The sequence below is a fragment of the Phyllobates terribilis genome, unplaced genomic scaffold, assembly GCF_046119375.1.
Source record: "Phyllobates terribilis strain yellow unplaced genomic scaffold, ASM4611937v1 Scaffold_4__5_contigs__length_816908805, whole genome shotgun sequence".
Taxonomy (NCBI): domain Eukaryota; kingdom Metazoa; phylum Chordata; class Amphibia; order Anura; family Dendrobatidae; genus Phyllobates; species Phyllobates terribilis.
In genome coordinates, this window is record NW_027362764.1 from 481,439,781 (window position 1) to 481,583,959 (window position 144,179).

General features: G+C 46.8%; 1 protein-coding gene across 2 annotated transcripts; it reads left to right on the forward strand.

Annotated features, from left to right (window-relative positions):
• Positions 1–26,578: 26,578 nt before the first annotated feature.
• LY86 (lymphocyte antigen 86) lies at positions 26,579–100,991 on the forward strand. 2 transcript variants are annotated; one of them, XM_073676674.1, is made up of 5 exons: positions 26,579–26,864; positions 42,608–42,694; positions 43,255–43,383; positions 46,681–46,733; positions 99,283–100,991. In XM_073676674.1, the coding sequence occupies exons 1-5, from the start codon at positions 26,744–26,746 to the stop codon at positions 99,376–99,378; spliced, it is 486 nt and encodes a 161-aa protein (XP_073532775.1). In that variant the 5' UTR covers positions 26,579–26,743; the 3' UTR covers positions 99,379–100,991. The 2 variants fall into 2 exon arrangements, with proteins under 2 accessions (XP_073532775.1, XP_073532776.1); XM_073676675.1 differs by lacking the exon at positions 99,283–100,991 and adding an exon at positions 48,890–50,389.
• Positions 100,992–144,179: the final 43,188 nt, after the last annotated feature.

The following is a 144,179-nucleotide window of genomic DNA, read 5'->3' on the forward strand; positions in this document are numbered from 1 at the left end:
ATAATGCACCCCATAGATATCCAAAGTATAATGCACCTCAATATACATCCATAGTAGTATAATGCACCCCCATAGACACCTGTAGTAGTATAATACACCCCCATAGACATACATAATAGTATAATGCACCCCCATAAACATCCATAGTAGTATAATGCACCAAATAAAAATCCATAGTAATATAATGCACCCCATAAACATCAATAGTAGTATAATGCACCCCATAGACATCCATAGTAGTATAATGCACCCCATATACATCCACAGTAGTATAATTCACCCCATAGGCATCTATAATAAAATAGTGCACCCCATAGGCATCAATAGTAGTATAGTGCACCCCCATAGACATCCAAAGTATAATGCACCTCAATTGACATCCATAGTAGTATAATGCACCCCCATAGACACCTGTAGTAGTATAATACACCCCCATAGACATACATAATAGTATAATGCACCCCCATAAACATCCATAGTAGTATAATGCACCAAATAAAAATCCATAGTAATATAATGCACCCTATAAACATCTATAGTAGTATAATGCACCCCATAGACATCCACAGTAGTAAAATGGACCCCTATAGACACCCATAGTAATATAATGCACCCCCATAAACATCCATAGTAGTATAATGCACCCCTTTAGTCAGAAATTGCAGTATAATGCACCCCCATAGACATCTTTAGTGGTATAATGCAATCATAATAAAATCCATAGTAGTATAATGCACCCCCATAGCCATTCATAGTATAATGCACCCCATAGACATCCACAGTAGTATAATGCACCCCCTATAGACATCCACACTAGTATAATGCACCCCATAGACATCCACACTAGTATAATGCACCCTACTAGACATCCACACTAGTATAATGCACCCTCATATACATCGTTAGTAGTGTAATGCACCCTCCCAATAGACACTCATAATAGTATAATACATATAGACATTCATAGTAGTATAATGCACCACATAAACATCCATAGTATAATGCACCCCCATAGATCTCCATAGTAGTATAATGCACCCCCATAAACATCCATAGTAGTATAATACGCCCCCATAGTTATAGATAGTAGTATAATGCACCCCATAGACATCCACGTTAGTATAATGAACCCTATAGACATCCATAGTAGTATAGTGCACCCCATTGGCATCCATAATATAATGCACCCCTATAGACATCCATAGTAGTATAATGCACCTCATAGACATCCATAGTAGTATAATGCACCCCATAGACATCCATAGTAGTATAATGCACCTCATAGACATCCATAGTAGTTTAATGCACCCCATAGACATCCATAGTAGTATAATGCACCCCATAGACATCCATAGTAGTATAATGCACCCCATAGACATCCATAGTAGTATAATGCACCTCATAGACATCCATAGTAGTATAATGCACCCATAAACATCCATAGTAGTATAATGCACCCCATAAACATCCATTGTAGTATAATGCACCCCCATTGACATCCATAGTATAATGCACCCCCATAGTAGTATAATGCACCAAATAGACATCCATAGTAGTATAATGCACCCATAAACATCCATAGTAGTATAATGCACCCCATAAACATCCATTGTAACATAATGCACCCCATAGACATCCATAGTAGTATAATGCACTCCATAGACATCCATAGTAGTATAATGCACTTCCATAAACATTCACAGTAGTAAAATGCACCCCATAGACACCCATAGTAGTATAATCCACCCCCAAAGTCAGCAATTGTAGTATAATGCACCCCCAAAATCAGCAATTGTAGTATAATGCACCCCATTGACATCTATAGTAGTATAATGCACCCCCATAGACATCCATAGTAGTATAATACAACCCATAGACATCCATAGTAGTATAATACAACCCATAGACATCCACCATAGTATAATGCACCCCATAGACATCCACAGTAGTATAATGCACCACATAGACATCTACAATAGTAAAATTCACCCCCATAGACATCCACAGTAGTATAATGTACCCCCATAGACATCCACAGTAGCATAATGCACCCCCATAGTCATGTATAGTAGTATAATGCACCCCATAGACATCCATGGTAGCATAATGCACCCCATAGACATCCATGGTATCATAATGCACCCCATAGACATCCATAGTAGTGTAATGCACCCTCATAGACACCCATAGTAGTATAATACACCCCCATAGTCATCTATAGTAGTATAATCAACCCCATAGACATCGACAGTAGTATAATGCGCCTCATAGGTATCCATAGTAGTATAGTGCACCCCATAGGCATCCATAGTAGTATAGTGCACCCCATAGACATCCATAGTAGTACAGTGCACTACATAGGTATCCACAGTTGTATAATGCACCCCCATAGGCTTCCACAGTAGTATAATGCACCCCCATAGGCATCCACAGTAGTATAATGCACCCCATAGACATCCATAGTAGTATAATGCACCCTCATAGACATCCATAGTGTAATGCACCCCCATAGACATCCACAGTAGTATAATGCACCCACATAGACAACCATAGTAGTATAATGCACCCCTAATGGCCAATGATTTTAAAAAATATATATATACTTATCGCTCCTTCTGTCACGAGCCAAGCGCATCCTCTTGTGAAGCCAGCAGGACTCAGCATTCACAAGAGTGTGTGATGTCATTGCCATGCACCCAGTCACACGATTGCCGACTTCAGCTGCTGGCCACTGATTGGCCAGCAGTGTGTATTGTGGCTCGCGGACAATTCACTTCAGCGGTATGTGTGTCTGAGGATGCACGTCCAGCTGAAGCTTTTGCTGGTGTCGATTGGCCCTGGCCCTCACCCACCGTGTCCAGACACAGTAGTGACCGCTTTCGTTATGGACCTTGACTGAAGATGTGGATACAGTTGAATGTGGTGCTCTAGGCCTGGCCTCGTTTACACCCTCATTATTCCACCATACTTGAGTGTTTGAATAGGTTCATTACATTTCTCATGATACTGTTCATTAGTTTAAATCATATCCATCATCAAAATATGTTGCCTTATGTAAGGGCAGAATAATATAGGAATTCACTAAAAAACATCACAGAAAAATAAGCCATCCTTACCAATACCTAGTCACAATACTAAAGCACTGCAGGATGTAAAGGGCCCTCATGATAAAAGACGGTGGCAGTGACACGCCCCCTGGGCCGTGGGGTACCCGGAGCCGGGCAGGTAGATGCTGGGGGTTGTAGTCACAGTGGCGGTGACCCGATCCGTGACCCAGGTGGTCAATCCAAGGGTAGTAGATGTATATAGGTTATATAATGTCTGACTACACCACCTGTGGAGTGCGGTTAATAGAGACCGCCGCTGCGGAACAGTCCTCTGAAGCCGGTGGTATAGCAGCAAAGGTGGTATAACTTCCCACAGGAAGAGTTAGCGTCAGGGCAGTGTGTGTGGATTATGGTGGCTGTGCAGGGTGTTGCGGTGCAGAAATAACCACAGAGTCTGTGCAGTGCAGTCCCAGGGTCTTTACTGGTAGCAATTAGACAGGCCTGGACTGGAGTACTGGCTAGAGATAAGAGTCTGGTCAGTCTGGGAGCAAGCATAGAGTCCTCCTGGGCAGGTGGAGTTGTAGGCCTGCCGTTCTTACTATACTCTCTTGGCTATTCTGCTTGTAGCTGTGTTGTAGCCCACATCCCTGAGTGTAACGTGCTGTGCTCACCCGTATGGCTGGCAGCTCGGGCCTTGTGGATGCCTCGCTCCTCCTTGGCGGTACTGGTCCTTCAGTGCTGCTGAGCCACCGGGCGTCTGATGGGGGCCAGGAGACCTGCAATCTCCTGTCCTGCGGTATCTGCTGCTGGGTCTGGAATCCCCCACAGCCTCAGACTCCGGTGTCCGGTTTTCTGTGTAGTCCAGCTAGGACTAGCTATCTCCAGCTCCAGTCCCTAGCTCCTCTCTCTTCAGTGTCCTAAACTCAACTCCTGCACTCAACTAACCTAACCCCGTCTCCAGATCCAGTTGCCAAGGGGATGGTCCTCCCCTTGCTGGTCTAGAGCCAGGAAGTGTTGCATGTATTATGTTCCTGACCAGGAAACCCCTGCTTGCCTCCAGACATGGCATTACCTCTTTTGAGGGAAGCAATACCACTGTGGCAACCAGACCCTCTGGGGTGCCCCATTCCACCCTAGTTAATATCAGTACTCCGGGACTGAACATATTTTTCAAAAGTAACAACATCATTAACAATAGCAGGCACATTAGAATATTTACAAACATTACAGTCCTTGATAGGTTACAGTATACTCTGCAACCAGGTGTCCATTCCACTGTGCAAGGTGTAATTTGAGGGACCCATCCAAAACCCTCCACGGAGACCCTTGGGTGGCTGCAGGGCATAGATGATCCAAGTGCTGGACCACGTCTTCGGCCACCTCCAACGAGTTTTTGTTCAATGGTCTTTCAATAAGGGGCACTTTAGCAAGTGCAACTATTTACAAGGGAAAGTTCTTTGGTTATTCGCCGTCCATAACCTAAAAGTCTTTGTACCCTTGTCGGGTAACTGGATGAACACATATAAAATTTTTCAAATTAGCAATGTCTCTGGCATACCCTTACGGGTAACTATATTCAGCATACTTTTTACTTTAAACTTTGCATTTTAAATTCTCCAACGGGCAGGGGGCTGACCTTTTGTACTTCTGGTGGATCTACGGAGTACACTATCTGTCACTGCTCTACCGTGGTCCCTTGTGTCTACCCCTGGTGTGGTGGGTTCAGTGTGAACTACACTACAGATAGTATGAGGCAGTACTGGTATGTTGGGCAACTTCCTACGGATTCTTTGGCTTACCGTGGGTATGACAGGTTCACTATTAGCAGAGGGTAGATTCTCCTGGTCTTCTGTTGATAAAACTTCTGCCTTTGGGGCCAACTGTTCTTCCAACTCTTCTGGGACTTCTGCAGCTTCCTGAGGGGCTGGCTGGAGAAAGGTAAGGACTGGCACGACAATTGCATTGTTCACTTGTGTCCACGACCGGGGAAATGCTCCGAGTACTGTTTGGACCATTTCTTCCTATTCCTCTGTGGGTTGAGGGCTATCCTGGTCTTCTTTAGTGTGTTGTAATTGCTCGGGACATTTCTTCAAGTGGTCTCTTGAAACTGTTGCTGATGTTACTCCTCCATCCTTACTAATGAGGTACACCTTGGTGTTATCATGACTCGAGGGTAGGATGGTGTACGGCTCTACCTCCCACTGGTCATCTAGTTTGTGGAGTCGCCTCTTTCTCTTAAGGACCTGTTCTCCAGGTGACAATGGAACAGCAGGTGCATGTTGATTGTAAGTCTTCTCTTGTCTTTGTCTTGCTTGGGACAGGCTTTTTTCAACACTCTCTTGCACTTTGCAGTATTGTTGTTGCCGCTCAGTGTCCCAATCTGCATCTGGTGAGGCCGTCTCTGGTGTTAGGACTCCCATGTCCAGGTCGATAGGCAGCTTACCAGGTCTTGCTCTCATCAGGTAAGCAGGTGTGCAGTTGGTAGAGTTTACTGGGATATGGTTATAGAGGTCCACCAGATCTGGTAGCTCTTCTGGCCACAGGCTGCGTTCCTCAAGGGGCAACATCTTCAGCAGGTCTATCACCACCTGGTTCATCTTCTCACACAACCCGTTGGTTTGGGGGTGATACGGCGTTGTCCTGATTTTCTTGCAGCCGTACAGGTTGCAGAATTCTTGGAACACTTCCGCTTCGAAGGCTGGACCTTGGTCAGTAAGCACACGGTCAGGGTAACTATGCGGGCGACAGAAGTGCTGTTGGAATGCTTTGGCTGCTGTCTGAGCCGTCTGGTCCTTTATTGGCACTACTACCAGGAACCAGGAGTAGTGGTCTACGATGGTGAGAGCGTAGACATAGCCTGACCTGCTTGGGGCTAGCTTCACGTGGTCCAAGGCTACCAGTTCAAGTGGCTGTTTGGTGATGATGGGCTGCAGGGGAGCCCCTGGCTTTCACGGTCTTTTCGTCTCAGGTTGCATGGTCCACATTCTCGACACCACCTCTCGATTGTTTTCCTCATGCCAGCCCAGTAGAACCGTTCACGTAGCAGGACTTCCAACTTCTTCCAGCCAAAGTGTCCCGCTCCATCGTGGTACTCTTCCAAGACCATTGACGCATCCCGCCTCCGGACTACCACCTGCCAGACCAATTCATGTGTCCGGGAGTTGATGGCTCTTCGACACCGCTTCCCTTCATAGATGAATAGCTTGCCTTTCTCCTTCCACAGCTGTTTGGTCTCCTCTGGAGCATCTGGATCAGGGTACAAGTCAGCTCTTGTCAGCAACTCCTTGACTAGGCGGACAGCCGGGTCACTATCTTGTGTCTCTGCCCATCCATGGTGGGGCAATGGATTGAACGTGGCCTCTCTGTTGGCGTAGCCCTGTTCTTCGCACAATGGGAGCAATGAGTTACTCCATGACGGTGGAAAGCGGGGATCTCTATCTCCTCCAGCTCTTCCGGGTCTTCTACCCCATCTGGCAAGTTAGGCATCCTGGACAGCGCATCGGCGTTTGCATTCTTGCGCCCAGCCTGGTACTTGATGGTGAACTCCTAATTAGACAGTCGGGTCATCCATCTTTGTTCCAAGGCACCAAGTTTCACAGTGTCCAGGTGCGTCAGCGGGTTATTATCCGTGAAGACGGTGAATTTGGAGGAGGCGAGATAATGCTTGAAGCACTCTGTCACAGCCCAGACTACGGCGAGGAACTCCAATTTGAAGGAACTGTAATTTTCAGGATTCCTTTCTGTGGGCCGGAGCTTCCTGCTGGCATAGGCAATTACTCTTTCTCTGCCTTGCTGTATCTGGGACAGCACCACTCCTAGCCCCACATTACTTGCGTCTTTATGGAGTATGAATGGTTGGCCATAGTCAGGGTAGGCCAGGATCTCGTCTCCTGTGAGAGCTATCTTCAGCCTGCTGAAGGATTCGTCTTCCGGCTTATCCCATTTGAATGGAGGCTTCGGGTTTTTGGCCTTCCTGGACTGGCCTACTAAGAGGTCCTGCATGGGCGCCGCCATCTTGGTGAAGCCTTGGATAAATCTTCGGTAGTAGCCCACCAACCCGAGGAACTGCCGCACTTCCTTGATAGTGGAGGGTCTTGGCCAGTCCTTGATTACTGTGACCTTGTCAGGGTCTGGTGCTACACTTTCAGCGCTTACCACATGACCTAGGTACTGCACCTTGGGCTTCAACAGGTGGCATTTTGACGGCTTCACCTTCAGGCCAAAACCAGCTAGGGCTTCAAACACCTCTTCCAGGTGCTTCAGGTGATCTTCATAGGACTTGGAGTATACTATGACGTCATCCAGGTACAGCAGGACTGTCTCGAAGTTCTTATGTCCTAGAAAGCACTCGATCAACCGCTGGAAGGTTCCTGGGGCATTGCAGAGCCTGAATGGCATGCAGTTGAACTCGCTGAGGCCCATCGGCGTTGTGAATGCGGTCTTTTCCTTATCTGCCTCTGCTACAGGAACCTGCCAATACCCACTAGTGAGATCCAAAGTAGAGAAATAATTAGCAGATCTTAATGCAGCTAGTAACTCCTCAATCCTGGGTAATGGGTATGCATCTTTATGTGTAATGCTCTTGATTTGCCTGTAGTCTACACACATTCTCATCATGCCATCTTTTTTCCTTACGAGAACTAATGGAGATGCCCAGGGGCTACAACTATCTCTTATCACCCCAGCCTCCTTCATCTCTCGTAACATCCCTTTGGCATTTTGGTAGTGTGCAGGGGGTACAGGCCGGTACCGCTCTTTAATGGGTGGATGGTCTCCCGTGGGGATATGGTGTTGAACCCCTTTCACCTGCCCGAAGTCGAGCGGGTGTTTACTGAAGACCCTTTCATACTCCTGGACCACCCAGTATACTCCATGTTTTTGGTGCTGAGGGGTGGAGTCAGTGCCCACGTGTAACTTTTGACACCAGTCCTCCATCTGTCCCTTGGAGCCATTATCCTCCGCCAGTTTGGATGGAGGTAAAGGTTCCACTGTTTTTATAGAATTGTGGCTGACTGTGAATAATTTGGCAAGGGTGGCATACCGGGGCAAATGGACTTCTTTCTCCCCAATATTTAGGATGCGGACTGGCACTCTCCCATGGTGGACATCAACCACCCCCCTGGCTGTCAAGATGGTGGGCCTACTGTCAGAGTATACGGGCTCTACCAGGGCCTGGTAATCTATACCCCTGAGACCGATTGCTGCCCAGCACCATATCAACATTTCACTTCTTAGGGGCATGGCAATGGGGAACGGGTCACTCATCCTGACACTGTCAATTTCACCACCAGACAGTTCTACCTATTGTCTTCTCATCAGGACTCTGATTTCTCACTGTAGAACCCGCTGCTGACTGGAACTGGCAGTCCCCGCAACCTGCTGTAACAAGACAATAATTTCTGAAAGACAATTTTCAATAACATTAGTGCCTAAGGTTATCATGGGGTGACTTTCTCGGCGATCAATGTCAGCAATTATCATTCCTTGCGCCGGCAATTCCACTTTGCCAACCTTTATGGTCACTTCTTTATACCCCACTTGAGGTACAGGCTGACCATTGCTGGCATAAATGCTTAAATGTTCATCTGGACGGCGAGTAATGTCTGAATCAGTCCAGTAGCGTTGGTAGAGAATGTAGGGGATAGTGGTCACCTGGGATCCAGTGTCCAGCAACGCGCTCATCAGGACGCCGTCAAGCACGACAGGTAGGACCGGTCGTCCCCCCACATACTTGTCTCGCCAGTTGTGTGGGCCCTGGTGGTCTTACGCCTGGGGGTTGGCCCTCTGCCCCAGGTTTTGCTCGTTTAAATTACAGTACCTTGCATAATGTCCTGGCTTGTGACGGCGGCAGCAGATGGGTTGTCCGTCCTGGTCATAGCGGTTACTGTTCCTCACTCTGGTTGGTGGAATCCTCCTCTGTTGTCGCCACGGGACGTCCTCCGGACTGGAAGCCAGCTGGATCTTCCCTTTGGGGGACACCTGCAAGGACTGCACAGTTTTGGTTAGTGCAGCTACACTTTTAGTCAGCTCTTGGACCTGAAGGTGCAGGTCTGTAGACGGATCATTGTCCAGAGTCTGTGCATCAGCTCCCACAGGCTGTGGGGAAAAGGGTGCCACCTCCTGGTGGTAGGTGATAGCTGGGCGCCGGTGAGATGTAGCGCCACCTGATGTTGGTTCTCGCAGCACCCGGATGGCTCTGTCTTTAAATTGTGCAAAGTCCAGATCAGGGTTTTGCAGAGCCATTATGAGCAGCTGTGTCCGGTGAGCGCTGGACAGTAGACCCTCAATAAACAGCTCAGTTAACAGTCTGTTCTCATCATGCACACTGTCGGGGTCTACTTGTTTGATGGCCCTCAGCGCCTCCTGCAGGTTTAAAGCATAGTCCCGTACACTGTCCTGCGCCCGTTGTTTGCACCCATAAAACTTCATTTTTATCTCAACTGTAGTACGGGTGTCAAAGGTGTCCTTTAGGCGGGCCAGTATCTCTTTTACAGTCCCTTTGTCTCTGGCTGACCAGAACTTCACTTCTCTCTGGGCTGCCCCAATTAACTAGCCTATGAGGATGCTCACTTTCTGCTCCTCGGACAGGGGGTACACTTTAAATAAGCTGCTCAGTCTTTCTTTAAAGTCACTCAGGGTGAGCGACTCTCCTGAGTACTGGGGCAACCACGCCGCCCCCGGTATATATAGCATGGAGAATGGCATTACCGCGGCAGCGGCTGCGCCTGCGGCTGAAGTTCCCTCCATCTTGGGTGTCTTCCTCCCCCCCTAGTTAACCTTGGCCTACCTTCTTTCACTTTGCTTCCGTAGGCCACAGTTCCGCAGGCGATGGTCTCCTTTGAGGACATGACGTCGCTTGCTTCTGACGTCAACGCTTGCTGGGGCTCCTTCCAGGACCTGGCGCTGCGTCAGTGCGTGAGGCGGGGCTTGGGCTTCACGCACCTCCAGCGGTTACGCCCCTCTTTTTCCCACGTGGCGACCTGGAAATGGAGGACAATGGCGGGAAACAGCGGTAATTGGCAGGAAACTTCGCCACGGTATGTGACACAGTCCGTGAAGGCGCACAGTACCCGGTAGTAACGGGCACGAAATCCTGCCGACTACGCCAAAGTTGACGCGCCCCCTGGGCCATGGGCTACCCCGAGCCGGGCCGGTAGATGCTGGGGGTTGTAGTCACAGTGGAGGTGACCCGGTCCGTGACCCAGGTGGTCCATCCAAGGGTAGTAGATGTATATAGGTTATATAATGTCTGACTACGCCACCTGTGGAGTGCGGTTAATAGAGACCGCCGCTGCGGAACAGTCCTCTGAAGCCGGTGGTATAGCAGCAAAGGTGGTATAACTCCCCACTGGAAGAGTTAGCTTCAGGGCAGTGTGTGTGGATTATGGTGGCTGTGCAGGGTGTCGCGGTGCAGAAACAACCACAGAATCCGTGCAGTGCAGTCCCAGGGTCTTTACTGGTAGCAATTAGACAGGCCTGGACTGGAGTACTGGCTAGAGATGAGAGTCTGGTCAGTCTGGGAGCAAGCATAGAGTCCTCCAGGGCAGGTGGAGTTGTAGGCCTGCCATTCTTACTGTAATCTTTTGGCTATTCTGCTTGTAGCTGTGTTGTAGCCCACATCCCTGAGTGTAACGTGCTGTGCTCACCCGTATGGCTGGCAGCTCGGACCTTGTGGATGCCTCGCTCCTCCTTGGCGGTACTGGTCCTTCAGTGCTGCTGAGCCTCCGGGCGTCTGCTGGGGGCCAGGAGACCTGCAATCTCCTGCCCTGTGGTATCTGCTGCTGGGTCTGGAATCCCCCACAGCCTCGGACTCTGGTGTCCGGTTCACTGTGTAGTCCAGCTAGGACTAGCTATCTCCAGCTCCAGTCCCTAGCTCCTCTCTCTTCAGTGTTCTAAACTCAACTCCTGCACTCAACTAACCTAACCCCGCCTCCAAATCCAGTTGCCAAGAGGAGGGTCCTCCCCTTGATGGTCTAGAGCCAGGAAGTGTTGCATGTATTATGTTCCTGACCAGGAAACCCCTGCTTGCCTCCAGACATGGCATTACGTCTTTTGAGGGAAGCAATACCACTGTGGCAACCAGACCCTCTGGGGTGCCACAGCAGCACCGGTGCAAAATACTGATGAACAACCACTCACACCATGAGGGGATGGCTAATTAGTATTATAGATACCTCTGTAAGCCGGCATGACACACTCCATGAATCTGTTTGACTGGCACCTTATACTACCTTTATCTGTGAGCATCAATAATAGTAAGCAACCACCCGCCACCATGAATGGTAGATTTATGAGTCGTTGATCATCAAAATTTTGCAGCTGTGCCTTAACTCGCAATCATCCCGGGTTCAGTGGGACTGTTCCGAATTGAGGGGTCAGTCCCGTTACTTCAGGGAGTTGTCCTGACTTCCACTCACTCTCTTCTTTGGGTGTCATCATTGCTCTGTAGCTCTTCCTCATTAGGGCGGAGCTGGCATCACTGCACACACATTAATTAAATAAACAATTCTCTTATATTTTTGTGATCTGATCTCTATGGGAATCAAATCCACAACAAGTACCATTCCAGACAGCAGCTAAAGCTATTAACCACAGCCACCACTGATCAGCATGGGAAAATTTTGTATGCTTGAAGCCGCAGTCCTGAACCCACAGGCAGATTATACTGGAACATAGAGATACTTCTGTACATAGAAGTGTATTTCTATGTTCCTATATTCTAAAGGGAAAGTAAAAGTCAGATTTTTTCCTTCCTATAAAATTGCTAAAGAATAATTAAAAACCATTTAAAAAATGTAATTTTATCTTTTTTCTTGTGGCTTGGTCTAATGGGAATCAAACGCATAACGTTCATCATTCCAGGCAGTAGCTAAAAGGTATGAGCCATAGCCACCAGAGAGAGTAGTGGGAGAATTTTGCTTACTTAAAGCTGCACTACAGGCTCTGGACCCACAGACAGATTATACTGATACATAGAGGTACACCTGTACATAGCAATGTACACTGCTCAAAAAAATAAAGGGAACACTTAAACAACAGAATATAACTCCAAGCATATCAAACTTCTGGGAAATCAAACTGTCCACTTAGGAAGCAACACTCATTGACAATCAATTTCACATGCTGTTGTGCAAATGGAATAGACAATAGATTTAAATTATTGGCAATTATCAAGACACCCTCAATAAAGGAGTGGTTTTCCAGGTGGGAACCACAGACCACATCACAGTACCAATGCTTTCTGGCTGATGTTTTGGTCACTTTTGAAAGCTGGCTGTGCTTTCACACTCGTGGTAGCATGAGATGGGCTCTACAACCCACAGAAGTTGCTCAGGTAGTGCAGCTCATCCAGGATGGCACATCAATGCGAGCTGTGGCAAGAAGGTTTGCTGTGTCTGTCAGCACAGTGTCCAGAGGCTGGAGGCGCTACCAGGAGACAGGCCAGTACACCAGGAGATGTGGGGGGGCCGTAGGAGGGCAACAACCCAGCAGCAGGACCGCTACCTCCGCCTTTGTGCAAGGAGGAACAGGAGGAGCACTGCCAGAGCCCTGCAAAATGACATCCAGCAGGCCACAAATGTGCATGTGTCTGCACAAACGGTTAGAAACCGACTCCATGAGGGTGGTATGAGGGCCCGACATCCACAGATGGGGATTGTGCTCATAGCCCAACACCGTGCAGGACGCTTGGCATTTGCCACAGAGCACCAGGATTGGCAAAGTCGCCACTGGTGCCCTGTGCTCTTCACAGGTGAAAGCAGGTTCACACTGAGCACATGTGACAGAAGTGACAGAGTCTGGAGACGCCGTGGAGAGTGATCTGCTGCCTGCAACATCCTTCAGCATGACCGGTTTGGCAGTGGGTCAGTAAAGATGTGGGGTGGCATTTCTTTGGAGGGCCGCACAACCCTCCATGTGCTCGCCAGAGGTAGTCTGACTGCCATTAGGTACCGAGATGAGATCCTCAGACCCCTTGTGAGACCATATGCTGATGCGTTGGCCCTGGGTTCCTCCTAATGCAGGACAATGCCAGACCTCATGTGGCTGGAGTGTGTTAGCAGTTCCTGCAAGATGAAGGCATTAAAGCTATGGACTGGCCCGTCCGTTCCCCAGACCTGAATCTGATTGAGCACATCTGGAACATCATGTTTCGCTCCATCCACCAACGTCACGTTGCACCACAGACTGTCCAGGAGTTGGCGGATGCTTTAGTCCAGGTCTGGGAGGAGATTCCAGAGGAGACCATCCGCAACCTCATCAGGAGCATGCCCAGGCATTGTAGGGAGGTCATACAGACACGTGGAGGCCACACACAATACTGAGCCTTATTTTGACTTGTTTTAAGGACATTACATCAAAGTTGGATTAGCCTGTAGTGTGTTTTTCAACTTTAATTTTGGGGGTGACTCCAAATCCAGGCCTCCATTGGTTAATAAATTTGATTTCCGTTGATGATTTTTGTGTGTTTTTGTTGTCAGCACATTCAACTTTGTACAGAGCAAAGAATTCAATGAGAATATTTCATTCATTCAGATCTAGGATGTGTTATTTGAGTGTTCCCTTTATTTTTTTGAGCAGTGTATTTCTATGTACCTGTATTCTAGAGGGAAAATGAAAGTTTTTTTTTCTAATTATAAAATTGTTAAAAAATTATGAAAAACAATAACAGAAATTTAATTTTTACTTTGCCTTTTTTTAAAAAAAAATGATAAACATCAAAAATCAGCAAATAACATGGATATCCTTGTAACCGTAATGACCCGCACAATACAGCAATCAAATTGTTTATGGTGATCAGTAAATGGCGTAAAAAAATGGCATAATTGATTTTTGTCTCCATTAAACCCATAAAAAATGTAATAAAATGTGACACTGAGGTAGTGTTCACACGTAGCATGCCTGCTGCGTTTTTTCTACTGCTTTTTTTCTGCAGGTATCTTCACCACACAGTGTAATAACAATCTTCTCTGCATTTGCCGTGCTTCTTTTATGTGTTTAACCCCTTTATTTGATGCATTTTTGGTTCAGGTTAATAGAGAAAAGCTTTGATTCTGCGCTTAAAAATGCAGCAGTATTTTTTTGCATGTATTTTTTTCAGTCTCCACATAGAAGCCTATAGAGAAAAATGCAGCAAAACCACACAGCTCAGCTGCTTATCATATACATTTTCTTGGACATTTAGGCTGTGTTCACATGCAGCATTAATTCTGCATTTTTTCTGCCGCTATTTTTGCACAGGAATTCTTCTGTGTTTAACTATCCAAGCAAAGTGGACTCGATTTCATGAAAACTGCGTCCGCTGTGCATCTAAAGACGCTGCTGAACCGTACGGTATTGGTGCTTTTATTTCTGTACAAGTTTCTATGTTGACTTAAAAAAATGCATATAAAAAACTGCAGTTACTTTTTTACCTTTTTAAGTGCAGGATCAAAGCTTTTCTGTACTATAAATACCACATTAAAATTGCAACTTCACATCTGCACCAAAAACACATCAAATAATGGGGAAAAGGCTTAAAAAATGCAGCAAAGATGCAATAATCACTCCCCCTTCTGTCATCACCTCTTGCCAGGATAGAAAAGAAAAGTAAATGGCTTGGGGTGTGGCTAGGGCGTAGTCAAAATTTCTACGCGCCTCACATGGTTTGTCCGTCTTTTTGTACGGTAAAAGTTGAGAGTGATGTTTGTGCTGCCTCCACCTTTTATCTCTGTGGCCTGTCTGCATCTTGCAGTACATTAGAAATGTGAACAAGGGGCTATTTTAGTACTTATGGTGTTTTTGGATTTAATGTCCTTTTAAGTGACTTGCTTTTGATTTTAGTGTAGAAACTCACATGACAATGACACGGGATGCGAGCCTGCATATTTTGACCAAAATATCAACTAATACATGATGTATTTTTCATTTTTTCAGGGTGCAGCAAGGCCCTGGGTCAATTGGGGTGTCTCTCCCCGTGGAGCGCACTTACATAGGACTGGGCAGAACACCTAATCTATTAGTATGGCCGTGACCAATAGGCTATGAATGGCACTTTACACAAGTCTTATCTGTGTGAAATTATATTACTTAGCAATCCCCCAACAAAAATTATAGGAGTGTGAGTGGTTGGCCATCAGTAATCTGCCTTTTATCATGCGGTGCTTTCTGCATCCTGCAGTATATTGATACTGGGATCAGGTATTGATCAGGTAAGTATGATCTTTTTTTCAGCATAATATAGGGACAGGTCTGCTTTCCTGAAGTTACACAAAAAATGTACATTGAGAAGGATTTCTCAGAGACAGAAGTAAACTCAGTAATTACATCCATGGCTGCTTATAAAAGTGTCCTTCCAAAGCCTAGGAAAGAGACATCCATTTCTTTAAATGTCATCCTATTTCCTTGATCAAATTTAACATCGATCTATTTTTGGAAACCTTTTCTAACAGATTGGCCCCTTCTTCTTTTGGTCATCCACTATAATGAAACCATATACAAAGTTTTAGAGAAAGATGAATGCTTCTTGCATTTGTTGAGTCTCCATTGCATTTCAAAAGCATTATTGGACACTAATTGATTATTGAATTTTAGATGGACATTTCTGCCACAGAAAGCCTTTATATTCACACAAAACTTCCTCTTTCCTATGCAAGGCGTTGTTAAAATGTTGTCTAAATGCATATTAGGATAGAGGATAACTAGTAATAGGGGCGTACATAGAAATCATGGGGCCACATAGCAGAAGTTCTAATTGGGATCACAGAAGAGCATGTCTCACAACTTTGCAGTCATTCCAAAGTAAGTTTCATCCTATCAAAGCCCGTACATTCCCCTTTCATTGCCCCCATAAAGTATGATGCCAACAAAAGTGCACCCCAAATACAGTATGATTGTCCCCGGTGAATTCATCCACAAAACCCTCCACATGCACTGTATGATGGCCCTACTGTATCCCACCCCCTCACACTCCCGGCAAAGTATAGTGACCCCAACACAATATGATGCCCCAACTGTGACCTCAACACAGCCTTCAACATAATATGATAGCTTCAACACAGCCCTCCATATAGTATAAAGGCCCTCCCTACAGTATGAAGGCCCCATCATATACAGGTGCATCTCACTAAATTAAAATGTCATCAAAAAGTTAATTTATTTCAGTTCTTAAATACAAAAAGTGAAACTCATATATTATATGGAGTCATTACAAACAGAGTGATCTATTTCAAGTGTTTATTTCTGTTAATGTTGATGATTATGGCTTACAGCCAATGAAAACTCAAAAGTCATTATCTCAGTAAATTAAAACAATTAAAAAAAAAACCTTTCAAAGGCTTCCTAAGTGTTTAAAAAAGGTCCCTTAGTCTGTTTCAGTAGGCTCCACAATCATGGGGAAGATTGCTGACTTAACAGATGTCCAGAAGGCAGTCATTGACACACTCCACAATGTCCCAGAGTTCCAATTTTCATCTGGAAATCAAGGTCCCAGAGTCTGGAGGAAGAGTGGAGAGGCACACAATCCAAGCTGCTTGAGGTTTCGTGTGAAGTTTCCACAATCAGTGATGGCTTGTGGAGCCATGTCATCTGCTGGTGTAGGTCCAGGACATTTGCCAGGATCTCTATTGAGCACAGTGCAACACTCTGCAGGACATTTGCCAGGATCTCTATTGAGCACAGTGCAATACTCTGCAGGACATTTGCCAGGATTTCTATTGAACATAGTGCAAAAGCATAGTGCAACGCTCTGCAGGACATTTACCAGGATTTCTATTGAGCATAGTGCAACGCTCCGTAGGACATTTGCCAGGATCTCTACTGAGCAAATTGCCACACTCTGCAGGACAGTTCATTTGGAGCGAACAAAAGGATCATCATATTAAAAGGTAGGAAATACCGTTTTCTGGAACCTTTACCTATATATCCAATTGCTTTATATCCATATGAAATACTGATATTATTTCTACATTTTAGTTTTGGATTTACTTCTTAGCGCATCTCTAACTTTTTACATTAGAAATAAACACTTGAAATAGATCACTCTGTAATGACTCTATATAATATGAGTTTCAGTTTTTGTATTGAAGAACTGAAATAAATTAACTTTTTGATGATATTCTAATTTGGTGAGATGCACCTGTATATAGGACCCCCAAAGTCACTTCAAAGCCAAACAGATCCCCATAAAAATAAGTTTTGTACATTTTCTTAAAATATTAAAAATGACTGCTATATTTGTAAACCTTCTAAAATGCTAACAAATATAGTAACATAGTAACGTAGGTTGAATAAAGACCTAGATCCATCTAGTTCATCCTTCCTCCCCCAATTGTACTCCCTACACTAACACTACACTAACCTTATCAATGTATTATTATTACCATTTTTATTATTACTGCTCTTTTACAATTAAAAATGATCCCGTTTATAATTTTTTAATTTGTTTTATATTTTGTATTACTCTTGTGATTCTAATAAAGGTATTTTACAAAGAACATTTTACAAATAGTGCTGATGTAAAGTACAGATGAGGGAAATGTAATTTATTATTGGTTTTGTGTGATATGACTATCTGAATTAAAGGGATAATCATTCAAAGTTTGAAAATTGCTAATTATTTTACGTTTGTCAAATTTCTGATATTTTTATAAATAAATGCAAAACATATCAACCTAAATTTACCATTATCATAAAGTATAATGTGTCACGAAAAAATGATCTCAAAATCAATGGGATATGCTGAAGCGTTTCATAGTTATTACTACATAAAGAGACATTAGTCAGATTTTAAAAAAAATTGGCCCGTCACTAAGGGGTTAAATTGTCTTCCGTCTATATATATATATCTACTATCTCTCCCCTCCCCCTTCCCTTGTGTTTTTTTATTTTTTCTACCTGTAGGAACAGGTGGCATTGTTGGGAAGTATCTTCCTTTTATCATTTGATTTTATATAGATACTTCTTTTGGGGTACTCCTGGCTTTGTGGGTCCATAGGGATGCAAGTGCTTATCATTGTCTTTTGTTTTTATTGTGTATAATATATATATATATATATATATATATATATATATATATATATATATATATATATATATATATATATATATGTTTGGGGTGGGGCAATGCTGACCCATCACAAGGTTAATATTGTTTACACCTTCCTGACTTTATCAGTTTGTTGGAGATCAAGTGCTATTGACCTTCAGAGTTTTTCTCTTCTGGGGCTGTAACTTTGCATATGTAAGATATTACTTTGAAAAGTGACCCTCTGTATTCATCTGGATTTGATATTCAGACATATCAAAACACTAGGGTGGATAATCAATTGGGAAAAATCCCATATGTCTCCATCCCAAGAGAGAATATTCCTGTGGTTCATTCTGGACACCATTCTTCCAGTACACAGACTCCGAGCACTCAAAGCCACAGTCGAATTATTCAGACAACCCAGAACAGTGTCCGTTCGAGAGATGATGAGGACATTAGGACTGCAGGCAGCAGCCAGTGAGGCGATCAAATGGCTCAGATGGCACATGCGCCCTTTTCAGCTAGAGATACTGCAAACATGGGACAGAGACTTACATTCTCTGGACGAATTGACATTCCAAGAAGCTGTGGGATTCAGCTACTCACACCATGTGGATACAGGTCTAGGATTAATTGTAAGTTAATGTGGCTGTTTGCAATGTTTATGCTCTAACCCATTTATTTGCGGGTGTTGATAGAGACTTTCCAGAAACTGCACTAAGCACTTTGCATTGTGTTAGTTTGCACTTGCACCTTACTTGACATCTGATTGGAATATTCTGGATCTAAGTATCTTTAAGGCACATTATGTAACACTCTGAATTTAGATATCATTAAGCCACGCATACTGTTCTATACTTGTACTGTTCCTTATTTTGCAGTAGCTCAGGTTTTTCCCTGATTTTTATGGTATTTTTAATACATTTCTAATAAAAATAATATGTTTAACATATTCATAGCATATGTCTCTTTTCTAACCTTAAAAACATGGTTTTGGGTTGTGGTATTATGCCATAGTCATCCATGTAATATAATGCACAGCCCATAGTCCTCCATACAATATAATGCACAGCGCATAGTCATCCATGTAGTATAATGCACAGCCCAGGGTCATCCATGTAGTATAATGCACAGCCCATAGTCATCCATATAGTATAATGCACAGCCCATAGTCATGTGGATGCCTACGTCAGCTCCAGGCCTCTGATTCTCAGGCAATTCTCCATGCCGAGGATGCACATCCAGCTGAAGTATTTGCTGGCATCGGCAGGCCCGTCACATGGCGAGCCTGGTCGCAGCGGCGACAGCTGAGACTGCAGTCGTTATGCCCCTGCTTCCTTCTCTAATATAACCCAACAGATAGAGCTGCCAGTTTTTTGTCTGGATCCCTCTTTCGATAAAGAGAGAATCAGGCATTACTGGATGTTGGCAGGACTCTAAAGGCATATGTGGGCGGCCAAAAACAGTACAAAAAGTCAGAACATCTCTTCCTTTGCTTCTCAGAGAAGAACAGAGGTCAGAAGACATCAAAACTCTCCTTATACAGATGGTTGAGGCAAACTATTACTAATTGTTATGAGCAAAAAGGCCGACATGTTCCACAGGCTATAAAAGCCCACTCAACTAGGGCTATGTTCACATCATTGGCAGAAAGAAGCTGCAAATCTGCAAGACAGCCTCTTGGAGTTCGTCCCTTACCTTTGCGAAACATTATAGGCTAGACATCCAAGACTCTGGAAAGTCAGCCTTTGGCACAGCAGTTCTACTGTCCATGGTTAAGAGTACCCACCCAATGGATGGTTAATTGCTGTATCCCCATTGCTGTTGTAGGACGACAAGGAAAGCATTATTCTTTACCGTAAATTCTCTTTTCTTTAGTCCGAAGCAGCAGCACGAACTTTCCCTCCCAATAAAGTTGTGTTTTTTCTGCAGTTTGTCTGGGTCTAAGGTTTCTTGAATATATGTGATAACTGCACAAGGGATAGAAGAGAGCTAGTAAGTATTTATAGACAGAAGACAATTTAAACTAATTTCTATCACCTGTCCTTTCTTTCAGGAGGATAAAATCCCCATTGGTGCTGCTGCTTGTGACTCGCCCAGGGGGATATGGGGGGAGACTCGGTACCCGGTTCTTGACCTTCTGTGGGATGTCACGGCAGTCGGCTCCCGGGCCCGTCCTCTGGGCTCACTCTTTAAAAAGGGGGTTTTTGTTAAGTTTTTCTCGTGACGCCACCTGTGGTTCCCGGTAATGAATACCGGCGCTGCTGCAGACCTCCGGGGGTGATGAGATGGCAGCTGGGATGTTTCTGCGCAGGTTCCTCCAGGTTGCTCACAGGTTCTTCTTGTGGCTGATAGAAGTATATTACGGGTATAATCACTGCTTCATCAAGTTGAGGCCAGTCCGCAGGGAAATCTCCTAGAACTGTGTGAAGCACGTCTTCCTTGGATTCTTCTGGTGCTATAGGAGGCACTTCTTCCGTTGTCTTCAGCAGACCTGGGCACACATTCAGATGGTCTCTTGAGACTGTTGCAGTTGTTTTTCCTCCATCTTTGCTAATCAGGCAAGTTTTACTGTTGTCAAATCTGGAGTTCAGCACTGTGTAGGGCTCTCTTTCCCACTGGTCATCGAGCTTGTGACTTCTTCTCTTTCGCTTTAGCACTATCTCTCCAGGTGCCAAGGGTTCTGCTGGTGCATGTTTATTGTACCGTTCTTCCTGTCTCTCCCTTACTCTGTTCAGACTGTCTTCGACACAGGCCTGTACTCTCCTGTACTGCTCTTGCCGATTTGTATCCCAGTCTTCAGTGGACATATCTGCTTCCGGTTCTACCACTCCGAGTTCCAGGTCCATGGGCAACTTTCCGGGTCTTTCTCTCATGAGGTACGCTGGGGTACAATTTGTAGAACTCACAGGTATGTGATTGTACAGATCAATCAGGTCAGGTAGTTTGTCTGGCCACTGGTTTCTTTCTTCCAAGGGTAAGGTTTTCATCAGGTCTATGACGATGTTGTTCATTTTCTCACACAAACCATTGGTCGGAGGGTGATACAGCATAGTCCGGATCTTTTTGCACCCATACAGATGACAGAATTCTTTAAACAGCTTGGCTTCAAAGGCAGGGCCCTGATCCGTCAGCACTTTGTCTGGGTATCCATGGGGCCTGCAGAAATATGCTTGGAATGTTCTTGCTGCAGTTTCTGCTGTCAGATCCTTGACAGGGGCTACCACCAGGAACCAGGAATAATGATCCACCATGGTCAGTGCATAGGAATAACCTGATCTGCTGGGCGACAGTTTGACATGATCCAGAGCGATGATCTCCAGGGGCTGGGTTGTCCTGATGGACTGCAAGGGTGCTTTCTGGCTGCCGTAGTCTTTTCTTCGGAGGCTACAGGGCCCACAATTCCGGCACCACATTTCTATGGAACTCAGCATTCCAACCCAATAGAACCGGTCCTTCAGCAGGGTTTCCTGCTTCTTCCAGCCAAAGTGACCTGCTTGATCGTGGTAGGCCTCCAACATCATCTGGATATCCGTTCTGGGTACAGCAATCTGCCACACCATTTCATGGGTCTTGGGGTAGACATATCTTCTGCACAGCTTCTCCCTAATAGATGAACAGCCGGCTTCTTTCATTCCACAGTTGCTTGGCTTGTGGAGGAGCATCCTTCTCCAAGTGGGAACCTTCCTGGATGATCAGTCTTTTGATAAGGCTAACAACCGGGTCACTATCCTGGGTCTCCTTCCAACTGTGGGTGGGTAGAGGATTCAGCGTCCTTCCCTGACGTCTTCTGGTGACGTGTTGCTCATGGACCACTCCGCTTCAGTGGAAAGCAGGTAATTCAACTTCCTCTAAATCATCCACTTCATCCTCGGTGTCTGACTGGTGAGGCATCCTTGACAGGGCATCAGCATTGGTGTTCTTGTGACCTACCCAGTACTTGATGGTGAACTGATAATTTGACAGTCTGGCCACCCAACACTGTTCCATGGCTCCCAACCTGGCTGTCTCCAGGTGTGTCAAGGGATTGTTGTCAGTAAAAGCCGGGACAATGCTTCAAATACCTCTGCCAAGTGCTTCAGATGGTCCTCATATGTCCTCGAGTACACGATAATGTCATCCAGGTACAGCAGCACTGTTTCGAAGTTCCGGTGTCCCAAGCAACACTCCATCAGCCTCTGGAACGTTCCAGGTGCATTGCAGAGTCCAAACGGCATACTGTTGAACTCGCACAGTCCCATCGGGGTGGTGAAGGCCATCTTCTCCCAGTCTGTCTCAGCAACAGAGACTTGCCAATACCCGCTAGTGAGATCCAGTGTAGAGAAGTAATTGGCAGATTTTAGTGCAGCCAGGGATTCCTCTATATGGGGCAAAGGGTACGCATCTTTATGTGTTATGCGATTAATCTGTCTATAATCTACACACATCCTCATGCTACCATCCTTTTTCCTGACCAGGACCAGGGGAGCTGCCCAGGGGCTACAGCTATCCCTTACTACCCCTGCCTTTTTCATGTCATGTAACATTTCCTTGGCTTTCTGATAATGTGCTGGTGGTACGGGTCTGTAACGCTCCTTAATAGGTGGATGGTTACCGGTGGGTATGTGGTGTTGTACCCCTTTAACCCTTCCAAAATCAAGTGGGTGCTTACTAAACACTTCTTCATATTCCTGAACCACTCTGTAAACACCGTGTTTCTGATGGACAGGAGTGGCGTCAGTTCCAACATGGAGCTGTTGACACCAATCCTCCAGCTGAGCTTCGGAGTCATTGTCCTCCACTGTGTCTGGTGGGGTCAAGGATTCCACTGTGTGTATGGCATCATTATTCACAGTATACAATCTGGCAACAGTGGTGTATCTTGGCAATTTGACTTCCTCCTCCCCACAATTTCGGAGATGTATGGGTACCCTCCCATTGCGTACATCAACTACCCCTCTAGCAGTTAAGAGTGTAGGTCTGTGCTCTGAGCTAATGGGCTCCACTACCGCCTGGTAGTTCTGTCCCTTGAGACCTATTGCTGCCCTACACCAAATCAGCATCTCACTCATTGGGGGAATCACAATGGGTATCGGGTCTGTCACCCGTACATTACCAATCTCACCACATGTTAGCTTTACCTGTTGCTGGTACCTTGAGGGCTCGAATCTCTCTCTGGAGCACCTTCCTCTGCCCTGGTTTGGCAGTGTCAGCAATCTGTTGGAGTAAAAACAACACTTCTCCCAAACAGTTACCAACAATATTTGTACCAAGTATCATATACAAGTTAGATTCCACTACAATCAGTCCTTGGTCCTTTAGTTCCGCTCTCCCCACCTTCGCTGTCACGTCCTTAACCCCTACTAGGTTAAGAGGAAGGCCGTTAGAGGCATACACAGAGAGGTTCGGGGCTGACGGATGGAGTTCATCTATGGACCAGTACCTTTTGTAGAAGACATCAGGTATGATGGTTACCTGTGAGCCGGTGTCCAGTATTGCAGGTGTTGCTATACCATCTAGCACGATGGACAGGAAAAACCTTCCTTCTACAAACCGATGGTACCAGCTTGATGGGCCTGGTTGATTTACTCCTGGGTGTCGGCCCTCGGCCCCAGGGTTTGCCCGTTTAAAGGACAGTTCCGCGCTGTGTTGCCTGCCTTGTGCCAATGGTAGCAGATGAAGTCTCCTGGAGGGCGTTGGTCCTCCCTTGGGGTGGCGTTGTCCTCCTACAGGGTGGTGTCGTCCTCCTTCTTCTCCTCATCCCGTGGATATCCTCAGGACTGTCTGTGAGTAGGATTCTTCCTTCCGGCTCAGGCTCCGTTGGTAGCTGCAGGGCGCTCAGGACAGTGGTCAGGGTTTTATTTAGCTGACGCACTTCAGAGCGCAGGATGTCCAGCTCGCTAGGGGGCACAGTTTGCATCTTTGTTTCAGCCGTTAATGAAGGAGCAGTGGGTGCTGCGGGCACCGGGGTGGCACCACCCTGGTAACGCTGGATAGCAGTCCCTGATGTTTCCAGAGACTGTAGACCCTTAATAGCCATGTCCTTCAGGGTGTCAAAGGTGGCGTCGGGATGATCTAAAGCCCACCACCGTACAGTTCTGCTCTCCTTCTGGGACCTCAACCCCCGGATGAACTGTTCCGTCAGCATTTTATTCTCATCTTGTATGCTGGCTGGACTAACCTGTTTCAGGGCCCGCAGGGCTTCTTGTAAGTGCCAGGCGTAGTCCTGGATACTGTCCTCAGGTTTCTGGGCACAGTGGTAGAACCTCATCCGGAGTTCTGTCTCAGTGCGGTTTTCAAAGACAGTTTGCAGTCTCTTAAAGATAATGGATACTGATTCCTGGTCTGCGGCTGGCCAGGTTTCAACTTCCCGCTCTGCGGCACCAGTCAATTATCCCAGCACAACAGCGGCTCTCTGCTTACCAGTCATAGAATACATGTCAAGTACACCGCATATTTTTCTCTTGAACCCAGACAGGGTGTCTGGTTTGGTTTGCCATCATACTGGGGAAGCCATTTGGCTCCAGGGATATACGGCAGGGCCATGGGTATCAACGGAGTCACGACTCCTGCCGGTGGGGCGGCCGCTCCGGCCTGTGCAGCACCGGGCACAAGTTGAGCATAAGAAGCGTTAACCGGTGCTCCGGCGGTTTGCTGGTTGTCGGCACCCCCCCAGTGAACCGTAGCCTACCTCCTGCTTCTTTAATCGGGTAGGCGGGGCTTGAGCTTCGCGCGCTTCCAGCAGTCACGCCTCTCCGATTCCCGTGGTTACGCCCCTCTTCTACCCACGCGACTCTAAAATGGCGGACAATGGCAGGAAACAGCGGCAATTGGCGGGAAAACTTCACCACGGTATGCGACACAGTTCTTTAAGGCGCACAGTACCAGGTGGCAACGGGCACGCAATCCTGTTCGTGACGCCAGAAGTTGATGCGCCCCCGGGGCAATGGGGTATTCGGCAGCCCGGCCTATGGATGCTGGGGGAGATATGTCACAGTGGCTGGCCCGGTCCATGGCCCAGGGCGGTCAACCAAAATGGGGGCTTATAACTTGAATAGAAAATAAAAATAAAGTAAATAGTTTGTGATGCCACCTGTGGTACCTGGTAAGGTTTACCAGTGCTGCTGCAGACCTCCGGGGTGATGGGATGGCAGCTGAGGTGTTTCTGCTCCCCACAGGTGGAGCGGGCCCCCGGGGCAGTGTGGAGTTTGGTGGGTGGTGATGCTGGGACTTGTAGCGCAGGCGAGATGGCGCAGCAGGAGTAATTGACAGAGACAGGGGATTCGCTTCAATACCTTTACTGGTCAGGTACGGTCCAGGGTACTCAGTAGGATGGGTGCACTTCAGGACTTCTCCCCAATGAGCGAGTATAAGGCCTCCTGGTCCGTGTCTGCCTCTGTGTGCTCCTGGCCAGCCTGCAACTGGGCCTAGCTTATGTGTCGTGCTGTTCCTTCACCTGTCGCTCGGTAGTAGGACCTTCTGCTGGCAACCATTATCCCTGGTCGCTGGGGCCTTCGTGGTTCCTGGTCCTGTGATGGGTTTAGCTTCAGGTCTGCCAGGGACTTGTAGTCCTACTGGAATGCCGGTGATCCCTACTGGGTATAAAGGACCCTGTAGGTGCGGACCCAGTGTCCAGTTTGTATCTTCGGGGTGAGCCTTATGATGCTCCTCTGCCCATTTCAACTCCTCTCTCCTCTCCTCCTTGCCGTCGGCCACACTCGGGGCCGTCAATACGGCAGCAGACGTGCTGCGTCTTCACTGCTCTCAGCGTCAGCACGCTCTCAGACTCTCTGACTCTGTCTGAACTACTAACTCTGACTGAACTGCCTGGCTCCACCCTTCATATATATATATATCCCTAACGGGCTCCCTCTGGTGGTGTGAGGTGGAAGGGTGGAGGTGTTTGTATGTAATGAGGGCCTCTTGTGGAGAAGTCCATCCATGCACCCTGGGTCCTTTGGTACCTGTGAAAAGCAGGGTGCCACAGAAGCCTCCTGGTATGCTGGTTGTCCCTACTGGGTGTAAAGGACCCTGTAGGCGCAGACCCGGTGTCCGGCTTGTGTCTTGGGGTGAGCTTCAGACGCTCCTCTGCCCCCTTAACTCCTCTCTTCCCTCTCCTTGCCTCAGCCACACTCGGGCCCTAAGTACAGCAGCAGACGTACTGCGTCTTCACTGCTCTCAGTGTCAGCACACTCTCCGACTAACTGGCGACTACTCCCTAACTGACTCCACCCTCCTCTTTAAATATCCCTAACAGGGCTCCCTCTGATGGTCTGAGGTGGAAGGGTGGAGGTGTCTGTTTGTAGTGAGGGCCTCCTGTGGAGAAGTCCGTCCATGCACCACTCTCTGGTACCTGTGGTAGCAGTGTGCCACACTTGGGATTAAAGGAAAGAGAATTTTTTGTTAGAAATTATGCTTTGTTTTGCTTTAATGTCTTTTTCTGCATCCTTGATATTAAGATACATTGCATACTTCCTTAAAAATGTAAGTAAAGCATTTACATGTGAAAACACTAATTTAAGAAGTGAAACAAGAACTTTTATGAGGAACTAATATTGCTGTTGCTTGTAGCATTTACGAACTATCCACACTCCAGACAGATCTGGCATTTAAGATTAGGACTGGACGTATAGAAATAAGTTTTCTAAAAGATATCACAAACAGCAGGCTAAAATTGACTCTGTACTTGAGAAGAAAGACAACTCCTTGCAGAATGAAGAATTTCGCTATCTTTCTCACTATTTCTTGGTTCCTGTGGCCAGGAGAAATGAAAGAATGGCCCACACATACAATCTGCAAGGCAAAGGACTTTGAAGCATATTACAAAAGCTGTGGTGAGTTCATGGAAAACTGATTCCTTGTTTGCTAAAGATCACTGCATAGTCCTGACTGCTTTAATAACTTCCATGTCGTGCTGAGGATAACTTATAACACAAGCAATGCCTGCTTTTACCAAGGGCATACAATGACGGACCACTGCCTGCCAGCTCAGCATGAACTAGATATTTTTCATTAAAACTACAACCTGTGTATGAGGTGAGACAGTCGCAGCGCAGAGCACCGGTAATTCAATGTGGCACAAACGTGTGCTTTATATTCTATGTTTATAAGCAGAAAACTAATTGCTACAATACGTTTCCATAAAGAATAAACATGTAGCTTAAAGCCAACATCAAAGGCATATGGCATTGAAAAAGTATGGCTGCTATATTAAAGAAAATCTGTCACCATGTTTTTGCCATCTTATCTGAGAGCAGCATTATGTAGAGACAGAGACATTGACTCCACCAATGTGTTACTTACTGTGGTGTTTTCCGTAGTTTTGATAAAATCACTGGTTTATCAGCAAAGGATTATAACTAGAGGACTAGTAACCTTGCTGCCATTATGGTCGTTCATTTTCATGAGTTCTATATAACCCCACTCCAACCACTTATTGGCAGATTTCTGCCTATGCACAGTGTAAACAGAAATCTGCCAATAAGTGGTGTGGGCAGGTTTATACAGAGCTCAGCATTCAGAGAATTGGTAGATCTGCAATAATAAAACAGAGATTTTATCAAAACTGCAGTAAACCGCCCAGTAAATGATACATTGCTAGAATCAGGGTCTTTGTCCTTACATCATGCTGCTCTCAGATGGGAGAGCAAAAACCTGGTGACAGGTTAAGTATTTCACACTTTATAGTATTGTTATCGGGAGTCTCCAAGCGCTTCTAATCCCACAATATTGACAGCAAAATGTTTATGGACTGCCCAGACTTTTCCTACATTTAACAACCCTGGGTAAAGGGGTTGTCCACTACTTTTACATTGTTGCCCTATCCGTAGGAGCACTTCCTCCTCCTGCTCCGTCTCCAAAATGACCACATCAGTCAGAAGCTGGAAGCACTGCAGCACTGCCTTGCCCAAGCGGCAACAGGCTGTGCTAAAGCTAATATGCTTAGCTGACAAACCGCACAACACTGAAGGGTTGTGGACAGCTCTGAAAGAGTAGGCAGATCTGTGGCTGCCACCGCTGACCCTACAGCCAGGCATGGTCATGTGTGACAATGGCCGGAACCAGGTGGCGGCTCTGAGGTGAGGTGAGCTCACACACGTACCATGCCTGACCCATGTTCTTGACCTCGTGGTTCAGCGGTTTCTCACAACCTACCCAGATGTGCTGAATCTGCTGGTCAAAGTACGCCGCGTGTGGGCCCATTTTAGAAAGTCAGCTACAGCTTCTGCTGCCCTTGCCGTGCTTCAGCAGCGTTTGCAGGTTCCAGCTCACTGACTGGTGTGCAATGTCCCCACGCATTGGAACTCTACATTGCAGATGTTGGGAAGGATTTGTGAGCAGAACAGGGCAGTTGTTGACTACGAGCATCAACAAGGCTATCTGTATTCAGGTCCGACTCCACATATAAGACCTCAGGAGTGGACATGGATGTCAGACATCTGTACCATCCTCCAAAACTTTGAGGACTTCTCCAAGATGGTGAGCGGCGCCATAATTAGCATCACCATCCCACTTCTCCGTCTTCTGAAACACTCTCTGCTCACAATTAAAGAGGATGCATTGCAGGCGGACAGGGCCGGCGTCCGCACTCTGTGTACCAGGGCAAATGCCGGGCCCCTGAGCAGGCGGGGGTCTCACTCGCGGTCGGGCACCCCACAGGGCTATGGGCAGAGGAGAGCAGTGCCAGAGCCTGCCCTTCTCCCCCGCTTGCTCAAGGCCCCAGCAGCCGGATACTTAGCTCTCCCCGTGCCTCCGCAGATCCGCTGTCTTCCTGCTGTGCGCTCCCTGTGACGTCTCAGGTCAGAGGGTGCAGTGGCGACACTGGAGTCCGGACCTGAGCAGTGGCAGCAGGTGAGGAGGAGTGAGGTGAGTATTTGATTTTTTTTTTTTAATGTATGGAGGCATGGGGCATTATATGGGGGGGTGACATTCTGCATGGGGCATTATAAAGAGGGGGGAGTGATATCCTGCCTGGGGCATTATAAGGGGAGGAAAGGGACATCCTATATGGGGCATTATATGGGGGGAAAGGGACATCCTGCGTGGGGAATTATATGGGGGGAAAGGGAAATCCTGCATGGGGCATTATATGGGGGGGGCAACCTGCATTGGGCATTATAAGGGGGAAAGGGACATCCTGCATGGGGCATTATATGGGGGGTGAAGGGACATCCTACATGGGGCATTATATGGGGGGGAAGGGACATCTTGCATAGGGCATTATATGGGGGGGAGAAGTGACATTCTGCATGGGCCACTATATGGGGGGGTGACATCCTGCTTGGGGCATTATAACTAAGGAAAGAATGGGGAAAGCTGTCCCTACAGTAAGACTAAGCTGAATCCCTATGATGTAGCGGGCAGCCTGTTCCTTGTGAACAGACCTGCCTTCGTCCTCGGCTAATCTGAACGGAGACCTATAGAATAAAGGGAGGGGTCCCTAAAAGAACTAAGAACTGGGACAAAAATGGGACACCTCCTAACAGAAGTTGTTGCAGAGCAAAAAGACAAACTGACAAAAAGTACTAGAGGTCCCAGAGGACCAAGCGAACTAGACAGAGATAGGCACCAAAGCACCTGGCTAGAGAGACAGTCAAACACTGAAGTCCAGCAAAGCCAGAAAGGCGGAGCTGGAATATATAGGCAGCTGGTCACGTGACCGCAAAACACAAGATAGCAAAAACTAACAGGAGGGTTCTAACAGTTATATGGGGGCCAGTATTCTATATGGAGCATTTTATCGGGGCCAGTATACTGTGTGGAGCGATTCGCCGGTTTCTGAGCTACTGTGGAATTTACAATAGATATCGCTCATGTAATGTAAGAAGTGAAATCTTTGCATTGTACTATATATATATTTCTATGCGGTATCTGTGCATCATGAATCATGTGTTAAAGGGGCCCACTGAGACTCTTACGCCCAGGGCCCAGAAAAACCTGGAGCCGGCCCTGCAGGCGGAGCATGATGAGATGGAGCAAGGAACCATACAGGGCGATTTCACAGAGCCCAGCCTCATCTCATCCCAACGTGGATTGGGTGACAATGAGGAAGAGGAGGAGGAAGAACAGGAGCTAGTTTCCTGTGCTATATATATATATATATATATATATATATATATATATATATATATATATATATATATATATATATACTACCTGCACAATTGTCATACCGTCTGTTCAGTGTGGATGGCCTGAGGACATGGAGGAGGAGAAGGATGAGAACATGGTCGGTCGTCCTCTTGGTGAGGACACTGATGTCTTGCCTATTAGCAGTCTGGCACACATGGCTGAGTTTATGGTATGCTTTTCCCGTGACCCTCGGGTTGCCCAAATTTTGGGTGACAGTCATTACTGGTTGGTGACACTTCTAGACCCACGCTACAAGGAGAACTTTCTGTCTCTTATTCCCACACCGGACAGGCCTAATAAAATGGGGCAGTACCAGAATGCCCTTGTTGCAGAATTCTTAAAAAAATTCCCATCTGAAAATGCTGGCAGCAGAGGTCACAGTTCGTTGGACAACCAAGGAGTACAGGTGAGAGAGATACAAATGAAATCCAGCAGAGGCAGGAGAACACTGTCAAAATTCTGGGACAGTTTTCTCAGACTCTCCCATCACACAGGCCCTGAGGCATGGGGTACTCTCACAAGGAGGGAAATGTTTCAGAAGGTGCTGAAGGAGTACCTTGCCGACCATACCAACATCCTCCATGATTCTTCTGTGCCTTATAATTATTGAGTATCCAAGCTGGACACGTGGCATGAACTGGCTCTCTATGTCTTGGAGATCCTGGCCTGCCCTGCCGCTACCGTTTTGTCAGAGTGGGTTTTTAGTGCTGCTGGTGGAATTATAACCGATAGGCGCATCCGCCTGTCAACTAAAAATGCTGACAGACTGACTCTTATAAAAATGAACAAGGGCTGGATTGGGCCAGACTTCTCAATACCACCGAATGATAGCAGCGTAACATAAACTCAAATCCAGTGTCTTTTTTTTGGGAGGGCTAACTCTATTCCCATGCACCTCTGTCTTCACACCCAGACATGGGTATACGCTTCCTGATTTTGTCTATGGTATTTGGTCTTGTCCTCATCCTCCTCATCCTCATCCTCCACCACCATATGACCACTATATCTACCATTTCTACGTCTCTTACATGGGGCATTGGAGTTTCTCCAAATTTTTAGCAGCCGTTGCAGTCGCTGCATAAGCAATAACAGTATGGGAGACCCACTCATTTTAAATGGGAATATGTGGTTACTGTGGCCCAACTCTATGTGTCTTTAAATTGTTATTGGGGTATTTCCTAAATTTAGTCAGCCGTTGAACTCACTGCATACCCTATAACTGGATAGCAGACCTGTTCCTTTCTAATGGAAACATGTCGTTACTGAGGCCCAGCTCTATGTGTCTTTAAATTGGTATTTGGGTTTTTCCTAAATGTTGGCAGCTGTTGGACTCACTGCATACCCTATAACTGTGTAGCAGACCCGCTCCTTTCTAATGGGAACATGTCATTACTGAGGCCCACCTCTATGTGTCTTTAAATTGTTATTGGGGTTTTTCCCAAATTTTGGCAGACCTTCCAGTCACTGCATGGGCATTACCACTATAGGAGATCCACTCCTTTATAATGGGAACATTTTTTTTTTACTGAGGCCCTCCTCTATCTCTCTTCAAAGTGGTATTGGGGTACGTCCAAATTTTTGACAGCCCTTGCAGTTACTGCATACCCAATAACAGTATAGGAGACCCACTCTTTAATAATGGGAACAACAAAGCATAGCCGACAGCTGGCCCTTTAAAAATAGTAAGGGCCGACTGATGGCCCTATGAAAATAGTGTTTGTGACTTTCAGAGTCCATCCTTCATAAATTAAAAAGGATGTGTCTGATGATGTCTCACACATCACATGGCAAGATAAGGTAGTAAAATGTTTAAATGATATTTACCGGTGTATTTTTCACACTTAAAAGCAATGCAAAAGTGAAAAAATGCATCAAAAACGCTACGTGTGAACATAGCCCAAGGTGTGGAGGAGTATTTTTGGTTTTGGTTATTTATTGTACCTTATATACAAGTCATTACCCTGGAAAGGATGTTCCTTAACATTTTTCCCAGGAAAATCAATTTTGTTTTTGTATGTTTTACTGTGAGTCCGTAAAAGTTGCATAATACCTCTGACAACGTTGTTTACAGCGGTGACCTGGGAGTCAGAAATGCTTCCAGGGGTCTTCCCCATGCTGTTCCCATGTCATTTGAGCACTGTTCCCATCGATTTGGGCAATTTGTAGGCCCTCTGCAGAAGGCGGGGGGGGGGGGCTGTCGGAAAAATGCTCGAGCATTTTAGTGCTCGCTCATCACTAGTGACATCGAGTTGTAGTCACCAGAAAACTGCAGCCAAGCACTGGTCCCAGAAGTCAGGTGACTGAAGATTGAGAGATCATCACTTCTGGTTAAAATTGGTACAAGCCCAGACAATGGCTCAAAGCATGAAGCAAATTCCACTAATAACCAGCCCTCTGCTGCAAAATACAGATGAAAAGGATAAAAGGACAACATGTCCCAACTGTCCCAAAGTTGAACTGAAACACGCTATGGTCGTCGGATGGCAGGAGCAGCATTAGCGACAAAAGCAGTTAGCAGTAGTGTTCAGACACGGATGTTACATGCATGCCTTTTGAGACTTTATAAAGCTGTACCTCCTGTGACATCTCGCATAAGTTTGTAAAGATGAGAAAACATCTGATTTTATTTCAATTAGAAAAAGATTTTTATAATTTAATTCACAAGTAGAGTGTTGGAAAATGGCTTGATGCTTTATAAGCAACAGGGGAAATAACTGTAAAGTAATTAAAGGTTTTTATATTCGCTACTACTGCTATTTCTTCTTTCAAGTCTCTGTTTTTTCTTTAAAAATGCACGAGACTGACAGAGTCTAGTCTTTGGACACAATCCATACTTAGCTGGACTTCAATATCAAAGGTGACAAGTGACATAAATAAGAATGGTTAAAGACTTTCATTCTTTTCCCAAGGGAACATTTCATGAGTCGAAGTTTAATGTAATTGAAAGCTTAAAAGTTTATTTGCAATGACATTTCAGGGTGAAGTTTTACTGGTGTGTGATGCAGCTCTAGCTGTGACCTCCGGATTTATTTACAGTTGCATAGATAGTAGTAGATTACAAGTGGTAGGTTAACTCAACCAAATGGAAAGTTATCGGAGTATTGTCTATAGTCTATGCTGTTATGCCTGACGGTAGCGCACATGGATTTGTGAACCCATTGTGTCACAGGACCAGGTGTGCCTAGGAAGGGGCGTAGCTAAGTGGCTACCTGGTGTGCACTGAAGCTCCTGATGGTGGAGACAGATTGGCCTGCAGGTAACCGCTAGGTACCACTCCTAGGCAGATCCCTGTACTGTAGTTGCTGACCCCAGGGGGCAGGTTCGCTGACACGAACTAGGGCTACGTTCAGACACACGGATCTAGGATACTGATTCAGGGACTGGCCGCACACAGAAAGGGGGACTATATTGATGAATCATACAATGGGGCTAACATTCATCGTTATTGAACGTTAGCCGCATTGTATGATTCATCAATATAGATTTTATCAAATCATTTCTATATGGTATTAGAATTTATTTTGTCTTTATTTTGATAGTTTTGTATTCTAAAATTTAAATCATGTTATATGAAATGTATATAACGTATTGTATTGGGAAAAAACGGCTTTTTTCATGTGTGATGTCATTTCCGTGGTGTAACCCTTTATAAACTTGTGAATGTATCATGACTAGTAATGAGCGAGTATGTTCTGTTAACCTTTTCGGCGAGCAAGCTCGAGTGCTCGCCGAGTATCTTCAGCGTGCTCGGGTGATATGTTTTTGTCACTCCGTTCTCATGATTTGCGACTGTTTGACAGCTTTAATACATGTGAGGAATGCCTAAAAATCAGGCATTCCTCACATGTATTAAAGCTGTCAAACAATCGCAAATCATGAGCACAGAGTGACAAAAACATAACACCCGAGCATGCTGAAGATACTCGGAAAACACCCGAGCATGCTCGCTCATCAATAATCATGACTGCATTGTTGAAAAAAGCCTGAGACAGGCTGAAACATCCAAATGGAGCTTGCAATTGAATAAAACAGCAATGACTTACTCAACACGTGAGTGTCGGGAATTACTTCCTTCTGCATACTAATACCCCACGAGCACCACGCTAACGGAGTGCGGACCCGCCATCCCTGTTTTTTGACTCCCAGCAACTGGCTGAGAGCCATCCAGCAGGTGAAGTCTTTATACTAAATGCCACTGAGCATCAAGCTGAGGGCATTTTACTATATGCGTGCACTGCCTCTTTAAGAGCAGGGGAGTGCGTGATCACACTAAGCACATCGCCAGGACTCAGTACAGACCAGGAAGCAGGAAATGCGGGGACCATGCTATGGGGCCTGGGCAGTGAGTAACCCAGCATCTCTGCATGGAGGGAGAAGGGGACAACATGCAGGGGCACCAGCCATAGCGCTACACTTGCCTCCTAGAAAATATTAATGCCCTGTGCAAGTACCCTAGAAAATAGTGTCCACATTTTGCCACTAGAAAGTGATAATGCTCCATGTCCACCTTGTCAGTCACAATACTGTGGGTGCCCCAATAAATACTTCTCAAATTTAACATGTAATAATGTCCTCTAAGTCCCCGCTTGTAGAGCTCCCTATGCACAGTATGAAGGGCCCACAGCTCCCCTATACACAGTATGATGGACCCACAGCTCCACTATACACAGTTGGCGCATCAATAAGATGCCTCAAATCTGGTGCTTAGCTTCGCATTTCTGGGGTGGCTGAGGGCTGATATTATTAGCCTCAGCGGGTCCAGTATCCATGGGCCCTTCCCTGGCTATTAATATCAGCTCACAGCTGTCTGTTTAGCCTTTTCTGGTTAGATTTTATAGTGGGACCCTACATCAATTTTTTTCTGGGGTCCCCCTATAATCTAGCCAGTAAATGCTAAGTAAACATCTGTGGGCTGTTATTAATAGCCAGGGAACATTTTTGGCTAATGGCCCCTTCCCTGGCAAGTAATTTCAGCCCCCAGTCCCTCTGGTGGTTATGAAAATGACACAGGAGCCCACATCATTTTTTTATTTAATTCTTCAGATTTTGACCAATGAAATTTCATTACATGCAGTGGATCTGCATGTACTGACAAAACAAGTGCGGCATTAGAATGCAGCATTTTGATTGCAGTTAAAATACGCTGCTTCCAAAGTGTTCCTGGCTTCTGATCGTGGGGACGTAGCAGCTAATCAAACAGCTGGGAGCTTTTATTAATAACCAAGGAACATGTTGGCCCAATGGCCCCTCCCTAGGCTAAAAATAGCAGCCCTCAGCTGCCCCAGAAATGACACTTCATATTTGAATGGGATTATGGCTAATGTGATTAGGGGTAATGGGATTAGGTGTCGCTGACACCAAGCACAAGGTTTAGTGATGAAGTGTCAACCAGACACTAAACCTGTAAGTAAAGAATGAAATAAACACATACAGAGAATAAAACACTTTATTTGAAATACAAGACACATTCATTTAAATTAACCAATATACTCCCCCCTGGTCCGACAGTAATCCAAGAGTTAAAGCGATGTCCCACGTTTCTTTTTTAAAATATCTTTATTTAGCTTCAAAAAGCATTCATTGTGGTACAAAAACGCATTAAAAAATGCATCAAAATCACGGCAAAAACGCACGTTTTTCCGCAGCATTTTTGCTGCCAAAAGATGCAGAAACCTTGCAGAAATTTCTGCAACCAAATACTCAACGTGTGCACATAGCCTTGGATTTAAAATGAAGCAGAGCCAACATCAGCCAACACCTGCCCACACCAGGTTCTCTGTGTATAAAGTCCATAGACAATTAGGTTTTTAGGAGGGGGCTTTTCCAGACTAGACCAACAATGTTAATCTCTCAGTGATAAAACCTTCAGACTAAGTGCACACGTTGCAGATTTAGTGCTTTTTTGTCGCCTTTTTTTCTGCAAGGATTTGTGACCAAACCTGAAGGAAAACCTGATGACAGCAAAGTGAATGAGAAACCTGAAGTGTCATGCACACGTTGAGTATTTTTTGACTTGAAGATCTGGTGCAGAAAATAATCTTCAGCATGTCATTCTATGTGCGTTTTTGCCTGCACTTTTCACCTATTTAATGTATTGAAACAACGCAGTGAAAAATGCAGGCAAGAAATGTGGCAAAAGCGCTGGCAAAACGCTGAAAAAGTGCAACGTTTTTAAGGCTGCGTTTTCCTGCCAAGAGATGCAGAAATGGAGCAGAAATTTCTGCACCAAATACTCAACGTGGGCACATACCCTCACAGTTAGAAAACAACAGCACACACTTTAACAAGTGACACATCCCTGAATTCAGTGTTTCAGCCTCTATCTCCTGCTGTCTTCAGATTACATAGCAAAAACCTGCTGACAGATTCCCTTTAGTGATCGCAAGCTATAGTGTTTTTTCTAATGATTGATTATTACACGCACCAGCTAGCTATTATGCAGATATCCGTGATTATCCAACTGTAGGAAATATTCCATCTATTACAAGTGGTTGGACTCCAAAACCATTGGTTATTGTATAAATATTGAATAGTTAATGCTGTGTATGTTAGGGATACCTTTACCATTTGGTATCATTGCATAAAACCCCAATAGTAATTACAACTAATCTAGACGTAAAATCATTATAATTCGTTTTTACTACTACCACATTAGCTTTATGCTATATAATGGCCCCGACACTTTATGGACCCCCACAGGAGTTCCCACACAGTAACTCCCACAGTAGCCCCATACTGTATGATGGCCCCCAATCATAGCCCCCACACTGTATGAGGGCCCCCCACAATAGTCCCTACAATGTGTGAGGGGGTCCCCATGCTTTATGATGCCCCCAGAGTCACATAATGCTCTACACATTTTAATTAAAATAGAAAACATCATATACTCACTTAATCCAGGATCCCAGAAGTTGCCCTGGCCTTCAACGTTTAACCCCTGTACAGGGATCTGGAGTGGACTTAGACAAGGGCCCCTAAGCTGGGGCCACAAAATAAACTTCTGTTCCGTGGTGCAGGCTGGCAGGAGTGGTCAGGTAGGCAGTTCAGAACCAAAAGGTAGGAAAAGTACGAAATCAGAATACATAAGACTAGTCAGTAGCACAAGCAGAAGTCAAAACAAGGAGCAATAATACTACAAGGAGCTAAACAGACGGAACTAAACCAGAGGATCACGAGACTATATCTAAAGCACCACACCCTACTAAAGCTTAAAGCTTTAGTAGGGTGTGGTGCTCTCCAATTGGCTGGAGAAGGGAGCTGATCACTCCAGCTGGACAGCGCGCACACCCATACTATCAGACTGGGTGGCACTGCAGCTCACAGCTACCCTAACCTTAGTGGCTGGACAGAGCCTGTGCCATCTATAGCTTCTGGTGTCAACATCTCTTCTATCACCAGCACCTCCTACAGAATTCATACAGCAGCGCCTGACGACAGAAGTAGACGTTGCAGGTGCAGGTCATGGTGGACATGTGACGAGCAGTCTGTGAGGAAAGCTCAGGAGCAGGATGAGAACATGTAACACTTATAAAATAGTAAGTTAAGTCATTCTGCCGGCAGCTGTAGACCGTGTAATACAACACATATAGGTGACAAACAGTGCAAAATATTTATTGAAACCCATTTGAAAAAATGATTTTTAGCACCAATTAAATGCATTTAAGTAAGAAAAAAATACATGCAAATGCAGTGCAAGTCCTGTGCAAGTGACATCAAAAATATGCATTGGGTTTACATATTAATTCAAAGTGCATGATTGCAGTGGGAGTCTGATGATGAAGTAGTAAGCATAGTATAACGCTGGAGGAAGCCTGGACGGGGGAGTAAAAAGTAAATTTAAGGCGTAAATAATGACTATTTTAAAACATTGCTTATTTTAACAGCAATGTCCTTTAACTGTCCTTTAGGTTTCAAATAAATTAGGATTTCCTTTTTCATCTTGCCTGATAAAAGTCAATGCTGTTCCAAAATGCTTGTCCTCTTACTCAGCTGAACTTTTCCAACATGCCTGTTCCCACCATAATATGTTCTCTCATTATAACATGTCTGTCTACATATGTGGCTATGGTGTTCAAAAGTGCCTGTCAACATACTTGGCCTCGATGTTCCAAGATCTATGTCTGCACACTCAACTCTGCTGCTACAAGGTGCTGGTCCGCTTACTTTGCTCAGTTGTGCCTATGTGTCTTACTATACTTTCAACTCTGCTGTTCCAAGGTGCCTGTGTGCACACTCAATTCTACTGTTCTAAGGTGCCTGTCTGCATCCTCAGTTCTGCTGTCCACTGTACCTGTACGCATATTTAGCTCTACTGATCCATGGTATCTGTTCATACTCCTGACTCTGTTGTATCATGCCATTCAAAGTGTCATCCATCATATCTAAGTCCACTGTTCCTTGTGGTGTGCAGCCTATCCAACTCCACTGTTCCATGTTGGCCAGCTGTCAACCAGAATACTCAGTTCCACATTGCTTCAAGTACTCACCATATCCATATCCATCTTTGCTTCTCACATGATTTTCCTGTCTGTAAACTCAGCTCTGCTGTTCCATTTAACAGTCTGCATACTCAACTCTGCTGATTAATTACCTGGTCCCACTCTTTTCTCTGCTGTTTGACACTGTTCTAAGTGCCTTTTAACATATGAAGCTCCCCTGTTCCATGTGCCTTCCAGCATATACATCTCCACTGTTCCATGCAACCAGCAAGTTCAGCTCCACTATTCCACTTTGCTCTACGTGACCAGAGTATATGTAGCTCTGCTGCTCCACATGCTGTCTGGCATATCCTAATATACTGTAGCTCACTGCAGCACTGCATCTGATTCATGCTGCTCATCCAGACCTATGTTTAATCCACCTCACTATTTGAGCCATAGCACTTCTGTCGCTATGGTGGATCCAATTAGTACTAGAAATTATGATATCCTTTCCATCAATCATGTGACCATTGCACCCAGCCATTGGTTATCAGTGATGGTGTTGCATGGAGGGGGGGGGGCACTGAGTGTGGCAATTCATGAGGTAAGTAATAACTATTTCAACATTCCTCACTCTATCAACACTTTTACCACATTTGAAAAATCGCAAAAGTCCATTAAATATTGCCAGTATCTAATCAAATTAAGTGAGGCAGATTTACCTTTCTTATTGCAACATATAACCATCACTACAGTGCAAAATATGAAACGTTAACACGAATATAACTTCCCTGATGCCTATGATTTTATCATATTTTAAATAATCACATCACTATAAAAAAAATAATAAACTTGAATCAACACTTTTGCAGAAGGATGAGGGTCTTTTTCATCCCTCACAAAGGAAGACTTGGTGTGGTGGTGATGGGATCATTGGGTACGTATGAGCTGCTTTTCTGGTACAATAATGGTGTCAAGGAGAGGAGGGGTGACATGAAAAGGTTGACACCACTTATTGGAAACAAAAATTAACTCAACCTGCTACCCTGAGCTGCTGGTCTACTCTCAACCTCATAGCAGCTGCTTCTCCATATCTCTACTGTTTATGCTGCAGATGTCGTGCTCTGTAATCTACATGAAAACAAACACAACATGGGAACTATACTGGTTATAAAATTAGATAAAAAGACTATTTGATGTTCCTTCTATATACAGGTGCTTCTCACAAAATTAGAATATCATCAAAAAGTTAATTTATTTCAGTTCTTCAATACAAAAAGTGAAACTCGTATATAATATAGAGTCATTACAAACAGAGTGATCTATTTCAAGTGTTTATTTCTGTTAATGTTGATGATTATGGCTTACAGCCAATGAAAACACAAAAGTCATTATCCCAGTAAATTACAATAATTAACAAAAAACACATGCAAAGGTTTCCTACGCATTTAGAAAGGTCCCTTAGTCTGTTTCAGTAGGCTCCACAATCATTGGGAAGACTGCTGACTTGACAGATGTTCAGAAGGCAGTCATTGACACACTCCACAAGGAGGGTAAGCCACAAAAAGTCATTGCTAAAGAACAGGCTGTTCGCAGAGTGCTGTATCCGGGCATATTAATGGAAAGTTGAGTGGAAGGACAAAGTGTGGTAGAAAAAGGTGCATAAGCAACTGGGATAAACGCAGCCTTGAAAGGATGGTTAAGAGAAGACCATTCAAAAATTTGGGGGAGATTCACAAAGAGTGGACAGCTGCTGGGGTCACTGCTTCAAGAGCCATCACTCACAGACGTATCCAGGACATGGGCTACAAGTGTCGCATTCCTCGTGTCAAGCCACTCATGACCAATAGACAACACCGGAAGCGTCTTACCTGGACCAAGGAGAAAAAGACCTGGACTGATGCTTAGTGGTCCAAGGTGTTTTCAGATGAAAGTAAATTTTGCATTTCATTTGGAAATAAAGGTCCCAGAGTCTGGAGGAAGAGTGGCGAGGCACACAATGCAAGCTGCTTGAAGTCTAGTGTGAAGTTTCCACAATCAGTGATGGTTTGAGGAGCCATGTCATCTGCTGGTATAGGTCCACTGTGTTTTATCAAGACCAAAGACAGCGCAGCTGTCTACCAGGAAATTTTAGAGCGCTTCATGCTTCCCTCTGTCGACAAGTTTTTTGGAGATGGAAATTTCATTCTCCAGCAGGACTTGGCACCTGTCCACACTGCCAAAAGTACCAATACCTGGTTTAAAAACAACAGTATCACTGTGCTTGATTGGCCAGTAAATTCGCCTGACCTTAACCCCATAGAGAATCTATGGGGTATTATCAAGAGGAAGATGAGAGACACCAGAACCAACAATGCAGACGAGCTGAAGGCTGCTATCAAAGCAACCTGGGCTTCCATAACACCTCAGCAGTGCCACAGGCTGATCGCCTCCATGCCAAGCCGCATTGAAGCAGAAATTGATGCAAAAGGAGCCCCGACCAAGTATTGACTGCATTTACTGAACCTACATTTCAGTAGGCTAACATTTCGGATTTTAAAATCATTTTTCACACTGGTGTTATTAAGTATTCCAATTTACTGAGATAATGACTTTTGTGTTTTCATTGGCTGTAAGCCATAATCATCAACATTAACAGAAATAAACACTTGAAACACTCTGTTTGTAATGATTCTATATAATATATGAGTTTCACTTTTTGTATTGAAGAACTGAAATAAATTAACTTTTTGATGATATTCGAATTTTGTGAGATGCACCTGTACATGTGTAAGGGGATGAAGAAGTGAAGGAACACATATCCGTGTTTAAAGCCGAGTATCTGTGGGTGAACACAGCCTCCTGGTGATCAAGGACAAAAGAGAAAGTGAAAGCAAAGGAATTGTATTAGTAGGAACCTAATAGTGGGAACCTATGTTCCCACAGGAAGGGGATTGAGAAGACACCAGGTCATGTGACAGTTGTATCGCTGTTACAAAATATAAAAGGCCTGCCAGGCCAAGAAGGAATGAGCTGGTGCCAGTGTCTGTACCTGGCAGGTCATGTGGCTGCAAAGTGGGCTTACAGCCACCATCGCCACACAAGGGTAAGAGGGTGGTCAGATCCCGGAGAAGACCGTAAGCAGCACCAGTAGATGACTGTAAGAAGCACCAGTAGAAGACCATAAGAAGCGCCAGTAGAAGACAGTGACCCGATATGAACCAGCCTCCGGAGACCATCTGGCCAAAGCAGAGGACCGTTCCTGCACCGTTACTTCCAATGTAGAAGTACAGTACCGAGTGTGGGTCGGGGCCGTGCACAGGGGCTGTGCGGCAAACACACTGTATACCCAGTGACTCGCATATCTAGGAATTGCAGCCTAGCGGGAAATACTGGTGATCCCCATTAGGGCCAATGTAACGATCATAAATTCTTACACAGAGTACAATGGGTATGGGCCTACTATTGAGAGAGGTTCCTATTAAAGTGAGACATAAAGGCTAAGCATTACTCATCAACCTTCGTTTAACTACTATAGAATAAGGACAGTGTACATAAATAGAACATTAAATAGATATCGTATTAAGTTACGTTGCCATGTTCTTGTAGTGTCATAATATACTGTACTGACCTTGCTACTGTTACCCCAATATAGCGCTTATTTGTGTGTGTGTGTGTATATATATATATATAAATATATATATATATACTGTTAGATAGATTTTCTTTCTGTGTTTGTCAAATAAATAGTGTTGGTTAAGTACCACTGTCTCCTCCTTGTATGCCCTGTTGCATGCCAGTAACCTGTTTACACATGTATTATTATTTATTTTTAGAACACCGTTGATTCCATTGTTCTGTACATGAGAAGGTGTTACATGCAAAATACAGATATGAATTAGAGTGAACAAACTAACAATGACAGACTGGTACAGAAAGGCCTTGCGGGCTACCAGTCTACAGTATATTCTTTTTTTTAGAATATATATATATATACATATACTGCATCGTTGCTATTAATCCAATTTTACCATTTTTCATTCCAGATCCTTTGCAAGATATAGGAGTTAGCTTAAATCCTTGCTCAAGAATTCTGTCCAAACATATGATAGCTAAAATTGGAGTGGTTTTAAGTAAGTAAATATACTTATTGCAAAAGTGTTTCAGAGTTATGAAACAGATAAAATCTATTTACTCATGGAGTCTTAAGATTGCTTGCCTGGAGTAACTTGCTGGATGTAACTAAACCTGGCACAGCCCTATTGATGACTGTCATTGTAAGACCAGCGTTTTCTCATATGTGAAAAATGGTCCACATTTTTTTCAGTGTGCTGGATCCATTTTTGGTCCATGTGTCAGTTTGTTGCACCCGTTTTTCTCATACAATTTTTTTTCACCTTCTCCTGCCTATTTATCCACAACACAGATCACGTTTCATTTTTTTTTTCGCAGAGAATCAGACATATCTAAAGACAGATTAATTATAATGAGTCCATGATCTAACTGAAAAATAACAGATGCACACATACCAAAACACTGATGTGTGAAAGAACCCCGAACCAAGATTTTACCCTGTAATTTCCATGAGTTTCTGTAAAAATACAGACCAATAAGATATATTTGGCATCCATTCATTGTTAAAGGATATTGCTTTCCTGTGCATAAAAGAATAAAAATACCTGTTTCATTTCAGGACAAGATATCAATATACTCTACAGTAATACAAGGATTTTCATCAATGGAGGTTATGTATTTCATGATGAAAAATTTTTATGTGAGAAAACAGCCCCAAAGTTTTCCTTTTGTGGGAAAAGAAAAGGAGGTAACAAATATGACATATCCACTTACATATGCTTTATTATCCCTAAAAGAGTCTGTTAGATAAGAGCAAATCAATTTGATGCAAATACAATTCTTGTTGAATTTTCAAGAATTTGCTGAACTCGGCGACTTCAAACAATTTGTGATTCGCTTTGTGCAAATTGCCTAAAATGGCGAACACCATTTTACACATTGCAGATGATTGCCAGATCAGCCAAAGAGGGATCACTTGTCGTAAAGTGCGGCCAGTCGGGCTTCCACATACTGCCTTGCAGTTATCACATAGCAAGGTATAGAAAAGCCAATCAGATAGGATTATCACAGCCTGTATAAAAGCAGAAGCAGGAAATGCAGAAGTCATTTTGTGATGAATCTGGATTGTGAGAGGACATCACAACTTAGCCAGAGAGATAGGGAAAAAAGCCATAAAACACTGATGAAACTGTGCTGATAGTGTGTGTGACAGCACAGCAGTGAAGAAGATTAGTGTGTGAGTAAAAGAGAATAATATAAATTTTAATTGATATGAAGACAGATATGAGAACAGATGAAGTCTGTAAGGCAAGGAAGGGTCTTTATGGCTGCTGCTGATTACATGATAATTGTGGTTATAATGCTGCTGTAGCAATTCATTCACATAGTTTTTTTGCATTTGCAGAAACAAGCCACCAATATTGCTGTAAGAAAAAAAAAATAACTCTGTGACTGCCTCAAAAAGTATGCACGTCACAAAAAGTACTGCTGATTTTTGCAATCCTGTTTTATTAGTCTAATTTGATGTACATACACACAATACCGATACTACAGCCTAAAAGAACAGGATTTCAGCTCACTGTTTACAGACTTTAAATACTTGCAGCTTTATTTATGGAACATGGATACATAAAATAGCAATTTCCAGCCTTTTATCCAATGTGTTTCAGCCATAAGGGTCTTAGACCAGATTAAATGCTAGAAATTGCTGTTTTATATATTATTTTCACTAAATAAAGCTTCAAGTTTTTAAAGTCTGAAAAAAGTATACTGGAATCCTTTTCTTCTTTGTATGATTACACATCCTCATGTGTCTATGGACCCAATATTGTAGTCTGTTGCAGCTGTTATTTTTATTTGGTGTTTGCTTAACATTTCTTGATCTCTCCTTTTTGAAAATCAGGAAATTATGTTAAAAAAAATACCGACATTTAACTCTGCTACTGTCTGCCGCACAAAGTGTGCATCTCACAAATAGTACTACTGATTTTTTGCGTACCTATTTTATTAATCTATTTGGACTTGCATACACACCAATACCAGGGCCTAACAGTAGAACATTGTATCAAATGACACTTTAGATAGTTCCCTGTCAACAACAACTTAGTAGAAAACAATGCCAAAAATATCATGGCTGCATTGTGTTTGGGCAAAGTAAAATCTCGTTCTTAATTGATGCACGTTCTTAATTTGATTGTAGAATATTTTTAAACAAATATACCCACTTGAAGGAAAAGGTACTCATGGGCAGGGAGAGTGTGCAGAGATTTCAACCATTCTTTTGTGGAAAAGAACTGCCTTCAGAATGTGGAGCGAAAAAGTGATAGGACTGAGCCCTGCCCTACATGCAACGCTGCAATGCGATGGAATTCAATGCTGCACGTGTTGGAGCATCTGTACTGGCAGCGTAAGCCGATGACTGATTATATTATGCAGCATAGAAACTGGAGCTTTGGTAACCTTGGGATTTGCCATGTGTAACATACTTAGGTGCTTTGAAGAGGCTGTAAAATTTGTTTGCAAGAATAACTGTGTCATCAATTATGTCATAAATAATCTCATGATTATCTTGGACAGGGATGCAACAGGGTATGGAGAAAGAATAGCAACTGCCATTCTTTCTCTGCCTTCTTTTGTGCCCTATGATACTTCCCACTGCTTTCTCATGGGCCATAGTGTATGGGCCTACCCCTGCTGTTTCACATTGTTTTCTAAACATTGTTAATAATTTTTGAGGCTTTCTTTGTCTTCTAGTGGGCAATAGAATTGAACATTTTTAGTGTTTTTTTACTGATGTGCTGCCAAAACAATTAATTTTGTCATGGCTCAAAAATAAGCCATTTCTTCTACAATTACTTATCTACCATCTTTATCAATTTTGGTAAAAATTAATTTATTCTGGGAACTGACTGGTGTGAAATCCCTTAGTAGTCCCCTGTGCAGGATTGGGTGTTTGCACACGATTGGGCCAAAAGGCTGAAATTTGCAGAAAAAAAATGCATGGCTTCAATGATTACTATATTCTTTACCATCATCCTGATTTTCGGTGAAAATGAGAATTTTCTTAGAATCAAATTGGCATATGTGAATTCCCCTAGTAGCCACTACACAGGATTATGCCTCGGTTGCACAGGACTGGGAAACCAAGGCTGGTGTATAGCATTTCAAGGTTCATCTTCATGATCTATATCAAATGTCTGAAATGTGATAATACACCACCATAAACAAGTGCTACTGACCTCTCTAAGTTTGGGAAGATCTGGCTCCAACACCAAGCTGCACATCTGCACAGGATTGGGTACCTGCCCAGAACTGGGAACAAAAAGACTGTTGTAATGTTATTTTTTGTCACTACCTCAGAGGTTTGGAGAGGGTAGTTGATCTAGAAATTGAACCCTGATTCTTTGTTAGCTGTGGTCTGGTCACAGTGTTAGCAAGCAAAAAAAAAACAAGTGATAGACTAAACCACCAAATTCTTTCAAATCCTAAAGCAGAACGCAGACCAAAAAAAACAGACCTCAGGCTACACCCTAACAATTTTTTAGACCCCAGAGCAGACCTCTATATATTTATTAGACCAGACCAAGGATATTTACCTCACCCAGATCACCAAGCGCCTGAAAAAGGTCAGCACCAGGCTATTGCATGCATCAAGCTTCACATAAAATGTGGCCTTCTATATGCCACCGCAAATTATATCCTGAGGCTGTCTCATGTCAGGATTTTGTGCATTGGTCAGGCCTCCTAGAAAAAATGGGCTCAGTGGCATCCAGTATGATGGTAGTTACACCGACGGTCCCACTTGTAAAGACTTTGTATGCTTATATGGGGGGTTTTGCATCAATATAAAATTAAGACATTGAACTAAAAGTAGAAACAAGTTGTGGTTGCCACAAGCCCCATGCATAGGCAAGTAAGGATATATTAAAAAATGACAATATGTTTGTAAACTATGTTAGAGCAATAGCCTAAGTTTTGCTTTCCAGTGTAAATGACCAAAATCATGACTGAAAAAAACATCTTCCTGTCTGAACTTTCTTTCTAGAATCTGTATTGTATGATCACTATGTAAAATTTGGATTTCCAGAACTACCCAAAGTAAGATTTTTTGTTTATCTATCTATCTAACTATCTATCTATCAAGTACTGATTAAGATTTTTAGGGTGGATTTTTAAATCCCTACATAGCAATACTTTCTACAGATTGACCTGGTATGCACTGCAAGATCCACATGTTATACACCTGGATTTTGTAGCTGTTTGGTCACAGACTTGCAATAAAATCCACCAAGGAATGATTTGTGAAAATTGCGCTCTGTTTTCATGTAGCCTTATGGCAAAATGTTTTTTGCTTTAAATAAAAATAAGTGAATCCATACTGCACAGCTTTTTAGGCCAAACATTAGGCATTGATTAACTGATTTTTACACTGCGTCCAAAAAATTAAGGGAACATGTAAATCATATATCAGATCTCGATGAATGAAAGATTTCAAGTTTGAAATTTTTACTGGTGTAAATGGTGCAATTCATTTAGAACAAGTAATATATTAATGGTCAATGAAAACCAAAATGATCAATTGAGGGCTGGATTCCAAATCACCTTGAAAATCAAGTAACAAATTAAAATCACAAGCGGATCCAATTTGTTTGAAATTCATCACGGTAACTCATAATGTGACTCAGTAGTTTGTATGGTTCCCCTGTACCTGTATACACTCCAAACAATTGTGTAAGATAAGCCACAAAATCTGCAATGCTGGTTGCATTGCCTAGATGAACAGTGCATCGTCAATGTACCTTTTAAAAGGGATAATGTGTTTAGCCCATTCAGGCTGTTTTTGGATGTATCTCTTCTCAAATAGTGTCCTGTATAAATTAGCAAAACTCAGGCAAAACTTTATCCTCATAGCAGTGCACAAAGTTTGCCTGTAGTGTTAGGTATTGAATAAAAAAACATAATGGGTAAGAATAAAATGAATACCATTGATAAATGCCTTCTAGCCCTCATATCTCGAAAAGGCTGCTACCGAAGTGATTCATTAGTCCCTTCACAACATCATGTACGGCGCCGCGGGAAGTGTGTTCCCACAAACCGCCTTGATGATCACTCACAGAGCCCGCGCAATCATCATCGGGCATCAGCTATATATTATAACTGACACCCTGCAGAAATGCCCACGATCGGTGCAATACAAAAGTAGGACAGAGAAAGTTGATGTCCTTTGGAGGGACAAGGTAAAAAAAGTAAAAATAAAGTTTAAAAAATTGTAAAAATATTTTTTAAAAAATCACAAAATAAAGAACAAATAAATGAAAAAACTACTATACCAATAAATACATATATTTATGTAAAAACAAAAATAAACAAGTAAAGTACACATATTTGGTATCACAGTGTCCTACTAATTAACTTCTTCAGTAAACGCCGTAAAAATAAAAAAAAAGACAAAAAATAATGCTTTTTCATCATACTGCCAAGTAAAAAATTAAAACGCGATCAAAAAGTAAAAAAAATATGGTATCGCTAAAAACGTAATCTTGTCCCGCAAAAAAAACCTGCCAGCGGAGAACCTACAGCGGAGAAATAAAAAAGCTATAGCTCTCGGAATATAGTAATGCAAAATAAGTCTTTTTTAATAAAATAGTTTTTATTGTGTAAAAGCGGCAAAACATAAAAACAAGACATAAATGTTGTATCGATGTAATCGTACTGACCCGAAGAATGAAGCTGCCTTATCACTTTCACCACACTGTGAACGGCATATAAAAGAAAAATAATCAGTCCCACTTCATAAAGACTATAAAAATTTGCACTGAATAAAGAGGACCATATAATTGGAACCATATGGTGGATTATAAAACAAAAATGGAACAAAAAGTTCCCAATTTTGACCTGGTGACAGGTCCTCCTTAAACTTTATTCCTGTAAAATCGAAAATCCTCTTAATTGATTAGAAGATTCAATTGCTAGTTTTACTAAAGAATCCTGATTATGTTCTTTTAAAAATTGCATTAAGCTTTGAAAACTGCATCAAAACAAGAATGAGTCAAACCAACCTGACTGAATCTTGGTATATTAAAATATTTAAAAAGCTCCATGTCCATTTAGAGCCATGATTTTGCTAACATACAATTTTTAAAGCAATTTCTCATAGTTTTACATCCATCTACAATTTCATTCGCAACGTAAAAGAAAAGTTGGAACCTGATTGTTATTTTAGCTGTTCATTATTTTTCTATTATCTTTTGCAGGGACAATATTACATATTGTTGGAGCTCCTGAATGAACATAATTATAAAATTGCTTGTGCAAACTTCACTCTTTACAGTCATCCTGAAGCCTAATTATAGGTTTAACAATTAGTTATGGCAGCAAAATCTATATCAAAATGTCTAAATGTAATCATATCGTGAATTAATTAGTAAACTGAGGTAGGATCTGTTCACTCTACTTTGATCGTCTATTCTGTTCTATTGTTTTCTTTCTACAAAAATACTGTAATAGGATCCATCAGGATTCACTGAAATCTGTTTAAAAATGAAGAAAGACATGATTTTAATGTGAACAGAGCCTTTCCAGTAAAAAGTCAATACTGAGTCATTTTTCTTTACGGTGAAGTATCTTACAACATGAAAGAGCAATTCCAGCATCGCCAACATTGCCTATTCCACTAAATTCCCCTACACTCCTCCTGGGACGCTGCTAAGTGCAAGCAATAAACCAGTTCAAGTGCAGTTAGAGGATCTATAATTTTTTTTTACTTTGCATTTTACTGTAATTATTTTGTTGAAATCTTGCCATTCAACCATTCATTATAGAGATATTGCTTCATAATGTGCACGTAGTGGGTGATAAACTGGTCATACACATTAGATGACTTTTTTATGCATGAAGATTGTTCAGGCGACCGCTATCTCAGCCGACTCTCCCATACACAGGAGCGCTCCAATCCTGTGTTCTGTATGAAAAAGCCGCTGGTTTATCACCTGGAAAACAATGCGATCGGCAGTCCAAAATTGGACATGCCCGATTGACATCTCTCCCCCATCAGTCAGCTGGTGCCCCCATACACATCAGAATGTCGGCCGAACCTGTCGATATCAGGGGGTTCGGCCAACATTAGTTTAATGTGTATGGGGGCCTTTACTCCTCTCCAAAAATAAATAATTTGCATACAATCAGCACTTATCCCTCAGTTAGCCCTAGCTGTGGCCAACATGACGGATACATCCAGACCCAGCTAGAGAATGAATGAAGTGGTGGTAAAACATCTGCTCCATTCTAGGAGAGATAAAAGTGCCCCGTTTAAGCAGATAGAACCCTATCAATCTAAAAGTTATAGCCTATCCACTGGATAAGTGATAACTTGTTCCAACTGGTGAGCAGAAAAGCATGAAAAACTAAATGAGAGTCGCACTCACCACTGGTACGTGAGAAAAACAGCACTTTATTGAGGTTGTCACACGAGGAGAGGAGACACAAAGAGTTGAGTAAGCGACTGGAACCATTAATGATATTGAGAAAATCCATTCAATCACCAGCAGTTTTGTAGGTGTAAAATCATACAAGAATTAACAATTCGAATATAAAAGGCAATATAGACTACCAATGCTGCTCACAATAACAATACAATTTGATGATGGCAACCCTATACATTTAAAGAACGCTTTATTATTGTTGTTTGTGTGTTTTTTATGAAAATGTTAAGCTGTATATTTTAGACTGTCATTTCAAAAGATAAAGGTACTTCAGCAAAGAAAGTGAAACCTGTCGTCATAAAATTTTTCCTGTAGTCACAAATACACGAGTTTGAACAGAGTGTCAACTTAGTGTGATCCGATTCTCTCGGAAGAAAGAATCGTAGCACAGATGAAGAGAAGATGGAGAACACAATTTCTCCATCTTCTCCATTCTATAAGATGTCATCTGAGTGCAGAGCAACGATTTCCACACACCTATAAACTTGAATGGGTGAGTGCGGTCTGATTTGCGCTGCAAATCGCAGCATGCTACAATTATTTTCTATTCGATATAAGAAAAAAAATGCAGATCAGCGCTGCCCCATAGAATAACAATGGTCTGAGTGCTAATCGATAAAACATCAGATAGCACTTGTCCGATGTATATGTAGCACCCTGAGGATTCGGCTGCTACAGGGGTATTACATCTCAAGCCAGAGGTGTGATATTCCACTCCCGGGTAAGGATGGAGTGTGGAACTGAGCTCAGAAAGCTGCATGCACTACACACATCCCATTTCCGAGGAGCAGACCAACGGTACTCCCACTTAGAAATGTGCAGGTACGACCGAGTCTGTTCCTGGCTGGAGTGGGAGGGGGGTGGTACATCCCAGTAGTGTAGGGGCAGATAGGGGGAGCAGCCTGGGTAAAGTTAGGAGCTCATTGGGTGCTGGTCACCTGAGCTCACACATAGAGGGAGTATATAAGGTGGGCACCATCTTAGGACAGGGTCTTTGCAGAGGAGTCTTTTGTAGAAGGCTGGTCAGTCTGTCAGTCTTTTGCAGAGAGGAGTCAGCCAGTCAGCCAGAGTGAGAGAGGAGAAGAGAGAGAGGCCCAGAGGCGCAGAGGGGACCCCAAGAGCCCATAAGAGAGCTAATAGGGTGAAGGGTCGGCAACAGGGTACCGGATCCCAAGCTGGCAGAGGCTACAGCACACCTTAGCCAGGAACCGGAGGCCGTGGGCAGGATCTGCCACGGCCACCCACCACATCCACCCTGAAGGCAAACCACGTGTAGGGTCAGGGAACCCAAGGCCAAGGGTCTCCCAACAGAAGGCCCGAGGGAGCTGGACCTAGGTGGATCCCTGGTGGGGACGGCCAGAAGAAAGGACAAGAAGGAGGGCTCAGGGACACGCTTCGGACTTGCTTGGGGGTTGGCTGAATCCAGGACCTGGTGGACGCAGCACGGCTCGGGTGGTCACTTAAGGCCGGAGTGACCGGAATATCTGCAGTAAGTAAACACCCTGAACTGCACAACCCGACTCTGTCTTTCATTATCATCCACGCTGCACCACCACAACCCCCATCCTCTGCACCTGACCCCCTGAGGCCATACCCCTCCCGTTGGGGGTTATACTATCTAAAGCTGCACCAACACCATCAGCCTCAGCGGACCTTGCTGCAGCGGCGGCCGTAGTGACCGCAATCCAACGGGTGGCGTAGTCGACATAACGAACTTTGTAACATCTGTAGGACTGCCACATACTCTGAGCTTGACACCCTGGGCACGGACCGGGTCACAGCCACTCGGAGACTACAACCCCCATCTGATCCGGCTCCGGGTATTCCCCTAAAGAATATGGCCCAGGGGGCGCGTCAACTTTGGCGTAGTCGGCAGGATCACGTGCCCGCAACAACCGGGTACTGCGTGCCTGAAGAAAAGAACAAGTTTACCTCAAAAAGAAGTCTCCTGCCGGTTCCGGAGGGTCCCCGCCATCGGACTCCGTCACAGATCGATTCCCGCCGGTTGTCCGCCATTAACAGCTTTTTCCCGCCATCTGCAGAGTTTCCCGCCACTGGGAGACGATTCCCGCCATTTCCAAAGGTTTCCCGCCTTGGAAGAGCGGACGCCATTATGGGCGTGCCAGAGGGTGGCAAGAGGCCACCTCCCATCGTGGGCCAGGACCGAAAATGGCGCCAAAAGTGGAAACCGCCCCCACCAACAGAGACTGTGATGCTAGAGGTGTCTGTCAGCGTGAAAGAACTGCCCCTGGAGCTGACAATCACCAAGTGGCCCCGGGACCGCCCTCGAAGTGGGAGGACTGAGAAGGAGAGAGCAAAGATGGGTGTCGCCTGGAGCAGTCTGGAGAGAGCGCACCCGGAGACAAGAAGCCTAGAGCTGAGTCCAGAAGAAGCTTACCCGGAGATGGGAGAAGAGCAGAGCAGCACCGGCCCGCTGGCCAGGAGCCTGCTGGAGACAACGGAAGGAGAGCAGAGCAGCACCGACCCGTTGGTCAGGAGCCTGCTAGAAGCAATGACCCCACTAGGCTTAGTGGAGGTCTTGGCACAGCTCCCCCGAGATCGGGAGTGTGCACAGACTGCGCTGGAGGGCCTCGCACGGAGGATGGCCCGGGTGCAACGAGAGACGTTGGCGGAGTGGAGCCGAGAGATGGCCCAGCGGACCGAGACTCGTCAGCGGAGCACGCCACCCGAGACGAGGAGACAGACCGCCTCTGAGGATGGCGCAGGAGGACTGAAGGCCGGAGACGTCGCCGAGAAGGGAGCCGAACGAATGGAGGCAGGTAAAGGGGACGTTTCTACCCCAAACCGGGAAACCGCGTACCTGCCCCAGCTCCCCGTCGCAGAGCCCGAAGTACCCCCTGCCGTGCCCGTAACCGCAACGTCACCGCCACAGACTAGGCCTCAACCGGAAGCCGCAGCCGCGACCCCTGTGACGTCACACGCCTTGACCCCAAGCGTGACCAAGCAGGAAGTACCACCAGCCTGGTCGCAGGGCCTAGTACCCCCGGGCGCCGCAATACCAACAGCGTCCCCTACCTCCGCGGAGCCACCGGCCTGGTCGCAGGGCCAAGTAGCCCAGGGCGCCGCCGTCCTTACGGTGCCCTTCACTTTCCAGGTGCCCCAGGCCTGGCCGCAAGGCCTGGGCAACCCGGGCGCCACCACCACCGCGCCCATAAAACCAAGAGTGCCGCATCTGGGAGAAGATCTGTTCACCCAACATACGTGCCCGGATGGGCAGCCCTTCATATGGCCACCGGAGTTTCACCATCCTCGACTCCGGAAAGAGAGACCCCTAGACGAACCCCTGATCCCGGTTCCAAAGCCCGTAAAAAGGATCTCGCCCCCGCTAGAGGGGGCACAGTTTGAGTGGGACCCCACCGGAGAAGACCTCATGGGGTTCACTCAGGAGACTCGGGCAGCCGCAGCGGAGCGTGCAGAGTGCTGCCGCCAGCAGCTCGAGGTCTTTGAGAGGGAGCGGAGAGAGAGGCGGGTCCGGGAACAACAAGCCCAAATAAGGAGCGCGGAGCAGAAGAGCCGGACCAGGAGAAACCCCCGTGCAGCGCATGGTCCCCGTACCATCGGGACTGTGATAAAGTTCAATCTGCAGCATGGGTGGGGTTTCATCAGGGATCACCGCACCCCAGGCGACGTCTTCGTGACCAGGAGAGACGTTGAGTCCCACCTACCGGAGGGACACAGAGGTCGTGACCTTTATATAGGGGACGAGGTCACCTTCACCCGGCACAAGTGTGCCAAAGGACCCTACGCCCTCCATGTGCATCGCCTGACGGAGGAGGAGCTGCGGTGTGAGGAGGAGCAAGAGGACCCGGACGGGTCTGAAGCTAAAGTTAATCACAAAGAAAGAGCAGGAGGACGTCGTCGTTGAGTACAGCGGAGTAGAAGCTGTATATAGTTGCCCGTCGGGGCACAGTGAACTGTTACCGCTGCTAGTTAAAATATAGTCCCCGTAGGGACCAGCAAATTGAACTGTTACCCGTATTTCCCTTAATCCCTCTGACCGAGGACTGAGAGCGGCCATATCCCTTGTATATAGTTGCGCTTCCTAAAGCGCCCCCTACCGGTTTTATAGGAAACTGTTGTTTTTACTACAAGAGACTGTCGCACTTTACCCGGTCACAAGTTGCACCGTGACCGGAGGAACCAGAAACAAGAATGTTTATAATGAAAAGTTTTATATGAAGAGTATTATGCTGCTGATGATGTTTTATATGTTTTATATGTTTATGTTTTATGAAAAAAAAAAATGTATGTTTGTGGATGTTTTTGTCTTACAGCCCGAGGACGTGCTGTGATTTACCAGGGGGGAATGTAGCACCCTGAGGATTCGGCTGCTACAGGGGTATTACACCTCAAGCCAGAGGTGTGATATTCCACTCCCGGGTAAGGATGGAGTGTGGAACTGAGCTCAGAAAGCTGCATGCACTACACACATCCCATTTCCGAGGAGCAGACCAACGGTACTCCCACTTAGAAATGTGCAGGTACGACCGAGTCTGTTCCTGGCTGGAGTGGGAGGGGGGTGGTACATCCCAGTAGTGTAGGGGCAGATAGGGGGAGCAGCCTGGGTAAAGTTAGGAGCTCATTGGGTGCTGGTCACCTGAGCTCACACATAGAGGGAGTATATAAGGTGGGCACCATCTTAGGACAGGGTCTTTGCAGAGGAGTCTTTTGTAGAAGGCTGGTCAGTCTGTCAGTCTTTTGCAGAGAGGAGTCAGCCAGAGTGAGAGAGGAGAAGAGAGAGAGGCCCAGAGGCGCAGAGGGGACCCCAAGAGCCCATAAGAGAGCTAATAGGGTGAAGGGTCGGCAACAGGGTACTGGATCCCAAGCTGGCAGAGGCTACAGCACACCTTAGCCAGGAACCGGAGGCCGTGGGCAGGATCTGCCACGGCCACCCACCACATCCACCCTGAAGGCAAACCACGTGTAGGGTCAGGGAACCCAAGGCCAAGGGTCTCCCAACAGAAGGCCCGAGGGAGCTGGACCTAGGTGGATCCCTGGTGGGGACGGCCAGAAGAAAGGACAAGAAGGAGGGCTCAGGGACACGCTCTGGACTTGCTTGGGGGTTGGCTGAATCCAGGACCTGGTGGACGCAGCACGGCTCGGGTGGTCACTTAAGGCCGGAGTGACCGGAATATCTGCAGTAAGTAAACACCCTGAACTGCACAACCCGACTCTGTCTTTCATTATCATCCACGCTGCACCACCACAACCCCCATCTTCTGCACCTGACCCCCTGAGGCCATACCCCTCCCGTTGGGGGTTATACTATCTAAAGCTGCACCAACACCATCAGCCTCAGCGGACCTTGCTGCAGCGGCGGCCGTAGTGACCGCAATCCAACGGGTGGCGTAGTCGACATAACGAACTTTGTAACATCTGTAGGACTGCCACATACTCTGAGCTTGACACCCTGGGCACGGACCGGGTCACAGCCACTCGGAGACTACAACCCCCATCTGATCCGGCTCCGGGTATTCCCCTAAAGAATATGGCCCAGGTGGCGCGTCATATATGCTCGTGTGAATGAGCCCTTGTAGAAGTGTGTCACCCTGGCCTGGATGCCACAAATATAATAAAGCTGTGTCTGAGAGCAAGGGGGAGGTTCTCTAGTCAAGGACCATTAGCATGCAATACCTCCTGTCCCAGGCCAGTAGGGGGAGCAGGCTGCCCCTATAAAAGCTGGAGCTGGGGGCAGGGTTAGGGAGAACTGGACAACCTGTCTCTGGATAGAGAAGTGTCCCAGAGCAGGGACAGACAGTTGTGTTGCAGCCTAAGAGGACGTGTCGCAGTAGGAGAGCCACGAGCCAGGGACAAGAGGCGAAGTGCGCCTGTCCTGGCAGACAAAGAGACTAATCTACCAGACTTTGGTGTCTGAGGCTGTGAGGATTCCACGTCCTACAGCAGATAACCAGTCTGCAGGGGACTGTATGTTCCTTGGCCTAAGAAGCCCGGAGGCTCCGCCACAGCAGAAGGGACCAGCAAAGCCGTACCAGGCCGGGAGTAGAAAGGGACCCCAGTTGCAAGCCATAAGGGCGAGAGGACACGGTGAGCTCGGGAACGTGGGCTGTTACACTACAAGGAGGGAAATAGCCAGAAGGAGCACAGAGAGCACGGTAGGCCTGCACCCTCACCCTGACTTGTTCTCAGACATCCAGGCCCCCTCCTAGCCGGGCCTGTTTCTGGGTCATATTACCTGTTCTAATAAAGACCCTGAACTGTTTAAGAGGCCTCCGTTTCCTGGCTATCGCGGTCGGAATCATCCCCTCCATCATCCATTATATATTCTGCCCTGGGGCCATACTCCTCCCGTGGGGAGTTGAACTATTCAGTGCCGCACATTTATATCAGCCCCAGCGGTCTGCACTGTAGCGGCGGTTAGCCCTGACCACAATCCACGGGTGGCGTAGTCAGACATCACTTTAAACTTATAAAAGGACTGCCACTGGTCTGACCACCCTGAGCCACGGACCGGGTTGCCACTACTACCACCATCGTCTCCCTATTGCCCGGTTCCGAGTGCCCCGCGGCCCAGGGGGCGAGTCAGAAGCACTCACATCAAAATGTTTACCAACTTAATATATTGCAATCATCATATTATATGGCACTGTGTACTTACAATGGCTCATTTTGACCTTCTGCCCAGTTAATTCTTCTGTTTTCCATTAGGTCTATGACATCACGTGATTAAAACTGACTATTTGAATCTTTCTAAGCTCTATGTAGAAACAGGAGGTCAATTTTCTCTGTACAAGTCATGAGTTGGAAGTTAAAGAGGGAATGAGTCATGCATGAACAAGAAGTGTCCTATTTGAAATAAAAGAGCAGAGAAAAGAAAATAATTAACTGGATAGGAAGGCAAAATGATCAATTGTAAGTACACAATGCTATATAATATGATTATTGCAATATATTAAGAGGATAAAACTTTAATGGGAGTGCTTCTTTAAAGTGAGACCCATTCTGGAGAACTATGCTATTATATTTTTGCAAAATACACATTACATTTAATTTGAAGAAAGAGAAATTTTAAATGAACTAGGTTTCCCTTTACATCACACATAATTATTCACCAGAAAAATATTATTTGGACAAATTTCAAACTAAATTATTCACTTATTACGATAAAAAAGAACCTATCACAAATTTTGACTTACATAAATTGAATTATCACAAATTGTATATTCCTGCACATCGAAGCATGAATGAAGACAAAAAACGTTTTTCTTCTTTTTTGTCCACTCTTAGAAGAGATACAGGGCACTGAAATTACCAGCCCCCAATCTGTTAATTCTCTCATCATTCTAAAGGGAGCTTCATTTTGTTCAAATCTTTGGGAGTGTACTTTCATCCCATTATAACGCGGTCCAATCATTCAAATGGGCAATATCATAGGGATGAAAAAGTAGGCACCTACAGTGCTGACCGAAGTAAAACGCCCACAGACTTTTTATTTTTTCCGGACCGCTTATCAAAACATCACAGACACGCAATATTTTTTACGGACACATTGTAAAGCCATAATAAATCATAATGTTTATAAGTGATACATGTCCTCAGCCCATAATTCTGACATCAGCTGCATTCACTAGAAACTGTAAAATGATGTAAATTACAATCAAAATAATCTGTGTAAATTAATCCAGCTTCAAAAAAAATCAAGGACGCGTTAAAAAAAAATTTATGCACGTGGCAAAAACGTGTCCTGTTTTTACGAACTGTCCTGAAATTTCTGGGCAGTTGGCAACCCTGCCACAGAGAAGGTCACAACTGTGCCAGCATGATACTTACCCGTTCTTGGTCTTCAGCTGCTCCCATGATGGTCCTCACTATATCTGCTGCTCTGATACTTCTGTCCACATCCCTTATGCACTTATTGTTAGTAAAGAGAGGAGGCCGACAGCAGCATCACAGTGTTGGGGCAGCAGGAAGAGCGAGGAGCATTGCGGATCAGTTGAGGACCGAGGATGGGTAAGTTCACACTGGTACAGTTCCGACCTTTGCTATGGACATTTCATTTTGGTCAGAACTGTGAGTGTCTACTTTTTGGTCCCTAGGACTCTGCCTTTTTATGATTGGACAGAATCATAGTGAATTAATAGTACACACCCATAGAGTTGAATGAAATATTGAATAAGAAAGTGAACATATTGGCCATCAGTCATTTCAGTGTTCTACAGTGGTGGCCAAAAGTATTGGCACCCCTCAATTCTGTCAGATAATACTCAGTTTCTTCCTGAAAATGATTGCAATCACAAATTCTTTGGTATTATTATCTTCATTTAATTTGTCTTCAATGAAAAAACACAAAAAGAATTGTCCTAAAGCCAAATTGGATATAATTCCACACCAGACCTAAAAGAGGGGGTGGACAAAAGTATTGGCACTGTTTGAAAAATCATGTGATGCTTCTCTAATTCGTGTAATTAACAGCACCTGTAACTTATCTGTGGCACCTAACAGGTGTTGGCAATAACTAAATCACACTTGCAGCCAGTTAACATGGATTAAAGTTGACTCAACCTCTGTCCTGTGTCCTTGTGTGTACCACATTGAGCATGGAGAAAAGAAAGAAGACCAAAGAACTGTCTGAGGACTTGAGAAACCAAATTGTGAGGAAGCATGAGCAATCTCAAGGCTGCAAGTCCATCTCCAAAGACCTGAATGTTACTGTGTCTTCCGTGCGCAGTGTCATCAAGAAGTTTAAAGCCCATGGCACTATGGCTAACCTCCCTAGATATGGACGGAAAAGAAAAATTGACGAGAGATTTCAACGCAAGATTGTGCGGATGGTGGATAAAGAACCTCGACTAACATCCAAACAAGTTCAAGCTGCCCTGCAGTCCGAGGGTACAACAGTGTCAACCCGTACTATCCGTCGGCGTCTAAATGAAAAGGGACTGTATGGTAGGATACCCAGGAAGACCCCACTTCTTACCCCGAGACATAAAAAAGCCAGGCTGGAGTTTGCCAAAACTTACCTGAGAAAGCCTAAAACGTTTTGGAAGAATGTTCTCTGGTCAGATGAGACAAAAGTAGAGCTTTTTGGGAAAAAGCATCAACATAGAGTGTACAGGAAAAAAAGAGGCATTCAAAGAAAAGAACACTGTCCCTACAGTCAAACATGGTGGAGGTTCCCTGATATTTTGGGGTTGCTTTGCTGCCTCTGGCACTGGACTGCTTGACTGTGTGCATGGCATTATGAAGTCTGAAGACTACCAACAAATTCTGCAGCATAATGTAGGGCCCAGTGTGAGAAAACTGGGTCTCCCTCAGAGGTCATGGGTCTTCCAGCAGGACAATGACCCAAAACATACTTCCAAAAGCACTATAAAATGGTTTGAGAGAAAGCACTGGAGACTTCTAAGGTGGCCAGCAATGAGTCCAGACCTGAATCCCATAGAACACCTGTGGAGAGATCTCAAAATGGCAGTTTGGAGAAGGCACCCTTCAAATATCAGGGACCTGGAGCAGTTTGCCAAAGAAGAATGGTCTACAATTCCAGCAGAGCATTGTAAGAAACTCATTGATGGTTACCGGAAGCGGTTGTTCGCAGTTATTTTGGCTAAAGGTTGTGCAACCAAGTATTAGCCTGAGGGTGCCAATACTTTTGTCCAAATTTGTGAAAGGTCCTCTTTAAGGTTAAAAAAATGGTAAATATAAATTAAAATATTCTCACCTTGATTCTGGACCTTGTTTTAATAACAAGAAGTTCATTACGCAGATATAATTCTGTAAATAAGTCCCTGGTGATGCTGGATGCACCAGAGTACACCTCTGGCAAGTTTTATCATCATTTTTAACTGAGAAAGCATTATTTAGTGCGTTCATAATATTCAGATTTGTGGGCTTGGAAATGCTATTTTTTATTGCATGTGCATATTTGTAGGGTAAGACAACATGTGCTAGCAGTTTAGTACACTGAACCAACCCTAGTACAAAAAGTTCATGAGGTTCGCCCCCACAGGTAATTGTTTTCTGTAGTAAACAAATATGTTATCATCTTGATTTAGTCACGGACTTGTAATATAGGCTAGTTTTACAGTTAACTGTTATTCAGAGTATGTTTGAGTAGCCAAATTGGAATACAAAGAGCAAAACATCAGGTTTTTCAGAGTTACAAATTACTATTGCGTTCAGGAACAGAAGTTTCTTTTATAGTAATATGGACACTGACCAGGAAAAAGTGACTCAAATAAAATGGACTGGCACTGATATTCATTCCGGTTTTGGTCGTTCTGATTTAGGTAAAATGTTCTGTTGGCATTGCTATTTTATCATCATTCTTTCTTTAAAGTACATGTTCACTATCAAGACATATTTTACAGTTTAGGTAAAAATATAATTATGATATTAAATATAATTATGATTGATGCCATGATGATTAAATTAGAGATGATCAAATCTACCAACAGAGAATTAAGTTTGAGTCAAATTTGAGTTCCTACAAAATTGAACAGCGTGAGATTCGATTCCTGTGTATTGGCCAACCAGAATAAAATGCCTGATGCCATTTTTCACACCAATGAAAAGTCACAGAGCTGGCTATTGATGTCAAGCGCAGCCACACGGGATTCTTCATAATGCAATGCATCAATCGCATCACATGGTAAAGCACAACCAATCTGAGTGAACTATCACAGCCAGTAAAAAAGATGGGGGCTAGCCAAGCAACGCCATGCTTTTATGAATAGGAGGTCAGCTCTTTCACATAGGGTCAGAGAAAGGCCAAAATTGGATTGTGTGTACTACATCACTAGTGAAGCACATTGAAAATGGCAGTGAAAGACAGTCTGTGAATATTAATCCAAAGAGTCAACTGAGAGGAGATGTTGTACCTGCATAGTTATGTGACTGTGAATTCATCTTTATAGCTTTGAAAATGTGAGCTGCTTTTATGCTACTGTAAGGTGCCTGAATGAGGTAGTTGTAGGCGAGCTGCTGCTTCTGCTTGCTCTGGCACCCTACAGACAAAATGGGTCCCCATCCCTGTGTGCTGCTGTGTGAGGGGTGCATCACACTTACTTGTGGCCCATGGGCCTCTACTGGCTCCAAGCTTTAATCTTCCAGAGCTTCTGCAGCAAACAATCCAGGGGACACGGAATTCGTGAAAACAATCAAACTTTTACTTGACAGCTTGCAGTATTTACAATCAAGCAGATAGGATAGGGCCCAACAGGTTACAGTCATTCCCACAGGTTCCTGACATAACTTCAGCCCTGGTTCTCAGTATGAATAGAGCATCCCTCTTGCTAACTTCCCTAGCACTAGGAATTCTTCTCTACCACTAGTAGTGCACCCAGATTCCATCACCTTCTGCCTCTGAGACTTTGAGTACATCTTTCCCTGCGGCTTCGCAGGCTGAGAGCGCCCAAGGGCCCCGACTTCCATCTTGAGGTTCCCAGGCCCACAGATGGATTCGTATGGAAGGGTTCTATGGCAATCCACTGCCCCGAGTAACAGGCTCACGTTGTCCCTAGTAGTCTATTGCCTGTGACCACTGTTGTCACTTCACTACACTTCTCCTAACTAGGGTTGAGCGAATATGTTCTGTCCGAGTATGCTCGGGCCGAGCACCGAGTATTTACAGCTGCTCGGTGATGAGGTTAAATCACTCCCGTGTGCATGATTTGCAACTGTTTGACAGCTTTAATACATGTGAAGAATATGTAAAAAATAGACATTCCTCACATGTAATAAAACTGTCAAACAGTCGCAAATCATGCACACGGGAGCGATTTAACCTTATCACCGGGCAGCTATAAATACTCGGACCTCGGCTGAGCATACTCAGCGAAAGGGTTAATAGAACATACTCGCTCAACACTACTCCTAACTGAACTTGACACTTCCTGGCACTAACTCTCAGTCCCCCCTCCCATATCTGGACTGGGTGTTACACTTAACCCTGTCTAGGCTAAACTGCAGCCCCAAAGGGTTTTACTTTCAGAAACATACATTATATATCTAATATGTTTAACGCCTTAGAGTGTCAGAGAATAGAACATCATCTCCACCATTCCTAGATTACAAATGTGACACCTTTGAATTCCTAGTTGCTTGTGCCTTTACCTAGCCACTAGCCTTATAGAAATAAACCTTTTATTCTGCTATTTAGTTTTCAAAGCATTCTAGAATGATATGAAGTGTAAATCTTCAGCCACAAGCCTTGAGAATACTTGATGTGTTTATTCTGAGTAGAGATGAGCGTTGTTCTACTCGAACTGTTCGCCAATCTCAAATTCGAGCTGTTTTGGGCGGTGTTCGAGCCGTTCGGCGAACACGAACGATTTGATAAAAATTCGGCTGTTCGAGGTTATGTTCGATAACTGTTCGTGCACCAAAATCATAACTGGATTTTTTCTCAGTAATGATGAAAATTAATATTAATACGCAGTTTGAGTGTACAGCGGGGTGGGGGGAGGGGCAGGGGATGGATCTCTGCAGGAACAATGAAGATCTCCATTTTTTTTTCTCTTTCCCGCATTTGCAGTGGGGAGGTGCAATCTGTCAGCCTATCAGCAACGCACACACGGAGCGAAGTGCTTTTTTTCACACAAGCAAGGGCATGTGTCATTGGCAGTGTATGTCACATGTCCTTGCCCTATAAGACTAAGCCATTTTCCCCGTCGCCACAATTTTCTCACTGCTGCAGCTGCGTGTTAGACGGCACCGCTGTTGCTGTGTGCGCTATACCTTGTTAATTTCAAGCCAATTTTCGCACAAATATACAGATAGCTTGGGAGTAGGGAATAGTTGTGATTGCAGTCCTTTTAAGGACTAGGTTACAGCATTTCCTACGACTTTTATCAGGGAGGTCTGTGCTCTTAAATAGATAGGTTGTGGGAGTAAAGACTAATTGTAATTGGAGTCCTTTTCAGGACTAGGTTACATCAGTTCCTATCAGTTTTTGCCAGGCAGGTCTGTGCCAGTGCTGTGCAAGTTTTTTTCACAGCATTTGGCTGAATCTAGCAAAGCTAATCCTTTTTGGCCTATTGCAGAGTGTGTTAGTCAGTGGAGTAGCCTATCTGTGTTGCAAGATATACCACCTGTGTATAGAATACCAATTTTTTTACTGCACCTAGTGAAGTAAAATCTTTTGGGCATAGCATCATTCTATTAGTCCATCTATACTGACCTCCATCAGGTTGCAAATTAAAACTAATTTTTATCTGCATCTACAGTACCTCTGAAAAAATATTTGGGCTTCTAGCTGTGTGTGGGACTTGTTGTATTAGTCCATCTATACTGACCTCCATCAGGTTGCAAACTGAATATATTTTTTTCTGCATCTACCTCTGAAAAAATATTGGGCTTCTAGCTGTGTGTGGGTCTTGTTCTATTAATCCATCTATACTGACCTCCATCAGGTTGCAAACTGAATATAATTTTTTTCTGCATCTAGCTGTGAAAAAATATTTGGCCTTCTAGCAGTGTGTCGGACTTTCTCTATTAGTCCATCTATACTGACCTCCATCAGGTTGCAAATTCAAAATAATTTTTATCTGCATCTACAGTACCTCTGAAAAAATATTTGGGCTTCTAGCTGTGTGTGGGACTTGTTGTATTAGTCCATCTATACTGACCTCCATCAGGTTGCAAACTGAATATATTTTTTTCTGCATCTACCTCTGAAAAAATATTGGGCTTCTAGCTGTGTGTGGGTCTTGTTCTATTAATCCATCTATACTGACCTCCATCAGGTTGCAAACTGAATATAATTTTTTTCTGCATCTAGCTCTGAAAAAATATTGGGCTTCTAGCTGTGTGTGGGACTTGTTGTATTAGTCCATCTATACTGACCTCCATCAGGTTGCAAACTGAATATATTTTTTTCTGCATCTAACCCAGCCAATAGTTTTGGCCTAATACCACAGTTTGGCCACTCAGCTCTGCTCGGTTACCATCCATTGTTTTTTTGTGCAAACAACTCCAGAGTTGTGAATTAGTTAACCACCAAAATGAGTGGAAAAAGGCCTGCTGCTGGTGGAAAGGGGAATAGGCGTGTTGGGAAGGGGAAAAAAGGTTGTGTCCGTGGGGTAGGTGTTAAAGCAACAGTAACATCTGCAGAAGAAAGACCATCTTCCAGCCAAACTAAAATGTCTACTTCTTTTAGCGGACAATGTGATAAGATCCCTTTCTTACGGCCACGCCAATCGCTACAAATTCCAGATGAGGCACAAAAACAGCAGGTGCTTCAACGGATATCAAGTGCTCCTTTAAGTGGGCTCTCCTCCACATCAACTTCAACATCACAAATACTCCAGTCCTCAAAGGTGTCACCCAAATCGCACTTGCTTCCTCACAGCTCCCAAATCTCCAGCTGCCCGTCTGAGTATGAGGTAGAACAGATGGTTGAGTCTGCAGAGCTGTTTACTCATACTATAGCCTGGGAATCAGAGGTCGACTCCAGCGCTTCTGTGAATCCAGACGAGGAAATGATCTGCACTGATGCCCAAAATCTTTATGAGTCGGATCCAGGACCAGACGCAGAAGGTTCTGACCATAATGTAGACCCTCATTCCCAAACTGTAACTCCTGTTGGTGGAGACAATGAGGAAGACGATGATAAGACTCAAATACCTGATTGGAGCGACAACTTTAGTTTTTTGTCAGGGCAGGAACAGATTGGCTCTGAGGACGACGGGTGTGATAACACACAGGGTGATGATGATGAGGTTGGAGATCCCACTTACTGTCAACCCACAGTCAGCCAAGAGATGAGGTCAGCAGAGGAAGTGGAGGAAGATGCTAGTGACGACGAGGTCAGGTTGCGCCTTCCTGGACAGAGACGTAGTACTGGAAGCACGTCAACAACTGCATCCTCAAACACAACTCTGCCTCTCACCACAAGTCGTGGTGGCTCTTCAGGTCGCATGGGTGCTAAGCCTTGCATAGTCCGGGCATTTTTTCAGATCGATAAAGATGACCCAACTCGTGTTATCTGTAACATTTGTCAGCAAAAGCTAAGTAGAGGCCAAAAAATACATAGTTTGAGTACTTCATGCATGAACCGGCACATGGACATGAAGCATAAGTTGCAGTGGGAAGCTCAGTGTGCTACAATGCGGCCTAGCTGGCCGGGCCAACCACCGTCTGCCATATCTTGTGCATCCGCGGCCTCTTCATCCTCTGTGACTGGGGGGACAGCAGTCACACCTGTTTTGGGGCGCAGACCTGCCACCTCTTTACCCGCAACAGCCAGCGTGATTGGCAGGTCATCATTTTCTTTGGAGGTGGTATCAGCAGCTGGTGTTGAGCGCTGTCCGACATCGATAGCACCACCTTTGGATCAAGGCAACCTAACATGTCCACCTGCATCTTCCTCACAGACCGGCAGTTTGCCGGGGACACCCTTATCAACCCCGTCTAAGCACAATAGCCAGCCCTCGGTCCCTCAGATGTGGACAAGTAAAAGACCATTTCCTCCTAGCCATGAGAAAGCTAAGAGGTTGAATTTCACCATCTGCAAGCTCTTGGCTACAGAAATGCTGCCTTTCCGCCTGGTGGACACAGAGGATTTTCGAGACCTTATGTCCGTCGCAGTGCCCCAGTACCAGATGCCCAGTCGGCACTACTTCTCAAAGAAAGGTGTGCCTGCGCTCCACCAGCATGTCGCACACAACATCACCGCTTCTTTGAGAAACTCTGTGTGTGACAGGGTGCATTTCACCACAGACACTTGGACGAGTAGGCATGGACAGGGGCGTTACATGTCGCTGACTGGGCACTGGGTAACTATGGTGACAGCAGGACAAGGGGCTGCTGTCCAAGTCTTGCCGTCCCCACGAGTTGTGCGTCAATCCTCTTTATGTCAAAGTTCCTCCACTGCTTCTGCCTCCTCAACCTCCTCTCGGTCTTCCACCTGCACCCAAAGCCTGTCTGGTCATGCCACAAGCTTTCTAACTGCGCAGAAGGGATCCTGCACACCTCCTTACTATGCTGGCAGTAGGGCTCAACGTCATCAGGCGGTTTTTACATTGAAATGTCTGGGAAATGTGAGTCACACAGCTGAGGAGTTGTGGTCAGCTCTGGAGAACCAATTTCATGAATGGTTGTCTCCACTGGACCTGAAACCAGGGAAGGCCGTGTGCGACAATGCTGCAAACCTGGGTGCGGCCCTTCGCCGGGGCAATGTCACACACGTGCCTTGTATGGCTCACGTGTTGAACCTGGTTGTCCAGCAATTTTTAGCCCACTATCCCAGACTAGATGGCCTTCTGCAGAGGGCACGGTCGCTGTGTGCTCACTTCCGCCGTTCGCATCCCGCAGCTCAGCGACTTACATCTCTACAGAAGTCGTTGGGCCTGCCACTTCACCGGCTAAAATGCGATGTGCCTACCCGGTGGAATTCAACTCTGCACATGTTGCAGCGACTGTGGCAGCACCGACAAGCCCTGGTGCAATACGTTCTGACGTATAGCCTGGGCCAACGAGATTCAGAGGTGGGGCAAATCACGCTGGAGGAGTGGTCTCAGATCAGGGACCTATGCACCCTTCTGCACAGTTTTGAAATGGCGATGAAGATGTTTAGTGCTGACGATGCCATTATCAGCATGACTATTCCGGTGATTTACATGCTGGAGCACATGTTAAACAGAATTCGGAGTCAGGTGGTGGCACAAGAGGAGGTGGAGGAAGTAGAGGAGGTGGAGTTGTATGCGGAAGGGCTAACATCTGCAAGGTCCAGACGGTCGGCAGCACCAAGGCGGCAGGCATGTGAGGGTGGGGGAGATGGTTTTACCAGGGCGCATGGTAGCAGCCAAACTAGTGAGGAAGGTGCAGGAGCCCAGGAAGAAGTGGAGGACGAACTGATGGAAGACTCATCAGATGAGGGAGACCTTGATCACATTTCTGTTGTGCGAGGTTGGGGGGAGAGGACAGAGGAAGGAAGCATGATTGTTACCTCGCCACCAACACAACAGGGACTTGGTGCTCCTGGATGCGCAACACACATGAGTGCCTTCTTGCTGCACTACCTGCAACATGACCCTCGAATTGTGAGAATTAGAAATAATCCTGACTACTGGGTTGCCACACTGTTAGATCCCCGGTACAAAAGTAAATTTGCAGAAATTATTCCTGCCATAGAAAGGGATGCACGCATGCAGGAGGATCAGCAGAGACTGTTGCAGAATCTTACATGTGCTTTTCCACAAAACACCAGTGGTGCACGTAGTGAATCTCACAGTTCCAACTTGCCAACCGTGGGACCGTCAAGTGTTCAGCACTCAAACCGTAACAGAACCACAGTATCTGCTGGTAACATCAATTTTGCGGAATCATTTCACCACTTTTTTAGCCCATCCTTTGCAAGGCCACAGGAGACAAGAAGTCTGACACATAGTCAACGCCTAGAGACGATGGTACAGGAGTATCTCCAAGTAAACATTGAAGCCACGACTGTGTCACTGGACCCTTGCTCTTTTTGGGCTTCCAATCTGGATAAATGGCCGGAGCTAGCCACTTACGCCTTGGAGATCTTGTCATGCCCCGCAGCCAGCGTTCTGTCTGAACGTGTGTTCAGCGTTGCTGGTGGTGTGCTGACAGATAAGCGCACGCGGCTCTCCACTGATAATGTAGACAGACTCACGTTCATAAAGATGAACAAATCATGGATCCGAAACGACTTTTCTACCCCTGTGTCATCCTGGGGAGAGTAAAAGCTTGATGATTGGTTAAAATCACCCTACCAACCGTTTTAAGCTTTCAAATTACTAATCATGTTTATCTGTATCTTGACTGGAAAATAATTTGGGCTTTGTAGCAGTGTGCAGCACTGATCCTATTAGGCCATCTATACTAAAGCTTCACCAGATTTAAAATTAAAAATAATTTTTAGCTGCATCTAGCCCGGAAAATAATTTTGGGGCTCCGAGATGCGCAAGGCACATAAGTGCCTTCTTGCTGCACTACCTGCAGCATGACCCACATATTGTCAGAATTCGAAGTAATCATGACTACTGGGTTGCCACACTCTTAGATCCCCCAAACTTTTCGATCAACCTTTTCATTTTAATAAAGACCAAAAAAATGGTCATTTTTGAAATTATAAGCATTAGCAGGTTGTTAGAAACTTAAATCAAACAGTTTTCAACTCAAAACTTTATTCTAGGTGATGTTACATTTTCACATAGGACCCCTTGTTCGAAAGGAGCTTCTGAACTCTCTCGTCCATTGAATTTGTCAGGTTTTGGATGGTTTCTGCTTCAATTGTTTTGCATGAGGACAGAATACCCTCCCAGAGCTGTTGCTTAGATGTGAACTGCCTCCCGCCATCATAGACACTCCTTTTAATGATGCTCCAAAGGTTCTGAATGGGGTAGAGGTCAGGGGAGCATGGGGGTCACACCATAAGTTTGTCCCCTTTTATGCCCATATCAGCCACAGATGCAGATGTTTTATGTGCAGCATGAGATGGTGCATTATCATGCAGAAAAATGATCTTGCTGTGAAATACACGGTTCTTCTTCTTGAACCATGGCAGGAAGTGCTGTTTGAGAAAATCCACATACATTATGGAGTTCATCTTTAGCGCCTTCAGGGATCCTAAAGGGGCCGACAATCTCTCTCCCCATGATTCCAGCCCAAAACATTACTCCACCTCCTCCTTGTTGGCGCTGTAGCCGTGTTTGCGTGGGGTGTCCATCAACCAGCCATCCTCCACTCCATCCATCTGGACCATCGAGCGCTGCACGGCACTCATCCGTGAACAAAACAGTTTTGAAATCAGTCTTCATGTAATGTTTGGCCCACTGGAGCCGTTTCTGCTTGTGTGAAGTGGATAGAGGAGGTCGACAGGATGGCGTATGCACAGCTGCAAACCTCTGAAGGACCCTGCATCTTGTTGTTCGGGGGACGTTGGAGCCACAAGCAGCTTCAAAAACTTGTCTGCTGCTATGACAAGGCTTTTTTGCCGCTGCTCTTTCAACCTGACGTAATTGCCTGTAGGAAAGAGTCCTCAATTTGCCCTTATCAGCACGCACACGTGTGTACTGTGAATCAGCTACATACTTCTTGATTGCCAAGACACTTCATCCTGATCATCGCACAATGTTGATTGTAGTCATGCCTTGACCTAAACACTCCACAATTTGTTGCTTCTCAGCAGCCGACACATCCTTTTTCTTTCCCATTTTGGCAGAAAATGTAGGCTGCTGAATAATGTGAGAGAGCCTTCTTAAGTAGTCTTGCCTTTCATTGGACACACCTGCCAAACTAATTAGCACTGGTGTCTGCAATTGCTTACAGTGATATAAAGAGCCCTGACACACATCACCATCAATGAGTTTAACTGACAAACAAACAAATTCTTCCCTTATCACTCCTAAACACTTTTTGCATAATAATTTGGAACACAGTGTACATGTGCTTTTCCACAAAACACCAGTGGTTCACGTAGTGAATCTTACAGTTCTAACTTGCCAACCGTGGTCTGTATGGAGTTGTTCAATAAAGGGCCCAAAATTAAGATAACCTAGATGGGAGAGGTCTCTATGAATAGGAATTCCTAAGTATTTGATACCCTGTGAGGGCCAGGCAAAGGGAAAGTTGGACTGGATGGAATCCTATATGGATTTGGGGAGGGAGACATCGAGGGCCTCAGACTTCGCTGCATTGATTTTAAAATTTGACCATGTAACAAAGTGATCTATTTCAGCCATAACAGCATGGATGGATATATGTGATTGAGTGATATATACTAGGACATCATCAGCAAATAGAGAGCACTTGTACTCGGTGCCTCCCACCTCAATCCACCTAATATTGGGGTTATGGCGAATTGATGAGAGCAGGTGCTCCGTCACTAGGATGTATAAGAGAGGGGACAGAGAACATCCCTGCCTTGTCCCATTGGTGATTGTGAAAGGTGATGAAAATGTTCTGACGCGCCCCCTGGGCCTTGGGACACCCGGAGCCGGACCCTTTTTGGTGGATGCTGGTGGTTGTAGTCTCCGTGGCGGCAACCCGGTTCCGTGGCTCAGGGCGGTCAAACCAGTGGCGGAACTATTTATGTGGTTTTGATGTTTAAATGTCCGACTACGCCACCCGTGGATTGCGGTCAGAGTGAAAAGCCGCTCCAGGGCAGACCGCTGAGGCTGGTGTTGTGGGTGCAGCAGAGCGTAGCATAACTCCCCACGGGAGGAGTATAGCCTCAGGGCAGTGTATGCGGAGGATGGGGGTGATGGTGCAGGGCAGCAGCAGTAATGACACGGAGTCAGTGATGCAGTCCAGGGCCTTTACTCACAGTTCTTATTATCCAGACCACGTCTGCAGGTAACGGCTGCCCACGTCGTACTGTGCTCACCAGGTGAGGGGCTCAGACAACTCCCAGATAACTTTGGAGTGCTTCACAGGACCCCCTTTGTGTGTCCTTTGTCTGGCCTTTCTTACCAACCCTTCTGTCCGGCTGCCTCGGGCCTCCTCTTGGTAAACTTGGCGCCAGTTTCCCTGACCCTATGTGGTGCCTTCCTAGCGGGTGTAGCGAGGGGCTGCGCCACATAAAATGTCACAGCCTCCTGTTTCTAGCTGAGGGTTGTTTCCTGCCTCCACTAGTTTCGGGGACCGGTCTCCCCCTTTGGCCTGACCCCTCCACGCAGGTGGATTCTGGCGTGCGGTGGCGACTCGCCCGTCCGCAGCCCTGAGATCCCTTCGTTCCTCGTTCCTGGAGCCTTCTCCGCTCCTCTTCCTTCCTTCTCCCTCTTCCAGGCCTGGGCCTCTGTTACTAGGCCCGCCTCCGGAGCAGAGCTCATGCAGAGCCCCTGCTCCCTGCCACTTCTGCTCAGACTTCTCTGCACTGAACTAAGATGGTGCCCACCTTTTATACTCCCTTCTCAATGCACCCAGGAACTGCTTCCTCCCTGCTCCTGCACTACAGGGTTCCCCTTCCTCAGTGTTCCCTCCCCCCACTCCAGCCAGGGACAGGGACTGTCGTGCCCATCTCAGGGGCATATTGGTCGCCCTGCCCCACGGCAATGTGGTGTAATGCATGCAGGTGTCGGGTCCTGATCCACACTCCATCCTTACCTGAGAGTGAGATATCACACCTCTGGGTGAGGTGCAATACCTCTGTAGCAACCGAGCCCTCAGGGTGCTACAGTTCCATTTATCTTCAGCCTAGGTGACGTATTGCGATACAGGGCCGTGATTTTGGCTATAAAAGGGTCCCCTAGACCCCTACCCCAAGCTTTTTAAGAGAATCATATATGGCGTGCCAGGAGACTCTATGGAATGCTTTCTCAGCATCCAACGAGAGTATCTAATTACAAATTTTTAACTGCATCTAGCCCAGGAAATACTGTGTGCCTAGTAGCAGGGTCTGCTAGTCAGCGGATTATCCCGGCTGTTAAGCAAGCTACACCACCTGTAGTTTGGACACTTCATTTTTTCAAAGGAAATGCTTCGGGACCACGGGATACTCAGTGAAGAGCATCAGGAGGCACCCCAAGGCATAGGGGCTGGGACTGGCAGTAGGATGCCTTGCGGTGGACAGCCGAGCTCGATCCTTATAAAAGCTTTTTAACTGCAGCAGCTTTAGTGGACGCTACTGGAGCTGGAATTACGCGGCTGCTGGCATGAGACTTGCCCTCCAATAGATCCTTGTAAATGGATTTAAAGTGTATTCATTCAAATTAGAGAGACAATTTAAATTAAAAAGCTTAGAGCTGCCTCCACCACAGGGGGGCTCGCTCGACCCACCAGCGGACAGGCACCAGTATTGGGAGAGGGGGGCTGGCCATCAGGGTTCACCGCGGCTCTGGCACAAACCCGGCGACACGGAGGTGGCACGGGCAGGAGCGGACTGGCCGTGTCGGCTTCTCACTTTTTGGATTTTAGAAGGGCATGACATGCCTATATCTGTGTCTCCCCCTCCTTTTACTCCTCCACCTCTTTTATTTTCGCATGACTATATGTACTTGTCACTTTTCCATGTGTTAGTTATGTCTTCTGAGCAGTTTGTCAGCTTTTGGACACCTTTGAAGGTGTTTTCTATGTGTTTCTATGTGTTTTTGTTTGCCTGCCATTGGTTTTAACGGTGTTCGAAGGTGTTCGACGAACAGTTCGGCGAACACACGGGTGTTCGACGAACCGAACCGAACTCGAACACTACGGGGGTGGCTCAACACTAATTCTGAGCACTAAATCTTGCTAGGTAACAGTACACACACACCTAAATCACAATGGGTTTGTTCATCTGCCAGCCCTGCTTTTGACATTTGTATTATTCAGAATAGACATCACCAGTGTGACATTTTGCCAGCAGCTCATAATAATTTCTCACTACATTGACTGGCATTGCTTACTATTACCACTCCAAACCTCCAGATACTTTAGCTCTGTAACATAAGCACTTGCTTAAAGAAACTGCCAACAGCTTCATATCTCATTTAGAATATGTTAAAAACACTAAACATGTGCCAAAAAATTTGATTCCCAAAGACACTAATCAACACATCTTACAAAATATCTAAGAAATGCTTAGCCAAGAGGAAGTCGAAAATAATTAATGAGTATATATAGTGGCGGTCATTGTTGGCTGCTTTTTCCATTTCCAATTGCTAGGAGGTACAATTTAACCTGTTAATTTGCATAGGCTTATCATATCCAAACTTAGGTAGAGAAAAGAATAGAAGAACATTGTAATGTTAGGCATATGTTAAAAAGTTGTACAGGGAATAAAAATAAAAAACGGAAATGTCCGCTTCAACCGTCGAATGCCTTAATCAGTGTTTGGCTAATCAGGCTCTTCTGGCGAATCTTGATGTGTTGAGATGGGACAAGAAGAATATACCAAGAGGACCCGGTAAGCTTTGGGCCAGAAACTGTGAGCGATTGGTTGGGGTGACTTTTATTTCTTTCTTTTTTTTCATACTAGTCCTTTTAAAAACAATTTTATCCCCCAGACAACCCTTTTAATGAACTTCTTGGCATGTGCTCTGATAGTTTAATGTATTTCCTCTTTGTTTCTGCAAACAAATAGGTATTTCAATATGTGCAGAATGCTCATAGATTATGCTGTACAGACAGGGCTGGTTTTAGACAAAGTGGGGCCCTGGGCAAAATTAAAACCAGGGCCCCAAATGCTAAGATATTGCACCATTACACAGCAGTCTTGCGAAAATTATATATAACTGAGTGACTCCAGGAAAAATGTTTTATCTATAAAGAGGGGAAAGCCTCTACAGGTTCACAGAATCCATGAAAAAGGAGCTATCTGGAATGGTGACAAAACATAGGAAGGGTTCCAGCTTCAGATAAAATAGTACATTTTTATTCACAAAAATCCTTTAAAAGTACATATAACCACGGTCACCAACCTTTCCCAGAAGGTATATTAACCACAGACGCGTTTCGGACTGCTGTCCTTAATCATCTGTAATGGTGCTCCTCTTCTACAGACCTCAAAAGAGCCACCACTACTGTTTCTGTGATACACACATATGATATATATACACTCAGTCAATATTATACACACACCATCTACGCTATATATACATAATCTATACCATATACACATTGTTTACGCCATATACACAGGAAGAGTGTAGAGAGCTCACCAGTCTCTCCTCTTCTTCAATTTCTACAGACTCCAATATAGACTGATATTGCAGGACTGGCATTATCAGTGCAGTTTCTGTTTTTTTCAAAGCAGGCAGCCCCCCAAAACTGCAGCTGTGTAACGTCTGGCAGTGCAGGGCTGTCAACTTCGGCTCCAATTTGATTCTTGACAATTGAATCAAAAAATCACAGACAGCTCACATTATTTACGAACATACACTCTTCCCCAAATCATTCCCTTTTATGTTGTATTCACATGTGCATTTTTGATGCAGTTTTTGAGCCAAAGTCAAAAGTGTAAGTAAAAGGAAAAAAAATAAAAGGCAAGGACTTAGAGTATGTGCACATGGTCAGGAAATGCTGCGGGTATGAAGCTGCGTGTCCATGCAGCCTCAAACCCGCAGCATCCAGATGTTACAGCACAGTGGATGGGATTTCTAAAAATCCCATGCCCACTATGCGTCTCTGTGCACCTGTGGATCACCTGCGAAACTGGCCAACGTGTGTATCTTTCAAGACCGCAGCATGTCAATTTCTCTTGCGGGTCCGCACGCAGGTTTTCCCCATAGACCTAACCTCTACACTGTGTGCAGAATTATTAGGCAAGTTGTATTTTAAAGGATTATTTTTATTATTGATCAACAAGTATGTTCTCAATCAACCGAAAAGACTCATAAATATCCAAGCTTAATATTTTTGGAAGTTGGAGTGGGTTTTTTTTTAGATTTGGCTATCTTAGGAGGATATCTGTTTGTGCAGGTAACTATTACTGTGCAGAATTATTAGGCAACTTAATAAAAACCAAATATAATCCCATCTCACTTGTTTATTTTCACCAGGTAAACCAATATCAATGCACAAAATTTAGAGATAAACATTTCTGACATGCTAAAACAGAAACCAAAAAAATTAGTGATCAATATAGCTGTGACACCCCAGGGGTCTGGTTGTCACAGTGATAGAGATATTACGTCTGAGAGCAGGTGGGAGGTCCTTTGGTCAGGGATCCTGTGCATGCCACACCTCCTGCCCAGCCTTGGGAGGGGAAGAACTTCCCCTGTATAAACCCGGGGCTGAGGCAGGGTTAGTGAGTCCAGGAAGAGTAGAGACAAGAGCAGCATAGGAAGCAGCAGAGTCACAAGGAGTCAGGGGCTGGCAGCTAAAGAGCTCGCCCTGACTAAGAAGATTCTTTACCGGACCCGGAGTCCGAGGCTGTGGGGACTAACTTCTACCCAGCAGCAGAATCCGTCAGGCAGGGGATTTCAGGTCCCCTGGCCCAGAAGCCCGAAGGCCCGGTCACACGCGTGGGACCAGCACCGCCATCGTGGAGCGGAAGCCATTAGAAGGCCCCGAGTCACCGGCCATACGGGTGAGCACCACACGGTACACTCAGGGACGTGGGCTACTTACATCAGCTTCTAGCAAGGTAGCCAGAAGAGTACAGTCAGCTTGGGAGGCCTACAACTACGCCTGGCCAGGGGAGATCCCATCTGCTCAAGGACTGACCAGGCCCCGTTCGCTAGCAAGTACTCCGGGAGGGTCTATCGTTGTTACCAGTAAAGACCCTGAACGCTACCATACCGTCTCTGAGTGGTTCCTGCTACCCCCATCATCCACGTCGGCTGCCCTGAGGCCATACCCCTCCCGTTGGGGGTTATACTATCACGCTGCACCATCCTTCCACCGGCCTCAGCGGTCTGCCCTGCAGCAGCAGCCCCCTGGCTGCATTCAACGGGTGGCGTAGTCATCAACCATTTTCTACCGCTAACAGACTGCCGTCCAGTTTGACTCCCTGGGCACGGACCGGGTCACCGCCACGAGACTACAACCCTAAACAGATCCGGCTCCGGGTAAGCTCCCGCGTGCGCAACGCAGCGCGACACAGGCCCAGGGGCGCGTCAACTTTGGCGTAGTCGGCAGGATCACGTGCCCGCAACCACCGGGTACTGCGTGCCTGAAAAGCAAAGACTGTTCAAACTTACCAGTGGTGAAGATTCCCGCCATCGGTGAAGATTCCCGCCATCCGGCGCCATCTTCAGCCTTCTTCCCGCCATCGGTGAAGTTTCCCGCCATCCGGCGCCATCTTCAGCCTTCTTCCCGCCATCCGTGGAGTTTTCCCGCCATTGGACGCCATCTTGAGGACGCCGCGCGGGAAGAAGAGGGGCGTGGACTCCGAAAGCGCGCGAGAACTGAAGCCCCGCCTCACGTCCGGACGTTGCGTAAGGTCCTGGAAGGAGCCCAGCAGACGCCGACGTCACAGGAGCGCGACGGAAGGTCCTCAACCCTGACGATCCACTGCGGAGCCGCGGCCTACGGAACAGGATCATCGCAAGGTAGGCCACGGTCCACTAGGGGGGAGGAAGATGTCGGATACGGAGGAGAGCTCCACTGCCTCAACCCCCGCCAGCGCTACCGCTGTTGCAGTTATGCCCTTCACCATGCCCTATATCCCGGGAGCAGCTTGGCTACCCCAGTACTCAGGGGAGTCACATACCCTGCATGACTTTAGAGAAAAGCTGGATAGCCTCTTCCAGGTGTACCCCCTCACAGAAGAGCAAAAAGTGAGCATCCTGGTGGCCCAACTAACTGGGGCAGCCAAAAGGGAAGTAAAATCCTGGCCACCTGGGAGGAAGACTGTCGCAGGGATACTAACCCGGCTGAAGGACACCTTTGATACCCGCACTTCAGCCGAGATTAAACTTAGATTCTACGGGTGCAAGCAGCGAGCGCATGAGAGTATAAGGGACTATGCACTCAACCTACAAGAGGCCCTGAGGGCCATTAAGCAGACCGACCCTAATGGAGTGGGAAACGAGAACAGGCTGTTGACCGAACAATTTATAGAGGGTTTATATTGCAATGCCCACCGCACCCAGTTGCGGGCAATGGCCTTACAGGACCCTCATCTAGAATTTGCACAGTTCAAGGACAGAGCCATCCGGGTGCTCCGAGAACCGGCACCAGGTGGCGTTGTGACCCACAGACGCCCCACTACCACTTACTACCAGGAGGCGGCGCCCTTGTCAGCAGGGCCTGTGGGAGCTGATGCGCAGGCTTTGGACAATGACCCGGCTCCAGACCTACACCATCAGGTCCAAGAGCTAGCTAAAAGCGTTGCTGCGCTAACCCGAACTGTGCAGTCTTTACAGGTTTCCACTCCAGGGAAGATCCAGCTGGCATCCGGACCGGAGGACATCCCGTGGCGTCGACCAAGGAGGACCCCACCGGCCAGAGGAAGACCCAGTGACCGATACAGCGAGGACGGACGACCCATCTGCCGCCGCTGCAATCAACCCGGACATATGGAAAGGTACTGTTCTTTAAACGGGCACAACCTGGGGTAGAGGGCCAACCCCCAGGAAAAAGATCACCAGGCCCATCGAACTGGCGCGACAGATATGTGGGAGGACGTCCAGTCTTGCCTGTGGTACTGGATGGCATTCCCATGAGTGCCCTACTGGACACCGGGTCACAGGTCACCACCATCCCGTACGTGCTCTTCAAGCAGTACTGGAATGACTCGGATATTACCCGCTACCCTGACGACGACTTGAGTATCATCGCCAGCAATGGTCAGCCCGTGCCACAGATCGGATTTAAAGAGGTGACCATCAAAATTGGTAGAGTCGAACTGGCCGCACAGGGACTGATCATTGTAGATATTGACAAACATGAGAGTCACCCAAAAATAACTCTAGGAACTAATGTAATTGAAAATTGTCTTGCAGAGGTGATTTTCCTTTTACAGCAGGTTGCCAAGAATGCCAGCTCCGGCGAGCAGCGGGTGCTCCAGAAAGAGATCCGGGCACTGATGCAACGGCAACAAGTGGAACTCTCCGGCGGTGAGATTGGTAGCGTAAGAATGTGTGACCCTTTTCCTATTGCCATGCCCCCAAAAAGTGAAATGATTATTTGGTGCCGGGCAGCTATTGGTCTGAGAGGTAGAGATTACCAGGCAATGGTAGAACCAGTTTACTCAGACAGTAGGCCCACCATTTTGACAGCACGGGGGGTGGTCAATGTACGCCATGGGAGGGTGCCCGTTCGCATAATAAATATCGGGGAGAGGGAAGTGTACCTGCCCCGGTATGCCACGCTAGCCAAATTATATACCACTAATCAAAATTCTATACAATCTGTGGAACCCTTGCCTCCATCTCACCCGGAGGAAGGTAACGGCTCTAAGAAAGACATGGAGGACTGGTGTCAGCAACTACATCTGGGTACTGACTCCACTCCCTCACACCAGAAACAAGGAGTCTATCGGGTGGTTCAAGAGTATGAGAGAGTGTTTAGTAAACACCCGTTAGACTTCGGGCGAGTCAAGGGGGTAGAACACCGCATCCCCACGGGAGATCATCCTCCCATAAAAGAGAGGTATCGACCCGTACCCCCTGCACATTACCAACACGCCAAGGGGATGCTTAGAGACATGAAGGAGGCTGGGGTAATCCGGGATAGCTGTAGCCCCTGGGCAGCCCCACTAGTTTTAGTCAAAAAGAAAGACAACACCATGAGGATGTGTGTAGATTACCGGAAAATCAACCGTATCACACACAAGGATGCGTACCCCTTACCAAGGATAGAGGAGTCATTGGCTGCTTTAAGATCTGCTAACTTCTTCTCTACCTTGGATCTCACTAGCGGGTACTGGCAGGTTCCTGTAGCAGAGGCGGACCGGGAGAAGACCGCATTCACCACCCCGATGGGACTTAGCGAGTTCACCTGCATGCCGTTCGGACTCTGCAACGCCCCAGGAACCTTCCAACGATTAATGGAGTGCTGTCTGGGCCACAGAAACTTCGAGACGGTCCTGTTGTACCTGGACGATGTCATCGTATACTCCAAAACTTATGAGGACCACCTGAAACACCTGGCGGAGGTGTTCGAAGCTCTGGCGAGTTACGGCCTAAAGGTGAAACCCTCCAAGTGTCACCTCCTGAAACCAAAGGTGCAATACCTGGGACACGTGGTGAGCGCTGACGGAGTGGCTCCCGACCCCGATAAGATCACCGCAATTAAGGGATGGCCAAGCCCCTCCAGCGTAAAAGAAGTGCGGCAGTTCCTAGGGTTGGTAGGCTACTACCGAAGGTTTATTCCCGGTTTCACCAAAAAGGCAGCACCTATGCAGGACCTCCTGATAGGCCAGTCCCGGAAGGCCAAGAACCAGAAGCCGCCCTTCAAATGGGAAAAGCTAGAAGAAGAGTCCTTCCGCCAGCTGAAGATGGCCCTCACGGGGGATGAAATCTTGGCGTACCCGGACTATAGCCAGCCCTTCATCCTCTACACCGACGCCAGTAACATCGGGCTAGGAGCCGTACTGTCCCAGATTCAGCAGGGGAGAGAACGAGTAATCTCCTATGCCAGCCGAAAACTGCGACCCACCGAAAGGAACCCCGAAAATTACAGCTCATTTAAGCTAGAGTTCCTGGCCGTGGTATGGGCAGTCACCGAGCGCTTTAGGCATTACCTCGCTTCTTCCCGGTTCACCGTATACACGGATAACAACCCGCTGACACACCTGGACACGGCAAGACTCGGTGCCCTGGAGCAGAGGTGGATGGCCCGTCTGTCCAACTACGAGTTCACAATTAAATACCGGGCAGGGCGCTCCAATACCAACGCGGACGCCCTGTCCAGGATGCCCAACCTGCCGGACGGAGGAGAAGATCCGGAGGGACTGGAAGAAGTTGAACTCCCTGCGTTCCACCGTCATGGGACTATCCAGTATTCCCACCGGGTAAGGAGTAAGCAGGCTGCTACGTTGAACCCCTTACCTCACTACAACTGGGCGGAAACGCAAGACAGCGACCCTGCCGTCCGACTGGTGAAGGAGATGCTGACTCGCCCGGAGGCTAGCCTGGAATCAGACGCTCCAGAGGAAGCCAAACAACTATGGGCAGAGAAGAGTCGACTGTTCCTTTACAAGGGGAAGTTGTGCCGCAGAATGGTTAACTCCAGGACGCATGAACTACTCTGGCAAGTAGTGGTGCCACGAAGAGACGCAGCCATGGTGATGGAGGCATACCACGACGGAGCTGGACACTTCGGGTGGAAAAAGCTGGAGTTCCTGCTGCGCGAGCGGTTCCACTGGGTAGGCATGAGGGGAACCATCGAGAAGTGGTGCAGAGACTGTGGCCCGTGCAATCTGAGAAGGAAGGACCGGGCCAGCCAGAAGACTCCCCTGCAGTCCATCGTCACCCGGCAACCGTTGGAACTGGTAGCCTTGGATCATGTAAAACTGACCCCCAGCAGAAGTGGCTACGTCTACGCGTTAACCATCGTGGATCATTACTCCCGGTTTCTGGTTGTCGTCCCCGTCAAGGACTTAACGGCTCGAACAGCAGCTAGAGCCTTCCAGCAGCACTTTTGCCGTCCACACGGGTACCCGGACCAAGTGCTGACGGACCAGGGACCTGCCTTTGAAGCGGAGGTCTTCCAGGAATTCTGCAATCTGTATGGCTGCCGGAAGATAAGGACGACACCCTACCATCCGCAAACTAATGGACTTTGTGAGAAAATGAACCAGGTGGTAATGGATCTTCTAAAAACGTTGCCCCTGGAAGAACGCAGTCTGTGGCCTGAGAAGTTGCCCGATCTGGTGGACCTATACAACCACATCCCGGTAGGTTCCACCAACTGTACCCCGGCTTACCTAATGAGGGCAAGACCTGGTAAGTTACCTGTTGACCTGGAAATGGGAGTCCTGACGCCCGAGGACACTTCACCAGAAACGGACTGGGACACAGAGAGGCAGCAGCAGTACCGGAAAGTACAGGAGAGCGTGGAGCGAAGTCTCTGTCAGGCTAGGGAAAGACAAGAGAAGACTTACAACCAGTATGCTCCCGCTGTTCCCCTGGTACCCGGAGAGCAGGTCTTGAAGAGGAAGAGACGGCTCCACAAGTTGGACGACCAGTGGGAGAAGGACCCGTACACCGTACTGCCCTCAAGCCACGAGAACCCGAAGGTCTGTACCATCAGTAAAGACGGAGGGGAAACCACAGCCATTGTATCCCGGGACCACCTGAAGAAGTGCCCCGAACAACTGAGGAACCCTGAGGAGGAACAGGAAGACCATCGACCCGTGGAAGAAAGGGAAGATATGGTTAGTACCGTGCTCGGGGACTTCCCTCGGTCTTGGACTCAAGTCAATGGTGCAGTTGTGGTACCCGTACTCACCTTCCTCCAACCATCATCCCAAGAACCTACGGAGCAACGGGTAGAGCTGGAAGAGCAGCCGGTCCAGGAGGCAGAAGACTCCACCCAAGCGGAACAGGAGAATCCACCCTCTGCTTATAGTGAGCCTGCCGTACCCCTAGTGAGACAAAGAGCCGGTAGACAGCTGCCCAGTTTACCCTTGACAGCTCCTACACCCTGTAGTTCAGGGCCAGACAGTCAGCTCCGTAGGTCCACTAGGGCCACTAGAGGCCAGTTACCCGCACGTTGGAGGATCTAAATGTTTAAGTTGTTTTACAATGTTTACCTGTTTATTGTTGCTTGTGTGTAATTTTGTGTTTCTAGTTGTTTTTAGGAGTCTTCGGTGGATTTACCGGGAATCCTTTGTATATAGTTGGAGCGTAACCCAGGATGGACTAGAGACTGTTAAGGACTCGGGGTAGGACAGACCCCTACCTGGTTACGTCTCCCTGTGTTGGTGAAATGGACACCTTTGCTTTTCTTCAAAGACTGCACCCGGTTGCGGACATCCGTGACCATCTTATTGTGTTTCCTTATTGTATTTTATTGTTCTTTGATATACCTTGTTATATTTTTCTAAAAAGTGTTTAGTCCCGGAGTACTAAATTTCACTAGGGGGGAGTGTGACACCCCAGGGGTCTGGTTGTCACAGTGATAGAGATATTACGTCTGAGAGCAGGTGGGAGGTCCTTTGGTCAGGGATCCTGTGCATGCCACACCTCCTGCCCAGCCTTGGGAGGGGAAGAACTTCCCCTGTATAAACCCGGGGCTGAGGCAGGGTTAGTGAGTCCAGGAAGAGTAGAGACAAGAGCAGCATAGGAAGCAGCAGAGTCACAAGGAGTCAGGGGCTGGCAGCTAAAGAGCTCGCCCTGACTAAGAAGATTCTTTACCGGACCCGGAGTCCGAGGCTGTGGGGACTAACTTCTACCCAGCAGCAGAATCCGTCAGGCAGGGGATTTCAGGTCCCCTGGCCCAGAAGCCCGAAGGCCCGGTCACACGCGTGGGACCAGCACCGCCATCGTGGAGCGGAAGCCATTAGAAGGCCCCGAGTCACCGGCCATACGGGTGAGCACCACACGGTACACTCAGGGACGTGGGCTACTTACATCAGCTTCTAGCAAGGTAGCCAGAAGAGTACAGTCAGCTTGGGAGGCCTACAACTACGCCTGGCCAGGGGAGATCCCATCTGCTCAAGGACTGACCAGGCCCCGTTCGCTAGCAAGTACTCCGGGAGGGTCTATCGTTGTTACCAGTAAAGACCCTGAACGCTACCATACCGTCTCTGAGTGGTTCCTGCTACCCCCATCATCCACGTCGGCTGCCCTGAGGCCATACCCCTCCCGTTGGGGGTTATACTATCACGCTGCACCATCCTTCCACCGGCCTCAGCGGTCTGCCCTGCAGCAGCAGCCCCCTGGCTGCATTCAACGGGTGGCGTAGTCATCAACCATTTTCTACCGCTAACAGACTGCCGTCCAGTTTGACTCCCTGGGCACGGACCGGGTCACCGCCACGAGACTACAACCCTAAACAGATCCGGCTCCGGGTAAGCTCCCGCGTGCGCAACGCAGCGCGACACAGGCCCAGGGGCGCGTCATAGCCACCTTTCCTTATGATGACACTCCACAGCCTTCCATCCATAGATTCTGTCAGTTGCTTGATCTGTTTTCGATCAACATTGCGTGCAGCAGCCACCACAGCCTCCCAGACACTGTTCCGTGAGGTGTACTGTTTTCCTTCCCTGTAGATCTCACATGTTATGAGGGACAACAGGTTCTCTATGGGGTTCAGATCAGGTGAACAAGGGGGCCATGTCATTATTTTTTCTTCTTTTAGACCTTTACTGGCCAGTCACGCTGTGGAATAGTTGGATGCATGTGATGGAGCATTGTCCTGCATGAAAATCATGTTATTCTTGAATGATACTGACTTCTTCCTGTACCACTGCTTGAAGAAGTTGTCTTCCAGAAACTGGCAGTAGGTCTGGGAGTTGAACTTCACTCCATCCTCAACCCAAAAAGGTCCCACAAGTTCATCTTTGATGATACCAGCCCAGGGCCGGCGTCAGCACCCGGCGTACCCGGGCAAGTGCCGGGGCCCTGGAAAATCAGAGGGGCCCAGCCCACACACCCGCCCGCCCACTCACTCACTGTCGGGGCCGGGCCCACACACCCACCCGCCCACTCACTGTCGGGGCCGGGTTCACACACCCGCGCGCCCACTCACTGTCGGGGCCGGGCCCACACACCCACCCGCCCACTCATTGTCGGGGCCGGTCCCACACACCCACCCGCCCACTGTCGGGGCCGGGCCCACACACCCACCCGCCCACTCACTGTCGGGGCCGGGCCCACACACCCACCCGCCCACTCACTGTCGGGGCCATGGCCGCATCTTCGGCACCTGTTCAGTGACGCAGGCGCTGCTTGATTGCCGGCACTCCCCCTGTCCCAGAAATGGCCGCGCGCTGTCAGGCTGTGTCTGCTAGTAATGACACGGCAGGGTCGACGGCACTGCACCTTTAATTTTGCTTGTGTGTCACCCCTGCCGCGTCATTACTAGCAGACACAGTCGCTCAGCGCGCAGCCATGTCTGGGGGAGTGCCATCAAACACCGTCGGAGCGGAGGTCCTGCACAGATGGGGGGGGAGCGGCCTGGACCCGACCGCAAGTGGGCCCCTCTGATGGTCCAGGGCCATGAAGTCTGTGACACGCCGGGGGCCCTGCACTGCCCCATACCTGAGGAGCTGTTGGACAGGACACTGGACCGGGGACAGGTGAGTGAGGCTTCCCCAATCCCCATATTAAAAATACTTGTAATGGGTCTGTGTGAGTGCATCTATGTGAATGTCAGTGTGTATGACTGTGTATATATATTTGTCTGTTTTATATATGTCTTTAAGAATTTGTGTAAAAATATGTGTTTGTCTGTGTGTGTGCATGTCTGCGTACCGTGTGTGCGTGTCTGCGTACCGTGTGTGCGCGTGTCTGCGTACCGTGTGTGCGCCTGTCTGCGTACCTGTCTGCGTACCGTGTGTGCGTGCATGTCTGCGTACCGTGTGTGCGTGCATGTCTGCGTACCGTGTGTGCGTGCGCGTCTGCGTACCGTGTGTGCGTGCGCATGTCTGCATATGTGAAGGATGAGGTGGCAGGCTGGGCCCTGTGTACTATATATATATATATATATATTTCTCCGCCGTATCTGTGCATCATGAATCGTGTATGTGTTAAAAGGGCCCACTGAGACTCTTTCGCCCGGGGCCCAGAAAAACCTGGAGCCGGCCCTGTACCAGCCCATACCAGTACCCCACCTCCACCTTGCTGGCGTCTGAGTCAGAGTGGAGCTCTCTGCCCTTTACTGATCCAGCCTCTGGCCCATCAAGAGTCATCAGTCCATAAAACCTTTGAAAAATCAGTCTTAAGATATTTCTTGACCCATTCTTGACATTTTATCTTATGTTTCTTGTTCAAAGGTGGTCGTTTTTCAGCCTACCTTACCTTGGCCATGTCCCTGAGTATCGCACAGCTTGTGCTTTTTGATACTCCAGTAACATTGCAGCTCTGAAATATGGCAAAACTGGTGGCGAATGGCATCTTGGCCGCTTCACGCTTGATTTTCCTCAATTCATGGACAGTTATTTTGCGCCTTTTTTGGCCAACACGCTTCTTGCGACCCTGTTCGCTATTTGCCATGAAACGCTTGATTGTTCGGTGATCACGCTTCAAAAGTTTGGAAATTTCAAGACTGCTGCATCCCTGTACAAGACATCTCACAATTTTGGATTTTTCCGAGCCCGTCAAATCTCTCTTCTGACCCATTTTGCCAAAGGAAAGGAAGTTGCCTAATAATTAAGCACACCTTATATAGGGTGTTGATGTCATTAGTCAACACCCCTCCTCATTACAGAGATGCACATCACCAGCTTCACTTAATTGGTAGTTGGCTCTCAAGCCTATGCAGCTTGGAGTAGGACAACATGTATAAAAAGTATCAAAGTGCTCAAAATACGCATTTGCCTAATAATTCTGCACGTGGTGTATGAGGAAAGTTTGCATGTGAAAAAAATGGCACCGCTCATTTGCATAAAGAGCAGAAGCCACCGGCTGCCACTCCACAGCGTCGGGGCCACAGGCTGGTACGCATCGTGGGCACATACCCTTATACTTCTCCTTCCTGCTGGATCTACGTCTAGCTTGCATAGAAAACTGCTTCTTTTCAGACTAATACATTTGGTTACTGTAAAAAATAAATAAATAATAAAATAGTAAATTCTGTCAGGATAATGACCTATAATGCATGAAGAATAAAACTGTGAGAAATATTGTAAATGCCAGTATGTCCATAAAAGCATGCAGGATATACTGGCAATGAAGAGCCGCTATACACCGAGGCTTACGTCTCCATTGGATGCCTTTATCAGGAGGCTCCATTGCAAATTTCGTCAGTTTTACTGCTGCACTATTTTTTTAGTTAAATGACGAACAGTCTAACAGAGCCATGACGGATCCCATTGTAAGTCAGTGGGGGCAGTCATGTAACAGATCCATCCCTGACATGAATCCCACTGTTCTGTTCCTAATATCAAACAGAAAGGCATTCTGAATACTGGTGTGACCCCACCCTATACTGACACATGTACCCACAGGGGACACAGCTGCGCAATATATTAGGTTAACTTCAAGGAAACCTGTCAGGCAATTCATTCTGCCCACATTGCAGGCAGGATGAATCAGAGTTTGGCAGCTCGAATGGTATATTATTCTCTAAAATGCTCTGGGATTTCAGAGAAAATATACTTTGAAAATCTTTGCACCATACGAGTCTAGGGTCTAGGCTAATTCTCTATCTGGCTTTCTGTTAATGGGGCCATGCTGCTACAGCATCCTAGCTAAAGGAAACTACACTAAACCTAACACAGTTCACCACCGGTGAGTCACTCACAATTGCGCAGATCAGATGCAGATGGCAGCCACCGCTTGTTCCTGGTGTAACTGAGCCAAATGAGGTCACTTGAGTCCTTTCTCCTGTATATTGGATCTCTTTCCTCGCAGGCAGGCAAATCTTGCTTCACTTTCACTGTTGAGAAATGGCTGGCACTCTGTGTTGTCTGTTACTTCAGTTCACCAGTCTTCAGGGAAACAGTTCTTCAAAAAGGGATGAATTTCTCTACTCTTTGACACATTCCTGGCAACAAATCTTGCTAAAGTCCATACTCTTATCTTTCCCGGAGATTAACAGTTTCTTTTTATAGTCTCTCCTTATCAGGGAACTGGCAGGAGTCTCTCTGTTTCCTCAGACACACAAGGTTTCTCTGCTTCCTGGTTCTTCTCCCTCTCTCAGCACACACCAAGAAGCCCAAGGGGAGGGGGGGGCGAATAGTCTAGAAACAGAAAAATCAGAGGGGAGCATGGTCTCTTAAAGCTGCAGAGTCAATCAATGTCCAATAGGGCTGACCCCTTACACTAGAACACTGTATATGAAGGTGTACAGATGCTGGTCGCACCTTTAATCTGTATTGACTGTAGCCACCAGATTTCAGCTGTATTTAAAAGCCGTCCAGCAATATCCCAGCCGCCCGCAAACCTGAGGAAATAGCTTCTCATTCTCCTTGTCGTAAGCTGATCAGCATCATCCAGTCAGATGAATGTCTATGGAACATACTCAGTGCCTCCTCTTACTCCATAATCGCTGTCCTCCTGCCTGACGTCTCCTATGTCCTCCACAGTCTGCTGCGCTGCGCAGCTCCTGTTCCCTCCTGTTCAGGTGCGAGAGAAGAACAGACTGTGGATGATACAGGAGACGTCAGCCATTTCAGTCAAGGCAGGAGACGGTGAATCGGGCTCATAGTGAGCGACTGTCAGACACACATAACCCTTATATCCGGGGAGCCGACTTAGCCCCTCTTTCTCTTTTTACTTTACTACTGGTGCTCTCTGTTATCAGCTTCTTATTTCCTGCCATATTGGCCATTTATATACTTATTTCCTCAACCGGTGATCTCATCTTCTTCTCACTCTCTGTCTTAGCATCCTCTGTCATCTGTCTCATTCTGTGAGCTATTGTCCTATGTTATCTGCCCCTCAACCCTTGTGCTTGTGTGCTGTCATTTGCTTGTCATCCACCCCTTGTGCCTGTGTTCTGGTGTTCATTGTTATCCGCCTGTCACTCTCTGTGTCTGTCTTCCTTGTGGTCCATCACTTACACCTGTGTTCTACTGTCCTCTGTTATCAGCCTGTCACTTCCTGCTTGTTTGCTGTATTGGTTACATACCCTCATGTCCTCTGGTCCTGGTGCTGCTCCTTGGCTACCAGGCTCCTTCCAGTCAGAAGCAGACAAGTACAGACAATGAGCTGAGCTCACACTGTCACAGCAGGACCCCACTGTGTCCTGGCTGCTGCATCAGCTGATGGCTTCTCTGGAGGGAGCTTTGAAGAGCCGCGTGCTGAGTCAGGATTTGGTGAGTGACCTCCCTTCCCCCTCTGCTCCACAGACTGCAAAAAAAAGCCGTCACATGACTTACTCCCTGCACTCTGATTGGAGGGCTGTCCTCACTTTTCCCGTGTTGACTCCCTGTGATCGCGTTTGTACTGTGCTTGTTACTTTAGATACAGGCGCAGTACAAACGCAAGGGAAAAAAGATAACCATTGCCTGGAGGCAGGGGCCCCTTAGGGGATGGGGGCCCTAGGCAAATGCCTAGTTTGCCTGGCCCTAACGCCGTCCCTGTGTATAGAAACATAATTCACGGGTAAAGTGAAGCTTCCCAAATCTCAATAGAAGGGCCTTACCTGAGCACTGTTGAATATCAAAAAAACTTCACCTAAACAGTTTACCAGAAAATGCACTGACCCTAACATAACTCAAAAAGTTCTTTAATAGGAGAATGATCATAAGCAGCAAAGGCCCCAATTCATGATTGCCTTTGCGTCTGTTCTTTGTTTAAGCGATTGATGCTGTGCATGAGTGGGCACCATTTTGCTGGAGGGAAAAGAAATTTGCCTGCATCAATATGGCCGCGCTTGCACAGTAGCATCTCTTGGCAAACGAGATGATACTGCGCATGCTCGGGTGGCGGGGGCCATTTTGCTACATGTACATTTCTTGATTTCTAGCACAATTACACAGGCAGTATTTAAAATAGTAGGGAGGTCACTGAAGACACAGTGACCTGTCAGAAGCCATACAGATGAATATGTAAGCAGAGCACCACATAAAGCCCCTCCCCAAAGGCCCGCTCCGAAGCACGAGAATCTCATTATCTCAGAAATTAAAATAAAGATTATAAAAGAACCACAGGACGGATGTCATCAACAAAGGTATCATATTAATCATTGTAATGTCGCCCACCTGACAGTGTATGTGGTTTACTGAGCACAATCCTGCTGACAGGTGCACTTTAAATTTCTTCTATTTGGATACAATCTGTCTAACTTCTTTAGAGATGGTTTTGTAACCTTTTTCAGCCTGATGAGCATCAACAATTCTTCTTTTGAGGTTGTCAGAAATCTTCTTTCTTTGTGCCATGATACACTTCCACAAATGTGTTATGAAGGTCAGACTTTGATAGACCAGTGCTCTTTAAATAAAACAGGTCACCCACTACCCACACCTAATTGTCATCCTATTGATTGAAATCACCAGATTCTAATTTTAACTTCAAATTATCTGCTATTACTAAAGGTGTACATACTTTTGTTATTCACAGACATGTGATTTGGGATAATTTCTCTCATTTAAAAATGAACAAAGTTGACTCATTTGTTTAATTTGGTTCTCATCTACATTTAGGATTTGTGTGCATATCTGATGTAACTTTAAGACAAATTTATGCAGAAATATGGAAAACTCTGAAGGGTTCACAAAGTGTCAAGCCCAACTGTAGCTGTTTGTTTAATTGTTTGGCTGACAGCTATCTCTCCTGATTCCCCCATTCATAGGAACGATTGGCTTAGCCAAAGCCTTTCTGTGTTCTCTATGAGAGAGCCACTGTCAGACTTCTCAGACAGCTGCTTATCTTTTTGTTCTATGTGAGATATGTCATAACAAATCCAAAGGTAGATCCTTTCTCCATGACATCATCTGTATGGGGATAGTCAAGATGCCCCCATATACGTTAGACTGTCGGTGAATCGATATATCGGAGAGTTCAGCCAATATTAGTCTAATGTGTTTGGGGACTTTAAAAATGTAGTTTTTCTCTGACAATTCCTGTTTCACTGTTGTCTCCAACAATTGCAGGTGGAGAACAATGCCACAGATAGACGAGAGAGAAAACTAGTAGTGAATAATATTTATTCAAATACAAAAGATGAAGATTTGTTAGCTTTAGTACAACATGAACATTGTTCACTTTTGGTCAATCCCTATTACATACTTTGCAAGATAAGTGAGTGACTCAGTGAATAGTACTGTCATCTTGTAGCATTTGAGTCGTGTTGGAAAGCGAAAAAGGAGCAACATATGCATGGAGTTTGTACAGTATTTTACAGTGTTTGCTCTTGGTTTCCTCTCCCACTTCAAAAACTTACGGAAAATTTGGTGCGGTGTCCATCCCTGATATGCTCTTACCTCTGAAGCCACGCTTCATGGACCAACTGAACAAGAATGATCTTAATATTAAGCTCACCTACCAATATGGAAAAGTAGTCAATTTTTTAGACTTGGACATCACCACCACGTCTAGTGGTTATGTGGCGTCCCTGAGGGTTCAGTCGTCACAGGGGTACTGCACCTCAGAACGAGGTGTGGTATCTCCTCTCCCAGGTAAGGATGGAGTCAGGGTCGGACTGGGGTGCCTAGGGCCCACCAGGGGAACTGACTCTAGGGGCCCACACTACAGCCCACCATAAACGGTTTTATTACTTGTTATGCTTTTCTATAATGTACTATAATTACATGATTGGCCGCGCTGTGGAGCACCAAGCGGCAGGACTTTGTTCGAACAGTCATTCCGTACTGCCAGAGTCCCTTTAATGGTAACTTGTCACCTTGAAAAACGCTATTTATCTGCAGATATAGGGGTAATCTGCAGGTAAATAGGGTGTAAAGCCTGGTTAGACGGCTTAATGGAAAAGTGTTGGCTACACGGAGAAAATTACGTTTTATTCTCCCTGCCGCCACTCGCTTCCTGTTATAAGGTCGGTGCAAGGAGGGAGACATTACAGTCACCGCGAACTACAAAGTGAGGGTGCTGCAATAACGTCCGGCACCTTGATTGTGACACTTCCATGGAGCCCAACCTCAGGCTGAGCTTCATTGAACGACTAACATGGCAGCCGTACCTGGCAACTAGTGCAGAGCAAGAGTGGTCGGATAAGGTGTGATCCCAGCATGCTCGGGTGTTATCTGAGTATCTTGTAGTGCTCTGCTAATATGCTCGAGTCCCCAGGGTAGCATGTTTTGCGGCGGTAGGCAGATGCAACACATGCAGGAATTGCCTGTTTGTTAGGTAATCACTGCATGTGTTGCTTCTGTCTACCGCCGCAAAACATGTTACCGCAGGGACTCGAGCATATTAGCAGAGCACTACAAGATACCTGGATAACACCCGAGCATGCTGGGATCACACCTTGTCCGACCACGCTCACTCAGCACTACTAGCAACCCATCAGCAACCTGCACCTGCGTCACAGGGGGCTGAAGGGAGCAGGTGACTGCATGCACCGGCCATCGTGCTATCTAAATGCCGCTGTCAGTGATTGACAAGGGCACTTAAATACTCAAAACAGCAGCAATCAAGGCGAGCTCTGATCACTGCTGTTACTGGCAGACGCCGGCTATGTAACACAGCCGACATCTGCCTGATATGGAGCAGGCTCAGCTCCTGAACCCGCTCCATACAAGTACAGCCCTATGGTTATGACAAGGTTAGCAAATTTCACTTGTCTGTTCCTAAATGTGGAAAGACAAATGGAATTCCCTAACAGATGTGAGCAAGTCCTAATAGATTTAGTAAAGGTGCGCCGAGCATATGAATGTTATTACACACCACAATGGACTCATACATACACGCATCTTACAAAAATACATATTATTCCTGATACGCAGACGCGCACAAACACATCAGTACATGGAAACATCATCTGAACCACCATCATTTGTAATGTCAGGTCAGCCCCATATATCTTTCTATCACATAAACCTACAACTCCCAGTATGTAATTAACAATAGAGATACTGGGAGTTGTTATCAGTCATCATCAGACTGCGGACCATACAGGAACCACAGTACTGATGAGACACAGGCAGGATCACAAATGAACATTTACATCCAGGTATCTTACCTGAGACGTCTTCTCTGATTAGAGTCGTTCTCTTTCTTTTCTTCCTCTTGTTCAGTCTCCATGATGAGTTTTCTCATCCACAGCTCGTCTCTGCAGACTTCCATCTTCTCCGGTCTTCTGCAGCTCATCCCCACACGATGCCCTTAAAGATAGCAGAGTCTTTATAATGCTCCTGAATAACAATATCTACACTGAGCCCCTGAATAAACCTAACTCTTACAATGCTCCCTGCACAAAACATGACATACACTCTACCCCTCTTATGCTACCTGCACTCCACACTGTCCTCTCCTTACCATACTGGGCCCCCTCTTCACACTGTCCTCTCACACTGTGTCCCCCCTATACTGCCCAGTCTCTATACTGTGCCCCTTCATCACACTCCCCCCCTCCTCAGCATACTGTGCCCTCACACTGTTCCCCCCATACTACCGCATCTCTATACCTTCCCCCACACTACCTAGTCTCTGTGCTGTGTCACCTCACACTTTTCTCCCTCCATACTGTCTCCTCACACTATTCCCCCACTCTCCATACTGTTTCCTCATACATCCCCCTTCCCCATTCTGCTCCTGCACCCATTCCCACCCCTCCCCTAGTTCACCATACTGTTTCTTCACACATCTCCCCATTCTGTCTCCTAAAATTTCTCTCCCATCTCTCTCCAAATATAATAAATCTTCGGAAGAGCACACAGACATGCAGAAGCGCTCTTACACACACGAACACAAGCGCACACAGACACATACTAAGGGCTCTTTCACACGTCAGTACATGCGGTGACCGTTTCCACACGTACCAGAGACACTGACACACGTAGACCCATTCACATGAATGCGTATGTGCACATGTCAGTGTGTTTCCACTTTCAACAGACCATGTGATGTCCGTGGGCAAAACATGCTGACATGTCTGTTTTTTACCTGCTGTCCAGACCGCAAAAAGTCCCGCACACTGATGACCGTTAGCACCCAGTGCTTGGGAAGAGCGCTGAGCGCTGCCCTCATCATAGATCCCTGCAGGCGCTGCGATCAGCACCAGCAGGGTCAATGATGAGAGTAATAGTCTATACAAGCTGTGTCCAACTGTAAAAAGAATAAAATAAAAAAATCCTTATACTAACCTCTATTAAGTGTCACCCGCTGTAATCCGTGCGAGCGCTCACGCCGAGGAGAATGTCTCCTGCAGCGAGTGGGCTCCGGAGCTGCGCTCAACAAGCGGTGCCCTGTCATTCACTAAGCGCAGCTCTGGAGCAAGCTCGCTGCAGAAGTCATTCTCCTCGGCGTGAGTGCTCGCACGGATTACAGAGGTGAGTATAAGGATTTTTTTATTTTATTCTTATTTTTACAGTTGGACACGGACACGGTGGGAGTAGACTACTACTCTCATCATTGACCCCGCTGCTGCTGATCACAGCGCCTGCAGGGATCTATGATGAGGGCAGCGCTCAGCACCCGGCTCTTGGGAACAGCGCTAACTGTATACTGATTCCCAAGCGCCAGTATGTGTCACTTGGATGACACACAGGTGGACACTGATATTTCCAGTCCCGTAAATATCAGGACATGTGAAAGAGCCCTAATATACACACGCAGATACACATACTCACAGAAATGGGGACACGTACACACACAGGCAAGCACACACAGAAATGCACAGACACACTCAGACAATCACACACACAAAAATGCAGACACGCAGGGAAGCACACAGACACACACACACACGTGTGAAGACACATAAACACACAGGCATACACAATGGACACACATATAGGCATATACACACACACAGGCATATACACACACACATATAGGCATATACACACATACAGGCATATACACACACACACACACAGGCATATATACACACACAGGCAAATAAACACACACACAAGCATATAAACACACTGTACACACACACACACATGCTGGCATATACACACACACACAGTCATACACACACAGGCATATACACACACACAGGCACATACACACACTGTATACACACACACACACAGGCACATACACACACTGTATACACACACACACAGGCATATACACACACTGTATACACACACACAGGCATATACACACACTGTATACACACACACACACAGGCATATACACACACTGTATACACACACACACAGGCATATACACACACTGTACACACACTGGCATACACACACACAGGCATACACACACTGTATACACACACAGGCATATACACACACTGTACACACACAGGCACACACACACACAGGCATACACACACAGGCATATACACACACACAGGCACATACACACACTGTACACACAGGCATATACACACACTGTACACACAGGCATATACACACACTGTACACACAGGCATATACACACACTGTACACACAGGCATATACACACACTGTACACACAGGCATATACACACACTGTACACACACGCATATACACACACTGTACACACACAGGCATATACACACACTGTACACACAGGCATATACACACACTGTACACACACAGGCATATACACACACTGTACACACACAGGCATATACACACACACTGGACACACAGGCATATACACACACACTGTACACACACAGGCATATACACACACACTGTACACACACAGGCATATACACACACTGTACACACACAGGCATATACACACACTGTACACACAGGCATATACACACACTGTACACACAGGCATATACACACAGGCATATACACACACTGTACACACACAGGCATATACACACACACTGGACACACAGGCATATACACACACACTGTACACACAGGCATATTCACACACTGTACACACACAGGCATATACACACACTGTACACACACAGGCATATACACACACTGTACACACACAGGCATATACACACACTGTACACACACAGGCAGGCAGCATATACATAAAAATCCATACAAACACACAAATATTACAGTACCTTGGCTTGTCTCCAGCCCATACAGTGTACAGACACGCTCCTAATGTGGGAGACTGCAGTGCAGGGCGCGCTGTGACGTCACTTTTAGCAGACGTGCGGCCCTGTCTGCTGAGTGTGACGCTGCAGTGAATCCCCTTGCTCTCCTGCTCCCAGGCCCCTCCCGCTAATGTCCTGGGCATCGCGTCGGTAAAAGTGCGTGCGCGCGCCCTTAAAGGGCCCACGACCACTTTTTTTTTTTTTTTTTTTTAAATTCTCCTGTTCCCTCTGCAAGGGGCCCGGGGCCCACCGGGAAATTTCCCGGCGCCCCGCCAGGCCAGACCGAGCCTGGATGGAGTACTACACAGGACCCCAACCACACACTCAACACTACACCACTCCAGTTCTGAAGGGGGCCTAAAGCACCATAGAGCTGCCCCGGCCTGAATGGAGGAGTTAGGGGGAACCACGTAGTGAGTGAGGGTGGAGGAAGCATTTACCTAAGCACTTTACTAGAATTCTATATAACTGGAGGCCATTTTAATAACAAGGTCTTTGGTCGTGGGTCCTTGGGACGGCAAGTCGGCACAAGGCTGCAGCTGGCTGAGGGTCCACGGTCCCCGGTCTCAGGCCTCGAGACGGGGGGTCGGGGCAGAGTTATAACCGGCTCTGTGCCCGGTCAGGGTCCAAGCAAGAAGGCCATGGAGGGGAGCAGAGGAGATAGGCTCCACAGGCGAAAGGATCAGAGTGGCCACCTGCATACCTTATTCTGGCCCAGCCAGAGAGACCCTGCCGCAAGAGGGGGTACCGGTCCCCGATTATCTGACTTTGTACTTCACGTCTCTGTCGGAAAAGTCTGGAGGCTTATGTGGATCCCAGGGGGATACGGACGGAGCGGAGTCGCCACCTGTATGTGTGTGATGCTCACAGCCCTACCCTGAGAGATGGGGGTACTCGGAGCCGAGTCAGATGTTGGGGAAGCAGTCGTGGCCTAGACCCATTCCGTGCCCAGGGCCGTCACATTTAAAAGGGTGTAATGGGCTTTCAGGGTTGAGTGGTTATTAACGACTACGCCACCTGTGGTGTCTGGTGATGGCCACCAGCGCTGCGGCAGTCCTCTGAGGTGGAATGTAGTGGCAGCTGTAGATGGTGCTACTTCCCACAGGCGGAGCAGGGCCTCAGGGCAGAGAGGCGGATGGAGGGAGTAGTCGTGAGAAGTCCTGGTGAGGTGCGGTGCAGAAATAAAGAGACCGGAGGCCATAGGGGTAGACTTCCAGGGTTTTTAATCAAGGTAGAGCATGCAGCTGCAAGGCTTCTCCCTGCTCCTCACGGGGCTCTGCGGCCACCAGGACCGGGGGTCCGACAACCTCCGAGTAATTCAGGTGCTTTAGTCAGGACCCCGCACCAGAGTGTTCCTAGACTTCAAACTAAGTCCTCTCCTATCCGTGTGTGTAGAAAGGCCGGGTCTCCCTCTGGACTATGCACAGAACAAGGGTACAGGTGGCGACTCCACTCCGTTACCCGGTGGGATCCACTGAGCCTCCGGGCTTCTCCGACTGAGACATAGAGTAACAAAGTCAGATATCGGGGGCCGGTACCCCTCTTGCAGCAGGAATCCCTCTGACTAGGCCAGAGTAGCGAGGACAGGTGGCGTATACCGCTCCGTCTGCATCCCCCTTGGATCCTTTTGCAGTGGAGCTAGACTCCTGCTCCAGGCCTTCTTGGGTAGGGACTTTGACCGGGTAGAGACAACCGTTAACTCTTGCCCGCTCCTCTACTCAAGGCCAGAGTACAAGGACCGTGTCCCCATCAACTGCAGGTTCACACAGAAAGCCACGTTCAGTGATGACGATCACAATCAAAAGACCATAAGCCCAAGATGGCTGTTTAATAAATATGAATTATTAAGTGTAACCTAAATGTGCGTCCTCCACCCTCACCCACTACATGGTTCCCCCTATCTTTTGGTTCCCCCCATCTCCTCTTATCCCGGCTGGGGCAGCACACTAGTGCATATAAGCCCCCCTAGGTGGGAGAGGTGTAGAGATGGGGTCCTGTCAGCTGCACCATCCTTACCTCGAAGGAGAGATACCACACCTCATTAAAGAGATGCAGTATCCCTGTGGCGGTCGAACCCTCAGGGGCGCCACATATGTCCTAATCTGAGTTTATCCAGAGGGACCCGGCCTTACGCCACGTTCTCACAACAAGTCACCAAAAAGGGCACCCAGTCTGTCCGGGAACTACACTTTACCCACAAGGGACATCGCAGTACCCGTACGGGACTCAGTGGGGGACGCAAGGCAGGAGAAGTTCAACAGGAGATGAACACACTAGAGCGTGGGGTCCTGACAAGCGCTCCTGAGCTACCTGGAGTGTGCTGAACCCCACCCTGGTGGCCGCAGCTCGCCGTGTGACAGCAGAGAGAAGCTCTGAGCTGGCTACGCACCAAAGTGAGTAAAGACTTGGATGACTTCAACTGCCGCCTCTGTCTGTTCTTTCTCTACACTCTACTCTACACCCTCTCTACACTGCCCTGAGGCCCCGCTCCACCTGTGGGGAGCAGCACCAACTAAGCTGCCTGAACACCGGCCTCAGAGGACTGTCGCAGCGCTGGTGATCCTCACCAGACACCACGGGTGGCGTCATGAACATTCCCCTTTCCCATACACCTTCCCCCCTTCTTTTAAAGAGTGACCCCAGGGTACGGGCCCGGGAGCCGGCCACCGCGACATCCCCCAAGATTAGGCAACAGCAAGGCCCGGGCGTCGAGTCGTCCCCATCCCCTGGGGGCGTCAGTTGCATCATGACTGATGTGTATAGAAAATCTACGGCTACAAATACACTACTACATGGAACTTCTTCCCACCTCCCCTCCACAATCATGGGAATCCCCACGGCTCAATTTTTGAGATTGAAAAGGATATGTACCAGCAATGAATCATTCCAACAACAAGCCCAATGACGCGTCCCCAGGGCCGTGGGGTACTCGGCAGCCGGGCCTCTGGTTGCCGGGGGATATCACGGTGGCTGGCCCGGTCCGTGGCCCAGGGTGGTCACTCAAAAGGGGGATATGTATATATTGGGAATTTGGGAAAGTTCGTGATGCCACCTGTGGTACCTGGTGAGGATCACCAGCGCTGCAACAGTCCTCTGAGGCAGATCTTAGGGCAGCTTGAGATGGAACGGCTCCCCACAGGTGGAGCAGGCCTCAGGGCAGTGTAGTAGAAGAGAGTGGGTCGCGCTGGGCGTTGTAGTGCAGGGGGAACGATAGTGCCGATGAAGAATGGACAGAGGCAGTGCAGTGCAGTCATCCAAGATTTTGCTCACAGTTCTTTATACACTTCACAGGTGCACTATACAGGTAAAGGCCTCCCGCTTCGCGCTGCGTTCACCGGGCAGAGGTTCAATCCTTCCTCAGGCAACTTGGGAATACCTGGCAGAACCCCACTTTCTCATGTTCCTATTTTGACCGTCTTTACTCTGGTCCTTCCCCCTCCTGCTCTGCGCTGCCCACTCTCAATCCCGCTTGGGTGCTCTGAAGTCCTTCCTGTACGTCGGATCCAGGACCTACTTGACCCTCCTGGGGATTAGCATGCTGCAGCGATCCCTCTGTCTTCTGACAGATGCGGGGCGTACGGGTACCGTCCTGCACGCGCCGTACCCCCTGGGATCCTTTCTGTAGAACGGAGCCTACTCCCTGCTCCCCTCTGTGGCCTTCTGACCTGGCCCTACTTGTGGACCAGGTCTCCTAATGAGACTCTGCTCCCGGACTGTTCTTCTGAACTGTCCCGAGCTGTTCTTCTGAACTGCTCCCTGACTCTGATCTGCCTCCCTAAGATGGCTTCCCTATTTATACTCCTACTAAAGTGCTCCCTCTAACTACTTCCTCCACCCACACCCACTACTGGTTCCCCCTACTCCAGCCAGGGTCAGGGCTCAGCAGAAACATACATTGCGTCTTGCCCCTCCAGCCGGCCTGGAGCAGTGTAGTGTTGGATGCAGGTGTTTTGGGGTTCCATGCAGCACTCCCATCTTACCTGAGAGAAGGGAGACACCACACCTCTGGGTGAGGTGCAGTACCTCTGTGGCGACTGAACCCTCAGGGGCGCCACATCAAGACCTTAAGAGATGTTTCAAGGACCAGGGCTACAGTAACAGAAATATCAAAACCGAGTTTAAAACAGCTATGAACACTAGCAGGGAACAACTGCTATACGGCAATAAAAAACAAAAAAATGAAGATAATCAATGCCCCACAAGATTTATATCTAATTACAATGATCAGTGGCCAGAACTCACCAAAATTATTAAAAAACATTGGAGTGTTTTATTAACAGACCCAGTACTACAAAAAATTCTACCTCAAAACCCCTTAATGGTTGCCAGACAATCAAGAAATTTAAAGGACTCTCTAGTACACAGTCACTATGAAACAAGATCACATCTACAAGTGACTGATAAATCTAAATTTGGCTTTTTTACATGTGGAAAATGTAAGGCCTGTAAAATTTTGATTAAAGGAAAAAACTTCAGTAATCACAATAACAGTAGAGTATTTGAAATTAGAAAAACTCTTTCTTGCACTTCTAAAGGCGTAATATACCACGCTCAATGTCCGTGCGAAAAAATCTACATAGGCCTGACAACCCGTGAACTCAGAGTGAGAACAAGGGAACATGTACTAGATATCGAAAAATTGGTTACGGTAGATGATGTGGCTACTCTGAGAACACTACCTAGGCACTTTAAACTCCACCATAATAGTGACCCCAGGGGGTTGAAAATAAAGGGGATCGATCAAATTGATTTGGGTATCAGGGGTGGAGATTTCAGTAAAGCACTAGCGCAACTAGAAAGTAAGTGGATATTCAGACTTGGTACATTGTCTCCACAAGGATTGAATGAACATTTCGGATTCTATAAAATCTTGGGGTTAGTCCATTGGGGGTTTATCTATACCCTTTGAGGCTTCTCGCTCCTCTCTGAGCTATACCATCTTTCCTTCTCATAATATAATCTTTTTATTTCACTGGAATATCTAACCTGGTTAAAAAAGTATATACTCTTGGTGAATATCTACCACCTATTTCTCTGCATCCTGTGGCGCATCCTTTTAAATCCGTTTTTAATTAGTGATTTTAATTATTATTTTATTATACTTAGTTCTCACCCGCTGGTATCTGTGGGACATCAGGGCAGTCGGCTGAGTTTGGAGGGCCGTGTACACTGGAGGGAGACCTCTGTAAATGGGAGTCATGAAGCCTGAACAACAATAATTGAGGACCTTTCAACAAAAAAAGAAATAAAGAGAGGAAAAAAGATGAGAGTGATAATTATGGACTTCTTTTGGCCCTGTTACTAATATAGTACTGTTTAGCATTCTTTAATATGTAGGGATAATCACTGGTGTAATTATTACTGCCTAATCTTGAAATGTTAATATGATACCGGGATTATATCATATTGTTGGTATATTCTTTGGTTTAGAGATATCATTATACTGGTATAGTCTCGGTTTAGAGATAGGTTCACTTTGGAAAAGTGATAGCCTTCCTCTAATTCCATATAATTGTTGTGCATACGTCTTTCACTGCTTTTCATATTCATTTCACATTTAATTTCACATTATTTTTTCTATTTATTGTTGGTATACTTTTTATCACTCCAAGCTTATCAATTTACATCTCATTTAAAAGAATTCATACATTCCATAATAAATATTTTACATTATAGGACATATAATGTATTTCACTATTTCTAATCTATAATTCACACATCACAGGATGCAGAATATATTCATGTATACTGTGAAAAACACTCGCATCACAACACATAGTTATGTATGTTTTTTACACTACACACTCATATTATCATTTTTATTATTGCACCCATTTCACACACAATCATATTATTATTCTTTATTTTTATTTTTGCACTTATTCACACAAACTTAATTACATAAAGTTCATACCAACTAATTATTAGAGACATCCCTTAATTAAAATTGCTGCAAAAACATATACCATGTAACTGAGGATAATACCTATGGGCTTAAATGCCTTTATAAACTCCGGTGCCTTGGCACGCCACTTCTAAACTCCGCTACCACCATATGGGGATCCCTAACAGAGAGTGAGCATGCACATGTGAACGGGCCCGTCTGACTTCTGGTCCTGCGCAATAGACACTGTAACCGTTCCACCGTATGCGTGTCAGGCGCAGTGATTCCGGAAGTCCCATTTGCTTTCAGGGCACCCACGTCACTGACGCATGCGCCGTAACCACTCTGGCCCATTAAACAAATCATATACAGCTGGTGGGAGGAGTACATAAACGGTACACGGTGAACACAAACTAACGCCCCCTATTTAAGAAGCCCAAGGCGAAACGGCGTCGTCGTGGTAAATCACAGTCTCATCTTCCCGAGCTAGACACTGAGCCATGTAAGTACTCTCCTTAGAACCTTTATGCCGGTTGTCTGTAAACTCTAAATGAATTTGCCACCATATGCATAGCACCTTACCCATGAAATTAACTAATTGTTGCTGGTTTTATTCCCCCATTTTTTTTTACAATACCTTGTCTAAAAAATACAAAACACAACCAAAAATTCATATACTTGTATACTTCTCAATATATTTATATTCATATATTTATATACGTTTCAACACAGGGAGGAAAAACTTTTTGCACTTGCACTTTATGTTTTTGAATTTTTGAGTAAGGGGATTTAATTTATATTAAAAATCTCTTTTTCAGCGCTTTATTATTAGGGAATGAGTGCAATAGAAATGGAGTAAAGTACCTTGACACGATTTATTAAAGGAGACAGCCTACTATAATAATACAAGCTTGTAATTGAGATTTGACTTTGTGATTTTTGGAAGTACCTGTTTTTTATATAAAAAAAAATTTTTTAAGAAATTACTGGGAATAAAAATGATTTCATTTTAATAATTGTATTCAGACCTTCCTTGAGACTGGGCTGATCCAGCTTGAGTTTGTATGTTGATGTTGAAAGGAGTTTGTACAGTATTTTACAGTGTTTGCTCTATGTTTCCTCTACCACTTCAAAAACTTACTGATAATTTGGTGCTGTGTCCATCCCTGATATGCTCTTACCTCTGAAGCCACGCTCTTTGTGCCATCCTCTTAACTGCTTGGCCAAACTACTGAGCCAAAAACAAAACTGCAGGAAAGAAGACACATCAGGGATAGATATAAACTGAGTTTCCTTTCCTCAGCACACAAAAGGCAGGAGAGGCATGGTTTAGACTTACCAGTCCACTTTCCATTACACTATTACCAACAGAGAAGGGAAAATCGGTTTGAAGCGAATGGAACGCCCCTCAAATTTTAGAGCCAGCCTCAATGTTTGCTGATTTGTAGGTGGCCAGGAAAGATGCAAAAGAAAGAATAATACTGACGCGCCCCTGGGCCTGTGTCGCGCTGCGTTGCGCATGCGGGAGCCTACCCGGAGCCGGATCAGTGGAGGGTTGTAGTCTCGTGGCGGTGACCCGGTCCGTGCCCAGGGAGTCAAACTAGACGGCAGTCTATTAGTAGTAAATAGTTGATGACTACGCCACCCGTTGAGTGCAGCCAGGGAGCTGCTGCTGCAGGGCAGACCGCTGAGGCCGGTGGTAGGATTGTGCAGCGTGATAGTATAACCCCCAACGGGAGGGGTATGGCCTCAGGGCAGCCGACGTGGATGATGGGGGTAGCAGGAACCACTCAGAGACGGTACGGTGTAGTTCAGGGTCTTTACTGGTAACAACGATAGACCCTCCCGGAGTACTTGCTAGCAAACGGGGCCTGGTCAGTCTTTGAGCAGATGGGATCTCCCCTGGCCAGGCGTAGTTGTAGGCCTCACAAACTGACTGTACTCTTCTGGCTACCTTGCTAGAAGCTGATGTAAGTAGCCCACGTCCCTGAGTGTACCGTGTGGTGCTCACCCGTATGGCCGGTGACTCGGGGCCTTCTAATGGCTTCCGCTCCACGATGGCGGTGCTGGTCCCACGCGTGTGACCGTGCCTTCGGGCTTCTGGGCCAGAGGACCTGAAATCCCCTGCCTGACGGATTCTGCTGCTGGGTAGAAGTTAGTCCCCACAGCCTCGGACTCCGGGTCCGGTAAAGAATCTTCTTAGTCAGGGCGAGCGCTGCAGCTGCCAGCCCCTGACTCCTTGTAACTCTGCTGTTTCCTATGCTGCTTCTTGTCTCCACTCTCCTTGTCTGACTCACCCTGCCTCAGCCCCGGGTTTATACAGGGGAAGTTCTTCCCCTCCCAAGACTGGGCAGGAGGTGTGGCATGCACAGGATCCCTGACCAAAGGACCTCCCACCTGCTCTCAGACATAACATTACATTACTGTGGAAAACCAGACCCCTGGGGTGCCACATTCCCCCCTAGTGAAATTTAGTACTCCGGGACTAAACACATTTAGAAAAAACATAACAAAGTATAACAATAACAATACTATAAGAAAAACACATAAGATGGTTACGGCGTGTCCGCAACCGGATGCAGTCTTTGAAGAAAAGCAAAGGTGTCCATTTCACCAACACAGGGAGACGTAACCAGGTAGGGGTCTGTCCTACCCCGAGTCCTTAACAGTCTCTAGTCCATCCTGGGTTACGCTCCAACTATATACAAGGATTCCCGGTAAATCCACCAAGGTTTCCTAAAAACAACTGGAAACACAAAATTATTCACAAGCAACAATACACAGAAAAACATAAATAAAACAATTTATACACTTTAAATTCTCCAGCGTGCGGGTAACTGGCCTCTAGTGGCCCGAGTGGACCTACGGAGCTGACTGTCTGGCCCTGAACTACAGGGTGTAGGAGCTGTCAAGGGTAAACTGGGCAGCTGTCTACCGGCTCTTTGTCTCGCTAGGGGTACGGCAGGCTCACTATAAGCAGAGGGTTGATTCTCCTGTTCTGCTTGTGTGGAGTCTTCTGCCTCCTGGACCGGCTGTTCTTCCAGCTCTACCCGTTGCTCCGTAGGTTCTTGGGATGATGGTTGGAGGAAGGTGAGTACGGGTACCACAACTGCACCATTGACTTGAGTCCAAGACTGAGGGAAGTCCCCGAGCACGGTACTAACCATATCTTCCCTTTCTTCCACGGGTCGATGGTCTTCTTGTTCCTCTTCAGGGTTCCTCAGTTGTTCGGGACACTTCTTCAGGTGGTCCCGGGATACAATGGCTGTGGTTTCCCCTCCGTCTTTACTGATGGTACAGACCTTCGGGTTCTCGTGGCTTGAGGGCAGTACGGTGTACGGGTCCTCCTCCCACTGGTCATCCAACTTGTGGAGCCGTCTTTTCCTCTTCAAGACCTGCTCTCCGGGTACCAGGGGAACAGCGGGAGCATACTGGTTGTAAGTCTTCTCTTGTCTTTCCCTAGCCTGACAGAGACTTCGCTCCACGCTCTCTTGTACTCTCCGGTACTGCTGCTGCCTCTCTGTGTCCCAGTCTGTCTCTGGTGAAGTGTCCTCAGGTGTCAGGACTCCCATTTCCAGGTCAACAGGTAACTTACCAGGTCTCGCCCTCATTAGGTAAGCCGGGGTACAGTTGGTGGAACCTACCGGGATGTGGTTGTATAGGTCCACCAGATCGGGCAACTTCTCAGGCCACAGACTGCGTTCTTCCAGGGGCAATGTTTTTAGCAGATCCATTACCACCTGGTTCATTTTTTCACAAAGTCCATTAGTTTGCGGATGGTAGGGTGTCGTCCTTATCTTCCGGCAGCCATACAGATTGCAGAATTCCTGGAAGACCTCCGCTTCAAAGGCAGGTCCCTGGTCCGTCAGCACTTGGTCCGGGTACCCGTGTGGACGGCAGAAGTGCTGCTGGAAGGCTCTAGCTGCTGTTTGAGCCGTTAAGTCCTTGACGGGGACGACAACCAAGAACCGGGAGTAATGATCCACGATGGTTAACGCGTAGACGTAGCCACTTCTGCTTGGGGTCAGTTTTACATGATCCAAGGCTACCAGTTCCAACGGTTGCCGGGTGACGATGGACTGCAGGGGAGTCTTCTGGCTGGCCCGGTCCTTCCTTCTCAGATTGCACGGGCCACAGTCTCTGCACCACTTCTCGATGGTTCCCCTCATGCCTACCCAGTGGAACCGCTCGCGCAGCAGGAACTCCAGCTTTTTCCACCCGAAGTGTCCAGCTCCGTCGTGGTATGCCTCCATCACCATGGCTGCGTCTCTTCGTGGCACCACTACTTGCCAGAGTAGTTCATGCGTCCGGGAGTTGACCATTCTGCGGCACAACTTCCCCTTGTAAAGGAATAGTCGACTCTTCTCCGCCCATAGTTGTTTGGCTTCCTCCGGAGCGTCTGGTTCAAGTCGAGCCTCCGGCCGAGTCAGCATCTCCTTCACCAGTCGGACGGCAGGGTCGCTGTCTTGCGTTTCCGCCCAGTTGTAGTGGGGTAAGGGGTTCAACGTAGCAGCCTGTTTACCCCTTACCCGGTGGGAATACTGGATAGTCCCATGACGGTGGAACGCAGGGAGTTCAACTTCTTCCAGTCCCTCCGGATCTTCTCCTTCGTCCGGCAGGTTGGGCATCCTGGACAGGGCATCCGCGTTAGTATTGGAGCGTCCTGCCCGGTATTTGATTGTGAACTCGTAGTTGGACAGACGGGCCATCCACCTCTGCTCCAGGGCACCGAGTCTTGCCGTGTCCAGGTGTATCAACGGGTTGTTATCCGTGTATACGGTGAACCGGGAAGAAGCGAGGTAATGCCTAAAGCGCTCGGTGACTGCCCATACCACGGCCAGGAACTCTAGCTTAAATGAGCTGTAATTCTCGGGGTTCCTTTCGGTGGGTCGCAGTTTTCGGCTGGCATAGGAGATCACTCGTTCTCTCCCCTGCTGAATCTGGGATAGTACGGCTCCTAGCCCGATGTTACTGGCGTCGGTGTAGAGGATGAAGGGCTGGCTATAGTCTGGGTACGCCAAGATTTCATCCCCCGTGAGGGCCATCTTCAGCTGGCGGAAGGACTCTTCTTCTAGCTCTTCCCATTTGAAGGGCGGCTTCTGGTTCTTGGCCTTCCGGGACTGGCCTATCAGGAGGTCCTGCATAGGCGCTGCCTTTTTGGTGAAACCGGGAATAAACCTTCGGTAGTAGCCTACCAACCCTAGGAACTGCCGCACTTCTTTTACGCTGGAGGGGCTTGGCCATCCCTTAATTGCGGTGATCTTATCGGGGTCGGGAGCCACTCCGTCAGCGCTCACCACGTGTCCCAGGTATTGCACCTTTGGTTTCAGGAGGTGACACTTGGAGGGTTTCACCTTTAGGCCGTAACTCGCCAGAGCTTCGAACACCTCCGCCAGGTGTTTCAGGTGGTCCTCATAAGTTTTGGAGTATACGATGACATCGTCCAGGTACAACAGGACTGTCTCGAAGTTTCTGTGGCCCAGACAGCACTCCATTAATCGTTGGAAGGTTCCTGGGGCGTTGCAGAGTCCGAACGGCATGCAGGTGAACTCACTAAGTCCCATCGGGGTGGTGAATGCGGTCTTCTCCCGGTCCGCCTCTGCTACAGGAACCTGCCAGTACCCGCTAGTGAGATCCAAGGTAGAGAAGAAGTTAGCAGATCTTAAAGCAGCCAATGACTCCTCTATCCTTGGTAAGGGGTACGCATCCTTGTGTGTGATACGGTTGATTTTCCGGTAATCTACACACATCCTCATGGTGTTGTCTTTCTTTTTGACTAAAACTAGTGGGGCTGCCCAGGGGCTACAGCTATCCCGGATTACCCCAGCCTCCTTCATGTCTCTAAGCATCCCCTTGGCGTGTTGGTAATGTGCAGGGGGTACGGGTCGATACCTCTCTTTTATGGGAGGATGATCTCCCGTGGGGATGCGGTGTTCTACCCCCTTGACTCGCCCGAAGTCTAACGGGTGTTTACTAAACACTCTCTCATACTCTTGAACCACCCGATAGACTCCTTGTTTCTGATGTGAGGGAGTGGAATCAGTACCCAAATGTAGTTGCTGACACCAGTCCTCCATGTCTTTCTTAGAGCCGTTACCTTCCTCCGGGTGAGATGGAGGCAAGGGTTCCACAGATTGTATAGAATTTTGATTAGTGGTATATAATTTGGCTAGCGTGGCATACCGGGGCAGGTACACTTCCCTCTCCCCGATATTTATTATGCGAATGGGCACCCTCCCATGGCGTACATTGACCACCCCCCGTGCTGTCAAAATGGTGGGCCTACTGTCTGAGTAAACTGGTTCTACCATTGCCTGGTAATCTCTTCCTCTCAGACCAATAGCTGCCCGGCACCAAATCATCATTTCACTTTTTGGGGGCATGGCAATAGGAAAAGGGTCACACATTCTTACGCTACCAATCTCACCGCCGGAGAGTTCCACTTGTTGCCGTTGCATCAGTGCCCGGATCTCTTTCTGGAGCACCCGCTGCTCGCCGGAGCTGGCGTTCTTGGCAACCTGCTGTAAAAGGAAAATCACCTCTGCAAGACAATTTTCAATTACGTTAGTTCCTAGAGTTATTTTTGGGTGACTCTCATGTTTATCAATATCTACAATGATCAGTCCCTGTGCGGCCAGTTCGACTCTACCGATTTTGAGGGCCACCTCCTTAAATCCGATCTGTGGCACGGGCTGGCCATTGCTGGCGATGATACTCAAGTCGTCGTCAGGGTAGTGGGTAATATCCGAGTCATTCCAGTACTGCTTGAAGAGCACGTACGGGATGGTGGTGACCTGTGACCCGGTATCCAGTAGGGCACTCATGGGAATGCCATCCAGTACCACAGGCAAGACTGGACGTCCTCCCACATATCTGTCACGCCAGTTCGATGGGCCTGGTGATCTTTTTCCTGGGGGTTGGCCCTCTACCCCAGGTTGTGCCCATTTAAAGAACAGTACCTTTCCATATGTCCGGGTTGATTGCAGCGGCGGCAGATGGGTCGTCCGTCCTCGCTGTATCGGTCACTGGGTCTTCCTCTGGCCGGTGGGGTCCTCCTTGGTCGACGCCACGGGATGTCCTCCGGTCCGGATGCCAGCTGGATCTTCCCTGGGGTGGAAACCTGTAAAGACTGCACAGTTCGGGTTAGCGCAGCAACGCTCTTAGCTAGCTCTTGGACCTGATGGTGTAGGTCTGGAGCCGGGTCATTGTCCAAAGCCTGCGCATCAGCTCCCACAGGCCCTGCTGACAAGGGCGCCGCCTCCTGGTAGTAAGTGGTAGTGGGGCGTCTGTGGGTCACAACGCCACCTGGTGCCGGTTCTCGGAGCACCCGGATGGCTCTGTCCTTGAACTGTGCAAAGTCCAGATGGGGATCTTGTAAGGCCATTGCCCGCAACTGGGTTCGGTGGGCATTGCAATATAAACCCTCTATAAATTGTTCAGTCAACAGCCTGTCCTCGTTTCCCACCCCATCAGGGTCGGTCTGCTTTATGGCCCTCAGGGCCTCTTGTAGGTTTAGTGCATAGTCCCTTATACTCTCATGCGCTCGCTGCTTGCACCCGTAGAATCTAAGCTTAATCTCGGCTGAGGTGCGGGTATCAAAGGTGTCCTTCAGCCGGGTTAGTATCCCTGCGGCAGTCTTCCTCCCAGGTGGCCAGGATTTTACTTCCCTTTTGGCTGCCCCGGTTAGTTGGGCCACCAGGATGCTCACTTTTTGCTCTTCTGTGAGGGGGTACACCTGGAAGAGGCTATCCAGCTTTTCTCTAAAGTCATGCAGGGTATGTGACTCCCCTGAGTACTGGGGTAGCCAAGCTGCTCCCGGGATATAGGGCATGGTGAAGGGCATAACTGCAGCAGCGGTGGCGCTGGCGGGGGTTGAGGCAGTGAAGCTCTCCTCCGTATCCGACATCTTCCTCCCCCCTAGTGGACCGTGGCCTACCTTGCGATGATCCTGTTCCGTAGGCCGCGGCTCCGCAGTGGATCGTCAGGGTTGAGGACCTTCCGTCGCGCTCCGGTGACGTCGGCGTCTGCTGGGCTCCTTCCAGGACCTTACGCAACGTCCGGACGTGAGGCGGGGCTTCAGTTCTCGCGCGCTTTCGGAGTCCACGCCCCTCTTCTTCCCGTGCGGCGTCCTCAAGATGGCGTCCAATGGCGGGAAAACTCCACGGATGGCGGGAAGAAGGTCGAAGATGGCGCCGGATGGCGGGAAAACTTCGCGGATGGCGGGAAGAAGGTAGAAGATGGCGCCGGATGGCGGGAAACCTCCACGGATAGCGGGAATCTTCACCACTGGTAAGTTTGAACAGTCTTTGCTTTTCAGGCACGCAGTACCCGGTGGTTGCGGGCACGAAATCCTGCCGACTACGCCAAAGTTGACGCGCCCCTGGGCCTGTGTCGCGCTGCGTTGCGCATGCGGGAGCCTACCCGGAGCCGGATCAGTGGAGGGTTGTAGTCTCGTGGCGGTGACCCGGTCCGTGCCCAGGGAGTCAAACTAGACGGCAGTCTATTAGTAGTAAATAGTTGATGACTACGCCACCCGTTGAGTGCAGCCAGGGAGCTGCTGCTGCAGGGCAGACCGCTGAGGCCGGTGGTAGGATTGTGCAGCGTGATAGTATAACCCCCAACGGGAGGGGTATGGCCTCAGGGCAGCCGACGTGGATGATGGGGGTAGCAGGAACCACTCAGAGACGGTACGGTGTAGTTCAGGGTCTTTACTGGTAACAACGATAGACCCTCCCGGAGTACTTGCTAGCAAACGGGGCCTGGTCAGTCTTTGAGCAGATGGGATCTCCCCTGGCCAGGCGTAGTTGTAGGCCTCACAAACTGACTGTACTCTTCTGGCTACCTTGCTAGAAGCTGATGTAAGTAGCCCACGTCCCTGAGTGTACCGTGTGGTGCTCACCCGTATGGCCGGTGACTCGGGGCCTTCTAATGGCTTCCGCTCCACGATGGCGGTGCTGGTCCCACGCGTGTGACCGTGCCTTCGGGCTTCTGGGCCAGAGGACCTGAAATCCCCTGCCTGACGGATTCTGCTGCTGGGTAGAAGTTAGTCCCCACAGCCTCGGACTCCGGGTCCGGTAAAGAATCTTCTTAGTCAGGGCGAGCGCTGCAGCTGCCAGCCCCTGACTCCTTGTAACTCTGCTGTTTCCTATGCTGCTTCTTGTCTCCACTCTCCTTGTCTGACTCACCCTGCCTCAGCCCCGGGTTTATACAGGGGAAGTTCTTCCCCTCCCAAGACTGGGCAGGAGGTGTGGCATGCACAGGATCCCTGACCAAAGGACCTCCCACCTGCTCTCAGACATAACATTACATTACTGTGGAAAACCAGACCCCTGGGGTGCCACAATACCTTGCCACAAAATTGCCCAGCCGCCACGGCCATCCGTTCCAACCTACGCACCGCTCCCTCTGGTCTCTCTGTTAGTTGTCCGCAGCACACAACATCCTCCATTTTTACTCTGTGTCAGGTCTTCCTGCACCGAGTTGGTCTCTGTTGTCAAAAAACGTGCCCTAGTCAGTGCCTCAGGAGAAGGACATTTTGATGTGAGAGGCCTACTCAGCGGCCAAAGCCCCAGTACAGAGTGAAGATGGAGGAAAAGGAAGTTGCAAGAGATGAAGAAGTAAAGCTGAAGTCTGAAGAGTAAGCTGCACTGAGGTATTATTATTTTTTTTTTTTTTTCACGCTACACTTGACAGAGGACTACTCAATTCGCATTGAATAAATGGGATGCAAATCAACATTTCCTGGCTAAATTTGAGAGAACTACTGAATTAGAATTTTGACAAATTTGCTCATCACTAAATACCAGAGCTTAAATTGCACATATTATTTTGGGCCCCTGTTACAGATTTGGCCCTGGAGTCTAAGGACCTCTGTCTATCACAACTTTATACTGAAAGAACACTGATGCTACTTGAAAGTTTTATTACAGTTAACAGAATTACAAACGTACACCGCACATCCATTGAAAGTAATGAAGGTGCAGTTAGAAAAGTTTAGCTTGACTTGGCTTGATCAGTTATTATTTATCTCTCTTCTGGTTTTCTCAGTTATTATATTTATGCAAAATATTTCCTTTCTTTTTTATTTATTAAATTTGAATGAATACTAATATAAAATAGGAAATTATGCTTTGGAATTTATGATGCCAATTGTAAAGTGGCTGAGGGTACCCGCATAAAATTCTTGTGTGGGAGCTAATGACCAGTTAGCATAGAAATAAGTCAGCTTACAGCCACACAAAAACACATATCGAGCAATGATCATTATTTACAATTTACAGCTTGACAGGTAAACTGGAAGCATCTCTGCTGACTTTACTTTAGATATAAAATATTTAACAGCGCCTATCTTATATTTATGGACAATGTCGCCTATTTATGGCTTAAATATATGTCTGATATTAAAAGGTAATTAAATAAAGATCAAAGAAATCTCATTTTCTCTTTATTTCAAGGACATAATAAACTATGAATAGCCACTTGTTTTTCATAACAATGGGAAATTTATACCTGTTTGTAGTGAAAAATGTGGTGTCTGCTCTGAAAACTAAAAAAAAAAAAAATTGGAAAAATTAAGATCTAAGTAGAACAGACTATCAATTTACTTAGACAATGCAACATGAAGGAATCAGTGTTGTTCAATTGTCTAAGAATTAACCATTCCAGCATTTGTTGGTGCATCTAATGTAAGTTCGCTACCCCTAGTATTATACTCACCAGCCGCTGCCTTCATCCATCATTTTCTGCAGGTTGTGACCTGACGGATCACTCCAGTGTTTTCTGGGCAAGACGGAAGTCACCACTCAATGTAAGTCTATGACAGCCAGAACGAGAGCAGAACGAGGATCTCATAGACTTGCATTGAGAGCTTGTGAGTGTTACCTCTGACTTCGGGTCAGTCAGAAGTTGTGGTCACAAGATGGCGGAACAGGACCAGAATGGTGCTGGGAAGAGCTGAAGACGGCGGCTGGTAAGTATAGTACTAGGGTCAGGGAATTTATATTAGTAGCTCCTCTCCAGTTCTGTAATAAAAAAAATGCTTGAGTTGTGCTTTAAGGGAGAGGAAAGATTAGATGAAAAATAGAGCACACAGACTTCCATTGTATTCTGAGAATGATGATTTTTAAAGGTCATCTGTCAGCAGGATTTTGCCATATAATCTGAGAGATGTATAATGTGGGGTCAGAGATCCTGATTCCATGGATGTGTCACTTATTAGGCTACACCAAGCAGTCCAGTAAGTGATACATCACTCGAATTAGGGTCTTTCTCCCTACATTAAACTCTCCAATTACATAGCAAACACCTGCTGACAGATTCCCTTTTAAGCAATCTTAAAAATCATTTCACCTGACAAATGAGCATTTTTCTCGTTTATCGGGTGATCAGCAGTTTACACTGCAAGGTTATCATGAACAAGCATTCTGTTGTTACAATACGGTGAAGCAAGGCTGGAATTCAATGGCCGAAGGAGCACTTGTGGGGTACAGCAAGCGGTAGTGGAAGTCCTTGAAGGTAGCAATAGGAGTAATGGGAAACAATCCAGAGAGGAGTGGGAACAGTCTGGGTAAGACAGTTCTCAGGAGCTGGAGACTGGAACTAGACAAACAGCTAGACACAATACTCAAGAAATGAGTTAGAGATCCATGTGGCTTTAAGAACGCTGAACAGGAAACAAGATGGATTCCACAGGTTCAGAATCTGCCCTTTTAGTAAAGGGAAATTTCAGAACACAACAGCTGCCTTCAGTGGTAGGGAGCGGAAATGCAGTACAATTATCAAGGTGAACAATAGCAGCCACTAGTGGTCAATCCACAGAAGGGCAACAGGAGTCCTGACATCTGTTCACAATAAATCTTTCAGTGTTAATGGAACTTCAAGCTCATCATAGAAATAAGATAGCTGCCAGTCAAACATTACTCCAACAGTTATCTACAGTTAACTCCATGAATACTCACATTTATCAGCCGAGCATTAATTTTTATTTCAATAAAGAAAATAAAAACTTGCTTCTGTTTCTGTTAAACTATGCTTGATCCATCTTTAAGCCTGATGTCAGCCAATAGTGGGCAGTTAAGCTGTCTCTAAACATATTAGGTTGTGAATGTAATGGGTACACCATATTGTATCATTTTTTTAAGTTATGATTTAAGTTTTGATTTTCAGACAAATTGATCTAATTTTAATAATATGGTGAAACGACATTCTACACTTTAATTAAAAACTATGCTGTCTTACCCCTGAAAAATCACTGAAAGTGAAGTACTGGTATCCCTTCTATCTAACTTTTTATCTACTGCCTGTTGCTAAGTATAATCCATTCAAACAGCAGAGACACTGAGACAGTTCACAGGAAGTAGACAGATTGGTCTTTGTCTCTTTGCTCCTGCTCACCTGTCTGTCAAAATGCATACTGGCATAACAGAGAGGCAGGCCTTTAATTTGGAGCAGGCAAGCCACTGGGAACAGTAGGCACAATTCATGCTGGGGAGAGAAGAAAAGGTACTTCCTGTACGTATTGTGCTGGCAGAATGCCGATGAAGAGGCAATGAGCACTGACAAATATTGGAAAGTAAGAAAAACATCATAAGAATTGTGACAGTTCCTGATCCTATTGTAATGATATGTGCACCAAATGCAGTTTTAAATTTTTTGTGGAGGTGCGGGAGCAAGACCATGCTTTTCTACAGGTGTTGTGTGAAAGGACAGAAATGCTTTAATATACATAACTAAGAATTTCATCAATTCTACAGGTCCACATGTTCTAATTCTTATCCTGTCGTCAATACTGTGCAGTGCAAAAATTGTCAAGCCATACAAAATTAAAATATAAAAGCATTTTTGCTGACTTGCGTTGAGGAGAGAGAGGAGGCTGCCGCAGGTAAAGGCTTAAGTGTGTTATTTGATGGTAAGGGAGGAATGTAAAGTTATTCCAAGTCCTGGACTTGAGAAATTATGGAGCTCTCAACTCTGATTACACATAGAGGGATTAAATGGATTAATAGGCTGCGATAACATTTGTTACCTGCAAACTCATATGCTTATTCCCCCTTGCAGAGGGGCAGGTCTGTGAATGTACATTGCTAAATAGGAAACTTATTTAGAGCATCCCAGTTACCGTTTGCTCTTGACTCTGCAAATGCTCCCATATTTCTCTGAAAAATTATCTTCTTCTTTATCAGATTAAAAGATTTCTCATCCAGTAGATTTCAGTTTCAGACTTTATAAATTATCCCCTCATCTTCAGGGTGAATTATATGCATGCAAATATTATCACTTTGCTGCATAAACTCGCACATTCAATGAGAATCAAAGCACATTAGCCAAAATCAAGACAAATACACAAGCATTGTATTGCAACTTGATTTGCTTTTTGTAGTTGAGCTCCTTTGCTTCCAGTCTAATCAATCAAAGAATAAAACTGTGAAGAAGCCAAAATCTAACAAAAATTGAAAACTTAGTATCTAAAGATAAAGCAAAAACCTGAGGTTCTTCGAAGCAAAATAAAGGAAAGAAAAACATTGTAAATAACCATTTATTTTTATATTTTCTGTTCCAGTGCAACATTTTTCTTTAAAAAGCACCTCAGACTTGCAAGTTCTATTTTCATAGCAACAGTAGCAATATGTTATAAAGTACTGTATACTGAATGTAACTCAGGTCAGTCACTGTCTGCCTGGTGGGACTACAACATGATTTCCCTAAAGCTGTGTACACAAAGATTCACTTTAGCCATTGTATAGAAAAAAAATAGGAAATCTTGCAATTTTCACACTGGCCATTAGGTTTATACTTCCTTCCTATTCTTTTTGAAAGCAACATATGCAATAGACTGGCCCTACTAACTAGTATGAAAGCATTTTCTGGGCATGCTGTATTCTGGGTAAAGGAGATGAGCTATAACTAGAGATGAGCGAACACAAACAGTAAAGTTTGGGGTCTATACCGAACACCTAGTGTTTGGGCACAGACCTCGAACATGGACTTTCTGAGAAAGTCTGTGTTACTGTTCGGGTTTGGCAGCCAGAACATCAGCTGTTTTCCTCGCTGCCATCTGCGTGACAGCGCGGGAAACAGGGGCTCTGATCAGCATTGTTACTGCTGGTCATAGTGCGGCGGGATCACGCTGGCAGATGTCAGCGTGAGCCCGCAGCTGTGACTGTGACCCACGGTAAGCTGTTTACTACTACTCCCATCAGCCTATTCCTGCTGTCACTGATAACAGCACTAACAGGCGCCACTGATGGGAGCAGACATCAGCCAGTGCTTGTGCTCAAAGTAAAAAACAAAGTTAAAATAAATACATATTTAAATAATAATAAAAAACACAGTTGAAGTCCTTGTCACCTATAAAAAATAAAAAAACACCATACTACTCACCATAACGCCTAATCCTTGAAGCACTTGTCCCCTGCAAAAAATAAAAAAACACCATAATATTCACCATAACGCCTAATCCCCGAAGCCCATGTCACCTCTTAAAGAGAAAAAATAATAAACCACCATAATACTCACGTATCTGCCGTAATCCATACTGTCCCACAATGATCTCACTTGTAGAACACCCAGCAGCTGGCTACACACTGAATGGAGCATACTCGCTCCCGCAGTGTATAGCGCTGAGCTGCCGTGATAGAGTTCACAGGAGTTCATCAGCTGTGTGAGAAAGTGTTGTCATGTAAAGCTGTCACATCAGTGACTGCTCTAGAAGTGATCCGATCATCGTGGGACAGTATAGATTATTTCATCACTTTGGACAGCTGATTGTTTTTTACTTTTGTTTTTTACAGGTGACAATAATGGCTTCTGGGATTAGGTGTTAGGTGAATATAAATTAGCTTTTTTATTTTCAGTTTTTTTAAAGGGGAAAATGGCTTTAGGGATTAGGCATTTGGTGAGTATAACTGTTTTTTTTATACTTAAATAAATGAGTCAAGCCGTGTGTACTTCAAATAACGGAATTTTTACATGCCATGTCTTTATTTCCAAACTTTTACTATGGGGCTAGTAATGGGGGTGTCTTATAAATGCCCTCCATTACTAACCTGGGCTTCATGTCAGTTGTCAATGCAAGGCTGACATGAACCCCATCCCTATTACCCCAATTGCCATCGCACCAGGGCAAGTGGGAAGAGCGAGGCTAAGCCCCAGGTTTGGCACATTTAATTGATACATCATTTCTGGGACCACTGAGGGCTGATGTTAGTAGGCTCAGAGGGGACTAGTATCCATGGCCTCTGTGCTGGTTATTAATATCAGCCCACAGTTGTATGGTTAGCCTTTGCTGATTAGAATTTATAGGGGGACCCTACATCAATTTTTTATGGAGTCCCCCTGTAAACTAGGCAGTGCTAATCAAACAGCTGTGAGCTGTTATTAACAGCAAGGGAACATTTTGAGCTAATGGACCATTTCCCTGGCTAGTAATATTAGCCCACAGCGGGCGTCTTTCCCTCTGCTGGTAACGAATAATCGGTAGGAGCCCACGTGATTTTTTTATTTCATTTTTTATTTTACACATAATGTACACTGCGGGTGCTGACTACAACTCCCATCATTGTCGTCTGGTCGCACTGATCTCAGGGAGAACAGGCAACAATGATATGAGCTGCACTCCGCATCCGGCACTTGTCGAGCACTCGGCACTCTGGCTGCTGATGTGACTGCTCTAGAAGTGATTCCATTAAAGTGGGACTGTTTGGATTATTTCATCACTTCGGACAGCTCAGTGCTATACACTGTGGGAGCGATTATGAGAGACCGTCTTTGTACAGTATGGATTACGTGGATTACGATGGATAGGTGAGTATTATGGTGTTTTTTTATTTTTGATTTTTTACAGAGGACAAGGGTTTCAGGGATTAGATGTAGGTGAGTATAACTATGTTTGTTTTTTATTTTTATTTCAATATGCATTTATTTATTTTAACTTTTTTTTTTTTACTTTGAGCACAGGTGTCGGCTGATGACTACTCCCATCAGTGGTGCCTGCTCTCGTTGTTATCAGTGACAGCAGGCATAGGCTGATGGAGTAGTACTCTCTCATGAGCCAATGCCTGTGACCCGCGTTAAGCTCTTACTGCGGGTCACAGCTGCAGGCTCACGCTGACATCTGACAACGTGATCCCGCAGCACTCTAACCAGCAGTAATGCTGTTACCATCGTTCAGAGACCCTGTTTCCAGCACTGTCAAGCAGATGACAACACAGGAAGCCACAGATGTTTGGGCCCCCCATTCATGGTACCCATCCACACAGGTTCGGGTACTGTTTGGTACGCCCATCATTAAAGGGAACCTGGCACCAGAAAAAATACTATTACCTGCAGATATGGGCTCAATCTGCCGGTTGATTGCATTACTACGCTGGCCGGCGTCTGCACGTAGCCAAACACTGCGGGGAGAAAATTAACTTTATTCTCCCCGGCAGAATTCAGTTTCAGTCAAGGGCGGCACCAGCGCGGGTTCAGTCACCGCTCTGAGTACACAAAGCAGCGGCTGTAACCGTGCCCCCGGCCCTGACTGACAGCAAGCCCTAATGCAGAGGCCGTGTCAGGCAGCATCGGGGTTGTGGTTACAGCCGCTGTTCTATATACTGAGAGCAGTATATGAGAGTGACTGAACCAGGGCCACTACTGCCCTGTGACTGAAACCGAATGCTGCTGAGGGGAATAAAGTTCATTTTCTCCCTGCAGTGTTCAGCTACATGCAGGTGCTGGTCAGGTTAGTAACGCTGTTAACCTGCAGGTTAATAGCATTTTTGCTGGGGACAGGTTCCCTTTAAGACTGGTGTTCGAAGTGCAAGTCTGATTGGATTGGGCCCCAAGAGTCTAGTAGTGGCCATTATAAATTGCCAAATTTCTGAGGGTTATTTTTATAACGTTCCTGAGAAATTGAAAGAATAAAAGATTTTTAAAAAATGTATCTAAGATGAAAAAAAAATCTTGATTCTAATCAGTTATTTTCTGATGTGGCATTTCCTTATTCCCAACTATTATAATGTACATCTACGTCACACGTTAAGTGTTGGTGTATGGAGCAAATATATATTTTACAGACACTGCCAGTCTCTAACAGCAGTAATTGCAGCTAACTTGCTACTGTTTAACCACTTATTGCTGTCAGTCTCTTATAGTGTCTTATAAGTGGTTCAAGAGCCCATTGCCCCCTGACAAGGCAATTGTGGGGAGCTAATTGGTTACAATAGCAGTCGTTGGCCAACTAAAAGCCCCTGCCATCACAATCTTGATACTCCTATGAACTATTTAGTGCATTAGTTTTCACAGACTCTAGTCCCCTAGCAAGATTTTAAAAAAAATTAAAAAGCTGTTCAAATTTGACAAAAAAAGTTTAAAGGGAATCTGTCAGCAACTTTTATAGCCCCAAATCTTCTACATAGCTGTGTAGCTCTACACAATGTAAGACAGTCGATACCTTCAAAGTCTTGCTCCAGTGGCGAGAAAATACAGTACAGACCAAAAGTTTGGACACACCTTCTCATATAAATATTTTTCTGCATTTTCATGACTATGAAAAGTGTACATTCACACTGAAGGCATCAAAACTATGAATTAACACATGTGGAATTATATACTTAACAAAAAAAAGTGTGAAACAACTGAAAATATGTCTTATATTCTGGTTCTTCAAAGTAGCCACCTTTTGCTTTGCTGACTGCTTTGCACACTTTTGGCATTCTCTTGATGACCTTCAAGAGGTAGTCACTGGAAATGGTCTTCCAACAATCTTGAAGGAGTTCCCAGAGATGCTTAGCACTTGTTGGCCCTTTTGCCTTCACTCTGCAGTCCAGCTCACCCCAAACCATCTCGATTGGGTTCAGGTCTGGTGACTGTGGAGGCCAGGTCATCTGGCTTAGCACCCCATCACTCTCCTTTTTGGTCAAATAGCCCTTACACAGCCTGGAGGTGTGTTTGGGGTCATTGTCCTGTTGAAAAATAAATAATGGTCCAACTAAACGCAAACCGGATGGAATAGCATACTGCTGCAAGATGCTGTGGTAGCTATGCTGGTTCAGTATGCCTTCAATTTTGAATAAATCCCCAACAGTGTCACCAGCAAAGCACCCCCACACCATCACACCTCCTCCTCCATGCTTCACGGTGGGAACCAGGCATGTAGAGTCCATCAGTTCACCTTTTCTGCGTCGCACAAAGACACGGTGGTTGGAACCAAAGATCTCAAATATGGACTCATCAGACCAAAGCACAGATTTCCACTGGTCTAATGTCCATTCCTTGTGCTCTTTAGCCCAAACAAGTCTCTTCTGCTTGTTGCCTGTCCTTAGCAGTAGTTTCCTAGCAGCTATTTTACTATGAAGGCCTGCTGCACAAAGTCTCCTCTTAACAGTTGTTGAAGAGATGTGTCTGCTGCTAGAACTCTGTGTAGCATTGACCTGGTCTCTAATCTGAGCTGCTGTTAACCTGCGATTTCTGAGGCTGGTGACTCAGATAAACTTATCCTCAGAAGCAGAGGTGACTCTTGGTCTTCCTTTCCTGGGGCGGTCCTCATGTGAGCCAGTTTCTTTGTAGCGCTTGATGGTTTTTGCAACTGCACTTGGGGACACTTTCACAGTTTTCCCAATTTTTCAAACCGACTGACCTTCATTTCTTAAAGTAATGATGGCCACTCATTTTTCTTTACTTAGCTGCTTTTTTCTTGCCATAATACAAATTCTAACAGTCTATTCAGTAGGACTATCAACTGTGTATCCACGTGACTTCTGCACAACACAACTGATGGTCCCAACCCCATTTATAAGGCAAGAAATCCCACTTATTAAACCTGACAGGCACACCTGTGAAGTGAAAACCATTTCCGGTGACTACCTCTTGAAGCTCATCAAGAGAATGCCAAGAGTGTGCAAAGCAGTCATCAAAGCAAAAGGTGGCTACTTTGAAGAACCTAGAATATAAGACATATTTTCCGTTGTTTCACACTTTTTTGTTAAGTATATATGCAAATTGCCTCTTCAGAGAAAAAGAGGACTTGTACTCTATAGCGCCACCTATTGGAAGTAGCAATCCTACAAGTCACAATCAACCCTTTAGCGAGTCGTGCAATATGACTTAGGATAAAAGCCAAATCAGAATCTCAATTTGCAGACACGGTGTTTCGGGCTGTTGGCCCTCGTCAGTGCAAAGTATGAGATCTGATTTGGCTGGGCGAGAGGCTGTAATTCCACATGTGTTAATTCATAGTTTTGATGCCTTCAGTGTGAATGTACAATTTTCATAGTCATGAAAATACAGAAAAATCTTTAAATGAGAAGATGTGTCCAGACTTTTGGTCTGTACTGTATATTTTGAAGATATGTGCAATTGAGGCAGGAAGTGAATTGTGATGATGCATTTCCACTTCCTCTATATTCCTTGCTTAGCGCCACCTCCTCTGCTAGATCATTGGCTGTGTTAGGTCATTGACTGTGTCATATAAATATGACTTATCAATCAACCAGAGGAGGATGGCACTAGGCAGGAATAAGAGCTAGAAAGCAGGGTGGTTGAGCTTCGGGAAGTTCACCGTAGTGCTACAATGCACTTTCAAAATCACTTGCATATGCCTTCAAAGTGCTTTGGGGACATACGATTATGTTCACAAAAAGTTTTATAGGAAAACAATTCCAGTAAATCCTTATTTTTGGGGGTATTTTTAAAGCAGTTTTTTTTTATTGAAGTAAGAGTTTTGGAAGAGATTTGGAAGAATGAAGCATGATTTGCAGCCTTTTTATTTGGCAGTGCCTAGTTTGCAGATTCCATCCGCTTCAAATAAGTGACATGCACTTTTTTCCCATCAAGCGTTTTTCCAAACCTTTTCAGGAAAAAAAATACTTAAAAACCTCCACATATGATGAGCAAGTTGTATTTCGCACATAAATTAATATGAAGACTTTTACAAAAGTTTTTGAAGTAGTTTTCGAGAACTGCTCCAAAAACTCCTCACAAAACTCTGTGTGGATATAGCCAGGTTACCTTTAAGATACATCACCCAATTTTCCCAATACAGATTTAAAGATATTAAAAGTATAATAAAAAACATATTTGGTATAGCCAGGTCCAGAAGATTCTGATCTAAAAAAAACAAACTCCAAATTTACATTTTTTTTATCACTGCACCTCCCCCCCCAAAAAAAAACAGTTAATGAAATGTATTTATTAAAAAATGATGGTAACAAAACTACTCAAATAATAGTTTAGAAGAACAAGACTCAGGATATAGAGACTGTGCACTCCCAATGTAAGAAAAATATAACAAAATCTTTATTACAATTTTACAAATGACCATTGACAACAAAAAATGAGATAAAAACATTTAAAAGTAGGCAAGACATTGCACTACACATAACAGAGGGGGGTATCAAATATGGTAACCCAAGGCAATAAATCCCCTTTAAGCCGCAGGTATGTTTGACATCATTTGTCATATCCCACAGTACCACAGGTGACCTCTGACGAAGCTGCGGTCTAGCAGCGTAACGCATAGGGTCTTCACTGCCGGCAGGTAACTATCCCAATTCATTCCCTTAATACATCTATGCTCATGATCTGATCATCCAGGGAGACTTGGTTCATCATTTATACCTCTGCATGTCATATCATGTCACTCATGATTTGGGTTACATGGTATGTTTGATAATAATGTTGTGTACTGTGGGATATGACAAATGATGTCAAACATACCTGCGGCTTATTTACCTGCGGATTTATTGCCTTGGGTTACCATATTTGATACCCCCCTCTGTTATGTGTAGTGCAATGTCTTGCCTACTTTTAAATGTTTTTATCTCATTTTTTGTTGTCAATGGTCATTTGTAAAATTGTAATAAAGATTTTGTTATATTTTTCTTACATTGGGTGTGCACAGTCTCTATATCCTGAGTCTTGCTCTTCTAAACTTTTGTGCCTAGTTATACCAGGTTACTGTAGCACCCCGTAATGTTTATCTGTAGCAGTGCCCACTCTCTTTTGTAGTTTTAAAACTACTCAAATGCCCTTACACAGCTCCATCAACATAAAAATATAGAAGTTATAAGTCTTAGAAAATGAAGACACAAACCATATATTTTTACAAAGTTCAAATTTTTTTTTAAACCAGTAAAATATTTAAAAACAACTATATAACTTTAGTATCTCTGCAATATTACTGACCTGCAGAATCATTTTGCCAGGTAATTGTTACCTCACATTGTATACCATAACAACGAAACCCAAAATGCAATGTAGGTAATGTGGTTTTTACCCTTCTTTTCAGTACATTATATGATAAAGTAAACTCTTCCCACAAAAAGCAGCTGTGTTTACAAAAAAAAATAAAAGTTATGGGTCTTGTAAGAAGCAGTGGAAAAAACTAAAGCACAGAAACAAAACTTGGCTCTGACGGGAAGGGGTTAAAGCTAGAGCGCCACAGTGACATGCCATAACTATGATTAATAGTAAAATCACAGTATTACCTTTCTGGAAAAAAGTTCCAAGTGACCTTGCAACCACTATAAAATATCTGCCCGCCTTTGATATTTTGCATGGCCCGCAAGGACACTTGCACATTTAAATTGCAGTCACAGGGCGAAGCCAATTGAAATATTAGCATTTTAATGACAGTAGCTTAATAAGGCAGTAATGGACTCCATAAAAAGATACATTTTTATAATGCAAGAAATGACAATAAATACTAATGCTACATGAAACACACTTGCACCCCAGGGGTCTGCATTGGGCCACGTTTTCTTTAATATATTTAATTACCTTGTTGAGGGCTTACAGAGAATAATTTGAAAGAAATTACAAATAATGCTAAACTCTGTACAGAGGTATAATCAATGGTGGGAGGCTTAAATGCAGAAATGGCAACTGTGGTTTAATGTAGCTAAATGTAAGGTTATCCACGTTGGCCGAGGAATTAGCCAAGGAATTAAAATAAACAATGTTGTATTAAATAGTAAAACCTTGGGTAGAACTGTCATGAAGAAGATTTCAGGAGACTAAAAAAGGGCACCAGATAGGAAGATTGGCACTTTTCAGTCCCAGAGAATGGGTGGATTGAATTTTCAAGGCAAATTTCAAATCTAGGTTTATTCAGAAGATGTCCAGAAGCAGCAACATGGAAGACACTAAACAGCAAAACTGAGCAGTGTACCAGTGAATCCAGCTCTAAAGCAAGATAAAACACAAGAAAGCACAGGACTATATGTGTCGTGCCTCTCACTTTCATTTGTTTTTAATAGTTCTTCTCCCTCCTTCCCTCATTATAGTTCTCACAACTTGGAAATCATATAGTATTGTATTGTCATTAATTGTCAGCTGTAATCTGAAGTCTCAGTGAGCTGGCAGTCCTGTTATCTTGATACAGATGAATTTTAGCTATATTTTGGAATCAAAGAGGAGTTCAGGAAGCAGGGAAAGGGGGAGAAGTGGCTCATACAGTGATCAAAAAGCTTTTTATCTAATAAAATATGTTATAAATTTTGTTGTAATCTTTTGTACTATTGATTTATGTGAAGTGACCGTTTAAATCTTAATCTTATCACTAGTGTTCATAGACATGTGAGCAGCCAATTTAATGCATTAATCTTTCATAGAATAACCAAAGAATTAGGGTGAGTCAAAAATTTTCCACACTCAAGTTATATGAAAATTTCTGCTTGTATCACTGTTTTATCAGCTATGTAGGTGCAACTAACATTAACTGCATTGGGCATCCGAGTGTGGTGTTCATTTGGAGAATTAAACCATCATGAGCAGGGTGAGCGTATAGAACTTGATGCCTTATTGGGACAGAACTGCAACGTGTTTAGATTTCAAACTCAAGAATATTTCTCAGGCATAAAAAATACATCTGTTCGTTTTACGAGAAGTTCCAGGGGCTCACTGGGTGAGGTGGATCCTCTAAGACCAAAGTTCAGGTGGGCACATGGGCCACGGGCATCGGTGCAGCAGTTCGGTAAGTAGAAGGACTGGAAAGCCATAGGTAGACAGGTGGACTGCAAAAAAATGCAGGCAGGTGGAGTACGTCAGGAAACTACAGGCAAGCAGGTGGAGTGCAGGAAACCACAGGCAGATAGAGGACATCAGGAAATTGCAGGCAAGCAGGTGGAGTGCAGGATACCACAGGCCAGCTGAGGATGTCAGGTAACCGAAGGCAAGTAGGCAGGACATCAGGAAACATGCAGGCATTCAGGTAACCAAAGGCAAGTAGGCAGGACATCAGGAAACATGCAGGCAAGCAGGTGGAGCGCAGAATACCACAGCCAGGTAGCAGATAACATTCCAGAGTAGCAGGAAAGTCAGCAACCAAGGAAGCCTCACATAGCCGGGAAGACATCCTGAAAACCACAGGTGGACACAGAGAAGAGGTCCAGAAGACCCGGAGACAGGTAGCTTACAGAACTCTGGAGTCACTAGAAGCCGCAGAAAAGTAAGAAGAGGCACTAAAAGCTGCTTGTCTACAAGACACGGCCTGCAGCCTGAAGCCAGGTTGCTGAGCACACAAAAACTGCAAGTCTAGTCTCAGATTCAATAAAAAAAAGTCGGGTTTTAGACGCCCTTAAATAGAACCAGGCAGTTCATCACATGGAAGCACCCATGTCACCTGCAAAACTTGAAGTGAAACAAAAGAAAGTTTAATGGAGCAGAGCCCAGACAAGGGTCAGGTGTGTAACAGTTCAATTTTAAATATAAACCCACCTCACACGTCTTTCAGGGTATTTGATCCTCTCCAGTGCAGTATTAATAACAGATACGCTGATTCAAATGATTCAGAGGGCCCATAATCAATTATACACTATATTGGAAAAAGTATTGGCACACCTACTACACATTACACCTACATGAGCTATTATGATATCCCATTCTAAATTCACAGACAATAATATGGAGTTGGTTCCCCCTTAGCAGCTTCAGATCTTTTGAAAAGCTGGATTTCTACAAGATTTTGGAGTGTGTCTTTGGGAATTTTTGTCCATTCATCTAGAAAAAGCGTTTGTGGGATCAGATATTGAATGAGAAGGCCTTGCTCGCAAACTCCATTTTAGTCCATTAGAAAAGTGTTTGATGGGGTTGAGGTCAGGTCTCTGTAAGATGCCCAAGTGAGGTAGTCATGGGCGAGCTGTCGCTTCTGCTCGCTTTGGCATCCTACAAACAAAGTGTGTCCCGGTCCTGGTGTGCAGCTGCGTATGTGGTGTTTCCCACTTACTTTGAGTCCGCAGGCCTCTTCAGGCCTCTTCTGACTCCAGGAATTCTTCTTCTGGAACCAGGGCAGCAATTAATCCAGGAGACACAAGGTTCATAAAAACAACTAAACCTTTACTTGGTGACCAGCAGTATTTACAGTATTTACAGACAGGTGTAAAGGATAATGCCCAACGCGTTGTCATCTTTACCACAGGTATGGAATACAACTTCAGCCCTGGTTCCTGTTCTAAGTAGAGCAGCCCTTCTGCTATCTTCTCTAGCGTTAGGGTTTCATCTCCACCTCTGGAAGTATTTCTGGATCCCATCTCACTCCGCCTCTAAGAGTTTGAGTCCTATATCTTCTGCATACACAATGTGCCACCAGGCCTTAACGTCTATCTTGAGGTTCCCAGCCTGGCAAAGGGGACTCGTGCGAAGGGGTTCTCTGGCAATCCACTGCCTGGGATTCTAGGCCCACATTGTCCCTAGCAGTTCCTGACTTGTTACTGTGACGCGCCCCCTGGGCCATGGGGGACACCCGGAGCCGGGCCTGTAGATGCTGGGGGTTGTAGTCACCGTGGCGGCGACCCGGTCCGTGACCCAGGGCGGTCAAACCAGGGTAGTCTATGTGTATCTGGTTTAAATAGTCCGACTATGCCACCTGTGGATTGCGGTCATTGGTAACCGCCGCTGCGGGGCAGTCCGTTGAAGCTTGTGATATATGCTGCAAGGTAGTGTAACTCCCCACAGGAAGAGTGTAGCTTCAGGGCAGCATGAGTGGATGATGGTGGGGATAGTACCTGGATCAGTAATGATGAAACGGAGTCTTTGCAGTGCAGTCCCAGGGTTTTTACTGGTGGCAATTATATAGGCTTCAACGGGAGTACTTGCTAGGGATGAGGGCCTGGTCAGTCTGGGAGCAATCCTAGAATTTCCCTGGCCAGGTGGAGTTGTAGGCCTGCCGTTCTGACTGTACTCTTTTGGCTATCCCGCTTATAATCGTGTTGTAGCCCACGTCCCTGAGTGTGACGTGCTGTGCTCACCCGTATGGCTGGCGACTCGGATCCCGTGTATTCCTCGCTCCTCTGTGGCGGTACTGGTCCTTTCGTGTGGCTGAGCCTCCGGGCTTCTGTGGGCCAGGAGACCTGCAATCTCCTGCCCTGCGGTATCTGCTGCTGGGCTTGAAGGGTCCCACAGCCTCGGACTCCGGTGTCCGGTTCTCTGTATCTACTCTAGGACGAGCTCTGCACAGCTCCAGTCCTCAGCTCCTTGCTTCTTAGTGTCCTCAACTCGACTACAGCCCTGTCTCAGACTGAGCTAACCCCGCCTCCAGATCCAGTTATATAGGGCAGGATCCTCCCCTTTTCTGGTCTGGAGCAGGAGGTGTTGCATGTAGTGTGTTCCCTGACCAGGAAACTCCTGTTTTGCTCCCAGACATGGTATTACTACCACTGTGGCAACCAGACCCCCTGGGGTGCCACATTCCTCCTTAGTGAATTTCAGTACTCCAGGACTAAACATATTTTGCAAGAATATAACAGATAACAATACATTAACATACTTACAATCATTAGAGTCTCTATAGGTCACGGTATCATCCGCAACCAGGTGTCCATTTCACCGAAGATGTAGTTTGAGGGACCCGTCCCAAACCCTCCACCGGGGCCCTGGGGTGGCTACAGGGCATTAATGATCCGGTGTTGGACCACGTCTTCAGCCACCTCCACGGGTTTTTGTTCTGTGGTCTGGCACAAAAGGGCACTTCCCAGGTGCAACTATTTACAGGCAAAGTTTTTGGTTATCCATTGTCAATAACCTAAAAAGTCTCTGAAACCTGTCGGGTAACTGGAAAAACAGTTTAAATGCACACATAAAACATTTCAACATTACAGTTATACATTACACTTAAATTCTCCAACGAGCAGGAATTTGACCTCTGGTGCTTCTGGTAGACCTGCGTAACAGGCTGTCTGTCTGTGTTCCGCTCTGGTCCCCTTTCCCTACCCCTGATGTAGTAGGCACTGTGTGATCTGCACTACTGGTATTTTGAGGTGTCACTGGTAGGTTGGGCAGCTTCCTACGGATCCTTTGACTTACCATGGGTATGACAGGCTCGCTACTAGCAGAGGGTAGATTCTCCTGGGCTGCTGATAAGGAATTTTCTGTCTCCGGGGCCAATGGTCCTTCCAACTCTACTGAGACTTCTGTAGGTGCTTGAGGGACTGGTTGGAGAAATGTAAGTACTGGCACAACAATGGTGTCATTCACTCGTGTCCATGACCGGGGAAATTCTCCGAGTACTGTGCTGACCATTTCTTCCACTTCCTCTGCGGGTTGAGGGATATCTTGGCCTTTTTCAGCATGCTGCAGCTGCTCGGGACATTTCTTCAGGTGGTCTCTGGAAACTGTTGCTTTTGTCTCACCTCCGTCCTTACTTATGAGACACACCTTGGTGTTATCATGGTTTGATGGTAAAATGGTGTACGGCTCTTTTTCCCACTGGTCATCCAACTTGTGGAGTCGCCTCTTCCTCTTTAGGACTTGCTCTCCAGGTGACAGGGGAACAGCAGGTGCATGTTGATTGTAAGTCCTCTCTTGCCTTTCTCTTGCTTGAGACAGACTTCTTTCAACACTCTCCTGTACCTTACGGTATTGCTGTTGCCGCTCAGTATCCCAATCTGCATCTGGGGAGGTGTCCTCTGGTGTCAGAACTCCCATATCCAGGTCGATGGGCAGCTTACCAGGTCTCGCTCGCATCAGGTACGCTGGTGTGCAGTTGGTGGAATTCACTGGGATATGATTGTAGAGGTCCACCAGGTCTGGCAACTTTTCTGGCCACAGACTGCGTTTCTCCAGGGGCAATGTCTTCAGTAGGTCTATCACCACCTGGTTCATCTTTTCACACATCCCGTTGGTTTGGGGGTGATAAGGCGTTGTCCTGATCTTCTTGCAGCCATACAGGTTGCAGAACTCCTGGAATACCTCCGCTTCAAACCTTGGTCAGTTAGCACACGTTCTGGGTAACCATGTGGGTGGCAGAAGTGCAGCTGGAAAGCTCTGGCCGCTGTCTGAGCCGTTTGGTCCTTGACTGGCACTACTACCAAGAACCGGGAGTAGTGGTCTACGATTGTGAGAGCGTAGACATAGCCTGACCTGCTTGGGGACAGCTTCACATGGTCCAGGGCTACCAGTTCGAGTGGCTGTTTGGTGATGATGGGCTGCAGGGGAGCCCTCTGGCTGGCACGGTCTTTCCTTCTCAGATTGCACGGTCCGCAGTCTCGGCACCACCTCTCGATTGTTCCTCTCATGCCAACCCAATAGAACCGTTCACGCAGCAGGACTTCCAGCTTTTTCCATCCGAAGTGTCTTGCTCCATCGTGGTATGCTTCCAAGACCATAGATGCGTCCCGCCTCGGGACTACCACCTGCCAGACCAGCTCGTGCGTCCGGGAGTTGACAGTTCTTCGACACAGCTTCCCTTCATAGATGAACAGCTTACTCTTTTCTTTCCACAGCTGTTTGGTCTCCTCTGGAGCATCTGGGTCAGGGTATGAGTCGGCTCGTGTCAGCAACTCTTTGACTAGGTGGACGGCCGGGTCACTGTCTTGTGTTTCTGTCCAGCAGTGGTGGGGCAAGGGATTGAACGTGGCCTCTTTGGTGGCAGAGTACCTGTTTTTCACACAGTGGGAGCACTGAGTTATCCCATGACGGTGGAAAGCGGGGATTTCTATCTCTTCCAGTTCTTCCGGGTCTTCTCCCCCATCTGGCAAGTTAGGCATCCTGGACAGTGCATCTGCGTTGGCATTCTTGCCCCCAGCCCGGTACTTGATGGTGAACTCATAATTGGAGAGTCGGGCCATCCATCTCTGCTCCAGGGCACCAAGTTTCGCAGTGTCCAGGTGTGTCAGCGGGTTGTTGTCTGTGAATACGGTGAACTTGGAAGAGGCGAGGTAATGTTTAAAGCGTTCTGTCACTGCCCATACCACTGCGAGGAACTCTAGCTTGAAGGAGCTGTAATTTTCAGGGTTCCTTTCTGTGGGCCGGAGCTTCATGATGGCATAAGCGATTACACGTTCTCTGCCCTGCTAGATCTGGGAAGCACCGCTCCCAGTCCCACGTTGCTCGCGTCTGTGTGGAGGATGAAGGGATGGCCATAATCAGGGTAAGCCAGGATCTCGTCCCCCGTGAGGGCCATTTTCAGCTGGTGAAAGGACTCATCTTCCAGCTTGTCCTATCTGAATGGCGGCTTCTGGTTTTTGGCCTTCCTGGACTGGCCTATCAGGAGGTCCTGCATGGGTGCCGCCATCTTGGTGACGCCTGGAATAAATCTTCGATAGTAGCCTACCAACCCGAGGAACTGCCGCACTTTCTTTACGGTGAAGGGTCTTGGCCAGTCCTTGATTACTGTGATTTTATTGGGGTCTGGAGCTACACCGTCAGCGCTTACCACGTGCCCCAGGTACTGTACCTTGGGCTTCAGCAGATGACATTTTGAGGGCTTCACCTTTAGACCAAAGCCAGCCAGGGCGTCAAACACTTCCGTCAGGTGCTTCAGATGGTCCTCATACGTCTGGGAGTATACAATGATGTCATCCAGGTACAGCAGGACCGTCTCGAAATTCTTATGTCCCAGACAGCACTTCATCAACCGCTGGAAGGTTCCTGGGGCGTTGCAGAGCCCGAATGGCATGCAGTTGAACTCGCTGAGGCCCATCGGGGTGGTGAATGCGGTCTTCTCCTTATCCGCCTCTGCTGCAGGAACCTGCCAATACCCACTAGTAAGATCCAAAGTAGAGAAATAGTTAGCAGATTTTAACGCAGCTAGTGACTCCTCTATCCTGGGTAGCGGGTATGCATCTTTGTGTGTTATGCGGTTGATTTTCCTGTAGTCTACACACATTCTCATAGTGCCATCCTTTTTCTTTACAAGAACTAATGGAGCTGCCCAGGGGCTACAACTGTCTCTTATTACCCCAGCCTCCTTCATTTCTCGCAACATCCCTTTGGCATTTTGGTAGTGTGCAGGGGGTACAGGCCGATACCTTTCTTTAATGGGTGGATGGTCTCCCGTGGGGATATGGTGTTGAACCCCTTTTACCTGCCCGAAGTCAAGTGGATGTTTACTGAAGACCCTTTCGTATTCCTGTACCACCCGGTACACTCCTTGTTTTTGGTGTGAAGGGGTGGAGTCAGTGCCCACATGTAGCTTCTGACACCATTCCTCCATTTGTCCCTTGGAGCCGTTATCCTCCGCCTGTTGGGATGGAGGCAAGGGTTCCACCGCCTTTATAGAATTCTGGTTGACAGTGAACAGTTTGGCTAGGGTGGCATACCGGGGCAAATGGACTTCTCTCTCCCCAATGTTTAGGATGCGGACGGGTACCCTCCCATGGCGGACATCAACCACCCTCTGGGCTGTCAAAATGGTGGGCCTACTGTCAGAGTAGACGGGCTCTACCACGGCCTGGTAGTCTCTACCCCTTAGACCAATAGCTGCCCAGCACCATATCATCATTTCACTTTTTGGGGGCATGGCGATTGGGAATGTGTCGCTCATCCTAACACTACCAATTTCACCACCAGACAGTTCTACCTGCTGTCTTTTCATCAGGGCTCGGATCTCCCTCTGTAGAACCCGCTGCTGGCTGGAACTGGCGGTTTCCGCAACTTGCTGTAACAAGACAATTATTTCTGCAAGACAATTTTCAATGACATTAGTGCCTAAAGTTATCATGGGATGACTTTCTCGGCAATCAATGTCGACAATAATCAGTCCTTGTGCTGGCAGTTCGACTTTGCCAACCTTTATGGTCACTTCTTTGAACCCCACCTGAGGTACGGGTTGACCATTGCTGGCATAAATGCTCAAATGTTCATCTGGACGGCGGGTGATGTCAGAGTCAGTCCAGTACCGTTTGAAAAGAATGTAGGGGATGGGATCCAGTGTCCAGCAACGCGCTCATTGGAAAGCCGTCCAGCACGACAGGTAGGACCGGTCATCCTCCCACATATTTGTCTCGCCAGCTTGATGGGCCTGGTGGTCTTATGCCTGGAGGTTGGCCCTGTGCCCCAGGTTTTGCTCGTTTAAATGACAGTACCTTGCATAATGTCCAGGCTGGTTGCAGCGGCGGCAGATGGGTTGCCCGTCCTGGTCGTAGCGGACTCTGTTCCTCCCTCTGGATGGTGGAATCCTCTTCTGTCGGCGCCACGGGACGTCCTCCGGACTGGAAGCCAGCTGGATCTTTCCTTTGGGAGACACCTGTAAGGACTGCACAGTTTTGGTTAGTGCTGCTACACTTTTAGTTAACTCTTGGACCTGATGGTGCAGGTCTGTTGACGGGGCACTGTCCAGAGTTTGTGCATCAGCTCCTACAGGCTCCGGGGAAAAGGGTGCCACCTCCTGGTGGTAGGTGATAGCTGGGCGCCGGTGAGCTGTAACGCCACCTGGTGCTGGTTCCCGTAGCACCCAGATGGCCCTGTCCTTAAACTGAGCAAAGTCTAAGTCAGGGTTTTGCAGAGCCATTATGCGCAACTGGGTTCGGTGGGCGCTGGACAGTAAACCCTCAATAAATTGTTCGGTTAACAGTCTGTTTTCATCTCGCACACTGTCAGGGTCTACCTGTTTGATAGCCCTCAGCGCCTCCTGCAGGTTTAAAGCACAGTCCCGTACACTGTCCTGTGCCCGTTGTTTGCACCCATAGAACTTCATTTTTATCTCTGCGGTGGTGCGGGTGTCAAAAGTGTCCTTTAGCCGGGCCAGTATCTCCTTTACAGCAACTTTTTCTCTGGCTGACCAGGATTTTACCTCTCTCTGGGCTGCACCAATCAACTGGCCTATAAGGATGCTCACTTTCTGCTCCTTGGACAGGGGATATACCTTAAACAGGCTGCTTAGTCTCTCTTTGAAGTCACTCAGGGTGTGCGACTCTCCTGAGTACTGGGGCAGCCGCTCCCGGGATATAGGGCATTGTGAATGGCATCACTGCGGCAGCGACTGCACTGGCGGTGGAAGTTCCCTCCATATCCGGTGTCTTCCTCCCCCCTAGTGAACCGTGGCCTACCTTCCTTCTCTTTTCCTCCGTAGGCCGCAGTTCCGCAGGCGATGGTCTCCTTGTAGGACCTGGCGTCACACGCGTCTGACGTCAGAGCTCGCTGGGGCTCCTTCCAGGACCTGGCGTTGGGTCAGCGCGCGGGGCGGTGCTTTAGACTTCGAGTTTCCAGCGGTTCCGTCCCTCTTCTTCCCGCGCGGCGACCCGAAAATGGTGGACGATGGAGGGAAAACGGCAGCAGAAGGCGGGAAAACTTCACCACGGTATGCGACACAGTCTGTGAAGGCGCGCAGTACCCGGTGGTAGTGGGCACAAAATCCTGCCGACTACGCCAAAGTTGACGCGCCCCCTGGGCCGCGGAGGACACCCGGAGCCGGGCCTGTAGATGCTGGGGGTTGTAGTCACAGTGGCGGCGACCCGGTCCATGACCCAGGGCGGTCAAACCAGGGTAGCCTATGTGTATCTGGTTTAAATAGTCCGACTATGCCACCTATGGATTGCGGTCATTGGTAACCGCCGCTGCGGGGCAGTCCGCTGAAGCTGGTGATATATGCATCAAGGTAGTGTAATTCCCCACAGGAAGAGTGTAGCTTCAGGGCAGCATGAGTGGATGATGGTGGGGATAGTACCTGGATCAGTAATGATGAAATGGAGTCTTTGCAGTGCAGTCCCAGGGTTTTTACTGGTGGCAATTATATAGGCCTCAACGGGAGTACTTGCTAGGGATGAGGGCCTGGTCAGCCTGGGAGCAATCCTAGAATTCTCCTGGCCAGGTGGAGTTGTAGGCCTGCCGTTCTGACTGTACTCTTTTGGCTATCCCGCTCATAGTCGTGTTGTAGCCCACGTCCCTGAGTGTGACGTGCTGTGCCACACCTGGTGCTTGTCACCTCTCACAACTGACAACTGTATCTCTGTCACTGCCTGCACTTGACACTAGCACTCAGTTCCCCCTCCCTTTACTGGGCCAGCCATTACAATTAACCCTACCTTGTCTAAACTGCAGCCCCAGAGGGTTCTATCTTCAGAAACGCACATTTAACCCTTTAGAGAGTGAGGGGGCAGACCATCGCCTCCGCCGCTACTACATCTGTGCGCCCAGTCAAGTTCTCACCAAACTCACCCAACTATACCTTTATGGAACTTGATTTGTTCACTGCAATGTATAGCACAAGCGATCAGATTATCATAGCTTCAAGTTTCCTAAGGGGACTATTGAATACAGGAAAAAGTAAAAAAATATGTTTTTAAAATATGAAAAAACAGAAAAGTTCAAATTACCCCCCTTTTGCCCCATTACAAATAAAAAAAATTAAAATAAATACACCTATTTTGTATCACTGCGTTTGTAAAAGTCAGATCGATCAAAATATAGAATAAGTTAATCCGATCGGTAAACCCAGCATAATGAGAAGAAAAAAAATTGACACACCGGAATTACAGGGTTTTGGTCACAGCAACCTTGCAATAAAATGCAATAAAAGGCAATCAAAATATTGTATATACCTCAAAATTTTATCAGTAATAATGTCAGCTCAGGGAGTAAAAGATAAGCCCTCACACAGCCCCATATCCCAAAAAATGTAATTGTTACGGGTCTCAGAAAATGGCGACACAAGAAAGTTATGGATTTTTTTTTACGAATTTCCAATTTTTTTTTCACCACTTAAATAAAAAAAACTGTACATGTTTGGTATCTTTGTACTCGTACTGACCTGGGAAATCATATTGCCAAGTCATTTTTACCATATAGTGAGCATAGTAAATAAAAGACCCAAAAAACAATTGTAAAATTGTACTTTGTTTTGCAGTTTCAACGCACTTGGAAGTTTTCCCGCTTTCCAGTGCATGATATGATAAAATTAATGATGTCATTCAAAAGAACAACTTGTCATGCAAAAAACATGCCCTCTTTCAGCTATATTGATGGAAAAATAAAAAGGGGAAGAAGGGGAGAAAAAAATAAAAATGAAAAAATGGTAAATGGCCACGGTGTGAAGGGGTTAATGTGCTACAATCAAATTCAGTGAGCTCTTTAAATTGATCCATTGTTTCACAATTGTTGGTAAAGGCAAACTGCATGGCTAGCGGTTTTATACTGTATATATGTGGCAATGGGACTGAATGAAAAACATGAAATTAAGGATTCAAATGTGGGTCCCAACACTTGAGTCCACAAAGTGTACATTGAACACATAGATATCCCCTTTTAATTAAATCCTAAACTATGCCTTTATCATTGTGTACACAAGTCATAGCATTAACAAATCAACGTCATAACAAATGTCTCTGGCTATGTAAATGTGAAGACAAGTTTAGTTTCAAATGGTGGTTACTTTTGCCATAGCTTTGGGGACCTGTACTGTGCATATGAAAACTTTTGGTTGCCATTGTCTAAGTGTGACCCTAACCCTTGTCCAAATTCTATGCTTCAGTCTAAAATATGAAAATATACCAAGAAAGGAAGGAAGTGGAGAACAAGCATTTCTTTTACAAAATAGGTTTTCCTCTTAAGGTCTACTATGCTATTTTGACCAGCTAAATGAATGAAAGGTCAAAAGAAATGCAAAGTTTTATGTTATGTTTTGCCTCATTGAAAGGAGTATTCTCAAGTTTGAAATATAAAGGATAACTTCCTGATTGCTGGTAGAAAAACCATTGATCCTGAGAACCATGTGAATGAAGTGATAGTCGATCATTCGAACTGTGGCGCCATTCAATCTTAATGAGACCATCAGTTTTAGCCAAGCTCAGCTCTCCACTTATCTTTGGAACGCCCATTAAGAATGAATGGAGCAGGGGCGCATGCGTGGACCTCGGAGTGAGAGGACATGTCTGCCTGAGCTCCTGTTCTGGCATCACTGAACACAGCACTTTACAGCGTCTCAGCAGGTATTTAAGTTACCAAAGCCCTGAAAGATAACAGCTAAGTGTGGGGAGGGCAGAATGCCTAAAGCCCCCGTCTCACATAGCGAGATTGCTAGCGAGATCGCTGCTGAGTCAAGGTTTTGGTGACGCAACAGCGACCTCACCAGCGATGTCGCTATGTGTGACACTTTGCAGCGATCAGGCCCCTGCTGTGAGGTCGCTGATCGCTGCAGAATGTCCTGGACCTTTTTTTGGTCATTGCCCTCCCACTGGTCATCACACATCGCTGTGTGTGACCAGCGGGAGCAGCGATCAGGCTGGTAACCATGATAAACAGCGAGTTACTAGGGTCACACGCGCACTTTGTAACCCGCTGTTTATCATGGTTACCACTCTGCTACTGTGAGCGGTAACCTCCCGCTCACCATAGCAGAGTTGTAACCATGATAAACAGCGGGTTACTAGGTGCGTGTGTAGCACCCTGAGGATTCGGCTGCTACAGGGGTATTGCACCTCAACCCAGAGGTGTGATATTCCACTCCCGGGTAAGGATGGAGTGTGGATCTGAGCTCGGTAGGCTGCATGCACTACACACATCCCATTTCCGAGGAACAGGCCGACGGTACTCCCACTTAGAAATGTGCAGGTACGACCGAGTCTGTTCCTGGCTGGAGTGGGAGGGGGGTGGTACATCCCATGTAGTGTAGGGGCAGATAGGGGGAGCAGCCTGGGTAAAGTTAGGAGCTCATTGGGTGCTGGTCACCTGAGCTCACACATAGAGGGATATATAAGGTGGGCACCAACTAGAATCAGGGTCAGACGCAGAGAGTCAGATGCAGAGAGGATCAGCTGCAGAAAACAAGTTAGGAGAGGAGAGAAGAAAGACCAAGACCCAGAGTGAGAGAGGAGAAAAGAGAAAGACCCAGAGCACAGAAGAGAAGGGACCCAAGAACCCAAATCAGAGCACCGGGTGAGGAGTCAGCAAAAGGGTACCGGAACCCAAACTGGTGGGGGTAAAAACAATCCCCAGCCAGAGACCGGAGACCGTGGGCAGTGTCTGTCACGGTCACCCACCACATTCACCCCGAAGGCACACCACATGAAGGGTCAGGGAACCCAGGGCCAAGGGTGTCCCAACAGAAGGCCCGAGGGAGCTGGACCTAGGTGGATCACTGGTGGGGACGGCTGAAGAAAGGACAGAGGGAGAGCTCAGGGCCACGCTCCGGACTTGTTTGGGGGTTGGCTGGATCCAGGACCTGGTGGACGCAGCACGGCTCGGGTGGTCACTAGCAGCTGGAGTGACCGGTACAACATCTGCAGTAAGTAAACACCCTTAACTGCACAACCCGACTCTGTCTTCACTGCCGTCTGCACTACACCACCACAACCCCCATCCTCTGCGCCTGTCCCCTCTGAGGCTATACCCCTCCCGTTGGGGGTTATCCCACCAAGCTGCGCACCCACCATCAGCCTCAGCGGACCCTGCTGCAGCGGCGGCCACAGTGACCGCATCACAACGGGTGGCGTAGTCGACACAAAAGAACTTTAGTAACATCTGTAGAACTGCCACATCACACTGAGCTTGACGCCCTGGGCACGGGACCGGGTCACAGCCGCTCGGAGACTACAACCCCCCATCTGATCCGGTGCCGGGTATTCCCCTCAAAAAGGAATATGTCCCAGGGGGCGCGTCAACTTTGGCGTAGTCGGCAGGATTACGTGCCCACAACAACCGGGTACTGCGTGCCTGAAGCAAAGTGCAAGTTTACCTCAGAAAGAAGTCTCCCGCCGGTTCCGGAGGGTCCACGCCATCGGACCCCATCACCAGTCGATTCCCGCCGGTTGTCCGCCATTTCCAGCTTGTTCCCGCCATCTGCAGAGTTTCCCGCCACTGGGCGACGCTTCCCGCCAAATCCGAAGATTTCCCGCCTTAGAAGAGCAGCGGACGCCATTATGGGCGTGCCAAAGGAGGGCAAGAGGCCACCTCCCATCGTGGGCCGGGACAGAAAATGGCGCCAAAAGTGGAAACCGCCCCCACCAACAGAGACTGTGATGCTGGAGGTGTCTGTCAGCGTGAAAGAACTACCCCTGGAGCTGACAGTCACCGAGTTGCCCCGGGACCGCCCTCGAAGTGGGAGGAGATGAAAGAGAAGAGAAAAGATGGGTGTCGCTTGGAGCAGTCTGGAGCGAGCGCACCCGGAGGCAAGAGGTCTAACGAGGAGTAGCGAAGGAGCTCACCCGGAGATGGAGAGAAAGCAGAACAGCACCGGCCCGCTGGCCAGGAGTCTGCTAGAGACCGAGGAAGGAGGGCAGAGCAGCACCGGCCCGCTGGCCAGGAGCCTGCCAGAAGAAGAGCAGAGCAGCACCGACCCGATGGTCAGGAGCCTGCTAGAGTCCACAACCCCGCTAGGTCTAGCGGAGATCTTAGCGCAGCTCCCCCGAGACCGGGAGTGTGCACAAACTGCCCTGGAGGGCCTCGCAAGGAGGATGGCCCGGGTACAGCGCGAGATACTGGCGGAGTGGAGCCGGGAGATGACCCAGCAAGCTGAGACCAGTCAACGGAGCACGCTACCCTGGAAGAGGAAGCAGACCGCCTCTGAGGATGGCGCGGGAGGACCCAAGGCCGGAGACGGCGCCGAGAGGGGAGCCGAACGCATGGAGGCAGGTAAAGGGGACGCCTATACCCCAAGCCGTGACACCGCTTGCCTGCCCCAGCTCCCCGTTGCAGAGCCCGAAAGTCCCCCTGCTGTGCCCGAAAACGCCATGTCACCGACGCAGACTAGGCCCCAACCGGAAGCCGCCGCCGCGACCCCTGTGACGTCACACGCCTCGACCCCGAGCGTGACCAAGCAGGAAGTACCACCAGCCTGGTCGCAAGGCCTAGTACCCCCGGGCGCCGCAATACCAACAGCGCCCCCTACCTCCGCGGAGCCTCCGGCCTGGCCGCAAGGCCAGGTAGCCCAGGGTGCCGCCGTCCTAACGGTGCCCTTCACCTTCCAGGTGCCCCAGGCCTGGCCGCAAGGCCTGGGCAACCCGGGCGCCACCACCACCGCGCCCGCACCCGTAAAACCAAGGGTGCCGCGTCTGGGAGAGGACTTGTTTGCCCAGCACACGTGGCCGGACGGGCAGCCTTTCATTTGGCCCGAAGAATACCATGAGCTGGAGCGGCAACAAAGACTAGGGCCCTTGTGTGAGCCCCTGATCCCGGCTCCGAAGCCCGTGACTCGGGTCTCGCCTCCTTTAGAAGAAGCCCAATTCGTGTGGGACCCCACGGGAGAAGATTTGATGGGGTTCACCGGAGAAACTCGGGCAGTCGCAGCTGAGCGTACTGAGTGTTGTCGTCAGCAGCTAGCAGAGTTTGCGAGAGAACGGGAGGAGAGGCGGGTCAGAGAACAACAGGCCCAAATCCGGAGCGCGGAGCAGAAGAGCCGGACCAGGAGGGACCCCCGTGCAGCGCACTGTCCCCGCACCATCGGGACGGTGATAAAGTTCAACCCGCAGCATGGGTGGGGCTTTATTCGGGACCGTAACAACCGCGGTGACGTTTTTGTGACCCGCAGAGACGTCGAGTCCCACCTGCCGGAAGGTCACAAAGGCCGTGACCTCTACGTCGGAGATGAGGTCACTTTCACCCGGCACAAGTGTGCCAAAGGACCTTACGCCCTCCACGTGCACCGCTTGACGGAGGAGGAGTTGCGGTACGGGGAGGAGGAGCCAGAGGACCCGGATGGGTCTGAAGCAACACCATACCAAGAAAAAGCAGGAGGGAGCCGTCGTTGAGGACGGGAGTAGAGACTGTATATAGTTGCCCGTCGGGGCACAGTGAACCGTTGCTGCTAAAATAGTCCTCGTTGGGACCAGTGAACTGTTTACCCGTTAACCCCTTCATCCTACAGGCTGAGGACTGTGAGCAGCCATTCCCTTCCCTCTACTTGGCCGAGGACTGAGAGCGGCCAACATCCCCCTGTATATAGTTGCGCGTCCTAAAGCGCCCCCTACCGGTTTTATAGAAAACCAGTTTTTCTAAGAGACTGTCGCACTTTTCCCGGACACACGTTGCACAGTGTCCGGAGGAGGAACCTGAAACAAGAGACGACGAGAATGTTTATATGAAAAGTTTTATATATATAATGTTTTATATGTTTTATATGTTTATATGAAAAATTTTGTATGTTTTGGTGTTTTTGTCTTTACAGCCCGAGGACGTGCTGTGATTTACCAGGGGGGAATGTAGCACCCTGAGGATTCGGCTGCTACAGGGGTATTGCACCTCAACCCAGAGGTGTGATATTCCACTCCCGGGTAAGGATGGAGTGTGGATCTGAGCTCGGTAGGCTGCATGCACTACACACATCCCATTTCCGAGGAACAGGCCGACGGTACTCCCACTTAGAAATGTGCAGGTACGACCGAGTCTGTTCCTGGCTGGAGTGGGAGGGGGGTGGTACATCCCATGTAGTGTAGGGGCAGATAGGGGGAGCAGCCTGGGTAAAGTTAGGAGCTCATTGGGTGCTGGTCACCTGAGCTCACACATAGAGGGATATATAAGGTGGGCACCAACTAGAATCAGGGTCAGACGCAGAGAGTCAGATGCAGAGAGGATCAGCTGCAGAAAACAAGTTAGGAGAGGAGAGAAGAAAGACCAAGACCCAGAGTGAGAGAGGAGAAAAGAGAAAGACCCAGAGCACAGAAGAGAAGGGACCCAAGAACCCAAATCAGAGCACCGGGTGAGGAGTCAGCAAAAGGGTACCGGAACCCAAACTGGTGGGGGTAAAAACAATCCCCAGCCAGAGACCGGAGACCGTGGGCAGTGTCTGTCACGGTCACCCACCACATTCACCCCGAAGGCACACCACATGAAGGGTCAGGGAACCCAGGGCCAAGGGTGTCCCAACAGAAGGCCCGAGGGAGCTGGACCTAGGTGGATCACTGGTGGGGACGGCTGAAGAAAGGACAGAGGGAGAGCTCAGGGCCACGCTCCGGACTTGTTTGGGGGTTGGCTGGATCCAGGACCTGGTGGACGCAGCACGGCTCGGGTGGTCACTAGCAGCTGGAGTGACCGGTACAACATCTGCAGTAAGTAAACACCCTTAACTGCACAACCCGACTCTGTCTTCACTGCCGTCTGCACTACACCACCACAACCCCCATCCTCTGCGCCTGTCCCCTCTGAGGCTATACCCCTCCCGTTGGGGGTTATCCCACCAAGCTGCGCACCCACCATCAGCCTCAGCGGACCCTGCTGCAGCGGCGGCCACAGTGACCGCATCACAACGGGTGGCGTAGTCGACACAAAAGAACTTTAGTAACATCTGTAGAACTGCCACATCACACTGAGCTTGACGCCCTGGGCACGGGACCGGGTCACAGCCGCTCGGAGACTACAACCCCCCATCTGATCCGGTGCCGGGTATTCCCCTCAAAAAGGAATATGTCCCAGGGGGCGCGTCACGTGTGTGCCCATAGTAACCCGCTGTTTATCATGGTTACCAGCCTGCTCCTGCTTCAGCAGGCTGGTAACCAGGAGCAGGACATCGTGGAAAGATTCTTTCCACGATGTCGCTGCTCCCCTGATCGTTGGTAAGCCTGCCTGTCTGACAGCTCACCAGCGACCACATAGCGACGCAGCAACGATCCCTGACAGGTCGTATCGTTGTCGGGATCGCTGCAGCGTCGCTAAGTGTGACGAGGCCTTAAGAAAGGAGTCAGCACACCAGCAAAGTCCCGTTCTATCACTGATCTCTTATCAGCACAGCAGGTGGGCGGGAAACCAACAATGGCTGTGGTGTCCTCAGCCTCACAGCAGGACTTTGACACCCTTCCCCCTCTGCACTTCCCTGCAGGCTTTGTGATATCAACTGAGTATTTACTGAAGCAGCTGCAAGAGACCTTCAGAACTGAATTAAAAACTGCTGTAGATAACTTTTCTGCTCAATTACAAGAGATAGAGCAGAGGACCTGTGACTTGGAAAAAAAAATGGAGGATACAGCTGGGACTCTAGAGGAAGATCAGGCTCACATTAAAAGCCATGCAGATCACCTTGCTTTATTAGATCTTAAATATGAGGATCTGGAGAATAGGTCCAGGAGATGAAACATAAGACTAAAAGGATTACCAGAAAGATTTACTTCCTTGAAAGAAACTGTTATGGACCTATTTACTGCACTCCTGCCTGACACAGACCCAGCTCTGCTACGTATAACAAGGATACACAGAGCCCTAGGGAAACCAAGGTCAGAAGATATCCCAAGAGACGTAGTTCTCAAATTACATCACGAGGATATAAGAGATCTCATCTTGACTGCTGCAAGAGAATACCCGGATCTCCCAGGAGTCCCAGATATTGTCCACTTTTTTGCTGACATCTCCCCAGCCACACTATTCAGGAGAAGGTCTGTCCGACCCATCACCTTGGCCCTAGAGGATGCAAATATAAGATACAGATGGGGCTTTCCATTTGCGCTATCATTTTTCTATAAAAGAGCATCTTATGTTATACGGTCCCTGGAAGAGGGGAGAGCCACTCTCAGAAAAGCAGGTATCCAGCTCCCAGATGACTCCGTTCCAAACCAACGTTCATCCCGTCCAGTGAAAGAATGGACCGAAGCCAACATAAGAAGGAGACAACAGACCAGAGTATCAACAACCTGAACTTAAATTACAGAGACCTTCTATGGTTTCTTATGCCCTCGAGTCTGAGATGGGTTTTGGAACTTGAGAAGTTACATAGGTCTCTTTTTAAGGTGTTTGCCTATGCTCTTTTTGTTTATTGAGATTAAACGGTAACGTGTACCTACATCCCAGAAATGGGACAGTTTTATTCTTATGATATCCCTCCGACCCTAGTAATTATACCACATAAGCCTTTATTAATAAAAATTGTTAGAAAAAAAAAAAAAAGAAAAATGGTTCATATGTGGTATATACATGTGAAAACACATGTATATGACTCGCCCCCTGGGCCGTGGGGCACTCGGAACCGGGCAATAGGGAGACGATGGGGGTAGTAGTGGCGACCCGGTCCCGTGGCCCAGGGTGGCCAGACCAGTGGCAGTCCCTTTATAAGTTTTAAGTGATGTCCGACTACGCCACCCGTGGATTGCGGTTATTAGGAACCACCGCTGCAAGACAGTCCCCTGAGGTTGATGGTGTGTGCAGCTGAGATTATATAACTCCCCACGGGAAGAGTGTAACCCCAGGGCAGTGCGGTGGATGGTGGGGGTGATGGTGCAGAAAGTCCCCGTGCCGTTAGTGCTGGAGGAGCGAAAGAGTACACAGACAACGTACTGCAGTCCAATGTCTTTTACTCACAGTTCAGGTGCTCCGGGTCACTTCTGCGCAAGCAGTGACCACCCAAGCTGCGCAGCGTCCACCAGGCGAGGGGCTCGGCCAACCCCCAGGCAGTTCAGGAGCACGGCACAGGACCCCCCTCAATCCTTTCTCTGGCCTGCCTCACCAGTGACCCACTTTTGTCCAGCTGCCGCGGATCTGCGCGAGTAAACGTGGGCCCCGTCCCCCGCTGTCCTATATAGTGCCTTCCTAGCAGGTTTGATGAGGTGTCGCACCAATAAATGATCACGACCTCCGGTCTTTGGCTGAGGGTAGTTTCTCCTCCACCAACTTGGGATCCGGTACCCTTAATCTGCCTGACCCTTCACCCTGGATTCTCATGGGTTCTTAGGGTCCCTTCTACCTTCTTGTTCCTGAGCCCTTCTGTTTCTTCCTCTCTTTCTTTGCTGTTCCTTTCTGTTTCTGTTCCTTTCTGTTCTTGTTCCTTTCTGTTCCTGGCCCTCTCCCCAGGCCTGCCTCATGGAGCTGGGCCCAGACTGAGCCACAGCTCCCTGTCAGCCCTCTCTGGCCGAACTCCTTCTCTCTCTTCTCCTCCTGCTTGAACTGACCCAGAACTAAGATGGTGCCCACCTTTTATACCTCCCTCTAGAAACATGAGCCCAGGTGACCAGCAACCAATGGGCTCCTATCTACGCTCAGGAACCAACCCCTATCTGCTCCTACATCACTGGGTATTCCTTCCCCCTCCCCACTCCAGCCAGGGACATGGTCTGTCGTGCCTGCATTTCTGTCTAATGGGAGCACCGTTGAACTGTCCCTCGGAAATGGGGTGAGTGTGCTGTATGCAGCTAACTGAGCCCTGGTCCATACTCCATCCTTACCCGGGAGTGGAATATCACACCTCTGGCAGAGGTGCAATACCCCTGTAGCAGCCGAACCCTCGGGGCGCTACATATATGACTTGGGAGGACGGATACATCATAAGGCGCATATTAGATTGTTTCTTTTTTTTTTTCACCTGTTTACGGTGAATTTCCATATATTTAGCTGTGTTAGGCGACCCGGGATACTGTATGTTGCCCACCATGGTAATGAGGAGGAATTCCAAGTGTGTTAGGAACCTCTATGTTACCAACCTGTTTGGGTTAATCTCCCAACTTGTATTTATGTTATTTTTTGTCTTATTCACCCTATATATGTATTTTTATTCCTATGATCCAGATTCTCCGACCATGTCCACAGATCCTTTCCTGATATACCATGCCAATTTGGAACCACCGACACGAACATTGAATATAGGGCGATATGTAATAGGAAACCCACTCTACACCCCCACACACCATAACCATCTTATCGCATAATGTCCGGGGATTTAATTCCCCGTCAAAACGAAGAAAGGCATTCATTGACTATGCTAAGCATAATCCTGATATTATCGGCCTCCGAGAAACCCATTTCTCAAACACGTCAATCCCTTCATATTTTAATTCTGCATACAATAGGGCTTATTTGGCAACTAATGACAAAAAAAATAGAGGAGTGGCAATATTCCTTAAAAATAGCTTACCTTTCCAACTGAGCGATACCCTAGTTGACCCAGAGGGCCGTTTTGTTATCCTAATGGGAACATTGCAGGGCTTAGACCTATGTCTAATTAATAGCTACACCCCAGCTGGTCAACAGCTTTCATTATTCCGAAAGATTCTTACTAACCTCAATAACTTCACCTTCAAACATTTAATATGGTGCAGGGATTTTAATCTGACCTTAAACCCTAGCCTGGACAGCTCCGCCATTGGCAGAGCGGATTTATCCAAAATAGAACGTAAAAGGATCAATTACCTTATTAAATCCAACCAACTAACTGATACCTGGAGAGAATCCAATAGCTCTAACAGAGGGTATACGTTCTTCTCCCCAGTGCATAAAACCTACTCTAGGATTGACCTGATCCTAACAAACTCATGTACATTACCAACAATGTTATACTCTAGACATATCCCTTCCTCCTGGTCAGATCATGATGCGGTTTTAACGGTTTTCAAACTTAATACTCATTAATAGCAGCTCAAGTTAAGGAAGACCTGGATATTTATTTTTCTACAAATTGTACGGAAGACATTAGCCCTGGAACCATTTGGCTGGCTCACAAAACATACATAACAGGAACACTAATTAAATTGGCGGCTCATAGAAAAAAAGAAAGATCCCAAATACAAAGGAATCTAGAAACCCAACTAGCTAGATATGAAATAGCGAACCAATCACAAACATCGAAATATCTAATAAAACGCATCCTAGACACGAAACTACAATTAAATGCCCTTTTAACTACAAAAACGGAGAAGGCTATGAAATGGACAAAAACATACAGTACAGACCAAAAGTTTGGACACACCTTCTCATTTAAAGATTTTTCTGTATTTTCATGACTATGAAAATTGTACATTCACACTGAAGGCATCAAAACTATGAATTAACACATGTGGAATTATATACTTAACAAAAAAGTGTGAAACAACTGAAAATATGGCTTATATTCTAGGTTCTTTAAAGTAGCCACCTTTTGCTTTGATGACTGCTTTGCACACTCTTGGCATTCTCTTGATGAGCTTCAAGAGGTAGTCACCGGAAATGGTTTTCACTTCACAGGTGTGCCGTGTCAGGTTTAATAAGTGTGATTTCTTGCCTTATAAATGGGGTTGGGACCATCAGTTGTGTTGTGCAGAAGTCT

What these genes read in the sequence shown, in the direction of transcription:
- LY86 (XM_073676674.1), top strand. Translation starts at nt 26,744, where the DNA reads ATGAAGAATTTCGCTATCTTTCTCACTATTTCTTGGTTCCTGTGGCCA. An exon ending in TTGTGGGAAAAGAAAAGGAG is followed by an intron (nt 43,384 to 46,680) that starts GTAACAAATATG and finishes CTTTCTTTCTAG; the next exon opens with AATCTGTATTGTATGATCAC. An exon ending in GATTTCCAGAACTACCCAAA is followed by an intron (nt 46,734 to 99,282) that starts GTAAGATTTTTT and finishes TATTATACTTAG; the next exon opens with TTCTCACCCGCTGGTATCTG.